Below are 144,179 nucleotides of genomic sequence, written 5' to 3' on the forward strand. Positions count from 1 at the left end.
GGTTTTATAATAAGCTTTTAAACGTTAGCATTTGCAGCATAGTACAAAATGACAGTTCTTTTTTTGGTGTCATGTGTTTTCTTAAAAATCCTTTTTCTGTTCCTGATGAATTAAATGCTTTCAGGATCACAATTTTGTTATGATTTAGCTAAAAACTTTGAAATGCATTTAGTCTTGGTACTAATACCTGATGTGTGGGTAGACAATGAGGAGACATTTGCCACCTTTTTGACAGATTGATGCATGTTTCATGTAACCTTTGGGTTGACAGCTTGGAAGTCTAATGAGACTGAATTATTCAGAAGCCGGTTAAGATTAGCTTGATGGTAGTGATATTATGTCCTCCCTTATTGATCTGCCCGTGTATTTTCTGCAGTTTTGATCTTCCAAAATAAGACAGATAAAATACTAAACAATTCCTACATGGGCTTTTTACAATGACAAAATGCATTGTGTGTATGTGTGTGAGCGATGTTGATTGCCTTCTTACTCAGGTATTTCTGAAATTTCTGTTTTCTTCACTGGAACTTCACCCATTTGCTACGGAGACCTAGTTCTTCGCAAGAAGAGTGGGTGGGTGGATGGCCTTTCAGTATTAGGGCTTAGTTTATGCTTTGCCAACCATTTCACCTCAGAGCATTTTTGCCAGGAGGGCACTTGCCCACTCAGCATACTGAACCACTCCACCCCTTTCTCCTGCTCCTTTCTGCAGTTAGCTGCTTTACAGCCTGTAGCATGAAGGGCAAATACCAACTTGAGTGATATTAGTAGCACTCTGTGAGCTTTGGCTGCTGGAAGGGAAGTAGAGAACCATCTGTATGTATCTTTTCCTCCCAAAGCATGGAGATGCCAGCAAGGCCTCATGAGTGACCCAACTCAGGGAACAAATTGCATAACAATTTTCAGATTTTTAAATGGAGAAAAGCCTAACACACCCTACCCCGTTACCTCTAGGGGTAAATAAAATGAATGAATCTGTTATTGCAGTGGCTAATGGTAGCGCATGTCTGACACCATCTTGTATCTTTACACAACAAGATCTGTTACGTTCGGGCACTTACCAGAGGCTTTCAGATCAGATAGACTGTTTATTGAGTTTCCCACTGTGCAATTACAGTTTTAAGGAACTGATTACTCGATACAAGAGGTATAGATGGTAACATGGAATTTATCTCAGTAGAACGTAGTGAGAGATGTGGCTGTATATTTTGGTTGTTCTAAAACACATAGTGACTGCACCACTGTAACTGCGATTAATGTCACTTCACTACCTGACAGAAAAATCCAAGACCGTTCTCCTACAAATTAGCGACAGTGAGAACTGCAAAATTAATGGATTTTTGAGTAAGGAAAGTATTTATTTTAAGAAGGCCCAGCCATTAGTTTATAATATGTTTTCAAACCTTTAATGAAGGACAATAGTAAAACTGAGTTGTTACAAAGGGAATTTTATAGGCACCAACTGAAACCTCTCAAAAGCTGGAGTCATTGCTGAAATGTGGTTAAAATCCTCTCACTCATCACATTAACAAAAGATTGTTAAATGTTAGAGACCTAAAGAGAGTCTCATTCATATGCAGACACTGTGCTCCCTGGATTAGCATTCCATTCTCAGCACTTCAACGGCACTAGGATTTCTTTATGGTGGTGTTGCTTTTAGAAGGTAAGTGTAGTTATTTTAAAGTGGTTAGCAGGCGTTCATGCTAATTATATATTCACAGATGCCTTCCCATTAGTTATATTTTATCCTTGTATTATTATCTAGTTCCGAAAATTACAAGAAGTAGTTCTAGCTGAAAAGTCGTTTTGTGTTCTTGTACATAATCCATATTATGCTTGTGCAACTTATAAGTTTATGCAAATGTTTTTCACACTGCCATTACTCCTAAGGCTGAACATTTAGTTAGGCTTTGGAAACGATGCTTTGCTATTTTGTGTTATACATATATGTGTGTGCTGGAATTGGCATTTTATTATATACCTGATATATTTGTGCACATAACTAAAAATGGACAAGATGGATAAAATGATGTTTGGGTCTAATAAACAGAGAAGTTCCAATATACAAGCTTTTGGGCCAAAAGCTTCTATATTCTAATTTAAGAAAAAGGTCTTGGCCCATATTTTTCACTGGAACCAATAGGATTACAAACACTGCCTGCATGGATAGAGAGAGTGAATGTTGCTATTCTTTACTATTTTTATATGTTGTGCCATCAAGAAATAGACGTGTACAATACCTGTTACGCCCTTCTACTGCAGGATGGGAGATACTGCTGATAACTCTGTAAAGGTGACTGTAATGACAATACCCAGTGTAGTGACACTTACGTCTATAAGAGTATTTATGCATTTTACAAGCAAGTATACATTTATTATCTGTGTAACTTGGATAAATAAAGTTGGCTTCTGTTAATTAAATTATGAAAGAGCAGAGTTTATATTGCACAGTGCAGAAAGGATGCTTGTATAGAATCATAGAATATCAGGGTTGGAAGAGACCTCAGGAAGTCATCTAGTCCAACCCCCTGCTCAAAGCAGGACCAATTCCCAACTAAATCATCCCAGCCAGGGCTTTGTCAAGCCTGACCTTAAAAACCTCTAAGGAAGGAGATTCCACCACCACCTCCCCAGGTAACCCATTTCAGAACGTCACCACCCTCCTAGTGAAAAAGTTTTTCCTAATATCCAACCTAAACCTCGCCCACTGCAACTTGAGACTATTACTCCTTGTTCTAGCTTTGGTGACGGTACAATGCACCATGCTCTTCAGTGATGTGTTTTTGTTTTACTTAGATTTGCACAAAATGTAAAATGTGCTGATCCACGGTCTTAAGGACCCTTGCTCTGTATTCAAAATGCAGCCAAATTAATATGACAAAAGTCAATGGAGCAACCTCTTCAAAACCAGTAGAGTGTCATCCCCCCTACCTCCCCTCCCTGAATACCACAAAATCGCCTCACTTCTGTTATACCTCCCAGCCTTCAGTGCATAAATCCTAATTCTCAACCCACCTCTCTTTTCCAGCCTGGGTAAAGCAGGAAGCCCTGAAGATTTAGGCTCCTTTGGACCAAGACAGGAGTTAATTCCATTATTCAGTACTCTAGTGGACAGTAACTGGCCAGCACCCTCCCTTTTAATGCAAGGCAGCTCCAACTTCAGTGCTTTTACTGCCCACAGCTACAGCAGTATAGCCTGGGTTGAATGCCAATCTTTCAAGTAGGCCCCATCCCAAGTCATATATGGCTTTATAGGTCCAACATCTTAAACTGTATCTGGAAGCCAATAATAAGCCAATAAAGATCATGGAGAACTGGTGTTCTGTGATCGTGGCAGTGCCCTCCACCTGATAAGCAGGCCACCACATTCTACGCCATCTTCAGTTTCTGAGTTGACTCAAGGTGTAGCCTCACACTTGCATGTTGCAGGAGTCTGATTTTTGAGGTGACAGAGGTTTGGATCATAGTATCTATTGGGTTTCCAGCAAGGCCTGAACCTTATAGAAACCATTGCATTCCTCTGGGCAGACATAGATGGAAAAAGTCCATGTTGATCGCTGTTGCTGTATGACTGTTTCATAGAATCTGGGAATATAACAGGTTGAGAACTCTAACAACATATGACAGACACATCTGAAGAGGAGATATAGTTCTTGCTATTTTCTCTGGCATCCTTACAGCATCACTTCTGTCTTACTCAGGTAGAACACTCACTTGAACAACAAGAGTGCCTCTGTACCCACGCTAGATGTGGGCCTAAAGCCCCACAATCCAAATGTGACTGTGAATTTCCCACAGATTTGGGGCTTATTCCGATTTGGGCTTGTTATTCAACACATTGTAGATATAAACCAGAATTTTAAAAATTTGCATTTGGATTCGGATTCTTCACCTCCCACCCACAACAATTTATGGAGTTCGGATATGAAGGTTTGGTTCTGGTCTGTCTCTATATCAAACTTGATCCAAGAAAATTCAAGTAAAGGAAATAAATATGGAAGCATGGGATCTGATGCTCATACATATGAAATGAGATTTCATCAGTTCCTTGAATATGCCAAAGTTTCATAGCACCTGTAAATCCATTTCCCTGACCATTCGATGTTTCCTTCTTTTGCAAAACTTTAGTTAAAATTAGGTAATGGAGGAGTACTCTAGCAAGCCCCTTGTTTTAAGGTTCTCATTTTCAGAAGTGCACACCACCTGCAACTTCAGCTGAAGTCAATGGGAGCCTAACCCTTGAGAAAATCAGTCTGATAATTTTCAGTACATATGCTAGAGCTTCACTGAGCTTGTTTTATTTTAACATCATTTTTTTTCTGTGAGGAAAATCCTCTAGACACAGACAACCCCACACCTGTCATTATTGTTGCAGTTGTTAGAACTAGTTAGCTTTCAGTTCCATTCTCGGCTTTCTCCCTCTATTTGGAAAACATTTCTTGAGCCCTCTTACTTCTGGATTTTGTATTGACACTAGATGCGACTGATTAGTTTTGGTTGCAATGCAGTTTTTTCCCCCAATTGTGAGCTACAATTGCATGGTCAATTCTCTCTCTCCAGCTGTAGTCCCTGCAGATGTGGTAAAGGGGACTACCAACTCCCTCTGATGTACTCTTTGAAACTAAATGGCTACTGCATACATTTCAGTAACAATGTTTCTCTCACCCTCACCCAAAAATCCAAATCCAGATTTTTTTTCTTTGTTTTACTAATAAGGGATGTGGAACAAGGATGGTAACTCTGGACTGTGCTAGGTCTGTTAGTTCTATCCTTCTCTTCCTTGTCTATACATCTGAGCAGGAGCATTCTAAGTGCACTGCACTGCAGTTGTTTCCACATGAGTAAAATTGAAATAAGTCATAACATTCTTTCCTTGAAATTAAACTTCAGAAATAATCTCAGTAACTGGACTGGTTCAATATGTCGCCTGTGTGAAATAGGTTTGTAACATTATATGCTTCCTTTTAATATAGAATTAATTCTCTGTAGTTCAGAGGGTTTTTTCTTCTTTCCTTTTTACTGAGCAGTAAGATAATTGCATGTTTAAATCCTGATCTAATCCTGCATAACTTCAGTAGCACTCAAACTCATGTGTCATCTTGTTAACTTCAAGGCCAGAACTTTTATAGTAACATCGATTGCAGTTCTTCTTTTTAAAATAAGAATTCAATTAAAAAAATTAAAATAAAAGCAACTGTTGTTGTTCCCACTAAACCAAGACATGTTCAAGTTAAAGATTTAAGTGTATCCTTTTGAGATTGGACTCACGTTTCCAGACAGTTTGGCAAATGATCCAATGCCTCCTGATTAACAGAGCATCTGCTGTAGACACTGAGGTGATTTCAGTGCAATAAAAAAAAAACCACAGTAGTGGAAAATCCAATTGTTAACTTTTCCTCCTCTGATTTAATAAAACGTGCTTTATGATGTTGGAGGAAGCCAGCACTTTGCTGAGAGAACAGACAAGTCTGGAGACACACAAGTCCAGCCTGCTAGGCAGGGGTGGCTCTGTGTTTGCCGCCCCAAGCATGGCAGTCAGGGAGCCTTCGGTGGTGATTCTGCGGGAGGTCCGCCGGTCACACTGATTCTGCGGCGTTTCTGCGGGTGATCTGCCGGTCCCGTGCCTTCGGTGTACCTGCCGCCAAAGCTGTGGGACCGGTGCCTGGAGCTGGTGCTAGGCAAGGCTGAGAACTTCTTAACGAGGCTTTGATCCCTAAGCCCTTTAGTATCCATCAACCCTTAACCAGGAGGCAGGGCTACTCAGGAAGACCAGGACTTTAAAAAGCCCGTTCCTAAATGACCAGATGAGCTATTGAACAGTAGTGGCTAAAGGGGGAGTGTGTGTGGGCGGGCAAGATACACATAACATTCTTTAAACTTAAAGCTGAAAATACCCTCTGGCAAAAACAGAACATCAACAAAGGAATGAACTGCAGGAGTAAAAAGAGGATGCAGGCAGAAGTCCAGCAACAGAGTGGGGGCTATCCAGTTTATTGCACACAGTGCAGCATGTATGATTACCTCCCCTATGGGCAGGTGACCTATGCATGCATTCGGTGCAAGTAGCTCCTGGTCCTCAGAGACAGTGTACAGGCCTTGGAGACCAGAGTGACTGAACCAGAGGACCTAAGGGAGACAGAGGTACATAGTTGAGACTTCCGTGACACAGTAGACCAGTCCCACCCCCATCTAACAGCCTCTGTGCTGTTGAGAAGGATGAAAGTCTCAGGGAAGTAGAACATCCAACTGGAGCACAGGGAAATGATTCCATAGCTGGAACCCTCCTTCCAGATGATGATGTGATGTCCTCTCGCAGTGAGGATGCCTCTGCAGGGGAGGGAACACCAGTTATTAGGAAGAGACAGGTAATAGTTATGGAGGATTTGATCATTAGAAACATAGATAGCTTTGTTTGAAATGACCATTGGAAGTGCATGGTGACTTGCCTACCTGGTGCAAAGGTTGCGGATCTCTCGAGACATCTAGATAGACTTATGTATTTTAGTGTTGGGGAGGAGCCGGTGGTCGTGGTACATGTAGGTACCATTGACATAGGGAAGGACAGGAGAGAGGTCCTGGAAGCCAAATTTAGGCTGCTAGGTAAGAGATTGAAGTCCAGGACCGCCATGGTAGCATTTTCTGAAATGCTTCCAGTTCCACATGCAGGGCCAGTTAGACAGGCAGAGCTCCAGGATCTCAATGCGTGGATGAGACAATGGTGTAGGGAGGAGAGGTTTAGATTTATTAAGAACCGGGGAAACTTTTGGGAAAGGAGGAGCCTATACAGGAAGGATGGGCTCTGCCTAAACCAAAATGGAACCAGATTGCTTGCACTTTAAAAATTGCTCTACGACCTTTTAATTTTAACTAAGGGCTGGGGGAAAGACAACAGGTGTGGAGAAGCACATGATTTGGACAGAGGCATCCCTTAGGGGAGGATCTATTAATGGAGATTCTCTATGCCCTAGTAAAAGAGAGAGGATGGAAGAGGATAAAATATGGGTAGGATCTGATGAGAAACAGTCAAATGAAAGAGTCCCATTCAATTGTTATGTAATGGCAGACAGCTAAAAAGTGACAAGTTTGTAAAGTGCTTATATACCAATGCTAGAAGTCTAAAGAATAAGATGGGTGAACTAGAGTCCCTTGTATTAAATGAGGCTATTGATGTAATAAGCATCACAGAAACTTGGTGGAATGAGGATAATCAATGGGACACAGTAATACCAGGCTACTAAATATATTGGAAGGACAGAACAGGTTGTGCTGGTGGGGGAGTTGAACTATAAGTGAAAGAAAGCATAGAATCAAATGAAGTAAAATCTTAAATGAACTAAACTGTACCATAGAATCTCTATGGATAGTAATTCCATGCTCTGTTAATAAGAATATAGCAGTAGGGATATATTACCAACCACCTGACCAGGACGGTGATAGTGACTGTGAAATGCTCAGGGAGAGGCAATTATTGATTTAGTCCTAAGTGGAGCACAGGATCTGGTCCAAGAGGTGAATATACCTGGACTGCTTGGTAATAGTGACCATAATATAATTAAATTTAACATTCCTGTGGCAGGGAAAACACCACAGCAGCCCAACACTGTAGCATTTAATTTCAGAAAGAAGGACTACACAAAAATGAGGAAGTTAAACAAATTAAAAGGTACAGTGCCAAAAGTGAAATCCCTGCAAGCTGCATGGAAACTTTTTAAAGACACCATAATAGAGGCTTAACTTAAATGTATTAAAAAAAATAGAGAACCAAAAAAGAGCCACTGTAGTTAAACAACCAAGTAAAAGAAGTAGTGAGAGACAAAAAGGCATCCTTTAAAAAGTGGAAGTTAAATCCTAGTGAGGAAATAGAAAAAAGCATAAACTCTGGCAAATGAAGTGTAAAAATATAATTACAGAGGCCAAAAAAGAATTGGAAGAACAGTTAGCCAAAGACTCAAAGTAATAGCAATTTTTTAAAAGTACATCAGAAGCAGGAAGCCTGCTAAACAACCTGTGGGGCCACTGGACGATTTGAGATGCTAAAGGAGCACTCAAGGATGATACGGCCATTGCGGAGAAACTAAATGAATTCTTTGCGTCGGTCTTCACGGCTGAGGATGTGAAGGAAATTTCCAAACCTGAGCCTTTTTTTTTTAGAGGAGTCAAATCTGAAGAAATGTCACAGATTGAGGTCGTTAGAGGAGGTTTTGGAACAAATTGATAAATTAAACAGTAATAAGTCACCAGGACCAGATGGCATTCACCCAAGAGTTCTGAAGGAACTCAAATGTGAAATTGCAGAACTACTAACTGTAGTTTGTAACCTATCATTTTCTGTACCAAATGACTGTAGGATAGCTAATGTGATGCCAATTTTTAAAAAGGCCTCTAGAGGTGATACTGGCAATTAAAGTCTAGTAAGTATGACTTCAGTACTGGGCAAACTTGTTGAAACTATAGTAGAGAGCAAAATTGTCAGACACATAGATTAACATAATTTGTTGGGGAAGAGTCAACATGTTTTTTGTAAAGGGAAATCACGCCTTACCAATGTACTATTATTCTTTGAGGGGGTCTGATGTGTTGGATCACAGAAACCCTCCTAGGAGCTGCCACCCCTGCTTTCCCTGCCAACTTAGGATTCCAGCACCCTGTTTTGCTGAGCCAGACACTCCTGTCTGCTCCAACACAGATCCAGGTCTGAATTACTTGCCCCAAAGCTGCAGGTTTACGTGAAAGCAGCTAACAGAAGTGTTCTTGTCTTTAACACTCAGATGCCCAACTCCCAATGGGGTCTAAACCCAAATAAATCTGTTTTACCCTGTATAAAGCTTATACAGGGTAAACTCATAAAGTGTTTGCCCTCTATAACACTGATAGAGAGAGATGCACAGTTGTTTGTTCCCCCAGGTATTAATACATATTCTGAGTTAATTAATACGTAAAAAGTGATTTTATTAAATACGGAAAGTAGGATTTAAGTGGTTCCAAGCATGTTTCAATTACATTATATTCCAGAACAAAGTAAGTCACCAAGCAAAATAAAATAGAATGCACAAATCTATAATCAAACTGAATACAGATAATCTCACCCTCATAAATGCTTCAGTAAGTTTTTTCCTCAGACTGGACACGTTCCAGGCCTGGGCACAATTTTTTCCCCTGGCACAGCTCTTGTTCCAGCTCAGGTGGTAGCTAGGGGATTCTTCATGATGGCTTCTTCACTTTGTTCTGTTCTGCCCCTTTATATATCTTTTGCATAAGGCGGGAATCCTTTGTCCCTCTCTGGGTTCACATGTACTCAGTTCAGGTGACATGATCACATGTCACTGCAAGACTTCATTGCCCACTTGCCAGCACACAAGTATACAGGAAGACTTACAGGTAAAACAGCCATCTGCAGACAATTGTACTGGTTAATGGGAGTAATCAAGATTCCAAACCATCATTAATGGCTCACACTTTGCATAATTACAATAGGCCCTCAGAGTTATATTTCATATTTCTAGATTCAGATATAAGAGTTGTACATTTATACAAATAGGATTATCACACTCAGTAGATTGTAAGCTTTGTAATGATACCTTACAAGAGACTTTTTGCATGAAGCATGTTTCAATTACATTATATTCACACATTACATATTTTTATAAAAAACATATAGTCTGTGATGTCATAGGGTCAACAAGCATGTGGACAAGGGGGATATAGTGTATTTAGATTTTCAGAAAGCCTTTGACAAGGTCCCTCACAAAGCTCTTAAGCAAAGTAAGCCATCATGGGATAAGAGGGGAGGTCCTCTCATGGATTCATAACTGGTTAAAGGATAGGAAACAAAGGATAGGAATAAACGGTGAGTTTTCAGAATGGAGAGAGGTAAATAGTGGTGTCCCCCAGGGGTCTCTACTGGGACCGGTCCTATGCAACATATTTATAAATATGATCTGGAAAAAGGGGTAAACACTGAGGTGGCAAAATTTGCAGATGATTCAAAACTACTCAAGATAGTTAAGTCCCAGGCAGACTGCAAAGAGCTACAAAAGAATCTCACAGAATTGGGTGACTGGCCAACAAAATGGCAGATGAAATTCAATGTTGATAAATACAACGTAATGGACATTGGAAAGCATAATCCCAACTATACATATAAAATGATGGGATCTACATTCGCTGTTACCACTCAAGAAAGAGATTTTGGAGTCCTTATGGATAGTTCTCTGAAAACATCCATTCAATGTCCAGCGACAGTCAAAAAAGCAAACAGAATGTTGGGAATCATTAAGAAAAGAATTGATAAGACAGAAAATCATATTGCCTCTATATAAATCCCTGGTATACACACATCTTGAATACTGCATGCAGATGTGGTCACCCCATCTCAGAAAAGATCTATTGAAATTGGAAAAGTTTCAGAAAAGGGCAACAAAAATTTAGGGGTTTGGAATGGCTTCCGTATGGGGAGTGATTAATAAGACTGGGACTTTTCAGCTTGGAAAAGAGACGACTAAGGGGGGAATATAACAGAGGTCTATAAAATCATGAGTGGTGTGGAGAATGTGAATAAGGAAGTGTTATTTACTCTTCATACACAAGAACTACGGGTCACCAAATTAAATTTAATAGGCAGCAGATTTAAAACAAAGAAAAGGAAGTATTTTTTCATTTCACTTGCCAGAGGATGTTGTGCAGGCCAAGACTATAACAGGGTTCAAAAAAGAACTAGATACATTAATGGAGGATAGGTCCATCAATGGCTATTAGCCAGGATGGGCAGGGATCGTGTCCCTAGCTTCTGTTTGCCAAAAGCTAGGAATGGGTGACAGGGGATGGATCATTGGATGATTACCTGTTCTGTTCATTGCCTCTGAGGCACCTGGCATTAGTCACTGATGGAAGACAGGATACTGAGCTAGATGAACCTTTGGTCTGACCCAGTATGGCTGTTCTTATGAGTTCCATCTGTAATGAGTTGTTTTCTGGCTGATTTGAAACCCTTGTCTCCCTCCTGTACCAGCAATGGAAGGGACATAACAAAATAAATCTGGCAACAGATATATCTAGGTCAATAGACCTTGAAGAAACAAAAATCTTAAGAATAGTTCCACATCTTCACTACAGTACAAGACTACTGATAATGTTTAGAAGACTTAGGGCTTGCCTACACTACCACTTATGTCGATGTAACTTACATTGTTCATGGGTGTGAAAAAGACCCCGCCCCGGGCGAGGTAAGTTACATTGACTTAAAGCAGTGTCCACACTGCTTTATGTCAGCGGGAGACATTGTACTCTGACATAGCTTCCGCCTCTTGTTGAGGTGGAGTAATTATGTTGATGGGAGAGCACTCTCCCGTCTTCACCAGACACACTACAACAGCACAGCTGCATTGGTAGTGTAGACTTGCCCTTAGTGGGTGAAATCCTGGCCCCTTTGAAGTCAGTGGCAAACTTCCATTGACTACAGTTGGGCCAGGGTTTCATGCAACATGCATGGGACATTGTTTTTAATTTATTTCCATAATAAATGAACAGTAACCTAAACAGCAATTTGCTTGAATTCATTGCTCCAGAGATCATGCACATTGTATTTAACACCTGCATAAGTTCAGAGGGCAGTAAGGCTTGATTTACTGTAGGAAAGTTGATTTACTGCCATTTTCTGTTAGATGTATTTGTAATCTTTCTCAATGGGATTCTGACTTGGACAAGAATGGCTTTGAGTACTTGTCAGTTTTGGACTACTTTGATGCATTGTTGAGGATGCAATTTAATGAAAGTGTTATGGTGATTACAGGCATTTCGGTTCTTTTACCATGTATTTTTTTGCAAAAGGTCTGGGGCTGATTATATTTGAGACCTATTTGAATTACTTGGTGTTTTTTAAACTTTCTGTTCCTGTTGAGTACAGAGACAGTCTATTGCCTCCATGGTAGCACCTTTTAGTGAAAGAAATGTGAAACTGCTGTATGATAGGAATACTCACTACCTATCTTTCTGTGGTTTACGTTCCAATTCAGTAAGTTTCTTAGGCTTTAAGCACATGAGTAATCCCATGGATTTCAGTGAAACTACTCAACTGTTTCAAATTAGGCATGTGCCTCTGTACCTTGCTGAATTGAGACCTTAGTTGTTGAACAGATTTTGTAAAAAGAAATAAATAGGTGAGCAGCGTACACAGTAGCACATTTTTTAAAGTTTGCTTTCTTCAAATAAAATATTATGCCGTAATAACTGTAATAAAATGCTGAGCTCTCATATCGTTCAAGCAGTGTGCGGGTAAAATACCTTATTTAAGCTAACCTTAGCCATACCTGGAAGTGCATTAAAGGATCTTAGGATGAGCACATCTGGTGTGTACTAGGCTAAAAAGGAAGCTCTGTAGTTCCATGTCGTCTATTGGAACATTCATTGAACCATATTGTCCGTTGCTGTAAATTGGTGTAGCTCTAATTTTAACCACTTGAGATGTCTCATTGAAGCCAGTGGGACTACTCAGCTTCTTAAAGTTAAGTATATGCGTAAGAACCTTGTTGAATAGGGGCTCAAGCCACTACAGAGGTACAAAAAGATTTAAATGGAGCTATGCTAATTTACACCAGCTGAGGATCTGGTTCTGTCTGTAGAGAATATTTTACCACTTAGTTTTCTATAGCCCCTGCTGTCTAAGATAAATCTCTCATGCTTTGCCATTGTTAGAGCTAAACATTGTTACTTTTTTTTTTAAATTGCAAGATGTGTGACCATACATAGATATGATAGATAACATCAGTTCCAAGTGACTGTGCACATAGGCTGAACTTTGACACAGATGTATAGCTTCACAAATTGTTGAGAACTTGGCTTACTAAGACTTCAGGTTTTTATTGAAGGAATCACAATCCAAAAAGGGAAGGATTTTTTAAATTAACTAGAAATACTCTTTTTCAGCTTCTATTTTTAAGAGCAGAATATAACTCTCTTCCAGCTTCTCAGGCTTTGACCTGATCCTGTGTGGTACTGACTACTCTCTATATCAGTTAGAGTTGGGGGTGGATACTGAGTACCTCAGAAGATCAAGTGTTTTATTTGGTTAATTGTGCACAGCATACGTATAAATAGAAAAAGTCTGTGTATGTGGAGTAACCCACTAGCTCTTATATTGAAAAGTATGGGCTTCATGCAAAGAGAAAAGATACAGCAACTTCTCACTAGGACCTTAAAGAATCTCTGAATAATCCATTCAGGGGAGGGGGGCTTTTGTGGAATGGAATCTGATCAGATTAACTGTGTCAAACTAAGGTTCAATTAGTATTCTTTGTGCATTGTGCATTGAACCTCAATCTTCAGAAATCTAATCAGCCATAGTTACTGCTGTATTCTTAGCTTTAGCACTTAGCACCTGACTCGGGTGCAGGTAAATCAGATATGGGTGGTTCTGTACTTCACATGTTAGCCATATTTGAGGTTAGTTATCATGTCATCTGTATTTGGATATATGTTCTTAATAATTATAATCATTTGAACATCGCTTAAAATTTTACTTTGGGAATTTCCTTCTTGCAAACCCCATTTTATAATTAGTTTATTTGCATTCTCTTTATCCCTTAATAATAAACCATATTTCAGCAGTTTCAGCCATCTCCTTTGATCACAGTGTCTTGGTAATTTACAAACAGAGTTTCATTCCCCACTGGCATTTAAAATGCAGTGATGCAGACAAGCATAGTTCACTACGGTTTGAAGAATTAGTAATTCTGCTTATTGTAATATAGCTATGTAGTGCTCTCTCTTGCTCACATGCAGATCTTCATCCCTGCACAGTGTTAGGTGAGGGCCTTCCTTCATAACTCTTTTGTGACCTGACCTCAAGATGGACCTTTGAGAATGGATATAACTGCTATAGCTTCTGTTACCCATTGATTTTAAACCAAAGAAAAGAGACATAACCAAGGAAGAGAAACAAACACTTCACTTATTTGCTTCTGGCAAACTAAATATTGACCAACTGTCCTCTAATGAGGAAAAGAAGGGTGAAGAGGAAAACAGATAATATATAACAAAACTTTTAAGAGCCCAAACACTCTTAGGAAGAAGCTTTTGATCACTGTTAAATACTTTGAACTACACTGAACACTTACTCTCCCTTGGTTGATCTCTTGTAGGTAGATTCAGCATGTGAATTAGAATCACAGAATATCAGGGTTGGAAGGGACCTCAGGAGGTTCTAGTCCAACCCCATGCTCAAGGCAGGACCAATCCCCAGGCAGATTTTTGCCCCAGATCCCTAAATGGCCCCCTCAAGAATTGAACTTGCAACCCTGGGTTTAGCAGGCCAATACTCAAACCACTGAGCTAATACAGCTGGCTAGGGCCTGTTGGCTTACCTTAATGCTAATGAGGTTGTGGGTGCTAATGAGGTACTTCTTATCGCCCCATTACCTAGGGCCAGATCCTTGGCTGGAGTCAATTGACTTTATTGGAACTATGACAGTTTACCGCAGCTGAAGAGCTGCCCCCAGATGACTATGCTCAAGGCTGCAGTCCTGTCCATTTCCTGACAGAGATGCCAATGGTCCTGGCTGAAGCATGCTGCTGCCTCAGCAGAACTAGCGAGCACCAATGAGTATTTTCAGTGAAGGGTCTCCAGCTAGATTGATTCCCTCCCCCCTCCCACCTTGGGATCAAGAAATAGCATCTCTATTTGAGATATTTATACCAACCCACTGTTGCTTATAGTAGATAAGGCTTGGAAGTACTTTAGAGGATCTTGCTCTTTTACTTACTAGAATATATTCCATACTTGGTAGGTAATAAGCATGCTTTTCTGGTTAAGACACACATGTTATCATGGCTCCATGGCACAAGGTGAAGGGTCAGGGATGCTGTGTCCTATTCCCAACTACGCCACTGACTTGCTGTATGCTCTTGGGAATATTGCTTAATCTCTCTCTCCCCTGGTAGTTTAAAAAAAATACTTATTGTGCCTAGCTCTCAAGTGTGTGCACAATAGCTCGTTTTTAATGATTCATGTAAAAGTTGTCTCCCACAATTACCCAAACCTTAATGTTATCCAATGGCCTGAAAAGCTCAGAATAAAAATGTTTCCCACATGCAAAGGCAGCATTTCAATGTTTTCAAATTCTCCTGTTAGGTTTTGTTCATATATAATGTGGCATATAACTGGAAGAAAGTGCTGTCAAGTGATTGAAGCAAAAGACTTAGGAGATGACACTCCAGGGATCTCTTCCTGGTTCTGCCACTGAGTGATCTTGGGGTGAGTCACACAACCTTTCCTGGTCTTCAGTTTGCCCACTTGTCAAATGGTTATCATAATACCTCCCATACAGGAATTGTGAGGCTTCACTAGCTGAAATGTTTACATATCTTGAGATCATTGGATGACAGATGTTGCATACGTGCAAGTGCAAATGACTTTCTCTTTTTCATAGGTGGGTAGGAAGAAAAGAAATACCACAGCTTAGTTTAATTAAGTTCAGTGGTTTTCAAACTTTGTTTTTTTCACGGACCACTTGAATATTGCTGAGGGTCTCAGCAGACCACTTAATGATCTTTCCAAATGTTGTTTCTACAGATTAGCTAACTATTGTAAAGTGCCTTGGATAAAAGTGCTCTTATCTATCTAAAAAACCCTAGTTAACTTTTTTGTTCTACAAATAAAAGCACACAACTCGTATTTTAATATCAGTAGTCTTACCTTTCTAATGCGATGGATGTGCCCTCTCTCCCCCACAGAGCTGAGGCTGGGAAGGAGGGTCGTCTCAACCCGGCAGCTGCAGCCCTGGAGCTGGGGAAAGTCGCCTCTTTTTCTGGCTGCCACAGCTCTGCATGTCCCAAATTCCCCCCACCCTCTCTTCTTCCCCCACTGCCCTCTCCCATCTACCCATCTAGTCCTCCCAAGGCCACCACCTCACTTTACATGTACGTCTTTTGGGTCCAGGCACCCAATTAGTGGAGCCACGCCTATGCGGCTCCACTAATTTGGTGAGTGTCCTTTCATTCTCTTGTGTGTGGTCACCCAAATGCACACCTTAGAGGGAACTATCCGTGGACCACCTGAGTGGAGCTCGCGGACCACTGGTAGTCCTCAGACCACAGTTTGAGAACCTCTGATCTAGTTGCTTTAGTTTTGCCTACATTTTAAATGGGTTTGAACAGCTTCATACTGTATGTCAAAGCCAAAATGAGCAATAGCAGAGCAACCCAAACCTTAAATTTAAGTCACTGGAATGATGAATGATCAATTCTTTCTTGCCCTTAAACACATTCCCTGTGGGAGGTGCAGCACTTCTGAAATAAACACATGTTCATAGAACTGTCATTGAATTCTTGCTGGCTATTTCCAGAAAATGTAGTAAGAAATATTCTGTCCCAGAAGTCAAGGAAGCTTGTTTAACTGTGTGCATTGAGAACGTTGCATGTAATTGGAATGTTCTTTTCAAACAGTGAAACAAATTTCTGTGGTATATCTTGATTTTGGGATATAAAATTAAGGAAGAATTCACCAATATACATCATCTCTGTGTGATGATTTTTATAGTAGTAGGTTCAGATGCACTTCAATGGGAATTCAATAGGACTACTGTTGGAGTAAGGTGGTACTCAATGTGATTAAGAATGACACAATCTGGCTTGCAGCAAGAAAGTGTCCTAATGTGTGTCACTTGATGAGACAATTGAAGCAGGTTTCAGTATCTCAGTGATGCCCTGTGGCCTAGTCATGCAGCTAGGGGAGCTCCCCTGCCTTTCTGTCCCTTTACTGGATTTATTTAATTTCTTTATTAAAACATTTAACACGGGAAAGGGGGACTGTTTTCCTTCCCCACCTTAATTCAAATCCTAGGTCTATATTTTCTTGGGAGAATAATCCCATTAGTGTCAATGGTCATTTATGTACATGTCTCAGAGAGAAGAATTGAGCCATTGTGTTGAGCCCGATTACCCCAATGGTAGTGTCCTAGCACAACTAATCCTGCATCAGATCTGAACTTAGATGGTACAGAGATCAAGAGGTGCCTATGGTGTTTATAGCTTGATCCTCAAAACAGGTATCACCTTTGAATACTAGAATGTTACTTGGATGTTATTAGGGGAAACATTAACTATTTGAATTATATGTTTATTTCCAAACGACACTGAAATACAGTTGCACCAGATCTAGACTTTCCTTAAATCAACGTTTCTTGCTTAATTTTCAAGTTGGTGCATAGAATTTGATCCATGCACCTTCCATTAAAGTCCATGAGAACTGCTAACTATTTATATATTTAGGAAGCTTTAACAGGTTTGCAGATCTTGGCCATGTAAATATCAGCGATAAAACAGTAATCATGACAACTGAGCTTTTGTTTAGAGAAACATTATACAGTAATACAATCATCAGCTCTTTATTGAACAGGCTGTTTTTCCATATTAGAGTGAGCATCTTTACTCTATCCATGATGTGCTGTTTCTGCTGATTACATTAAGCTGAGTGAAATCTCTCATTTCACACATTTAACAAGCCAGACATGTCTGTCTAATATTAATATTAAAAATTGGGCAGGTGTACTGTTTTTTTTTTCAGATGTGTACTTTGAGTATTGAATAAATGGTAACCAAATATCTAAGTATCTATTTGTCCTCTGTCTATTTTGCTGGGTAGGTAATTAGTTGGTTAATTTTTCCCATAACAGCAACCTCCCATATTTTTGGAGCCATTCCTCTAGAGCTGTGCTATGAGTAGCTGAGCAGCTATTAGCAAATGAGATTAATTCTTCATTTCCTTTTGGGTGACCATTTCCACTAGGAAGCCCCAAGAGGATTACCAAAGGATCATCTGGTAATTAATAGCCAACAATTTGTAATATTTGGTTACAAATTGCATCTCGATACACTCTAATGACTGGACATGTGCACTATATATACACAGAATCTCCTTTCTCACTCTGCAACTTGAAGTTTAAAGATGAATTTTCTACAGGATATTCAGTGATTGCCGGGACACGCTCCCAGTATTCCTGTTGAAACTGGTATGCATAACACTGTACTATTCAATATCAGATATTCCTGTAGTGAAGTAATGATAAGCTTCTTTACAACAGGGACCAGGAGAGAACCATTATTTTCGTTATGGCATATCATTGATTGATTACAGTCTTTCCTGGAGTACAATATGGTAGAGATTCTTAAAGGCACAATGGCATTTCAAAGGGAATTAAGTACCTAAATACCCTTTGTGTCTTTAAGAATCTCCTCCTAGAACAGAAGATAATAGAATGGAGTGGGGTTTTGAGGGGAGGAGGGGCTTCTTTCACTTCTGTAAGTGGAACTGTAAAGCAGACATGCTCCAATAATAACAAAAAATAACCTATTGATCATGTAATCTGGCTTGTAAGCTACCAAAGAGAGAAAAGAGGGAGCATGTAGTATATGCAGCATGTCCTTACACATGAGATGGTAGATGCTTAGAGCAGAACATTATAATTTGTTCTAATTCAGGAATAAGATGACAGGTCTGTAGCCACGTTAACAATCAGAAGGACTTAGAATGCAGAACATGCCAGAAGAAAAGATATATGTCCCTGGGATTTGTAGGGCTCACAGGAACTATTTCCTCAGTGGGTCATTTTATTTTGTTAGTTAGATGTTATTGATCTGAACTGCATGCCACCTGGTGTCTTGTACTATGGCCTGATTCCACAAAACCTTACTTGTTTGAGAAGTCTTATCTGAGTGAGCACTACTCATGTAAAAGTGTGCAGATTCAGCTCCCTGCTAAAAAAGGTACTGTATTTTAGTTCAAAAGTATGATTAGTCCTTTTAGTGTTCAGGCAATGGTTAGATGGAACATATTTTGTACCTACATACAATTAATTACATTTCATCTTACAATTTTGATTCAGCAACACTATGACTATTTAGTGTAATAATGGTATTGAAGGCAGGTCCAAATGAAAATCCTGCATGTAAACTCGACAGAAGTTTGAATCTAGATCAAAATTTTATGGCTCATTCTCTACCTAGCATTTTTATATGGTGTTTTTATCTTCAAAAATGCTTTCCAAGCATTAATTAATTAGTTCTCAACACTCCTGTGAGATGTATGGCTACAGACAGGCAGGGCCGAGAGGACAAAATGTTAGATGGCTTGTCTAAATCAACAGAGAATATCAGGTTTGGGATTAGAATTCAGGAGTTTCTGGCTGCCATCCTGTGCTAAAAGCACTATCTCACCTAATTCTGAAATAATTTAAAGAGGAGGTGTAAAACCAATAATTAGATGAGAGGCCACCAACAAAAGCCTTCTGAAAGTATTGTAGAAAGTAGTATAGATGGTGTATTTTCCTGTGAATTAGCACTGAAACAATGACACAGCTTGGAGCTAGATGTTGTGCTTCTGAAGGTGCCATATTTCAGATGAAGCAGAAAACTAATAAGTTCACTTGAGCTTTAGTGACTATAGATGACTATGGCCCCTATATGGTTCTTGTCACAAGAGAAGTCAATCTCAAATTCCAGACAGGAAGGACTGGTTAATTCTGGTATGGATTAACTCACAAAAAAGCATACTTTAGATCTCATGGGCTGGCTAGAAAGCAAGTAGAAATAGAGATAAATGAGAGAGATTTCAAGGCATTCTAGGTTTAATACATTACTCCTGAGGGCATTCTGTGCCAAAAAAATAAAAATTGTGCACACAGTATTTTAAAATTCTTCAAAATTCTGCAAATTTTATTTGTCAAATAAATGTGGAGGCTCCAGCATGGCATTGGAGAGCACAGACCAGTGACAGCACAGAGGTGGGAGATCACTGTGCAGTCTTCTTCTCTTCCCCCCCCACCCGTGACACAGACTCAGCGGTGAGGCTGCATCCAACTCTGACACAGTGCAAGGACCAGGCCTTCCCCAGAAATACCCCAGGGCCCTGCCCCTTCATGCCAGGGCACCAGGTGTGGGTAGGCAGGCAGGCTCAGCAAGGCAGGATCCAGGTGTGGAGGGGCTTAGTGTGGAGGGATCCAGATGTAGGGTAAGAAGATTCTGTGTGGGGCAGTCTGGGTGCGGGTGGCTCAGTGGGGGATCCGGGTGTCTGGGGTGGGGGATCTGGATGCACAGGGGCTTTTTGGGGAGTTCTGGGTGCAATGGTAATAGGACTCTGCAGGGAGGTCCAGGTGAAGGTGGTTGGGGCTCACCAGGGTGTCTGGGTGTGGTGGGGGATAGAGCTCGGCAGGGGGGTGGGTGGGGTGGGGGAGTGTCTAGGTGTGTGTGGGGTCCCGATGTTGGGGGAATGGAGCTCACTGGAGTGGGGATCCAGGTGCAGCTGGTTGGGGCTCGGTAGGGTAGTGATACAGTTGCAGGTGGCTCATTGTGGTAGTCCAGGTGCAGGGGGAAAGGGACTTGGGGGGGGCGGTTCTGGGTGGGGTTGAGGCTTGGCGGGAGGGTCTGCGTATGAGGGGGTCTGAATGCATGGGGGTTGGGCGGATTGGAGTAGCTCCCTATATCGTGATCCATCCCCCTGCAGCTGAGGAGCGATGGGTGCAGGAAGTGCCATGCAGGGGAAGAGGAAGTCCCCTCCTCCCCAGCCAGGACTAGCAGCTGAGCCCAGCACAGAATAAGAGCCACCAGCTGAGTCTTTCTCAGTCCTGCGCCCTGCCCGACAGTGATTTCCATCGCTGCCCTGGGCACCCAAAACATACTGCTGGAGAAGGTCGTATGATCACTCTTATGGTTTCCCTTTGCTTTCCCCTCAGAAAATCATTTTTCTGTGGGAAGCAAAGAAATCTGTGGGGGACATAAAGTATGTGCATGCGCAGTGGCGCAGAATTCCCCCAGGAGTAATATGTTGTCCGTCAAGGATGATACATTTAAAGAATCACATTTTTGTATTTATTTAGATTTAAATCTAAAAGAAACTTCATACCAAAGAGCGTTCATCTAAATCTCCAGGTGTCCTTGATTTATATGCAGAAACACAACAGCAAAGGGGTTACAGAATATAAATAGTCTAAAGCAGCAGCATTTTTCCTTCCTCACATCTCACCACATATGCCTAATCACCAGTCATGTGATCTGTGCTGTTTAAAACTCCATCAAACAGAAATTCCACTCTCAACTGCCACAGCTTCAAACATTTGTGCTTTAAAGGGTCCCCAGGAGGTCAACTCATTTGGGCTATTTCGGATCTTGTTGGGATTAAGTAAGGTAAGTATTCCAAAGGCAAGGGGCCCTTTGAGAGAATGCTTTGCCAGTATATCACTTTTTATAAAGAGAGGGATCAAACTTACATATGTGATGGTGAGTCTCTTTAAAGCTACAATACAGGTGTAATTTCAAAACCCTGATGCTGTTGGTAGGATCGGTAAGTAGCTCATAAACTAGTGCATGAAGCCAGTTATTACAGCTCTTCCAAAATAGTGTTGGATTTATTTCTGTTTTTCCATGTCTGGATTTACTTGCCACAAGGCTATACAATGTATGTAGGATAATAACAATAATACCTATTTTTATATAGCACTTTTCACTGTGAAGCACTTTGAGATCTACCAATCTTTAATGAATCTATCTTCACAACACCTTTGGAGGCAGGGAAGTATTATTCCCATTTTAGAGATCGAGAAGTGAGGCACAGAGAGGCTAAATGATTTTCTCAAGGTCATGGAGGAAGTGTGTGGCAAAGTAGGGAAATTAAAGTGAGTCTCCTAATTCCTGAGCTAGTGCCTTAACCATTGGATCACATTCATTTAAATTCCAATGGTAATTGTGTGGCTTAATACTTTATATCTGGAATGTATTTTGTGTGGCTGCTATTGGATTTTAAAAATAAATTAGGTGTTTCTGACACATGAAAAATTGCAATTATCACACTTGATTAAGTTCATTAAGGGGCAGATGCTGCTACCCTTACTCATGTTGAGTAATACTTACTCACATAAGTAGTCCCAAAATCAGTGGGACTACGCGTAAGTAAAAGCCACCCAACTGTGAGTAAGGATTGTGAGCTTTAAAGGAGCTTTAGCTATATAAGGATGCTGCTATTGTTGCTATAAATACTGCTGCTTTGTAACTGACCTGTTGAGGACTATGTGGGGAGACAACTAAGACATTCAGGACACAGACATTTATGGTGCACATTGACTCTGTCCCCATTGTTCTGATCAAGATGCAGTTTCTTAATTCCAAGCTTGTTTCCACTTGGATTGTTGTGATGAATCGGGCTGTCCTCATTTATCATGAATCTGGGGTAGGTCGGATTCTTCAGCCTTTTCTCTTAATTATTTAATTCTTTCCTTTTATCATCCCCTCTTTGGCTCCTTACCTCCCCTCTCTCCTTCAGTGAGGGAAACTCCTCCTCAGAACATCTTTGTCCTTTGGACTGACAGGGCTACCGGGTCCTGCAACCCCCCCAAATCCTGTATACCCATGGAAGGACTTGCAGGATAGAGTCTTGAGAAAGATCTTGTGAAATTATACCGGGGAAAGCAGGCTGTACACGGATTTGTCTTTTCTTTGAGAAGCAATCAATTTTAGGTAATGTAACTTCCCCTCCCCCCAACAAACAACTCACCCATTTTAATTAAGGTAGAATCTATGTGAAGTAATCCATTTAATTTTTGTACACACATCCAGCCTCTTATCTTTCTTTATTTCCCCCTAATGAGTCCCCGAAGATTATGGGACTGATTCAACACCCATTGACGTCAATGGGAAAAGAATTGTCTTATTGAATCAGACCCATTGTCCGTTTAGACCAGGATCCTATCCCCAAAACTGGCCAACACCAGTTACTTCAGAGGAAGGTGCAAAAAATTCCTCACTAGGCAGATTTGGGCTGATCTCCCTCCATGGAAGCCTGCCTCCTTGCCCCTAAATCCTAATAATTAGAGATTTGTTTAAACCCCTTAAGAATGAGGATTTTAATTCCATTTAAACCTTCTTGTTTTGGATCTGGCCCTATTTTCTTAATTTCAATTTATTCTCAGTGATGCTTTTGTGACTAACTTCAGCACCTGTACTGACTCCTGCTTTCTTTTTTTAACAAAGAATTTAGTCAGTTTAATCTCACATTGGGGATCATCAGTCTTCTAAAGTTCTGGTCAATTTGCCTAATACACATTGGATTAAATTATTACAGCACAGTGCAGGTTGGCTGGAAATCTTTCTTATGGTCTTAGCCTATTATTCTATATCTCTTTAATAACCACACTTTTATGGGAAACCACAAAATAATAAGTACAAGGAAAATGTCATTAATACTGGATTTTCTTTGTATTTAAGACCTACAGTCTGTTTATTACTTAATTTATTTTTTGTTAAATACAAAACCAGACAGCTATATCTAGAAATAGGCACTCTGCCAGTTATTTAAAATGACAATCCATTTGGAAGAATAACTGCTCAGTGACTTATCAAAACCTCCCACATCAAAGGAATCAGCCATCCAATAATTCAAAATTAAAAGTACAGCCAGCTGCCTAAAGACCCCTGTACCATCTGTACTGTGTATTGGCTTAGCAAATAGATGGGCTTTTCAGCGTACCCTGCAGGTTCGTTTTCAGACCAGGATAGAAGGCAAATTCTAGAGGCCTCCTGGAGAGTGCCCTGTGAGTAATTCCCTCTCTTTCAAACTGAGGTGAATCTAATTTGAGCACCTTCACTGATCACAACTGCAGTAGTACTGCACGTTGAGAGAAGTGCTGTAGCCTCACGTGGAGCACACTACCTTAGTTAAATCTTGTGATGACAAAGATGACTATCGCAGTAGCAAGGTGCTCATCCATCCAAGTGGATCTCTCATTCATGGTTTTATTTTCTTAGAGCCTTTCACTACGATCTTCTTGATAATGTCTTTAAAAAAAAAGTGTGAGAGAGAGAAATTATATGAATCTGGAGGGTAAAAGTAACCTAGCTTTGGTCCTGAGTCAGCGCAGCGGGCTGGACTAGATGTCTCCCGAGGTCCCTTCCAGTCCTACATTTCTGTGAATCAGAAAAGAGTCAGAGCAGAAGCACAAAAGAGCTCACTCAGATGACTCCTGCTTCTGCAGAGCTGATTAATCTCTTACCTGATCAGCTCCTAGATAGGTAGTGTTGGAATGCTCCTTCCACTGCTAGTCAACCTGCCCGCTCACCTCAAACCCTTATATATTGTGCTGAAACCACAGCAAGGCAAACATCATGGAATTTTCAGTTCTCTCTGGCCTGTGTTTGTCTATGGGAAGGAGTGATCTGGCCCAAGGTAATTTATTATTTTAATACATATAGAGTGCATTCTGCTTGGGCTACAAGGACAGACATGGAAGGATTTAATGTAGTGAAATAAATAAGAACCAGATTCCCAGGAATAAAATTGCCTTGCTTCTACTGTTCTAAAAGATCTTTCTTAAATACATAAAAGAACAACCTTCCTGGATCTATTATCATGCCCTAGAAGAAGGACTATTTATTAGTTTCCATGTAGTACATAGAATGGAAGAGGCCAAGTTTACAAAAGTCCAGTACTCAAAAGAATGCGGTAAAGAGGTGTTTACAAAGAAATTGGTGGTAATTTTATCATTCATGTGTTGCATCCTTGTTTGCTATTGGATGCTCTATATTAATGCCAGACTTCCTAAACAAATGACAATATGACAGTTCAGAAATGCTGAACATAAAGAAAGATCAAATCTGTTCTATACAGAGACATTGGTTTCTGTTGGCTGAGATAGATATTAAATGAGACATCATATTAAACCATATTACACATTTTAGAAAATGTTTATCAATGAAAAGCTTGATTTTAAAGATTCATAGGCAGAAACAGAGGGTTGCTACATAGGAAACTACCCGGGCTCCTTACACTTGTGTAGTTATAGAGCCACCGATGACAAGTCACCAGCTTTATTATGCTAAGCTAAATGCCCGTTTAAAATATAGTTCAACAAAAATTAATAAAAATAGGATTTGACTGTGAAATGCACTTCTAGAAATGAGGCTAATCTAGGGCAAGACCCTAGTTTCATTTATAATGGAAACACTTTAATAAAGGAGGACGTAAAAGATGGAGGTGAGAATAGACAGCATGAACCCTCTGACAGTTAAGAGAATTATTTTACTTATAGACTCTTGCCTCAACCTTGCTTCTCATATATTAATATCAGGAAATAAGAGCAAATAATTTAAAAAGGCAATATTCACAGTTGTACTTTCATAAAAATTTTATTTAATTTACATTGTTTTCTATGGCATGAAGTTTGGCTTGGACAACAACTTTGGAAGAAACTCTTGTTAGATGTGAAGAAATGCCTATATTAAGAGGGTCTGGACATTTTCCTGTGCAGAGAAGTGCATACCTAATAATTTACATCAGGGATTGGCAACTTTTGGCACGCGGCCCACCAGGGTAAGCACCCTGGTGGGCCGGCCCGGTTTGTTTACCGGCTGCGTCAGCAGGTTCGGCTGATTGCGGCTCCCACTGGCCATGGTTCACTGTCCCAGGCCAATGGGAGCTGTGGGAAGCCGCGGGGGATGAGGGATGTGCTGGCTGCGGCTTCCCGCCGCCCCTATTGGCCTGGAGCAGCAAACCATGGCCAGTGGGAGCTGCGATAGGCCGAACCTGCTAATGCGGCAGGTAAACAAACCGGCTCAACCCATCAGGAAGCTTACCCTGGCGAGCCGTGTGCCAAAGGTTGCCGATCCCTGATTTACATAATATCACAACCCCTCCATGTCCCTTGCATTCAAGGTTATTTAATTCATTTGGAGATAATGGGATTTGAAAACCCATATAACCTTTCCCCCCCCCCCCCCCCCACACATTTGTGTATATTGCCAGTTTGTTCCCTGTACAATTCCCATCCAGTTTTAGGTTTCCTGAGGTACTTTAGTACAAAATCAACATATTCTAGGAATTAGAGACAAGGTGGGTGAGGAAATATCTTTTATTGGACCAACTTCTGTGGGTGGGAGAGTCAGACTTTTGAGCTACACAGAACACTTCTTCAGGGCTGGGAAAGGTACTGAATGTCCCAGCGAAAAATGAGATTGAACAGAGAGTTTAGCATAAGTGGTTAGCACATATTGTAAGGGACCATTCAAGGTGAAGTGGCCCATTAACATCCGTGTGTGGCCATAGGACAAAAAGGGGGGGGGGTTAGTGACTTACAGATAGTAATAAGCCATAAATTCAGTGACTTTATTAAGACCGTGATTTTTTTAGTCTCACCCATTTTGTGTCTCTAATATCCTGGGACTGACGTGGTTACAACAATACTGCATATTCTGAGAGTAACAGTTATGGAATAACAGCCACTGTCTAATTTACAGAAGTCTGGTGACTGTTTGCCCTTCTGGTGGTACACACCAGCTGTTTAGCAATACACACAGTGCTGTACAACTCTTTTATGACAGGAAGTGAACAGGCATATCAATTGAAACTGAAATATGGATTAATGTAGGATATATGCAATTACCCAAATTACCTGGATTAGACAAGAGAGCAGAGTTAACAAAAAGTGGAAAAATCAGTGACCTCAACTGATTGAGACCAAATTCCATGCTTTGGTCACATTGAGTCTGGATTATTCCAACACACTCTTCCTCAGGCCTGGTCCACACTAGGACTTTAATTCGAATTTAGCAGCGTTAATTCGAATTAACCGTGCACCCGTCCACACCACGAAGCTATTTAATTCGACCTAGAGGGCTCTTTAGTTCGACTTCTGTACACCTCCCCGACGAGGGCAGTAGCGCTAAATTCGACATGGCCATGTCGAATTAGGCTAGGTGTGGACGGAAATCGACCTTAGTAGCTCCGGGAACTATCCCACAGTGCACCACTCTGTTGACGCGCTGGACAGCAGTCCGAGCTTGGATGCTCTGACCAGCCACACAGGAAATGCCCCAGGAGGGAGAACCTCTCTCAGTACCAGCGCTCACACAGCGAACGGGAGGACAGGTGGCGTCAAGAGGACCAGCAGGCGACTCAAACGCTGATTGGACTAATGAGGGAGCAAACGGACACGCTCCGGCGCCTTGTGGATGTTCTGCAGGACCGCAGGCAGGAGGACAGAGCCCCCCTGCAGTGTATCTGCAACCGCCCTCCCCCGCCACAAAGTCCCATACCCCCCTCACCCAAAATAACCAGGAGGAGGGGCGCCAGGGGCCGTGAAAACTGTCACTGCACCCCAGCAGAGTGCTCAAGTACCCAAAAGCTCTCATACCCTAAATTTTGAGAAGTCCTTCCCTTCCTGACTCACCCAAGCCCAAATCCCAGTTTCATCCCCTAACTGTCTAGTTAATTATTAAAAATACTTTGCTGTTAATTACTTTTCTGTCATGTTTTTTTACAGAAGACTGTGTTTGAAGGGGGGGGGTGGGGAAGGGGGTTGGTAATTGCATAGGACGGTCACCTTTACCAGGGTACAGACACGGGGGCAGGATCAGCAGCAGGTCACACACACAGTGCAGTCAGTAGGCACCCTGGTCAGTATGGGAGGTGATTTCCAGGTTCTGTGTGGGTGGGGGGGGACGTGACTTTGTAGCGGGGGAGGGTGGTTGCAGATCTTATGCAGCGGTCCTTGTCCTGGACCACAGAGCCACGCAGTAGAGGAATCTGTATCTGTCCTCCTCCGCCACAAGGTCACATAGCCCTCGCACACAGAGTCCCAAAAAGGAGGGATGGCAGGCTCCGTTGAAACAACCAGTCCGGCACTGCGGACCGCTCTAGGAGCAGGAGCCTGTCATTCCTCGAGTTTAGAGGCGGTCTTTACATCACTGCACACCCTACCCAGCACAGTCTGCGTCCTAGTTTCAACCCTTTAACGCAAAGTCATTAATAAAGAAACGTTTGTTAAGTAACAATGGAACATGTATTTTATTTTTACACGTGTGTTGGAAGTGGGGGAAACAGGGTGAACGGGGTATGTAACTGCAGAGGATGGTCAACAGTAACTGGGTAAAGAAACAGGGGCAGGTTCAGCTTCTCTGTAAAGAAACTGAACAGTCACAGGTCACGCTGCTCGCTGGTACTTGAAGAGTTCCTTGTCGCTGTCCAAGGCGCCTGTATAGGGCTTCATGAGCCAGGGCATTAGCGGGTAGGCTGGGTCCCCGAGGATCATTATAGGCATCTGTACATCCCCAACAGTTTTGTGGTCTGGGAAGAAACTACCTTCCTGCAGGTGTCTAAACAGACTACAGTTCCTGAAAACACGCGCGTCATGAATCTTGCCTGGCCACCCGACGTTGATGTTGGTAAAACGTCCCCTATGGTCCACCAGTGCTTGCAGCACCATTGAAAAGTAGCCCGATTTCTCAGCAGCTGACTGTGGAAGAGGTGGACGATAAGGTGCAAGGAGGTGAAAACGGCCATAACTGCAGCGGGCTCCATGCTCGCAGTGCTGTGGCGTCCGTGCTGTCACTGACCAGAAAAGTGCACGAACAGATTGCCCGCAGGCGCTTTTGGGGAGGGAGGGCGTGATTGACGGTTCAACGATGACAGTTACCCAAAACCACCCTCGACACATTTTTCCCCCAGCAGGCATTGGGGGCTCTACCCAGCATTCCAATGGGCAGCGGGGACTGCGGGAACTGTGGGATAGCTTCCCACAGTGCACCGCTTCCAAAGTCGACGCTGGCCCCGTTAGTGTGGACTCACACAGTCGAATTAGTGTCCTTAGTGTGGATACACAAATTCGACTTCGTAAGGTCGATTCCACAAATTCGAATTAAGTTGAATCGAACTACTCTTGTAGTGTAGACATACCCTCAGGCTGACCTTGAAGGCCATGTGGAAACTGGTTCAACATACAGTGGCTGTTCCACTAATTGGAGCACATTGTCAGGAGCACAACATCCTGATTCCACACAAGCTAGCTTCTTATCTGTATCAGCTCTATTTTTGATTAATCTCTTTACAGCCCTAAATAGTCAAGGACCTGAAAGACCACCTCTTCCTGCCATCCCACCAAAGCAGCTGTATTCAACAGGGATGCTAAATTCCAACTTGCTGAGAACAGATCTTTCTCAGTGAAGTGCCCTTGACTCTGGCTTGCACTACCACTGAAAATCAGGTTGAGCCTCTGTCTTGGGGTGGTAGGAGTGCTATGCAAGACTCATCTTTCACCGCAAATCTTTTCTTATGGAAGTGCCAGTTGGTAGTCATACCCAAGAGCATGAAATATGCTAGAGTTGACTCCTCTTAATCAGAGGTTTAAATCTGTATGGGTTAGGAATTCAGAGAGTTTTCTCATCTGAGGAATCTGTTATTGTTTCTAAATTTATGTAACGAGTACCAGATACTATAGCAAAGAGTGGCTTAAAATGGATGTATAATTATCAATTGCATATTTTACTAAAGATGAGACCTCCAGCAACACAGTGCTTTCTATCACTATTCTAGGATATTGGTTTGCTACTGGCTTAGTGGGAAGTATTCCATCTGCTTTATCGGAAACAATACCTTCAGGTCTTTCCAGGTCACAGCCAAATATTGACCTAACCTACTCCTAGATCTGATAAGAACTTCAGGTCATAGCCAGTAGCAAGCCTCAAACCATGTTATCAAGAACTACAACATTCATATTGTCTGCTTAATTTCTGATGGGGACTGAGGTAGGTCTCTCTTTCCCTCTCCCTTTGGTCTATCAACTCTGATATAATAAATAAATATAAGTGAACTATAACAGTACTGTTTCCTAACTAACCTAATAAAATAAAAATAATTGCTGATTTCCTTTACAGATGTGTAGTTCAGTCCATTTATTCTTCTTTGTTTATTTTCCAAAAATTAGAAATCAGCAAAAATAGGAATTCATGAACACCAATTGGTTACAAAAAAAAAAAAGCAGACATCTTGTTAAAATAGCAACCACAAAAGCAATAGGCTGTGTGAGAATCCTTCACCTTTCAAATTCCAAGCATTATGGCATTCAGAGCAGTAAATTATATTACAGTAATCTGCTTTACCAAAATATATATTTTAAATTTAGTTTACACTGACAAGCTATCCTCCTAAATGTATGCCTGATCCATATTTGATTGCTAGTCTTGATTCCCGTGATGTTTAGTACCAAGTTCTATCTTCCACTAATTTTTGTATTTGATTATTCATACCCTTTGCTACTTAGATTCACACTGCAGCTTCCCTGCATTGAAAATCTCAGTGTTTTTCTCATCTCACAACCCCAGCAAAATCTGGTTAGACTCAATGTAGTATTATTAGACCCTTTTTCTTTGTCTGAAAAAGCAAGTGGGGAGAGGGTTTGTCTCTTGTATTCATCTGGTAAATTATTAATGAAGCTGCTAAATGGAACCCACATGGTCAGACTGGGTGGGTGGAGTTAGCTTTAGAAGATGATGCACACAGGGGAAGTTGGGGAGCCTTAGGCAGTTGATGCAAAGAGTACAGATGGTAGAGATGCACAGCTAAGTGATCTCAGGATTTGCCCAGGTTGATTTTTTGCCTGAGGGCAGGATGAAAGGGTGCTTTCCACCAGCGAAACAAGAAATAGAATGGCTTGAACGTAGGAGAGGAGTGTGTGGCACTGATAGTCATTGAAAATTCAGGGTTATTCTTTTACCTTCTCTGATTCAGTTTCCAGAAAATTGATCAAGGTATTATTTGGAATGCCTGTTTACTGAGTTAGCAAATTGGAAAGGAGTAGGAAAATGCACAGCACACTTAATTATGTTTGTATACTGTTCAACTGGCTGTGTAATTTATTTTGTTGATATAAAACATCATGTGCAGGATTCATGAATACTGTGAGGTAATCCGGAGATGGATCTCTTTCCACCCAAAAGACATATACACAACGATTGGCAAAATTCTCAGCTTCCTCATTTGCTACAAAACCCTTGAGAAATCCTGTATATGCATCAAATGCAGATGCAACAAACTACCACTCACTCTCTAGATTTTTTGAGAGTATGGATGAATGTACTTACTGAATTATTCAGTGTTACAGATTTTACGAGATTTATATATTTTTTTCTTTTTGGTGAGCTGTAGCAACTCAAGTGCATAAACTGTCAGAATGTTAGAGGATTGTCAGTCCCAAAGCAACATGGTTCAATGTGCAATTCCCTGGGGCAACAATAATATAAATGGAGGAATTTCCTTTCTAACCATTCTTGTAAGAGATAACATAGAATCACTAGTCTCATGCTTATTTGGCTACAGTGTAAGAGAAGGAGCAAAATAGTCAGGGGTAAGTTGTGGCTGTGAGGTTTAAACCTCAGGTTTGAATTATTTATACTCCCTGAAACAGCAGCTTCAAATGCCAGGAGGGTTGACTTAGCCCTTCAGCCTTACAAGGTATATTTGAGTACCATAGATCCTTACAGCAGATTATTTGAAGGGGTTCTCGGTGAACAAACAGAACCTTATTTTTAACATCTCCATGGATACTAAAGATCTCCTGGCATGTTTTGCAAGAACAGGAGTATACGGTGGAAACATTAGAAATTTTTTTCCAGATCCATGTCTGTTGGGCTGAGAGCCTCTCTCTACCCCAGCAGTGGCTGCATTTCAGTGATGCCACATTTAGGGCTCTATTTTACCCATTTTGTAGTAAAACCCATAAGAAGGAGACTGGGAATTCTGTGAGCTGAATCTCGTGGAGTTTTATACAAATTCTTCCTTCTGGGGGAGGAGGTCAAAGTAGAGATGGGATTCACCCTACAAACCCCAGGGAAGTACTAATTCAAGGAAGGGGTTGTCTCCCTGTAGCATTGTCTGTCCTTCTGGGAAAATGGCTCCTGAAGGAGATCCTGAATGGAATCTCAAACCAAAAATCTTTGTAGAACAAACTGATTAACAAAACTCTATCATGTTCTCTATTGTATACTCACTGACAATTATGTCAATGATGGTTATTGTTGTCAGCATGTTTAGGGCTGTGTAAACACAGTGGGGTCAATGCTCACTAGCTTGGGGAGGGTACCATCCAGAACAGAGAGAAAAATATAGTTCAGCCAAACCTAATACATTGGATGAAGAGGCCCATATTGTTCAGGGACTGGAGTGTTTGCTTTTCTCAGCATGAATTGTAGAGGTCTGTGGATGCCTCCCTGGACAGGCATGTTTAACTCAACACATCTCACTCTTTTTCAGTTTTGATTCTCATCTCTCCTACTCTACGTACTTTCTTCATGTCTCTAACTGGAATATGTCTTTCCCAATAAAACATGCAATCAAAACTGCCATTTGTTGAAGGAGTGTTTTCATGGGATCTCATTTTTTAAAAAAATGACTGGTTCTGGGACCAAAAAAAATGACATTTTTGTATTAATGCCAAGCCTTGGTGGGCCTTCATTATGGTGATTTTTAGGGGATTGTGATGGTTTTGTTTTGGGTCAGTCTTTTTCCTCCTCCTAATCTTACTTCAAAGAAGGACTTGATGACCTTTGTATACGTTTTGTCTGCTTATCCAAGTGAAGAAACGTGTGCTAAATCAGGTGGGTAACAGCAGGTGTAACCCTGGTCTTCTGGTTAATCTCAGGCCATATGATAGGCTCATGACTACCGCCAATTTACCATGTACAACTAACTAATATGTATTATTAAATGGGTATTTGGCCATAGAAAGGAAGATACAATCATTAGCTTAGTTCCAAGGCAACAAAACTCTGGGTAGAGAAATTGATTATAACTTAGAAATGTCTAGGTTTGTATTCCAGTTATCTGTTTGGCAGGGGCATTTTCTATGTGAATCGCACAGAGAACAGTACTGTTAAAAGGAGGCTAGTTGTTCCTCTCACTCATTTGCTCATGAATGGCTTAGAAAAGCATAAACTGCCCTCTACTGGGCTTCGCAGGAAATGCCCACAGGTGTAAGGAAATTGCTAACGGGAAAGCTCAGATAATGACTTGCTAGTGAATTGCATACCCAACTTTAAACCAATGTTGCAAAGCTACCCTGAAAATCTACCAGCCTAGGCTCAAGTCTGCTCTTCTGTGCTTTACCATGATGATTACAGTTAAAAACTTCTATTTTACAGACTCCTCTAAAACAAGCAAACAAAACTATTCACTCTGGGCTGTGTTCAATCAGAATTTTGCAAAGTTGTTTGAAACCCATTCAAATGGCTTCAGATTGTTTCATTTTTGAGTATAGGATTTTAGGGTAAGACAAATTAAGGATCCAAAATAATTGATTTCTTTTTTCTGTTCTTTAATATTATCTTAAGTGTTTAAGCCCCACCTCACCATTATATTGCTTTGTTACAAAGGTTCTAATGCCGAATCTGCATCATCTTGTCCTGTCAGTAGCCTAATAATTCTTTCTTCTGCAATGCCTCCATGTTGTGTTTCATTGTCCATATTTCTTCTGTTACTGATTCTCTCCTCAAAAATATGGTTTAAATTGTCATTGTACATGAGTTGAAAATGTCAGTGAAAGCAGCATTGGGTGGTGAGTTTGTAAAGTGCTCTGGAATTCTTTAAAATGAAAGGTCGTAGATGATGATGATACATTGAAAATAGTGAAATCTACACAAATTTATACAGTCCAAAAACATTCAATAACATTATTTCTCCTTTTAGCCTCAAAGAATGGGTAGCCACTACTCAGACCTTTTGTTCTCAGAGAGTTGTTTGCTTGGGAAGTCATTTGTGTTCAATTCTGTATGCAGCTTGTGGATCTGGCTAGTGCCATTGCATCTAAATAGAGAAATTTAGGAAGTAGCTAAAAGAGGAAGCCTGGTCCAAGATTTGGGTAGAAAATATTCATTTTCAGAAAAAGAACCACATGTAGGTTACACCACTGTGCTTTTAGACTTCCCCTTTCTTATAGATATTGTAATCTATAACACCCATCTCAGTGGTAGTGTTTGTGGACTCCCTGCATGTGTGGTGGCAGTTGATGGTACCTCGGGGCTTTTGAAAATAGGTATATCTTTCATTTTCTGGCTGATCTGTGCCACTTATCAGAATTCATTATGAACCAGCGTCTAGAAGCCAGCTTTTAATGTCAGAACCAAGAAATAGCTCAATAGATGATTCATGCAGCTAAACACACAATCTCCATTGTGGAATCCTAAAACAATTAACGATCTTTGGATTCAGCAGCAGGACAGTCCTGTGATAGGGAAATTGACTACTATCCTTTAGGATAAGACAGACAAATATCACCAGAAATGATTATTTAAAATTAAATGATTTTAAAATCTAGGAAGGGGATGTCAAGTATCAGAAGGGTAGCCGTTTTAGTCTGGATCTGTAAAAAAGCGACAGAGTCCTGTGGCACCTTATAGACTAACAGAAGTATTGGAACATAAGCTTTCATGGGTGAATGCCCACTTCGTCAGAAGGACAAAGTGGGTATTCACCCACGAAAGCTTATGCTCCAATACTACTTTTAGTCTATAAGGTCCCAAACTAGATACTATCAATTTAGTCTTAAATAGAGACTGGGAATGGCTGAGCCATTACACACATTGAATCTATTTCCCCCATTTTAAGTATCCTCAGTTTCTTGTCAAACTGTCTTAAATGGGCTGTTTTTTTTCTCCTGCTGACAGCAGTTCATCTTAATTAATTAGTCTCTTAGAGTTGGTTGGGGAACTCCCACCTTTTCATGTTCTCTGTATGTATATATATCTCCTCACTATGTGTTCCATTCTGTGAGTCCAATGAAGTGAGCTGTAGCCCACGAAAGCTTATGCTCAAATAAATTTGTTAGTCTCTAAGGTGCCACAAGTACTCCTGTTCTTTTTACAGGACTCTGTCGCTTTTTAGAAAGGGGATGATCACTCCTAGTCTAAAGAGAGAAGCTGGGGCTGCTAGTGGGAGTGCTAATCAATATTGTGTCCAGAACCATTTGTACCAATGTGAAGTAGGACTATCTATGCCTGCTTTAACCTATGATCTTAAAATATGGCCTAGCAACAGAAGAATAAATAAGTTCAATGAAACCTGCCCCATTTATGATAGCATAACCCATATATTCTCAGTCAAGTACAATTGCTCATAAACAGAGGCTAAGTGTCTGCCATGTTAGCCTCTGTGGCAGCAGGGACAAACTTAGGAATCGTTTACTAATGCCTGCCCCATTTAACTTTACAACGAAATAATTAAAAACATCCACATCCATTTATAGTACTCCTCAACTTTTTGGTGTTAATTTAACATTGATAAACCATCTAAACCTGTAAAATAATATAAATCCCAGAAATTAACCCAGGGCTCAACCCTGCAAGCTGCTGACTACTCTGGCCCCAGTCCAGCAAAACATGGTACTACTCACATGTTGAAAGTTAAGCATGTGCTTAAATGCTTTGGTAAGTTGGGGCCGAAGTGCCTCAGTGTCTTGCAGAACGGAGCTCTAATTGTGAGCTGTATAGGAATCCCAGCAGGTTTTGAGTGATTGAAGGTTCATGAGCAGTAGCCACCTCTCATTGAAGTCAGTATATAACAGGTCTCCGTTTGTGATGTTATTGTTCAGTTGCATCTTACAGCCTACAGTATATCTCACAGAAATGAGTTGCAATAGATCTTTTGCTGTCTCATATTGCTCTTTTGGAACTAAAAACAAAAGTAAAAAATATTGCATCTGACTTGTATCCATGGCCAGCTGTCTGATTTGAGGTGAGGGGGAAATCCCAACTATTGTCGATAGTTCTCTGAAAACATCTGCCTAATGTGCAGCAGCCATCAAAAAAGCTAATATCGTTCTTCCAGTAGTGTCCCTAGGGATGCTCCACTTGAAGTGCACATGTGCTTCTTGAGCCCTCGATCAGACTTTTTTTTTTTCTGCTAGCAGTACCTGTTTGGCCCATGCACACATGCTGTGTTGTCTCGTGCCAGACCCAAGGCTATATAGGGATGTGCAGGTGAACAGCCCTCATTTCCTTCAGCCTGAGATGGCGCTCTAGCGTGCCTCCTTGTGTGCGCCTCGGCTATTTTGTGGTCTTCTAGTTGTTTAGGTTTTGTTAGTATAATTAGTTGTTAGTAGTTATAGTTAGTAAGTGTTAATGAGTGAATAGGGTTTTTTTATTCCTCTTTTTTGTTGGGTAGCCTTTTCTTCTAGGGCATGCTTAGCTCACTAGGCTTCAAACACTGCTTCTCCTGATGAGAGGCTCTATCTGTGAGCCAGCCACTCTGTGTCTGTTGTTTGGGGGAGTCCCACATCGGTCAGAAATGCAATTTCTGCCTCGCCCTCAAACTGAGGATAAGGAAGAACAGGGGGTATAAACTCGGACTGTTAATGATGGAGTGTTCATTTTGACCAACATTTGAGTGTGATCAGGAGACCCCTCCTATACATCTGTCTCTGGACAGATCCAGCACCCTTCCACCTTGACTCAGGCTTCCTGTAAGAAGAGGAGGTCTTTTGAGAGGGCTCTCAAAAAGTAGAGTATGGACTTTCATCTGAAGGCGACTGCTCCGAAAAAGCCCAAGTCCCTTAAAATCTCCAAAGCCTTGACCTCTCAGCATGGTACTTTTGAGTCAAAGGATTCCTCCTCTGGTACTGGCAGTTACAAACCTGTCTAAGGGAAATTAGGCTCTGGCTGTTGATGAGTCCAAAAGAAGCCCTTATAAACTGTATCTTCTTTATAGGGATTTCCTTACAATCTACTGGAGCTCAGGGCTGTCAGGAATGCCTGCTTCCATTGCCTGCATTTCATTGGGGCAAATCAATCAGTCATGGACAACATGTCTTGCATGTTGTGTGTCAAACAGGGAGGACAAGCTCTCCCTTGCTGTGTACCCTTATTTGCTTTATTTATACATCCATCTACCACTCAAGCTCCTGACTACTCCTTATCTCCTTTCATAAGATGCAAGTTGCGTGCTTCACCCAAGTCTAGGGGGTTTTCTACCTTTGGGTGTGATTCCTTAATGATTCTCAGTGTTAGACTCTTCCTGGTCTGAGGAAGTGCAACAGGTGTTAATGAGTAGTAGAAAGAGTCAACCCATACTAGTTACCTGCAGAAATGGAAGAAATTCTCCCATTGGTGCTGTCGTTGCCTGGTGCTGCCTGGATCTGTGCCTCTTTCAATCACTCTTGTTTATCTGATGGATCTGAAGAAATCGGGATTATAATTTAGCTCAATTAAGATCCATTTGGCCACAGTATCAGCCTTTCATCTGACAATAGAGGGTTTTTTCATATTTTCTCATCCTGTATTGTCTATTGGAGAATTCCTGTCCCCAGAGTAGAGATCCAGCTCTGATCTGGGACCTGAACCTAGTACTCAATTACCTTATGAAACATCCATTTAAACCTATGGCAACCTGTTCTCTACTCCATTTATCTATGAAGGCAGCCTTTTTAGTTGTCATCACATCAGCCCATAGAGTTGGGGAGATTGGTGCCTTGATGACAGATCCACCCTTTATGGTATTCTTCAAGGATAAGATTTCTTTATGCCCAAATCCTAAATTCTTATCTAAGGTTCTCTGAGTTCCACCTTAACCATTCCATTCATCTAACATTATTTTTCCTGAAGCCACATAACTCTCTGGAGGAGTCCTGTTTTCCTATTCTGGATGTTAGAAAGGCTCTGGCCTTCTACTTGGATAACACCAAGCAATTTCGAAGGTCACCCAGGCTATTCTTCTCCTTTATGGGTAAATCCAAGGGAGCCATAATTTCTGTTCAGGCTATGGAGAAAGATATCTGGGTGTATTGTCACTTGTGAGATTGCAGGCATTCATCCTCCTCAAAGGGTGATAGCACATCATACCAGGGCACAAGCAACATCTACAGCATTGCTTAAGAATGCACTGGTTTCAGAGATGTAGGACTGCTATGTGGGCTTCAGTACATACATTATTTGAAGCACTATGCTTTAATCTATGCTGTCAGATATGATGCAGCTCTGGGTACTGCAGTGTTATCTTCAGTTCTGAAGCTCCCTTCTCCCTCTGTGGAAACTGCTTGGAAGTCAACTGAAGTGGAGCACCCATAGAGATGCCACTTAAAGAAGAGGTTACTCACCTTGTGCACTAATTGCAGTTCTTCAAGATGTGTCCCCCTATTGGTGCTCCACTGCCCATCTTTCCTTTTCCCTTCGCTTCAGACTGTTCTCTGTAGAGGCATTTGGATAGAGAAGGAATGGAGAGCGGTTTGCCTGCACATCCCTATATAGCCTTAGTGTCTGGCATGAGGAGGCACAGGGCATATGCACGGGCCATACAGGCACTGTTAGCAGAAAAATCTCAGATCAAGGACTTGAGGCACATGCATACTTGAATTGGAGCACCTATAGAAGGATGGACATATCTCAAATAACTGCAGTTACTGCACAAGCTGAATAACCTCTTCTCAGGAACCATTAGGAAAAGGATAGATAATAAAACAGAAAATATTTTAATGCCACAATATAAATGGTACACCCACAGCTTGAATATACCATGCAGTTTTGGTCACCTCCTTTCACAAAAGATATATTAGGATTGGAAAAAGTAAAAAGAAGGTTAACAAAAATGGTTAAGGGTAAGTAACAGCTTCTGTATGAGGTGAGATTAAAAAGACTGAGACTGCTTAGCTTAGAAAAGAGACAGCTAAGGTGAGACTATGACAGAAATCTATTAAATCATGAATGGCATGGAGAAAGTGCATAAGGAAATGTTATTTACCTCTTCTCATAACACAAGACCTAAGGCTTACCCGATGAAAATAATAGGCAGTAGGTTGAAAACAAACATAGGTAGTACTATTTTGCACAATCAACCTGTTGAATTCATTGCCAGGGGATGTTATGAGGGCCAGAAGTATCACTTGATTAAAAAAAAAATTACATAAGTTCATGGAGGATAGATCCATTAGTGACTATTAACCAAATGGTCAGGGGCCACAACCCCGTGCCCTGGGTGTCACTAAACCTCCAACTACCAGATAGCCCTGTTCTGTTCAATCTCTCTGAAGCATCTTTCACTAGCCACTGTCAGAGACAGGATTCTGGGCTAGATGAACCTTTGTTCTGAACCAATCACTTTCTCTCATATCCTCTCTCAATAGTATTCTTTAATATTTAATGCTTCCGGTTTGAGCGTTCTTGAGAAGAAATCTTCTTGTAACTTTTTAAAACTAGTGATTCCTGCCACCCTCCACATTCCATTTAGGAAAAAGTGTACGCACACTTTATATGCAAATACAGATCCTGACTCTGCACTTGCATCTGAAAAGTTGAATTCCTTTTCGTATATATAGACACCCCCATTAAGTTGTAAGATTGGGACCTTATAGCTAGAAACTCCACAGAATAGATACAGTATTGGGCAGTGGCAATGCAAGCTTTTCCTGTGTGTACCTTTTAAAGAGAAAAAGATAATGCATTAGTGAGCCCAGGGGTTCCTTCCCCCAGTTCTGTGCTACTACTCTGAGGAAAAATTTGAACTGGGTGTGTATCGGGCTTTTACATGGAAAAGTCTTAGTGGAACATGTCAGAAGTGCAGCTGTCTGTCTGGAATCCTGTACAAGCCCAATCTACAGGGTTAAGACTGACAGGTGCTTTAGACCAGAAAAGGGGGTGTGGAGGGAAGAATTTTTTTACTGTCTTTATTATTTAAAAAAAAAAAAAAAGGGCAGTAGAACTCTTCACCGCCCCTCTCCCCCCAACACATTGTTATTCTTTGTCTTCTTTTCTGGTGGACGCAGTGGAAAATATCAGTGTTCAGGCCTCAACAGACAAAGATGTATGTCACTTTTCCTTCAATTTACTCTAATTATAGTTTGTTTCAGAGGTAGAGACAAGACTGAAGGACCCTGCCAAGCAAACACGCTATAGTTACATAGTAATTATTTTATATTTTTACTTTAGTAGAAGATACGTCTCCATATTCTAATGTACTTTCTTTTACTGTCCAATCAATAAAGGTAAGCCTTATGGAACCAGGAGGTGGCAGTGGAGAACACACTGCAAAGCTATGAGATTACCAAAAGGATATTTCCTGTGCTTTCTCTGCTCACTACAGAGGTGCATGCTACTATTGTGTAGTAAGTGCTACTTTCCTCACTAAGATTTATTTCCAGAATCTCAGCCTTCATACCAACGTTAATTGGATGCCAGCATTAGAATTCAGCTTCCAGGACAAAAGGAAGCCCTGCTTTCATTTAGTGTGACCTCTGTGATGAGTTGTAGCGGGGGGCTCCTTCTTGAATTATCAACCCTGCAATAATTCCAACCGTGATCAGGACCCCATCCAGTACACTCAACAAAAGGGTTACATCTGCTCTGCTCTTCTGAAGTTGTTTAATCAAGCACATTCTGTGTTAGTTCCTTGTTACATCTCTCTCGCATATCTGAATAGGATGACCAGATTTTATAGGGACAGTCTTGATGTTTGGGTCTTTTTCTTATATAGACTCCTATTACCCTCTACCCCCATCCCAATTTTTCACATTTGCTGTCTGGTCACCCTATATCTGAATGGAGGTTCAGCTGTCTGTTTTTTTCATCTGACTGTGGGAGAATGCAAAGTTTGAGCCTGTACTGTGGCAAAAAATTCAAAGAAGGGAGGGGAAAATCTCTTGACCCATGTATATTGCTAATCAGGTGCAGCTGTTTGTGCTACTGTTGTGGGATCTACCTGCATCTCCTGTTCAGGACATGAATCAGCCTCTCCTTGGGTGTGACACAAAGTAGCCACAGTTAGGCTCTTAGTTACTATCACCATCACAGCAACAATAACATGCTCCACTTTCCTATTCCTAGTTTGAGGTTTACCGGCAATGAACCAAGTCACAATAGATGTCTAGGGCAGTGGTTCTCAAAGTCAGTCCACTGCTTGTTCAGGGAAACATCCCTCGGCCCGTGCTGCTTCCCGCAGCCCCCATTGGCCTGGAGCGGCGAATTGCAGCCAGTGGGAGCTGCAATCGGCCGGACCTGCGGACGCAGCAGGCAGGGGTGAAAGTAGAAATAGGGGCTGGGTTGGGGCCAGCTCTGGCCCCCGGAAGGGGCGGTGCCTCAGGTGGAAGGGGCGGGGATGGAGGGGTCAGAGCCAGCCCTGGCCTGCCCTGTACTGGTAAGTGCCCTCCCCCGCTGGGGTAGCAGCGGCAGCCGGGGTCTCCAGCAGCTGTTTAAAGGGCCCAGGGATCGGCCACTGCTACCCCCCCTGGGCCCTTTAAACGGCTGCCGGAGCCCCACGGCCACTACTCCAGGGCTCCGGGGGCTATTTAAAGGGCCCAGGACTCCCCTGCTTCTACCGCCCCGGCCCTTTAAATAGACCCCGGAGCCCTGGGGTAGCGGCAGTGGGGCTCCAGCAGTGGTTTAAAGGGCCCAGGGCAGTAGAGGCAGTGGGAGCCCAGCCCTTTAAATAATCCCAGAGCCCTCCTCCCGCTACCCCAGGGCTCCCGCAGTGGGGCTCTGGTGGCAATTTAAAGGGCCTGGGGCTCCAGCTGCTGCTGGGAGCCCCAGACTGTTTAAATTGCCGCCTGGGGAAGCTGGGCAACCCCAGTACACCGTAAGTACCGGCTTACTTTCACCTCTGGCGGCAGGTAAACAAACCGGCCCGCCCGCCAGGGGCTTTCCCTGAACAAGCGGCGGGCTGGCTTTGAGAACCACTGGTCTAGGGAACAACAGGCTTAAAGGTCTCAGGCAAGGCCTTATATTTGGAGATGATTTCCTGTTGTATTAGGCCTGCATGGGTATACCATCAAGAAAAGAAAGAAAATACAGTCCTGCTTGGTCTCTTTTAATGAGGTCAAATATGGGACAGTGGGCAGGAGAGTACTAGTACACTGTGTAAAAGAGAGCATTTCAGATGAGGACTTAGCTGGGTTGGGGCTAGTTTTTTAAAGATAAATATTCTGTCTCTGCTAGTTAATTTTCGAGCACCGAAGTTTATAGTGTCACTTTAGAGGCTCATCACCAAGGGCCTTTTCAGCAGTTTCAAATGCCTCTTTATAATTTTCCAGTGTATATTATAATGTAGAGAACAATGAAATTGTAGGCAGAACCCTGAGTCCTTGGATTTACAATACATTTCCTTCAGACCCCATTTTGATAGGGTTTTTGGGTGTGCTTCCCAGGACAATGAAAGGCTGGCAAAGGAGCCTTTTTGTAGGTGGCAGGCTGGCAAAGTTCCTTTTGGAATGGTTTTATTAATGCTGCTGGCGGGGGCTGTACTGATTGTGTTAGGATGCCTAGAGCCTTGTATTCCTATAGATAGAACTGTCACCTTCACTATTTTCCCTTAAGCCTTAACTAGGTACTTTCCTAGTGCTGATTACTTGGAATTAGACTAGTTCTTTGTACTGCAAAGAATAATGAGATTTGAATTCATATCTTGCATTCTGCCAAGCATTGAGGAGGCCATTGCTCTGTGCTTCCCAGATTTGGCTGCTATGGGTAGTGATTTTATTTTGTATTGAGAATGTAGCTTTTGATCAAATTAGAGTGCAGATAACACAAGTTTTTTACTCAAGCGGCTATGTAAGAAACATTATTGTTTGTGATTGGAGACATACACACTCATAGACATGTGAAACGTTTACTTAAGATCTAAGCCAATCCAAATGCAAACAATAATGCACAGTAAATGATGCAAAGAATAAAGCAATCCCCAGAGTTGACATACAACATTATGAAGGTTGATGAAACAATGACAGAAGTAAACAGTCAGTGGAGACCATCAGAAATGGAAATGACATTTGAGCTGCCACCATCATTCCTATGATCCCACTCATGAATATTCATGCATCAGTTTCTATACCCCTTCTTTTCATATACCTATATCTCCATGTCTGTATTTTATTAGGTTTTAGCCCCCTGTCCATATGTGGCTTTCTGAGGAACCATAATTGGGGTTCAGATTGTTGAGATAGCTATTTGCATCGATATTTGTCAATATTTCCAACACCTCAGTGGAACACGTATCCAGTCCCCCACCCCCAAAATTCCATTAGGTTTGTTCTTTTGCATATAACTTGTCTAGTACAAAGAACTTATTGCAATAGGGCAAATATTTTATACTAACAATTTATAGCTACAAGACAGGCTTTATTAGGCTTGGCAATAAACGAAGGCCTATCTTAATGTTAATATACTTTTATGTATGTTCTCCTACTTGAATTTCAGTTGTATTGGCTTTACTCATAACTACTAAAAAAATTTGCACACAGTATATGAATTAAGCTAGCCTAACAACTGTTCCAGGATTAGGTCAGTGGTCACAGGTCAACAAGAACAATTACTGTGACTCACAAGTGCAAGATACACTCCCAGTCCTTTCCACCCAGCAGTAAGAAGCCTGGATGGACAGAGTTTTCTTGTCATTTTTCAGTTTATTTACACCTTGATCCAGACAGCTTGAGATGTTTTAGAACTGTGCACAAAGTGAGAGGCTTCCAAAGGGTACCTGCCAGCTTCTTGGATTTCAAGCTGCTGTTTCAAAAGCTTTTCACAGATTGGTCTTTCCAGGTGATCTCAGATGATCTGTGAATTGGGAGTTGCATCACCCTGTTAAAAGTTCCATCTGGAGAGCATGGTCTATCCTGTTTATTTTTCCTTCCTATAGTTAATTGAGCTTGTCACTTGAAATTTGACACTGTCCTGGCAATCTTTTCATCTGGATCCTGACATCTTGGATCAACGCCTCTGTTTTTAAGGCAAGATTTCAGATTTTGGGTTCCTTTAAAAACAGAGGAACATTTAAGCTGACAGTAGCTGTACGAGTCTGTTCCTGACTTAACAGGAATAAGAACCATAAGGTAGAGTAATTATTTCCAGGTATATTTGATTTTTGTTTTCTTGAACCTTATAAGGTTTGAGAAGAAGTAGGTGAATGCTCACATCTCCTGGAACTCTCAAGCCATTCTACCTGGTGCTTGCAATAGCAGTAGGGTTCTAGACAAGTACTAAGAGTAAAATAGTGGCTCCATTGAATTCAGTGGTAAAGCTGCATTGACTTCAGTGCAGCCAGGATTTCACCCCACTAGTTGAATCTTCTGAGGTAAAGGAGGGCATGGATGGGAAGGAGGATTAGTTCCATGACACAATTTATCCCTCACCCACATTCGCCATGATCCCACAGAAGACTTTTTACCCAGTCAGGGTTCCACTGCCATACAGGGGGTGTAGTGAAGCGAAGACTCACTGGCATGGCGTCTCCTGCTGGTTGTCTTGGAAATTAGCTCTTGTACAGCCCAGAGCGCCCTCTGCAGGCCGGTGTCTCGCCTGCGTTAGGGCCCCTGTGTCCCTCCTGGACCCCAGTGCCCCTTTACCTTGGGGTTCTGCCCCAGCAGTACCCCCACGCTCCGGGTCTCCCCTCCCTAGGGAACCCCCAACCCTCTAAACCCACCTTGCCTCAGTGGCTACTACCAGTCATCATCTAGCCCTCGCTCACTGGGGCAGACTGCAGTCTGTAATGGCCTTTCATCAATGGCAAGGGCTTAGGATCTGCTGCCTTTGCCTATTCCCAGGCTGTATCTGTGCAGCCCCAGTACCTCTATTGGCCTTCGACAAAGCCTGCAGCATGAGGTTTTACCAGTCTGGAGCTCCCCGGCTCCCTTGCCCTATTCCCCAGCACTGCTCCAGTTCAGGTACCTTCCCCTCAGCAGCTAGCCCTTTTCACTCCAGGGCTAGAGTGAGACTCCTTCAGGCAGCTAGGTCCTTCTCTCTCCAGCGTGTGTGTGTCTGGCTCTCTTCTTCCCAGGAGCCCTTCTTATACTGGCCCAGCTGGGCCTTGATTGGCTGCCTCAAGCCCGCCCATGATTGGCTCCCCGGGGCAGCCCTTTCCCAGGGCTGTTTTAACCCCTTCAGGGTTGGAGTGGAGTGACTGCCCTGCTACAGGGGGATAGCAGGGTATCTTTGCTGCTTTGGAAACCTGTGTGGATGTCAGCAGCATTTTCTTCTGTGGCCTCCTGGCCAAGTTATTGAAACAGTTTACTGCAATTGACACTCGTTGACCTGAAGGGTTGCTAGAGAACTGTCATCAGACACATTTCCTTTAGTGAGCATGCTGCCTTACCTCACTCCTGGCTTCTGATTGCCTGTATGGGAGAGCTCTTAGTCATCCTTTGATTACTTCCTTGTTTCCTTACACACACTTGTTTGTGTGATTGCTGCTCTAAACTAGTGAGAATATTTTTCTGACATACATTTTACTCCTTGCTGCATCTCCTGCCTTTTAAACTGCTTTTGAAAATGCTAACAAAATTATAAAAAATTTCCTATACCAAAATGCTGGTTTTCAGTAATGTTTTTGCTACTAATGTTTTTGACCAAAGATTTGATACATATTTTGATGAAAAATGTTGCAAAAATTTCTGAAAACTAAAAAATTTCAAAACAGTCAAGTTCTGTTGTGCAAATTTCAATTTAGAAGAGTGCCATTTTTTGTTGCAGAAAATCTTGGTTCAAAACATGTTAAGCTGCTCTAGTTCTTAGGCCTGGTCTACACTAGGACTTTAATTCGAATTTATCAGCGTTAATTCGAACTAACCGCTCAACCGTCCACACCAGGAAGCCATTTAATTCGAACTAGAGGGCTCTTTAGTTCGAATTTGGTACTCCACCCCGGCAGGTGGAGTAACGCTAAATTCGACATGGATAGCTCGAATTAGGCTTGGTGTGGATGCTAATCGAACTTAGTAGCTCCGGGAGCTATCCCACACTGCACCACTCTGTTGACGCTCTGAACAGCAGTCCGAGCTTGGATTCTCTGGCCAGCCACACAGGAAATGACCCGCGAAAATTTGAATTCATTTTCCTGTCTGGGCGGTTTGAATCTGACGTTCTGGTTGCACATCGGGGCGAGCTCCGCAGCACCTGCAACGATGCAGAGCTCTCCAGCAGAGGAGTCCGGGCAATCCCAGAATAGAAAGAGGTCCCCAGCATGGACTGACAGGGAAGTCATGGATCTGATCGCTGTGTGGGGCGAGGAGTCTGTGCTCTCGGAGCTGCGCTCCAGCAAGCGGAACGCGAAGACCTTCGAGAAGGTCTCGAAAGCCATGAAAGAGAAAGGATACAGCCGGGATGCGATGCAGTGCCGCGTGAAAGTGTAGGACCTAAGACAAGGGTATCAAAAAGTCAGAGCGGCAAACGGACGCTCCGGAGCCCAGCCCCAGACATGCCGCTTCTACGAGGCACTGCATGCCATTCTAGGTGGGTCTGCCACAACTGCCCCACCAGTGACGGTGGACTCCGAGGACGGAATAGTGTACCGGGACAGTTCCTCCTCGATGTTCGCCGATGGGGAAGATGAGGAAGGGTCTTTTGAGGACGGCGCAGGCGACAGCGAACCCACTCCCGCTTTCCCTGACAGCCAGGATCTCTTCATCACCTCACAGAGATCCCCTACCAACCGTCCCCGCCTGTTAACCCGGACTCGGAATCAGGGGAAGGATCAGGCGGTAAGTGCTACAAACAGGGAAACATTTATTTTTTAAGAAACAGGTATATAAAAAAATAGAAATACTATATAAAAATTTTTAAATATCAAACTATACAAAAAGTAGGTCAACACATATAGGAATCGAGCAATAATCCTCTGGGGACAGTTCAAAAAAGCTCTGAGAGCAGCTGGAAAAGCCTCAGCAGGAGGTTCCTGGGGAGAGGTGCCTTATTGGGTGCTCCATGGAAGCACACTCTTCCGCGCCAGGCCATCCTAATGTAAAGGGGAAGCATCGCCTCGACAAGCATGGCAGCATATGGTCCTGGTCTGTGCAGGGCTTCTCTTAGCATCCGCTCTCTCTGAGTCCGAGTGACACGCCTCAGGGTAATGTCGTTCTGGAAGTGCTGCATCTAATTAGGGGAATTAGTGTACTGTTACTATTGTGAATGGTAGACTTTTACTTTGCATAACAATGACCCTCGCCTAACAGCCACGTGCGAGAGGCCACAGAGAACAAGCATACAGTGATCTTTCCCATGCACTGGCAGGAGGGGCTGCAAAAGGCTCATCCTTTCTGCTTTGCGCATTGCCTTTAGCAGGAGAGCACAGCTAACCACTAACTGATAAGCAGTATGTACTGTAAGGCTTACCAGGACTTTTTGTGCAAGAGGAATGCAGCTGTCTTTCCTCGCTTGTGCGCTATCCAGTGCAATGGCGCCGCCAATGAAAGCGTATTCCGAAATCTCGGACTAGTTCCGAGATCTCCTGAGACTTGGTTCCCTCTTTGGTCTTGTTAACTGAAACTGACTAGACTGTGTTTACTGTTGGCAAACATGTATGTGTTCAAGGAAATCACCTACTTTTTCGCATCACACAGCTTCGGCTCCTTCCCGGACTGCCCCAGCATCCCCCTCGCAGAGGCTGGCTCAGATTAGACGCCGAAAGAAAAAGACTAGGGACGACATGTTCCAGGAACTGATGGCCTGCTCCAGAGCGGAGGCGGCAGAGCAGAGACAGTGGAGGGAGACCCTGTGTCAGCAGCATCGCACACACATGGAACGGGAGGATAGGTGGCGTCAGGAAGACCAGCAGGCGACTCAAACGCTGCTTGGTCTAATGAGGGAGCAAACGGACACGCTCCGGCACCTTGTAGATGTTCTGCAAGACCGCAGGCAGGAGGAGAGAGCCCCTCTGCAGTGCATCTGCAACCGCCCTCCAACGCCAAGAAGTCCTGTCCCCCCCCCACCCAAAGTTACAAGAAGGAGGGGCGGTAGGGGCCGTGAGAACTGTCACTGCACCGCAGCAGAGCGCTAATGTACAAGACACCTCTCGTGCTCTAAATTTGTACAAGCTCTTTCCTTACAGCATCAACCAGTCCCAACTCCAAGTTTAAACCCCCCACTGTGTACTACATTATTAAAAGCGGTTTGGTGTTACTCACTGTTTCCGTCACGTTTATCGTGTCAGAAGACTTTCTGTGTGTGTGGGGGGGGGGGCGGGGGGAATTGTAATTGCAGTGCATAGCCCACAGTGCCATGGTACAGACTTGGGTGCAGGGTCAACTGCAGGGCACACACAGACTGCAGTCACTAGGCACCAGGGACAGTCTGTGTGGTGTATGCTGCCCCGGGTCTTTCCTTGATGTGTATGCTTGTCCAGGGTCCTGGTGCCTGCCATCCCCGAATGTAAAGGCAGGCTTCCCTTCACATGCACTTCGACCGTAGCCACGATCCTCCCCGGTGCCCTGAGCCCCAAAAAGAGCCCTCATCCAGGGACAGACACTCACCCTTCCCCCACACCCCTCACCCCTTCCAACGCCCAAACCCTCAGCCGTCATGTTAACCCCTATCCAAAGACGGCACCCCTCGCCCCTTCCTGCAAACCCACCCATTCCTGCAACCCTCCCCCTACATGCACAACCACTGTAAACCGTCCCCCACCCCACAGACCTATGTAGGAGCAGGAGGCTGTCCGTCCTCTTTTGGACAAGCGGTCTGTACATCAGTGCACACCCTACCCAGCACAGAATGCTTCCATGTTTCAACCAAGAAACAGAAATGCAAAGTCAACGAAAGATTTATTATTAATTACTGAAACATGTCCTTAGCTTTAAAACGTCCTTCGGAAGTGGGGGAAACTTGGTTTGTGATCAGGCTCTCTTAAAATCAAGTGGACAGTCACAGGTTACCCTGCTCTGCGAGGAAACTCACTTTCAAAGCCTCCCTGATGCACATCGCTTCCCGCTGGGATATTCTCTCGGCACGGGTGTCTGGCTGATCGTAAACAGCAGCCAGGCGATTTGCCTCAACCTCCCAAGCGGCCAAAAAGGTCTCGCCCTTGCTCTCACAGAGATTGTGGAGCACACAGCAAGCAGCACTAACTACGGGGATATTCTTTTCGCTGATGTCCGAGCGAGTCAGTAAGCTCCGCCATCTCCCCTTGAGACGTCCGAAAGCACACTCCACCACCATTCTGCACTTGCTCAGCCGGTAGTTGAAGAGTTCCTTTTCAGTGTCCAAGGCGCCTGTATAGGGCTTCATGAGCCAGGGCATTAGCGGGTAGGCCGGGTCCCCGAGGATCACTGTAGGCATCTGCACATCCCCAACTGTTATTTTGTGGTCCGGGAAGAAAGTACCTGCCTGGAGGCGTCTAAACAGACCAGAGTTCCTGAACACACGCACGTCATGAACCTTGCCCGCCCACCCGACGAAGATGTTGGTAAAACGTCCCCTATGGTCCACCAGTGCTTGCAGCACCATTGAAAAGTAGCCCTTTCGGTTAATGTACTCGCTGGCCTGGTGGGCTGGTGCCAGGATAGGGATGTGAGTCCCATCTATAGCCCCACCGCAGTTTGGGAATCCCATCACGGCGAAGCCATCTATGATGACCTGGACATTTCCGAGAGTCACTACCTTTGAGAGCAGTTGCTCAACGATTGCGTGGGCTACTTGAATGACAGCAATCCCCACGGTAGATTTGCCCACGCCAAAGTGGTTCGCTACTGACCGGTAGCTGTCTGGCGTGGCAAGTTTCCAGAGGGCTATGGCCATTCGCTTCTGCACACTCAGGGCTGCTCGCATCCTTGTGTCCTGGCGCTTCAGGGCAGGGGACAGCAAGTCACACAGTTCAAGGAAAGTGCCTTACGCATCCTGAAGTTTCGCAGCCACTCTGTGTCATCCCAGACCTGCAGCACTATGCGGTCCCACCAGTCTGTGCTTGTTTCCCGGGCCCAGAATCGCCGTTCCACACCATGAACGTGACCCATTGCCACCATGATCTCCACTGCCTGGCGTACCCTGGTTTCTGAGAGGTCTGTGCCACTCTCCTCACCGCGCTGCCGGAGCCTCCTCGCCCAGTTTCTCAGCAGCTGACTGTGGAAGAGGTGGACGATAAGGTGCGAGGAGTTGACAATGGCCATAAGTGCAGCGATGATCGCAGCGGGCTCCATGCTCGCAGTGCTGTGGCGTCCGCGCTGTAACCGACCAGACAAGGGCGCGAACAGATTTCCCGCCGGCGCTTTCCAGGAAGAGAGGGAGGGCGTGATTGACGGTTCAATGACACTAACCCAAAACCACCCTCGACACATTTTTTCCCCCAGCAGGCATTGCGAGCTCTACCCAGCATTCCAATGGGCAGCGGGGACTGCGGGAACTGTGGGATAGCTTCCCACAGTGCACCGCTTCCAAAGTCGATGCTGGCCCCGTGAATGTGGACTCAGAAGTTCGAATTTGTGTATTTAGTATGGATACACAAATTCGACTTATTAAGGTCGAATCCACAAATTCGACTTAAGTAGATTCGAAATAGTCCTGTAGTGTAGACAAGGCCTTAGACTCTTAGCTAAACAGCCTACAGTTTCATTCAGTCACAGCTCAGCTGGAACAGTGTTTCCCAATTAAACATGAGGCCCTGTGCAAGAAGCCAGTCTAGATTGAAGCCAGAGCCTGCTGCTTAGATCCTCTTCCATGCTTTAAGGCCCTAATCCTGTAAACACTTATGCACCTGCTTAACTTTACTACTATGAGTCTCATTGAAATCAGTGAAACTACTCGTGGCAGTTAAGCATGTGCCTAAGCATTAAGAGGATTGAGACCTAAATGACCAGTTCCATGTAAGAGGAGGGAAACCAAAATGGCTGTTTGGAATAAACTCATGTACAAACCCCTTAGCTTTGAAACTACATTTCTTTTTGTTCTGGGGTAGCTGTAACAACATGTTTATGCAAGTCTCAAGAATATTAGTATTTGGGATGTTTCAGAGTAGCAGCCGTGTTAGTCTGTATCCGCAAAAAGAACAGGAGTACTTGTGGCACCTTAGAGACTAACGAATTTATTTCAGCATGAGCTTTCGTGAGCTACAGCTCACTTCTTCGGATGCATAGAATGGAACACACAGACAGGAGATATTTATACATACAGAGAACATGAAAAGGTGGAAGTATGCATACCAACAGGAAGAGTCTAATCAATTGAGATGAGCTATCATAGAGACTGTCTGGTTTGGCCAATGTACATTGCAGAGGGGCATTGCTGGCACATGATGGCATACATCACCTTGGTAGATGTGTAGGTGATGTCACCATCATAGGACCTAATCACATCAGCCACGCCATCAGGGGCTGTAGCTCACGAAAGCTCATGCTGAAATAAATTTGTTAGTCTCTAAGGTGCCACAAGTATTTGGGACGTGTGTGATATATAATCCATATGTATTCAACCAATCATAGGGCTAGTATATGTTATGACAAACATTTAAATAATCAAAAAACCTGCTTTTTCGTCTAAACTCCCTCTCCCTAGCAACTATGTATGAAGGCATATTGCCACCTAATGGGATTCAGTAATAACAGCAGCAAAACGTGCTGTCTCACTCTCTGGTCTTTGTGTGTTCTCATTTACATCCTGTATCCATATGTCTGAAAGAGATAATCCAAGCAGGGACTTTTGTGCATGTTTTACTGCCAGGGAGGCAATTCATAATGCAGACTTGGTGGCAATTTAAATGCTTTGCAAGTAAAGGTAAGGATTGCATGTAATCTGGGATATCCTCTAAATCCCCCTCCTTCATAACACCTCCCTCTCTCCCGTGATGCTCTGAAGAGGCTCCTTAAAACCAGTTTATAAGGGAATACTAAAGTATATTAAGGGTCTCAGCCACAGCTGGCTAACTTTTCATTTTATCTGGGAAGAGTCAACTGTACAAGAAAGCAAGGGAAAGAACTATTGGAGGCTTAAATTTTTTATATGAATCGGCACTGAAAAAATTACAGCATATTTTAAAAAAAAAGTATGGATGAAAAAAACTTACTTTTTTCTGATGCAAATAGTAGGCTAAAGTTATGACCAGAATTTCCACCCATCTTTTCTATATCCTGTTTTACTGGCAAATGAACTGAGGGATATCAGCCCTCTGGTGTTGGTTTACTGGGAGGAGAATTAATGGGACACAACATCAAACACTACTGAATTATATTCATACGTTATCAGTTTCCTCTCCTGAAGGAAATTTGGTGGGGGTTAGAAAAGCATTTTTTTATGTATGTATTTTTCATTTTGTACAGATGTTTTCTGCTAACACAATAGACATAAACAAGGTATGTGCTCAGTCAACTTCAGATTACAGCAGCAAAAAATCAGTACACACAAGAGAACTGAATACATCCAAATACTGGATCAGGCCCCCATTTTTAAAAAACCCATCAGTTTGGTGGAGGGGAAAGGATGAACAGAGGAAGAGAGCATTGAGAATTTCCCTGATGTGGTCATATTTTTCTTTTATCTTTCCTTGTTATCTGTAGTCTTGTCATCAGAAGGCAACTGTCATTATTTCTTGTCTTACAGATTCTAGCAAAGAAAAAACATTCTGAGCATACAGCTTGACACAGGCCACAGCTAATGCATGAATCTCTTCCCCTAATGGAAGGTCCGTGTATGTAAATATATACAACATCCTGCAAAAACTTAAGTATAAGTGTAAACGGGTCAACTCACCCCTGCGGCGCCTCCTGCTGGTAGCTCTCTGAATTTAGCTCAGTCCAGCCCTGGAGCACCCTCTGCAGGCTGGTGATCCACCTGTTCGTAGGCCCCCGTCTCCCTCCCTGGACCCGGTGCCCTTTTACATGGGGCACTGCCCCCTAGCAGCAACCCCTTTCTCTCTGGGTATCCCTTTCTCCCTCAGGGAACCCCCACCCTCTATCCCTACCTTGCCTCAGTATTGGCTACTGCCAGTCATTGTCTAGCCCCACCCTCTGGGGCAGACTGCAGTATCAGCCTACTCATCACAGGCAAAGTTGGGTTTGGACCTGCTGCCTTGGCCTACCCCTAGGTTGCCCCCTGAAACCCCCAGTACCTATTGGCCCACTGCTAGGCCGCAGCCTGGGGCTTTCTAGGCTGGAGCTCCCCGGCTCCTCAGCCTTCCCCAGCCCTGCTGCACTCAGGTATCTAGTCTCAAGCTCCTAAGCAGCCAGGCCCGTCTCTCTCTCTAGCCAGAGAGAGACTGTCTGGCTCCTGGCTTCCCTGGCCTTTTATAAGGCCTGTGGCTCAGTTTGGGGCGTGGCCCCAGCTGCAGCCACTTCCCCAATCAGCCTAGCCTGAAGGCTGTCTTCTCAAGCCCTGCCAGGCCACTTTTTAAACCCCTTCGGGCAGGAGCAGGGTCCACCCTGCTACAATAAGTTATCCTGTTGCATTTCATGGTACATCTCATGTCAGCATAGTTATGCACATGCTTAAGCATTTTCAGGACTGGAGCCATAGTGTACACAGAGAACACTGTTATACAATCACCTCTGGGATAAAAGAGTGGCAGCCAAGGGAAGAAATGAATCCATGGCCAGGGCAATAAGGCAACCCCCTACTCCTATGAATAATAATGTTTACATTTAACGTCCAAAGAGAGCAGGCAAGACTCCCTTTTCTAAGGGTCCCTTTTGAAAGATCCCACTTCCCCCGCCCCCACACACACATCATAAACTGCTTGTGGAGTTCAGTTTATCTGAGTTGGAAAGATGAAGAGCAAGTTGACCATGCTGAGATTTAAACCTGTAGATCCAGGAAGTATTTTATTCTAGATGACTACCACTAAGCCCTCCGTTCTGGCTGAACAATCTTATCCCGGGAAGGATGTGCTAGTGTAAATGTTTTATTATTGTACATTGTATATAAGAATCACTTATTTTCATCACTGAGCAAGCGAATATATTTGGTAAGCCATTGCATTCTCAAGAGGTTGGGGGACGGGTGCTTAGAGAGAATCCTGCCTTACACTTGAAGTATAACTATAGTTTAGACAGTATTTGTTTCTGAATTAATTTGTGATGCTACAGTGTACTTTCCCCAAAGATCCACAAAAGTCAGGTGACCATTTTGCTGTGTATTTCCCAAGCAATGGGAAAAAATGACACGGGTTTTTCAATGATTCTACATAATTTTTACCTTACTACTCTATATTATCCTTGGATGCATAGTCTCCCTTCCATATGTGTGCAAATCTCCCACCGTTGCAAATGCGGGTTGTGTGTATTGAGGAGATCAGAGACCCCGTTAGTGTTCATGAATTAAAGTACTACAGACGCTAGACGATGAATTTTTTTGTATACCCCCATGCATGTTTCATTATCCATAAAGCTTAGCCATTACTGCAGCTTCTGTATAATACTTTGGAAGGGATGATTTGGGTTCATTAGCCGTATTTGTGTTAATTCTTTAAACAGGCTTTACAGAAGGCTGAGATTTTTACTAAGCTCTTAGGAAAATCATACTTTGATATCATTGTTATCTCTGTGGTGGCTTCACGGCTCTAAACTGAGCATATCTGCAGCCCTGGTGGCTTGGATGGAAGTCAATTATGGGACACTCATGTCAAAGGATATATCTACGATACCTGCTGGGCGGGTAGTTATCGATCTATCGGGGATCAATGCATCGCCTCTCATCTAGACACGATGCTTCAATCTCCGAACGCGCTCCCCGTCAACTCCAGAACGCCACCAGGGCGAGAGGCGGAAGCGGAGTCGACAGGGGAGTGGTGGCCATCAATCCTGCACCCCAAGGACAAGAAGTAAGTCAATCCAAGATACATCGACTTCAGCTACGCTATTCTCGTAGCTGAAGTTGTGTATCTTAGATTGATTCTCCCCCCCCCTCCCCCCCCAGTGTAGACCAGGCCGAAGATAAGGTCAGAATTTAACTAATATGTGGACTGATCAGGACTTTGGGGAGAGGAGAGAGATGCAGCAATGTGGAGAGAAGGTAGAGCTCTTGGTTTCTTCAGGAAAGGGGATGCTTGTATCATTATGGAGAAGCTCCTTCAGTGCCTGCCATGGATTCTGACTTGCATTAGTAGCTTTGCATTCTTGAAGAAACTGTTTGCCCTTTTGACTGCAGAATAAATGAAGCCTTTATCATGAAGTGTGAGGACAGCTTTGAGCTTTTGGCTGCATCTGCAGAGCAGTTTGGTATTGCATACTAGTGTCCATGACATCACTGAGTTTTGTGTTACAGTCAAGTGCAGGCTATATGGAAGAGATCGATACTGGGAATAAATCCAAGAGCAGAATTTTGCCTATTATGGGTGAAATCCTCACTCCATTAAAGTTCATGGGAGTTTTGCCATTGACTTTAGTGGAGCTAGGATTTTACCCTACCTGTACATCAGTGGATGGCTAAACAAACTGGCATTAAATGATGGCCCATGAGGGAATGGAATTTCCCATCCTCATGGAAATTGGCTTACAGGTAAGAGGAGTATGAGAATGGGTAAGGAGAGCCCACATTTGTATGAGTGCCTATTGGCCATTCTTCCACAGAAACAGGAGCTAAAATAAACCATGCTGGTGATGTAGTGTCACTTAGTATTTGGAGAAGGCAACAGGAAGATAGGATTCCTGGGTTCTGACACACTTGGGAGAGGCATTTAGGGTAAATTTTCAAACTTGAGTGCCTAAAGTTAGAGACCAATGTCTATATTTTAGGCACCTTAATATGTGAACTGATTTTCAGAAAAGCTGAGCTCCAACTGCCTCCTTTAGCCTTTCTCTCCAGTTCACCAACAGCCTCTCCTTCCTGAAAAACCATTTAGATTTCTGTTTGGTATTTGCAATGCTATTGTTGTGAGTAGACGTGGTGACCTGTGAAATTGCTATTTGTGCCAGGCACAAATAGCAAAGAAATATACAGAGAAATGTTTGTTAATGTACAGCACTTTGAACCTAAAATAAAGCACTATGTAATTTGCTAAGCATGACTGTTTCTATCTATTTATAAACTTATTTTATTGGTCTATGGGATTTCCAGAAATTTGCCATTTTAGCCTAAGAACTTAGAATCCTTTTGGACGATTAAAATACAGCATTGTATATCAAGGAATCAGCCCATCTGTGTACTGTACATTATTTTCACTAACAAAGGTCAAGTTCCCTTTCTATTAAATTTGATCTCCATCAGATTTGAATTTGATGACTTTCCAAACTGTGACTCTCTAATTATCCATTGGTTTAAGCTGCTTTTGATTGCTGTGCCTAGCTAAAATGCTAATTCACTCTCATTCCTCATGCAGCCTTGGGCCTTGTTTCGATAGATATTGCCAATTAACTTGATTTGTGGGTTTTGCTTTTTATAAAAAAAAATGATTCCAGTGCACATAGGGCAAGCGGGGAACTTCATAAACTTAGTTAGGCCACAAGCCAAATGAATACTAAGATGTGTTAATCCATTATGTCACCAAACTAGATGTTCCATGGATCTTACCCTTGCAACCTTCTCCAAAAATACAGGAACTGACAGAGCAGTTATCAGGTCAAGTTTCATTGCTGTATAGAGTAAGGCTGCTTTCCTCACTGCACCATTTTGGAAACTAAAATGTAGTAATTTGTCATAGTCACTTTTTAAATGTGAACTTTTTTTAATTGTAGAGATTCACAATAATTGCCACTAATTATTTCAGAATGATAACACAGCCCAGCGTAGCCAACTGTCAGTTAAACAGATGTCGGGGTAGATGCCCTTAAACAGTTCTGTTCTCCAGTTAGAAATTGTAATGGAGATGTAAGGGCGGTTACGGAGCCACATCTGTTAAATTTAAACGTGTGTATAACAAACCAGAACTGTGACTATTCTCTGGCAGGGCTTATTTCAAACGGTAGACTGCTAGCAAATTTGAAGGATTCAAGCTGATAAATAGACCATTTGGATTCAGAAAGAAACAATAAATTATTTAAATTTAGGATTACAATGCAACCCGTAATGAAAAGGCTGAATTAGCTTCTGTTGAAGTTATTTGTGGGACAACAGTGAGGCCCTCCAGTTACATAATTGTTCGGTATCAATGTAAAATAACAATAGGCATGTTACTATTATAGAACAGTGGCTACTACTCTATAATTATATTGCAACCGAGTTTCCATGAGAACTCTGATGTTTGGCTCCCTTTAAGGAATATCAACTTTCCACATTGAAGATAGCTTGGGGCTTAGGTTGATTTATTTTTTTCTACTAAAATTCAAGTGAATTAGAACACACTAAAAATACTCATCTCCACCAGAGCCCCAAAAGTCTCCTAATTACACCTGGTTGAAAAATGTTAATAGCTTTGAATTTTTTTCAGAAGTTTCCACAAACTGTTTGTGTTAAATTAAAACAATTTCCCCCCTATTTTATCCTCCTTCCCCTCTCTTTTGAAACAAAAAAGATGAACTAAAAAGGAGAAATGGGGAGAGAAAGGGGGAGCAAAACATTTTTTAAAACAATTTTTTTGTTGGGGTGGTGAGGTGGCTATTTTAATTTTTTTTTTTTTTGGTCACACTCTGCCTCCTCAACTCCTCCCCTCTGTTTCCTGTCCTTTCAGACTCTCAACAGCCAGTGCTCCCAGTTCTAATAATTACAAGCAACATCTAAACACCACATCAGTTAAGGAGCTAAGCATGATTTTAAATAGGTTCTCCAGAAAGGCATGTCAGATCTGGCAAGCCAATTCACCTGCAGCTCTGGAACCAGTCTACAGAATAGAGGAAGGTGGCTTGGGGAAGTGGATTATTTTTTATTGCCTTGGACACTGGCAGCAAGTGGAAGCAGCTGAGGTGAGCAAGAGAAATAGTCTTCATGTGCTGGGTCTTGTGCAGAGACAGAGAAATGCCATACTGCTGTGCTAGCTTCCATCTCCCCACCCAGAACCTCCTATGGTATAAGAATGATGCTCCCCACATGGCAACCATTGGAGATATACAGAAGTGGGGTTTCCTTCTGAAGACTTCTCTACTTCCCAAAAAATCCCTGCTTCTCACTCTGTGACCACCACTAAGGCCCAGGCTAGGTGACTGCTATGCCGTGCCTCCCACCACCTTCAATGTGAGGCCTTTGTTGGCTTCACTGCTACTTCCTCCCACACCTGTGATGCAAAGGAACTGCTACAGAACTTTACTTATGGATGTGGTGTGGCTCCCTGTGTGGGCTCTTCTCACCTTTCCACTGTATGATGAGGGGAATAATTCTGTTTTTGCAGCTTTAAGAGTCTACAGATGAAATTCTTACTCCATTAAAGCCAATGGCAAAACTCCCATTGACTTCAATAAGGCCAGGATTTCATCTGTATCCTCCAAAGGAAGGGAAATATTTCCTCCAAGAGGTATGCTATCAGCTTCTCAGTCCTGATCTGTTCTCATCTCTTCATCAGAGGCTAGCTGTGCCAAATGTATTGGATGATTTTGTGTGATGGACAAAAACCTACCACAAACCAGGCTGAGATTGTTATGCTCATGTCACTTGCAACTGGACAAAATTGGCATTGAAACTCTGACTCTCTAGGTAGGAGGCTAATGGGATTTTAATACTTACATCATTGAGAACTTTTAAAAGCTGTTGTATCTGAATATATAAATATGGTGTCATATCCTTTCTATTTTCATGGAATCATAGATACTGAGTAGGGAAAACAAACTGTTTCGGCATGTCTCTCTCCCTGCAGGAACATTCTTTAACATGTAAATAAACCTCCTGAAACACCTCTGTGCGACCTCTTTGTTATAAATATATATATTGATATTTCAGTTACTCTGATCCTGCCGTTTGCCTGTTGCTGCAGGGTATAATTTGTAATTTGCTGACAACAGGGGGCAGAACAAGTTTATGTTTTAAAGGAGGAAGCTGACTGTCAGAGATGAGTCAATGATCTATTCAAATGAAAGCCTCCTCTCATTGAGAGAGATAATAGCAAATACTTTTCTGTATACATCTCCTATGTTTAGTATAACTTGTGGTGCTCTAATCATTGCAGGGCCTCAATTCCTATCTCAGATAGGCTTTTATAAGGCAGATAAAGCGGTTAGTCAATAAGTTTGTATTCATTCTAGTTGACTCAATCTTTTTATTAACTGTTTATTTAATTTTAGTCACCCAATATGGCTCTGGCAAGCTCTCAGCATACTTCTGGCTGCCTTGACTGTCTAAAGAGACTTTTGGCAGGGTCCTAGGTCTGGGATTTGCACGCTTTTTCCATCCTAACAAGTATGCTTGAGGCGCCGAACCATACTTAGAAAATAAAAAAAGGAACAAACTTTACTTAACCATGAAAGGAGTAGGAAGGGAATCTGTCGCTTCCATTGTTACCTCTACGAGCCTTGATCTAATCTGGATTCTGATATTAAAGAAGAAATGGTCCCCAGCCCCTACTGAACACAAAGAAAAGCATAAAAATATCACCGACAGTCTTCCAAGTATCACTGTTTTATATTTTTAAAATCTAAGCCATAATTGGGGTGGGGGGGACAAAGGAGGGAAAGCTGTAGTGATTTTAAGAATATCTTCACATTTATCTAAGTAGATACCACATCACTGTTGGGAAAGGCAAATCTTCATTTGCATTTTATTTTATTCTTTTCTAAAACAATCCATCAGCTCAGGGCTCATAAGGCACTACTGGCCTGATGCTTTTAGTGACCCCGAGGCCTCTTTACTCACATGAATAAAGACTATATCCCCAAATAAGCATTTTCAGGAGCAGGTTCCTTTTATGTTAAGTGTCAAAACTGTCATTAATAGCCTACAAATAATCCCAAATATATAAGCTTGAATTTTCTGATTGTTTTTTTTAATGGCTGTTTAGCAAACAAGTTATTTGCGTTATCCGGTTTCTGTACTGTGGTCATATTGTTTTGTGCTGAACTGAGCTGTGTCATTATAGTGACATTCTTAGTGGTTAAGGATAATCTTCATTTAGAATAAGACGTTCAAAATTATATAATATAAAATTTTCTTTATATGGAAATGTTTATACAACATAAACGTTTGCTTAGTAAAGCAGCTCTTTTTCATCTGGATAGTCTCTCTCTATACAGTACATCATACCAGACAATAGACAAAGTGTTTTAGTGGTGGCGGCAGTAGATAAATGGAACACAGCTTCATTTCCCTCCTGCTACAGGAGATATTATCGCACACTTAGCACCAACTGCAGTGTTTAACTCCTACTTATAAATGCACCGTATCTCATTCTTGCCAAATGGACAAACAATGGGTGGTAAATACAGTTTACAGGTTATGGTGGAACAATCCATTTATTCCTTGCCATTTATAATTAGGAGTTATTGGTCTTGTCAGCTGCAGCATAAGGTATCAGGAAATCACTGGTGATAGTATCTTAAGTCATTATTTAAATTAAAATAATAACACTAATAAAGGCATCCTGAAGGTGATGTTAATCCGTTGTATAAAATTCCATGGAGCCTTCATGTAGCGGCCACAATTTGTTTCCTAAAATTAGCTTAATAGTTTTTTCAAGGATTAAAAAAAAATTATTATAAATAGTACGGCTATCTGTGCTTACAGAGTTGTGATCACTCAATCTATTCAAACTTCAAGTGCTTTTGGTTTGAAGGGGAGGCTGAAGACAGCACAATGGAATGCTGTTTCTGTAATATTTATAATTGCTATATAAATATTTCTGTCTAGATTATATTTCAATATTTCCTTCTCAGCATATTCATACTTTAAAATAAAAATGAAAATATCACCCCCTCCAAACACAGTATCTGACTGTGGACTCCTCTCTATTCCTGTTGCATGTTGTTCCAAGTCAATGCTGTATATCCTCAGGAGGCTCTCACCTTCTTGAGCTGGAGGCTTAAGGGTATCTGGGATGGTTCATTCTCTGCTACCTTTTTATGTCAAATGCTTTCGGTCATTCTGCATTCGTGTGAAAATCAAAGGCCAGGTTGGGAATCACAAAGAACAATTATTTGTGTCCTGCTTCTGGCTTCCTCAAAACCTGCAGGATAAACTCGTCAAAGCTGTTCTCTGTTGCATTGTAGCACAGGGTTTAGGACTCGGGACATGGTATGTATGCTTAAGCATAGGTTCAGGGTGTGTGATCTGTGCAATTAAGCATGGACTTCCCTGATGGGCTTGTGAAGCCTTTCTTGTTGATGGCACAAACAACTATGAGATCTGTCTTGCAAAGTATTACATGCCCTTAGCTCCTGTTGTCTTGTTTATCATGAAAATTCAGTATTCTCCTTAATAATAATAATAATAAAAAAATCCGCCTACCAATATTGCATGCTATGGAACAGCCATCTATGGTATTTTTGAAAGACTTATGTCACCGTAGTGTCTATGGGTATGTCTTGACTGAAATAGAACTCCCTCAGCTGGGCCGTGGCAGCTGACTCTGGCTTCTGGGCTATAAAATTGCCATGTAGATGTTCTGGTTTGGGCTGAAACCTGGGCTTTGGGACCCTGTGAGGGGGTAAGATACCAGAGCCTGGGCGCCCACCCAAATCCAAATGTTTACATTGTAATTTATAGCCCCCAAGTCAGTTAATGCAGGCCAGCTAGGGGTGCTGCTTTGCAGTTTAGGCATAGTATGTGTGCCTTAAAGGCTTTATGCACCTTCCATTAAAATCAATAGGAAACTTACCCTTGACTTTAATGTCACCTTGACCAGCCCTGATGGCCCAGATTCAGGAAAGCACTTCAGCATGTGTTTGACTTCAATGACACAACTTAGACATGTGTGTAAGTGCTTTCCTGAATAGGGATACTTTCTTGAATCAGACCTAAGTGATCATCCACATGGCCAGTGAACCTATGTTACATAGCTTGAGTGATCATAGTGGTGCTGATCTTAGAGTTCCTTGGCGGATAAAATGCAGAGTCAGTAGATGATACATTTTTACACATTTAAATCTGCCCAGGAAATGTTTTGGAAAAACACAGAGGCTTAGCTCACTAAGTGAATTTGTACAAATGGGCATTTAAAGTTGAAGAAGACTGGAAAATGAAAATAACCCTACATTACACTGATGTACTCAGGTTGGCTTGTTAACTTTTTGACTTCTCAGGTTCTGTAGCTGGTATGTATGCAGATACAGAAATAAGCCCTGGTATGACACTTGATGTACATCATGCTTCCTTGGGGTACCTATGGTTGCGAGGCACCTTGCTACTACCTGTCGTTAGCATGAGGAAGCCTTGTCTATACCTGATGGGTCAACTCACCACTCTACTGGCTATTGGCAACATATGCACTGCCCTCCAGGCCTATGCAGGCTCTGTTCTCTCTACAGGTTAGTGATGCATACACTCAAACCATTGAGCCCTTTGAGCATGTCCCTGGAATGATCAGCTCTTGGTCCAGGAGACACAGAATTCAGATTCACTGCTTCCAAAGGAACAGTACGCACCTGTGGGGGCTTTTTCAGATCAGTGCTCTGCTTAACATGCAGTACTTAACTATATTTTAGTGAAGTTTATTTAACAAAGTATAGAGAATCAAGAATTAGCAAGCTAAAGAGCATGCTTAATCTTCTCAGAGAACGATCCTGGGGGTACTCCAGGACCACCAGATATACCCTCCAAATCCATTCTTTACTCGTAAATAAGATGGTCCCTTGCTGGCTATTTTTGTTTTGTTTTGTTTTTTTAACTGCAGATCTTTTCTCATGAATTCACAATTTATTTATTAGCATCAGGCTCAGGAATGCAAATAGGTGTTTTGTGTGTCTTGAAATATAAAATAACCAGCCAGAAATGTGTGTCTAGTACCCTCTTCCTGTTTATCACTTTCTGGCAACCTGTTTTAACTCCCATATTTTAAGAATGTAGTTTTCAGTATGGATTCATAACTCCTTAAATATTATCTGTACATAGATCTTGCAATGATTTGGATAACCAGTGTGTTACTGGCTGCCACTCTTCGGCATGCTCTTATGTAGACATCAGATCCAGGGGATCCCTTTAAACCACTATGTAGTTTACACCATCTGCCAGTTGGCACCAAGGGGGTCACAGTACATCTGTGTACCTGCATGCTGGAAAGATTTGCTATCCACTCCATTCCCAGTGGGGCCCCTCCCCACAGATAAAAAGCTTCAGTTGCAACATCCAGCCTAAATGGGTCCATTGCAAAGTCTACTCGGGGTGACTTTTTAGGTTTCGCCACACACAAAGGATAAAATTTACAATATTTCTCACCACTTCATTGATGGAGGCAGTGTCAGCTTGGAATGAAGTGAGGGGAAAAAATGTTGAATGTTCATGAATTCCAGGAAGCCCAGTTAAGGGATTAGATGCAAATCTCCAGAATGGTTCCTGACTGGCCAATTCAGTACAAGAAGTTTTAATGCTAAAAGCACAATTAACATGCTGTAGATGAAATTGTGACCATATAACAGAGAGAGGTTTTCTGAGTTACAGGGTGACAGGAGGGAAGCCAATGGGAAAAATGAGGGATTGACAGAAAGAAGGTGAAAATTGGGGCCATATTGTATTACTTTAATGAGCAACACTGGTCATGCTTCATGATAGCCTCTTAGATATCTTATCACTCCAGAAAAGAGTGGTGGTGATGAAGTTTCACAGGAAGAGGAAGTTTTCCCTTCCTGCCCCACCCATATGGAAGCAGTTTTGTACAGTTCTGATGCATTCATCGGCAAGTGTCTTGATACCAATGTCATTGGAACTTTGGGAATTATTAAACAATTATGAAACACAGACCTTAAAATTATTTGAATGCTAACTTAAGTGGGTACAACCAAGAAAACTCTAATTCAAGGTGGTGACTTCCTTTTCAATCCTTCCTCTCGACTGCTGCACCTTTAGTACAGAAGAACACCTAATTGTGTGAGATTCCTCCAGGAGCTAAAGATAAAGGGTTGAGTGATGGACAGAGTTGCATCCTTTAGTATGTATTTCCTTTCATTTTTCAGATTAGTCATCTTGTTTTAGTGTTATTTTTCTATGTAATTCTCTGTAAGTGATGGAGGTTAATTGCCTCTCTGTTCCTGCTTGCAGCAGTGCCAAAAAAGGACTCCTTTGCAGATCTTAGTATAAATGCACGTTGTTGTTTGTTGAAGATTAGATTTGACATTAATAAACTACTAACCATTTTTTAAGTCAGATGGAAAACAATAGGTGGTTGTTGCTTATCATGTTCAATCCAGAACAGTGGCAGAAAGATGCCAAACAACCCAGTAGGTGGAAAATGGAGAGTACGCAATATAAGTATTCCAGTTTGCACTACTTTTTTTTGTGCAACTCCCATTTCCAAGTTCAGCTGCAGCAACAAATTAGTTGTTGTCCTGTTTGAAAGACACTCTATTACATCTATAAATGCACAGTATTTGGCAAACAAAGAAGTGATCTCAACAGGACTAGCTTGTCTTCCAATATTCTTGAGTTTTAAATCATTACAACTAGGCAAGCATTAAAGCCACCATGGTGTTAAACAGTGCTAAATTGCAAGTACTCCACCAGCCACAGATCTTTCTCTCCTGCATCATTGGATGGGACTTGGCCTGTTCATGGAGGATGCTAAACATGCTCAACTCCTGTTGACCTAGAAAGATCAGGCCCTTGTCAGGAAGGATGATAGAAAATTCAGATTACATATGAGATTTTCAGATGGCAGATGATCTGTGCAGGTACTTAGGCCAACTACCTAAATCCTTGTTTAATCACCAAAATAAGTGGCTTGGTTTTCAAAGAGGTTGAACATCTGTTGCTCCTCTTGCTTTCTTTTAAGGAGGGATGATATAAATGTAGGTATCACACTATCTGGAGTGGTTCATGACCAAGAGTGCCAACCTCAAACTGGTGGTAGGTTCTATAATGAAATTGTAGCATTCTGGAAGTTCCCCTTTGTTACTGGGTTAGTAATGGAGTCACAGACAGTCCCCTTAGACATCTGGACGCTCAGGCAAGCTGTACTTATTGATAAATGGTCACTTACACCAAAGATCACAAAATATTCAGTTTGCTTCCATCCTCAAGAGACCAGTTCCTTATCCCAGATTAATTTTTACTTTAGATCTCACACCAGAAAGAATGCTGGTAGCCAATCCTGTAATAAACTAAAGGTTTATTTATTAGGAAAAATAAATAAGTTATTTATGGGTTAAAGCAGGCAGCAAGTACACACAAGTGAGTTCAGTCTCTGGTTTCAACAGGTGACAAATGTAATCTGTCAGCACTGAATGTCTTTTCAGGGCTAACCCATGCCAAGCAGTATGGGGATCTCTACGCTTACATTTAGGAATCCTTTCCCTTGGAATCCAGACAGGATAAAAGAGCCCCAGTTTCTCCATCAGGGATTTTTATCCCTTCCACCTCAGAGTCCAAAATTTATTGGATGAGCTCATGCATAAGTTTCTCATTCCTGGAGGGAGTTAGAAATGCAGTTAACAGGGCCTCTCTCCTTTGATGCTACACAATATCTCAGTTACCTCCAATGGGCCATTCTTGTATGCAGTGTGAGAACTTGACCTCATCAATGTTTTTTTCCTGTTTCTTGAGTTACACAATTACAGAGGTTTATAATGCAAATACTCAACATAACTTTATACCATGGGTTATAGAGGTTATAAGTGAGATTAATTCATGCAGCATCCTACTAGCATTTTATAAAGTTTAAACACATTCTTAACAACTTAACATCTAATATCTATTTTGATGATGCTAACACACAGGTAAGCAAGACTGGTTTCCAGCTGTGCATCTTTAAGTGTTCATTGTGGCCTTGGCATGAGCGGCACCTGGTCTGCCAGCATCACAATAGGGTTCCAACAAAAATAACCTACAGGCTCTTAATATTCTTGTCCTTAAACTGTTGACTTATTCAGTGCATGAGATTTAGTAAGGAAATAAAAGCTCATGAGTAGTGGGGAGAGACCCTGGTGTGTGAATGGGTTTGTTTACTGTGCATCTCAAAGAAAGCTGCATGTCTTGTTTATTTTGACCTTACTGGCACTGGAAGAGAAGCAAATAGGCAAACTACTTAAGGGCAGCTCATACTAATGGGCCCACTGCCAAGTGGAGACCAGCTTCCTTTGGAGCTGTACCAACCTTGAATGTATATGGCAATGCCTGTGTAGCACAGAAAGAAAAAATGCATTTTCTTTGCCAGATTTCCTGCTGTAACCAAATGAATATTTTCCCTCCTCTGTGTTGCTCCATGTTCTGTCTTTTTAACAGCTTCATTTCCTTTCTTTTTAACGTATCTACGAACAAAATGCTTTCCATCATTTCAGACTATTTTTATCCTGTTATCATAGTTATTTCCTTCAGTAAATAGTTTCCTGGCATTGCTGCTGGAGCATACCGCTGGGAGCTGGAATACACATTAGGGTACAATAGGTGCTGCGTGTGTGGGAGGTGTGAGCCAGAGCAATAACAGTGCGTTTCTTTTTGGCTGCTTTGTATAGAACAGCTCCCACATCTGCATGATGATGCTAATTTTAATTTTAAAATTACAACCTTTAAGAAAGCAAAAGATATTTATAAAGTCAAAGGTGACAAAGCCAATCATTCCAGGGTGCCAAAATAGCTTTGAAATCATCCTTTGTTTTATTTTTCAGGGGCTTCTTTCATGGAGAGTATCCCGCTCCTAATCACTTGGTAGTGGGGACTACACAACATGGAACCATTATTAAAATTTCAAGTCTGTAAATATGATGATTTAACAAATAAAACCAATATGGGGGGTCCAGTCACAAAAAAGTGGAGAAAGAAAATGGGGAATGAATATAGAAACTATAGTGGCTATAGATCTTGCACTCCTGTAGCAAGCGGGACTTTATATGCCAGTTTAACCATGCACTATTTGTTATATTAAACGTACAGTTTAACTTTAGTCTTTCCAGTGGAATCAGATCAGTGTTTCTCTACACCATCCCATGCATGAGAAAAATAGTAATTTTCACATGTCCCCTTGATGAGATTATTCCAGGGAGTTCAGCGAAGAAACAGTTCTGCTTTCTCACTTAGCCATAACGGATTTATGAGCACAACTCCCATTACCTTTAATGGGAGTGTGTGGGGCGGGAGTTACCTCAATAACTCTCTCACATCACTGGAATTATTGATCCCCCTAGTCTTGTTTAGCAAGACTGTTCTATAAAATGTGTGACCCTTGTCCTGGGCTATATACTAGCTCAATAAATTAATTTTTAACAGAGCAAATATTGATTTAATGAATATATAGTATATATAACACTCATTTGTGGGGGAGGAAGGTGTAGGAGCAGGTTCTAAATTGATCACTTCAAAGAAGCTTGCTTAGATTATTAGAATAAATATTCTTAAAATTTACCTTAATTGATGTGACTTTCTGACTCAGGATGTTTATATAATTTGTTAGTACTACAGTCTGTTCTGCCAGCCACTTAGTACTACAAATTTTATGCAGCTGATCTTAAAATATAAAATTAGTGTTGACTCTTTTAACAAATAAATAAATAAATAAAAATCAATGATTTCTGGCCCAGAGGGTGAGCAAGGATTTCATTTTAGATCCCAAATCGGTGCTAGTTAATGAGCTGGTAAGTCTTTTTTTTAAATTTAAGTTGAATTCAGTGCTGATGAATAATGCCAGATTTGTAGCACTAGGGACTGAAGATCTGTCCACACAAAGCGGTGGCTCTGTCAGCTTCCCCTCCAATGCTCTGCTAATGTGCCTCAGCCTTGTTATGGAGTAGTTTTATGCTTCCTCCCTATTCATGCCTTATTGCGTTGTCTCTCTCCTGGCATAAAAAGTTAAGGCTTAACATCTCATTTTTGTCTGATCAGATCAGATTCTGGGGCCCATACTATTGTTTCTTCATTTTTACCTCTGCTTGATTTTTAAACTTGTTTTTTGGTGTTGAAACTATGTGTTAAAATCCTCTGAGTGTAAATGCATGTGTTACTAATCCTGGTTTTAAAAAAAGAGGATGATGATACTTCAATGGAACCGTCTGGAATCCAGCTTTACTGCCATTTGCCTCATTATCTTTCTCTTTAGTTTTTAGAATTCTATTGCTTGCAATGCATTAATATGTTAAATATACAAGCCTTAATATTGTCCTGACATTTTCACTTACAACACAGTAGTGGCTTTGATGGATCATGTTTTGCAAAATACTGCTCTATTATAATTGGCAGTTTCTAACAGATAATTGTGAGTGCGGGTACTAAGGGGGGGGGCATTTTATCCCATCATGTGCTATTCAGAAAATCTTAGCAGGTGGGCTAGGGTCAAGTCCCTGTCCTTTTCTATTGATCTTTCTTTTATGTAAGCAAGTACTGCTTAAGTAAAACAAAGACTCAGCTGGCTTGTGTTAGTGAAGTTGCCCCTTCGGCTTTAGTTTCCCTCTCGTGGCTCCTGCTTTTGGAACTTAAAATATAGACTCTAGCTCCAATAGCAACTCAGTATAATTTATTAATCACATGTGCAGAGTATTATAGATCTATGAAGAAGTGCATGATGCCATTAGGATTTGACATGGGCCATAACTGATATTCAAACTCCTTTGAATTCTCATTAAATAAATGGACCCAAAAGCGCACAAAAAAATCCCCAAACAAAAATACAATTCATAAGATTAACACCATTTATAGATGTGCTGTTGATACCATTGATATTGAAAACAATTGGCCTGTTAATGGAAAAATGATTAGTCTTTTGCAAAATATCAATTTTTAGTACACACAAACGTCACCAGCACATAGGACTCTGTTTGGAATTTTGATTCCTGAGCTTTGTATGAAAGGAGAGAAGGGCTGAATTGGGGATGGGATGGAACGTTGGCTCTGAGGTCTAGAGAACTTAGCTGAAGTTTGCTCTCGGAGGGAGAGCTGAACACCAAAGCTTGGGCCTCTCTGTATAATGGCACTATCCCGAGCTCTCTGGAACTGAACCTCCTGGATCTTTGGCAAACTTCTGATTCAGATCCGATTCTGCGTCTGAACTTCATGACTTGGGCTCATCTTTCCAGATGAAACAGAGAGCTTGAACTTGCAGTTGTGATGGAGACAAAGCTTCCATTGATATCTGTATACAATGAGGCCAATGAGAGTTTGGCTCTGTGTGGTGTCTGCGGGGTGTGGGGCAGAATATGTTCTTTAAAAATAAAACAAAAAACCCCAGCAGCAGCTTTGGAAAACTCAGGCAACACAACATGTTGTACTTGTTTTCATGCAGTGCCCTAGTGAACACACCCTTTTTCAAAAACACTAGAGTTAGATGTAATGATAATTAAACTAATCTAACGGAATACATTGTTTTGCCACAGATATTGCAGATCCAGTGGTGTTTTTAAAACTATTTGCAAAAGCATTTTGGAAACTGTCCTTTTAAATATGCCTGCCCACCCCTAAGCAGCATCCCTTTCATTTGCAAATTTAAATTAGAGAATGTTGGCATATTTAGCTGCCCTCTAATGGGATTCTCTTCCAAAAGAGATCTGCCTGCCAGACTCAATAATCGTTTTAAAATCCAAATTGAGGACCTTTCCTCTCAATGTATGGTTGTAGCTTTTTGCTGTGTTTCAGTGAGCTTTTAATGTTGTGGAACAGTGATGCTCTGCGTTATTGAATTTTGTTATGTGAATTGTGGACCAAATTCTGCCACCATCTCTCACTGTCAGTAGTACCATATTTCTTCAATAGTTCAATTGATTTAAAAGTATAAGTATTGGTTATGGTGAGTAAGGGTGTCATAATCTAGCCTTAAATAAATGTTACAGCAAAGGGCAAATAAAAGATTTTAAAGAAAATCCATTATGGAATCAGAATAGGCTAATGTATCAAGCTGATAGCCCTTATAGTCCAGTATTTTGTCTCTAGCAGTAGCCAATACCAGATTTTCAGAGAAAGGGGTAAGGCATTAGACATGCAAAGTTATGCCTCCTGGGCAAGAGAAACTGAGAAGCTAGCCTCAACAGATTCATTTCCTTCCCCAAAGAAAAGAAGCAAAGGGTTCAGGGATCCTCTTTAGACTTCAAGCAGGTCGCATGAACGTCCGTGGGAGCATGTGAGAATCTTCAGTATAACAGGGAGTCTGAAGATCTTATTTCATGATGGGTCACTATAAAGAGAGACCAAAGCATCCTAGATACCATATCACATGAGTATATAACTGAATTCAGTGTCAAAGAGTCTGATCAATTTTTACATTCAGATGTCCTCCTCTAACCCATCCAAACAGCAGGGAAATCAATATACTTGTAACTACTTTTTGTAATTCAAATCCCTTATTCTCATGCTGGAGGACTAAAAGAAACAAAGAAATTTACTCAATCTATTTCACTGTCCCAAAAGAAAAATACTACCTGAATTTGATTACATTAGTGCTTGTAAAGTGCAGAGGATCAGAAGATTAATCTGTGGCCCAATTAGTAAGACTTGGTCTTTGTTACTTCCATTACACTGTTGCTAAAATATTTGGAAATTGCCAAATGTGCTGGTTTTGTACAATGACAATGTATAAGAATGGGTGTGAGGAACTGACTTGAGAGAAAAGTTCAGCTCTGAAAAAAGTGACATATTTAAGAGTGCCAAATAGACCGGTAAGCTTCAAGGTAAGAAGGGACCATTTTGATGATCTAGTCTACTCAAATACTTGGGATTAGCTGGATTGTCTTTCCCTTGTGGGTTTTCAGCAGAATAAACTGCCCAAAACTCAACCTGAAGGCCAAATGCAACCTATGGAGCTCTAAAATGTGGTGCACCATGACTTTTGCTTGAAGTCTCTTGAGGAAGAGAATGCTGCTAGCCTACAGATGTTTGTTGTTGATGGAATTACACAGCAATCTGTTTCATTTCATGTCTGAAAGTAACTACAAGTTCAAGCAATTGTGATGATTGTGGTGAATTTAGTTTTGATAAAAATTTCATAAATTGTGTGATCCTTGAACTTCTTGCTGCTTTCCAAAAGATCCCTTCGTAGTATGAAGCACGGGCTTGATTTAAGCCTGTAAATTCAGATTGAACGTTATAACTCTTGCTTACTTCCCAATTTGCTAATCTGCTTCTAGCTGATTCTAATTTAAAAACTAGAGCCATATAGATAATAATTATTAACTCACAGAACCATCTAGAAGGTCTCGTTTTTAATGAGCTTTTGTTAGCATTTAATTGTACTCTATTGCTATGATAATTACTGAGTCCAGAAACAATCAACCATGTTGTGAAAATGAATCTTTGGTAGCGGAAAGGCTGAAATCAAATAAAGCAGTGCCTGCTAGATAGTACTTGGCATTTCGCTGCAGTGACCTCCTGACCAAAAGATAAGGTGCTGCAATCGTAGAGATTGCTTTAGAGGGGGATAAAAGGACTTTTTAAAAAGTCTGGGTAAGTAGGTGAATCAGTCTGATAAGAGGTGGTGGTGCAGAAAGGTAGTAGATATTTCAGAGATAAAAATGGGGAAAGACTCTTGGGCCTGGTATACTGACTGATACCTTAGTGCCTCTTACACCTCCTCAGTAGTGCAAAGCAGCTTTAAACCCAGTTGAACTGGCCATGTAATGATTTTCCCTCCGTAGGGGCCTCCATGGATATCACAGAGCCTGTAATTCACGCTGTAGATCAGACTGGCACTTGAACATCCCCAAGATTGGGGGAACACACAGGTGGTTTTGAGCCACCTTTGTGTGGACCTTTAATCCTCCCCCACACCCAGACGCACTGAGTGCTCCTCAGCCACATCTGTGGAACTGCCCCATAATCTTTAATTTTTCCAATCTCAGATCTCAGTGGGATTTATTTCAGGTGACTGACAGCAGTATTCACAGTCTCTCTCTTCCAGAGAATCTGTTTATAATCTCAAATATCTAGGTATTTTGTGATATAGGCTGGTGCATATGCTGTACAACACACACAATTTTTGTATCTGAGATTGGGCGTTAAATGTTACTATACTGAGTTGTTACTTTTGTAAAACTTCAACCAGAAATGCATTCTGCTTCAAAGTATGGCCACTCATTTCCACATGATGAAAGACTTCAGGCTAAAGAGACGAAAGAGCCTAATTAGCTAGCAAAACTTCAGTGAATCTGCATATTTGTTTCTTTCATTTTAGTTTCATCATTAATCCCACTTTTAACTCTAATTGCTCAAATGGTTGTAGCTTGTGGGGCCTAACAATTACAGACTTTCTTATTGTTGTGCATTAACATAGTTCTCTTATCTGTGCTATAATATGAAAATGACACTTATTCAAAAGGAAGTTGATATTAGTTGTATCATAAAGAATTGTGATCACATTGTTTGAAATGTTTATTTTAAAATTATATTCATCAGTGAGATTGTACAGTAAAACCTTTGACATCTTTTCTAGCTGCAATATACCAGTTTTTTTTCATTTTGCCACAGTTTGGTGATCTTACATGTTCTGAGATAAACTTATTTGATTGGAAGTTACATATTGGGATGTAAGTTATTTTTAAAAGTGTCATAGTAATAGATTTTGAGGCCAGAAGTGACCACTGGATCATCTAGTCTGATCTCCTGTATAATACAGGCCACTTGATTTAACTCCATTACTCTTGTATTGAGCCTAATAACTTGTGTTTTACTAAAACATATCTTCCAGAATGGCGTCCAGTCTTCAAGATTTCAGGAGTTGGAGAATCCACCATTTCCCTTGGTAGTTTGTTCCAAAGGTTAATCACCCTCATTATTAAAAAATGTGCCTTATTTCTCATTTGAATTTGTCTGGCTTTAACTTCCAGCCATTTAAGTTCTTATTCACTGCTAGACGAAAGAGCCTTTTAGTACCCAGTATTTTCTCCCCGTGAAGGTACTTCTACAGTGCAATCAAGTTGCACCAATTTGGAGCTGATCTACTGTGCAAAAGGAGTCTATCTTCACTAAGGCCCACTCCAACTTCCAGTGAAGTCAAACCCTTGAGTGACATAAGTTTTATGCCGCCATAGGCCATAGTGTAGACTTAGCCTTAGTTATCCAGTGGCTGGAAAGTATGAGTCTTACTGGAATAGGCAGCATGGTCAGTCAGAGGGTGTTTCAGAGGCCAAAGTTCCACTGGCAATTAGCTGCTGACAGTGACTACATAAGTGTTGTTGCCAAAGCAGCTACACCGTTACTTTAATTCACACCCATAACACTGCAGACAGTGACATCCTCACTACTCCTGGCAGCACACTCTGACTAACAGGAGGCTTTCAGCAGGGCACTAAACTAGTCTCTTCATGTTACCTTTCCTTGTGTGGTGGCCTGAACAGCTGCAAACGTTGCTTTTCCTTGTCTCTTTGGGCTCAGCTGCCAGTCTGTCAGAATTGCCATCTGCTATATCAGCAAACTGTTTTCGTGTTTAGCTGTGCAAGCTGCGTTGTAAAGCATCCCTAGGTTGTAGTCAAATTCCAGTTCCACTTTCACAAACACCTTTTAGAACCTAATTTATGCAGGATCAAGACCTTATTTTGCCTCACTGAATCCTAATTTTGATGTTCACCCTTGACGGTGTCTAAATTTGAGCTGCACCCATTTGCACTTGCATTTCTGAGTTTGACCCATTACCTCTAGATGTTCTTGAAACACATTAGCACCAGCAATGTTCAGTGTGGTCATTCACTTCATTATTAGATTCTGAGTTTATTTAAATTGACACTTACTGGAACTAGGTTGCCCTGGTTAATGTAAGAGATTACTGGCAAAGAGTTAAGCTGGGTGTGTGTGTGGGAGGGTATTCTACCATTATGACATTTTGGGGTGCAATCCAGACCAGTGAAGGGCTGTCCTCCCTAGAGTGCCTCACAGTGCTTTGCTGCTATAGCTCCCAACCTGTGCTCCTCACAAACAGAGGGCAGGTCATACCCTGATAGCCACAGTGATGATTCAGCAGCTGACCCCAGCAGCCTGTCAGCACTTCAAGAAGCCTTGGTCACTAATGGCAGGGTGACCCCAACACCCTCCCACTTCTGGATTCCCCCCCCACAAAGGACAATTATCTCCTATATCTTACATTTGATGCTCCTGTTACACCCCAGAATGATATTAACATTTTTAGCAGCTCGTATTCAATTTGTGATCCACTGTAGCTGTCAGACCCTTTTCAGCAAAACTACCATCCAGCCAGTTATTCCCTATTTTGTAGTTGTGCATTTGATTTTTGCCTGCCTAAGTGTAGTACTTTACACTTGTCTTTACAGAATTTCATCTTGTTGATTTCAGACCAATTTTCCAATTTGTCAAGGTCACTTTGAATTCCAACCCCTCCCAGCTTGGTGTCATCACAGATTTTATAAGCATACTCTCAATTCCATTATCCAAGTCATTAGTGAAAATATTGAATCTAGGACTGATCTTTCAGGACCCCCTTAGCCACATCCTGACAGTTTGACAGGGAACTCTTTATAGCTACTGTTTGATTACTCTTTCAGTGAAGTGATAGGGTAAAAATGCAGAGGTGATCTAGCTCGTCTTTTCCAGTGCTACTATGTGCAATTCCTTTTTTCTCATCGTCAGACAATTTGCTGAGTATTATCCCAAAATGTGAAAGAACAGCAATTGATTAAAACATCAACTTTATATAATTTCATGTCTAAAAATTATTCTGAATGTTTGTGACTTCTCTGAATTCAGAACGTGTAAGAATTGCTCTGTCAACGAAGGACAGCTTTGTACAATATAGTCATTAGTTCTAGCACGTTGACTTGCAATCATTACTCACATGAAGGGTGCCAATGGGTTTTAATGGGATTACTGGCATGACTAATGGTGGCAGGACTGGTCTCTCAACTTCCACTTAAAGGCTGAGGTTTTAACAGAACTCTTCAGTTCATTTGTAAATAACATGAAATCCCATTACCAGTGGGGAAGTGGATGCTCTTGAAACATTTTTGTGGCTCAAGACCTCAGAGGAAGTGGTTTATGCCACTATCTAAGCTTATGTATGCTATTTAACATTAGTAATAGCCAAAGATATCTAAAAACCAAGGTCATTTTGTCTATTACAGGCTATCAACTTTCACACCCTGCTATCTTTAAATTCTATTGGTTGTAAATTTATTTCTGGAGTTCTTAAGCTGTGATACTTTCTTTGGGTATCTTTTGCCTCAGTGCGGTGTAATGAATCAGGGTGTAATGAAAAGCCAAACTCACAATAATTTTGATTCTGTTTTAAAAGTGAACTGTGAAACTCCTTAGGACCTAAGTGGTCTGGCAGAAGGTCAAACAAATTCAGGTTGCTCTGAATTTTAAAAAATCCTGACACTTTTTTTTAAGTCATACAAAATGCTAAATTAAGGGAGCATTAAGGTAATAACAAGGTTAATCTCTCAAATGTCAGGAAATGTCACCGATAAGATTTCACAATTGAACAGATTGGGCTTTCAGTTCTCAGCTCTGCTTCTTTCTTTGCTTCTGACTACCAGTGTAATGCTAGGCTGGAGGGAGACTCCTAGCTCCGCTTGGGATTCACCGCTACGTATCCTCTCCAGGAGTTGGGCAGCTAAGCCAGGACAGCCCTTTCTCACAAAGAACAAAAAAGAGGTTGTGATGCTGCCTCCCCTCTTTAACCCCAATAGCAAGTGATCTGAGGATGTGGGAAAGCCAGTTTCAAATTCCCATTCTGCCTGAATCCAGGTCTCCCATCTCCCAGGTTGGCCATAACCACCAGGCTACGGGGTGGGTGTGTCTTCTGCTGAAGTTGCTGCACTTTGTATAAAACATTTAAACATTCATTGGAACAGGGACTAGAACCTGAGTCACCCAGGTGAAGGTACTAATCACTAGCTTATAGAGTCACTCTCACTCTATCTGGCCCAATGAATATTTAAGTATTTCATATGAAGTGGAATAGCTTCAGCAGACAATATTGAGAGAGACACCCTAGAATACCTTATAGCCTGGTGGTTCTCAACCAGTGGCCCACGGGCCACTTGCGGCCCAATCAGCACACAGCTATGGCCCATGTGACATCCTCGGGGCCAGGCAGGTAGTATATATATTGTGTGGATGTGGCCCACATAACACATAGAGAATTGCATATGCAGCCCACAATGGTAAATAGGTTGAGAGCCACTGCTATAGCCCATTGGTCATGCCACTCACGTGGGAGCTGGGAGACCTGTGATCACTGCTCCAAATCAGGCAGTGTGTGTGTCCTGTCTGGGAGCATGCGAGCTGCTTGCACATACTAGCGTGATCAGGGACAGCTGCCGGTGACCCTGGTGCCTGCCCCAGTGGGCAGGGCTAGGGGCAGTACAGTCATGCTGGAAGAGCTGCCTGGACTGGATGCTAGCTCCTGCGAGCGGCTGTCAGACATTTTGCTGCTACTGTTCCTGGCCCAGTCGCTGGCCATGTCCCTGCTGGTCACACTTGTTGTCACTAGAGCCCTGCAAACCTGCAGATATCTGCTTTATATCGGTGGATATCTGCATCCCTGAATATAAATTGTGCATCCACACAGGGCTGTACTGCTCAATGCAGTCAGGACGTAGGTGGTTTTGCATATGCCCACTGGCAGAAATGTAGGCACCTACAGGGTTAGGCAGCAGCTGAACGGGGGTGGGGGAGGAAGCGGGTTGAGTATGTAAAGTTTGGACCTAGGCACGTAAAGTAGCAATTAGGTGCCTAAATCTCTATGGATCTTGCAGAGTCTCCTTACAATGGCCTGAGAAGACCTTGCTCTAGTTTTTAAAAGCTTTGGGTTCTATTCTTCCCATGATGAGTACAAGTTACTCTCTTTAAAGTTAATCAACACTTAATAAAATATGCTTTGACCATTAATGGAAGTAATGTGTGTGCATAGAGAGGAGGATGAAGCTGCATGTGTAGTGACAACATGCAGGATATGAGAATTGAAAGAGTAAAGTGGGATGCTTTGTGTGCTTGTCTGTACCTAGACATTTTTCACGGCCCTTTGGCATGGCTGAGCTTCGGGAAAGACTGACAGATTTAGAGCTGCTGGTGAGTGGAGTGTCACTGTCAGTACTGTGCTGTGCATGCCAGGAAATGGAAACAGAACAAGCTTTAAAAGAATCAGTGAAAATTACGTTGAGGAGGGAGGAGGGAAAGAATGTCTTATTTTAAAAGAAGTATAATACACACTTTTCCTTCCTTTCTTGACCTGCAGTGCAAGTTTGTTTTTAAAAAGGCCTCCATTTGTACAGAGCACATCCATGTAGTCACCAGCTGTACCATATACAGGCACATTTCCAGAATATTCCACCGGACGGTGTTCTGAGATATTTGATAATATATAACAATTTATATTGTTTGGGGGATAGAACCAGAAACCTTCACCTCCAAAGCATAAGACTTTCCACACCTTCAGATAAGGAGAGGGCTGCATTAGTGGGCGGTAGTAGTACTATGCTTTTTATTCTTAGTGTACCTTCACTAGGAGGACCTGAAACACTTAGCCACAGGACCCAATGAAATGCCCATAAATGATCCTCTGAGGTCAAGTGGAATTCGCTGTGATCACTAATCACTATAGAGGAAAAAACTAAGGAGGCTTTAACTCACTTGCTCTGTCTTTAGCTTAGAAATACATCTCCATTAACAAATTCAAGGAGCATGTGGTGAGCATCAAGCATGGTCATATGACCCTAGCACTCAGGCAGTGTTCAGCGCTGCAGTAGACACTGACATTTGCCACAGCCTCTTTGGCAGCTACATTGTGGCACGGAGGTTGTACAAGTTGTGAACCTCTGCTTTGCTTTGCTTTGTTCAGTAGCAGGTGTTTTGTTTCAACAAAAAGAAATAGTCATGAGTTAAATTTTATGTTTTGCCAAAAAAGAAAAGAAAAAGTGTAAGAGGAAAAATTAAAGGTACGGGGAAGTGTGTATACAGTCAGTACATGGCCTGACATTGCACAGTGTGCCAGGCAGAAAATAGCAGGCCTGAGACAGATGTGGCCAAGAGCATATAATGACATACATGGTCACATTCAGGAGTGATTTGCAAGAAGATATAAATGACATCAGTATATGAGAGTGAGGGCATGTAATGGAGGGTAAGAGAGTGTAAGTTGGTGTGATTTAAGTGTCAGCATGCTAGAGGAATGGCTTGATTCTTGTCACTCACAGCAGCTTTACCCTGGAGTAACTCCATTGACTTCAACAGAGCTAGCACACTATGTCGGTGACAGGAGATTCAAGTCAGTAAGAAGGAGTTGGCTGACTTTGCTTGTTCCTTTATGCACCTTGTTAGCTGTTATCCTGCCATACTCTTCTCTTTGCAGTCTGTCTGTGTGCATAATGCATCAGTTTAGCCTCCCTCAGATTCAGTTTGACTCAGTGGGCCAATTTCAGATTTTATATGTAAAAAGCAAAAAGTTACATATTAGCAAGTGGGTGTAAGTCTAAGGGTGTCTAATTTGATGTCCCTTACATGCTTTGGGTTTGAAGAAGGAGCAAGTTGCATTGTTACTGTAGATGCCCAGGGATTCACCTCTGAGTTTGGCCCATCATGGCACAGTTTCTTTAGTCAGGATTCATGAATAGAAATTTCTTAGAAAATATCAGTGTGTGTGTTTATGTACAAGAACATGTTATGTATTCAATTTTCCAGCAAAGTCAGTGGAGCTGTACCTTCTACACCAAAGCTGACTCAAACCCACAGTTAATTATGAGTTGATGAAGCTATAATTGTAAGCAGGCAAATGAAAAAGGAATCAATATTCAAACAGTGGTGGCTTTATTTTTGCAGTGGTTATGGCATCCAGGAAAATCTATATAGTTTTGTTTGTAGCTGCAAGTGTTTCACTTTGTGATGGAATTTTTTTATAATATAATAAACTTGGAGGTGAAGGACTTTTTTTCTGAGGCTGAGATTTTTGTTGCTGTTTTTAAATTTAAAACTAATCTATTCCCAGAAAATGAATTCCATGTGTACTAAATGTTGTTTTTCTGAATTTGAGCAACTTCTTTTCAATATACCATATTTTGCCTTTGGAAAGAAATGTAAAGGATTGGAGCACATCTTTTGATTTTGATCATTTTCTAGTAGATGACTTACAGCAAACTTATTTTTTGAAACTATTTGTTTTCCAGTAAAAATAATGAAGATGACATTGGGCATAATTTTATTAACTTATTATTTCTTTCCAAAGTGGAATTTTATGAATTAATTCAGTTGACCAGGTGAATTGCAGAGTCTTTCCTTAGTTGTGTAACTTAATAACTCTGCACTCAGGATAGAGAGGAATTTCCTGTGAAGATCATATTAACTCATGCTAAGTTGAAATAGCATCTGAATTTTGAGTCATTTTTTATAGTAAGGAAACACTAGTGCATTGTTCCACTTCTGTAGTTTTAGTTCTACACTGTCTTGAATTATGCACGAGTGACTTAAACGGAATCTCAAGCATGACAAATATCTGTTGAAGGACCTATAAAGAAGCCCAGTATAATCTCAGAAAGCAAAATCTTAAAATGGGATATACGAGCAGTCACTGATTGCAGGCTAAAGTTGACAGTGGTGCCAGCTATCCTTCAGTTACTCCCTGCAGTAGAGGTTTCTGATAACTCCCAATTTGTTTCTTTTTGGTTCAGAAAAAATTACAGATGCTGCTCTTTTGTAGAGCTGGTTACCAATTTTCTGATGGAAAATGCTGATTTGTCAAAAGTGAAAGATTTTGCAGAAAGGTGTCAATTTCAATGAAAATTCAATTTAGAAAAAAATTGAGATGACTTGTTTTAATCTGTTTTGAAATTTTTGGAACATAATGTTTTGATTTTTCATTTCAAAATAAATTTGAAAATGAAAAGTCACTTTATATTTTAAAAGTTTAAAATGTCAGTCGGAACAAAGCATTTCACTTTTATCAACATTAATTTTTTTTTCAATTCATTCTATGGGAAATTTTGAATATTCATTTTGGAATAGAAACGAATTTCAAACTCACAGAATTTTCCTCTAAATGGAAAATCTGCTTTCTGTCTAGCTTTACCTGTAAGGCTCTTGGGGTTCATTAAATAACAAAGCAGTGAACGAGAGAGGAATAAATCTTTAATAAAACAAACTGGAAAGCTACTGTGGTGAACTGGTGCACACAGCCATGCGGTGTCCCCCTTATTCCCCCTCCACCCCCCGCTCTAGGGCACATCAAATTCCGACACTCACAACTCTCTTATGAAGGAGCATCTCCAAATCACAATCTTTCATAAACATACTTCTCCATTACACTTTTGACTTTAAAGTGTTATTGAAATTGCCAGAGTATTTTGTGGGCTCTCCTGGGCATTTTATACACTAAACCATATTCTTAGGACCCTCATCTGGGAGACCCAGGGTCCAATCCCTGCTCCAGTGAATATTTATATATAGACCAAGTAACATAATTAAAACTGTTCATGTTACCTCAGATCCATTCATCAGTGATATTCCATACTGATGATTTACCTGCTTCTTCATGTGCAGGGAAGTAATGATTTCCATCAGGATAAATGTTTAACTTCTTTCTGGCTGAACCTTGGCTTATACCTTGCCTTCCAGATGGAATAAGAAAAGATATCCCTCTTTGCTTTCACTGACACCCACGGTATAGCATTGCATAATTGGCCAAATGTATTACAGGTGTCTCTTGCTGTTTTTTAAAAGCATACATTTAATCCATTGTTCAAGTACAGTTCATGTGTGCAGGGTATCCTCCAGTGTGCAAAAGCAGTGAGACCTGTATCATATACCAGTTTCATTCTGTGATTTAAGAAATCTTAGAGAACAGGATAAACCAGTCATTACAAGTTGTGGTCCATGGACCACAGGTGGCCCAGCGAACATTTAGTGGTGGTTATTGGAGATCTGACTGGTTATACTGGGTTTCATTCTGTAAGGTGTTGAACAGTCTGGCCTATCCAGCAAAGTATTTAAGCACATGAGTAGTCCCATTGATGGCCTATATTCCCTATATGGATTTGCCACAAGGATGTGTCACAATCACAAGTGGAAGAGTCACCATGAGACTATCTCTGTATTAAGATGCGGTTCATACTAGGAAAAAGGTTACTGTCATAGAGTGTAAGGCCAGAAGGGGCCACCAGATCATCTAATCTGACCTCCTGTATATCATGGGCCACCAACACCCCCCAGTTCCCACACTCTAACTCTAACAACAAAAATTAGACCATAATATTATAACCCACAAGCAGGAGCGATGCCAGGGTTTTTGCCGCCCTAGGCGGCAGCGCTACTCCTCTGAGCATTCGGCGGCGGGGGTCCTTCCACTCTGCGTCTTCGGGGCACTTCGGCAGTGGGTCCCGGAGTGAGTGAAGGACCCGCCGCTGAATTTCCGCCGAAGACCTGGAGTGGAAGGACCCCCCGCCACTGAATTTCCGCCGAAGACCCAGAGCAGAAGGACCCCCCGCCACCGAATTTCTGCCAAGGGCGGCAAAATGCCGCCCCCCAAATCCTGCTGCCCTAGGCGACCACCTAGGGTCGCCTAGTGGAAGCTCCGGTCCTGCCCACAAGCGACTAGGCTGTTGTGTCACAGGCAGAGAATAGGAGGGACTGAGGTGCACCAGTGCCTGAGACCCCTGCAATAGCAGGAAAATGACTAAGTGAGATACACCCAGCTAAGCCTGGCACCCACACTCTGCAGCAGAAGGCAGAAACCCCCAAGATTGCTTCCAATCTGATCTTGAGGAAAATTCCTTCCTGACCCATATATGGCAATCACATTCTAAGCCTGTGTGGAAGAATGAGCCAGGCAAGCTCCTGAGAGAGAGAATGCCTGGTGCCTCCTCAGAGCACTGGCCCACTGGTCAAGGGCCCTTGTTACAAATGTTAGTCACATCTTTGGATTAGTTCTTCCCTTTTTCCTCTAGTTTTGTTCAATTTTGGAAGTATGTTGATTCCTCAGCTTCCATAAACCTGGCAATGTTCCATGTGATGCCCTAGAATTTATAAGGGAAATATCCTTCCTTTTATGCCACAAACAGAGAAGAAGAGGAAAGAGAGAGAGAGACAGCATGAGAAGGAGAAGAATTGAGAGTTTGCATTGGTGTAGAAAACAATGGAAACTGCCATCAAAATTTCATTACCTCTTTTTCTCTGATTACTGCAAAAAAAAATACACTTTTTGAAATCTTGCCATCTAATTTGATAGATGTAGCACTGGTTGTGAAAACAGCTTGTGCTCAAATTTGTAGTATAGTTTCTCTTCTCCCTTCTTTTTTTTTTAATGCAATTTGTTGCATGAGAGCATAGGAACATTGCATATATTTTATGGATTACAGCTTCATGGAACAATAAAATAATACAGGAATCACTGCAAAAGAATAGTAATGTTTAAACCATCTGTGAAGGACATCTTAATTCCATTTAGTTATTTCCAAATACTATACTGTAACATTGGAGGAACAGAAATATTTAATTTTTGTGATCCCAAAGTACTTCAAGCTTCACTGCACCTGTTAAATACAGTTGTCATATTAAAGACAGTCCATTTCTGCTTTCTAATTAGAGAACTGAGCAGTTAATAGGAGAATGCATAAAATAATTGTGGGTTTGGAGACCTAATTCTGAGAAGTACTTAACAAATGGCTGATCTCAATGGAAGTTTTTTATTTTCAGTTTAATTATAAAATATCTGTATTGTGGCAGTGCCTACAAGCCTTAAAAAGGGATTGGAGCCCCAGCATATCAGGCATATACACGTTACATGTAGAGAAAATATTATCTCAGAATGTGAATTTTTGCAAGCCATAAACAATATTCAACTGATTCTTTTAAAAAAAAATCTAAAAAATAATGAAGGAACTGACCCTGGGGTATAACATTCAATTTAACAGTATGATTTTTCCAAAGTATAAACCATAGTTTGAATTTTCATGATGGCAACCTTCAATTATTAAAAACAAAAAGCACACACACACAAACCAGGGAAATGTTCTAACTTGGAGGTTTTATTGTTTTCAGTAACCTAATAGGTTGGATGCTGCTTCCAATTGTAGACCTCTTGTTAAATCATCATGCTGTCTCACCTAATGGGGAGGTTTGTTTTCCTGACCCACTAATGCAGCACCACACATAATGCATTCACATCCCTTTGATTCAATTTCTCTGTGGTCAAGGGGTGGCTGTGCTGATAAAGGTTTGAAATCTATTATAGAGGGTTTGTGCTGATGAGGGCTTATGAGCAAATTAAATTCTCCTGGAAATAATGAAATGGCCACTTAGCAATGGGAGCAACTTCTCTCTCTTTAAGTATTTTGGCCAGGTGCAGTTAAAAATAGCTGTGATATATTTATCTTTCCAAATACTACACTAGGAAATGTTGACTAGAGTAGCACTATCCAGATATTATGTGCTGCTCACAGAGCTTTTTGAGGAAGCTCTCATTCTTGCTTTCTTGTTTGTACTGGCCCAGAGAAGGATTCTTTTGCTATTAGTTTATTAGCCTTGTTAAGGATTTCCAGTCTCCTGAAGGAACGATCTCAGTCCTCAACTTATTACAGCAAGGAAACAAACACACAAAGCATCAACATCTTACAATTGCTGATTTATGTTTTGTTTTTTAACTAAGCACATTGCTAAAATATGATAAAGTATTGCATTAAACTATAACATATAGTGTACAAGAACCACCCAGCATATAATGAAAGGGAAGAAAAAAGAACAAACAAATGTACACTGCTTAATACTGTTCATACACCAGTTAGCTATCTCTAGTTTTTTATACTGTATTTGTCACCATAATATGTGAGCACCTCAAGTGAGGCCTGGTCTACACTAGGCGTTTAAACCGGTTTTAGGAGCGTAAAACCGATTTAACACCACACCCGTCCACACTGAGAGGCCCTTTATATCGGTATAAAGGGCTCTTTAAACCGGTTTCTGTACTCCTCCCTAACGAGAGGAGTAGCGCTAGTATCGGAATTACCATATCGGATTAGGGTTAGTGTGGCCGCAGATCGACGGTATTGGCCTCCGGGCGGTATCCCACAGTACACGACTGACCGCTCTGGACAGCAATCTGAACTCGGATGCAGTGGCCAGGTAGACAGGAAAAGCCCCGCGAACTTTTGAATATTTCCTGTTTGCCTAGCGTGGAGCTCAGATCAGCATGTGTGGCGATGCAGTTAAAAATCAAAATAAAGAAAGAGCTCCAGCATGGACCATGCGGATGTGATCGCTGTAAGGGCAGCAATCTGTTCTATCAGCGCTCCGTTACAGAAGACGAAATTCAAAATCATTTTAAAAAAATCTCCAGACAGACGCCATAGCAGGGGCTCAGCGCACTGCTGCGTGACAAACGTAACGGAAAGCCCAAGAATCAAATGGACGCTCATGGACTGGAGGACTCAAGCTATCCCACAGTTCCTGCAGTCTCCGAAAAGTATTTGCATTCTTGGCTGAGCTCCAAATGCTTCTAGGGTCAAACACAGTGTCCGCGGTGGGTCAGGGCATAGCTCGGCAATTTACGCACCCCCCCACCCCCAGAAGTGAAAGGGAAAACAATCCTCTCTTGACTCTTTAACATGTCACCCTATCTTTACTGAATGCTGCAGATAGACCCGATGCTGCAGCACTCAACAACAACATCCTTGCTCCCCCCCGCCATGGGTGGCTGATGGTGCAATATGACTGGTATCCGTCCTCGTCATCAGCCTATTGGCACATGGGGCAGTGCAAAAGGACTGGTAACCATGCAGACTAGCATCGGTGAGGTCTATCAAGGGTGCCTGGCCCTAATTTTTCCTGGTAGATGGTGCAGTATGGCTGATAACCATCATTGTCATAGCAACAGGGGGCTGAGCTCTGTCAGCCCCCACCCTTCATGCGTAAAAAAAAAAAAGATTCAATTGCCCCTGGACTAGCAGAGGGATGCTGGGCTCCTCTCCTCCACACTCCTTACTGTCCTGTCTGGACTATCATAGCAGCTGGAGGCTGCCTTCCACTCATTTCTCACTAACAAGTCAGTGTGTCTTATTCCTGCATTCTTTATTACTTCATCACACAAGTGGGGGGACAATGCTACAGTAGCCCAGGAAGGCTGTGGGAAGAACGGAATCAACAGGTGGGGTTGTTGCAGGAGCACCCCCTGTGAATAGCATACAGCTCATAATTTCTGCAGGATCTGACACAGAGCAGCTGTGCTCTCTGATACAGTGGTTCTCTAGTACACTTGCCCATATTCTAGGCAGGACTGATTCTATTTTTAGATACCAAAAAGGAGGGATTGACTCTGGGAGTCATTCCCAATTTTGGCTTTTGCGCCCCTGGCTAAGAGCAGCCAGGGGCACTTATGACAGCAGCAAATGGTGCAAAACGACTGGTAGCCATGATCATCTTTTTACCAATTTATGGATTGGTAGATGGTGCAGTATGGCTGGTAACCATCTCTGCTGTCATGCAAAAGCAAAAGCATGCTGCCGTGTAGCGCTGCTGAATCGCCTCTGTCAGCGGCATCTAGTACACATACAGTGACAGTCACAAAAGGCAAAACAGGCTCCATGATTGCCATGCTATGGCATCTGCCAGGGCAATCCAGGGAAAAAAGGCGCGAAATGCTTGTCTGCCATTGCTTTCCCAGAGGAAGGAGTGACTGACGACATTTACCCAGAACCACCCGCGACAATGATTTTTGCCCCATCAGGCACTGGGATCTCAACCCGGAAATTCCAAGGGGCGGGGGAGACTGCGGGAACTATGGGATAGCTACGGAATAGCTACCCACAGTGCAACGCTCCAGAAGTCGATGCTAGCCTCGGACCGTGGACGCACACCACCGATTTAATGCGTTTAGTGTGGCCGCGCGCACTCGATTTTATACAATCTGTTTTACAAAACCGGTTTATGCAAATTCGGAATAGTCCCGTAGTGTAGACGTACCCTGAGTGTCACCTCAAAAGAAAAGGATGTTCTTCCATGATAATCCTTTTCACACCTTGTTTAGACCTGTTCATCCTTTTCTGTCAGTATTTTTAGTCTGAAGCCTTAGTCTAGTGTCTATCAGATCAAGTTCAGGGAAGTTCAATAGGCGAGATAGAGGAGAGTCAGAGTAATTTCCATGTTTATGATTATCAGTTCCAGTAATAACAGCAACTGTTACAAGAAATGGAGATGCAGTTTTTACTCATGGGACTAAAATCTGGCAGGAGAGCAGGTTCAGACTGCTCTCTACCCTGAAGGAGGCTGGTTGTGCTTTTTCTGGCTTCTTCATTCTGTCACAGGCTTGGTGATTAAGACACTGAGTAAGTTAGTTTTTACAGTGTGACTAGCAAGTGTTTCTCAACACTAGTAACCACACAGGTTCTGAAAACAGTTTTAGGCTGTATGCCATCACCTCTGTCTGCCAGAATGACTAAGCATTCCAATCAGCAAGTTAAGACTCCCTGCATCTGCTCCTATATCTTCCACAGAGTCATAATGCCCACCAGTTGGCTGGGTGCCGCTGACAGATGAAAGGGAAAGGTTTATTATCAGAGGTAGTGGGGACCTAAAGTGAATCTTGTGAACATCTGAATGTGACTATGGCTATGTCTACACTATCACTTATGTCGATATAACTTATGTCGCTTAGGGGTGTGAATAAGCCACCATCCTGAGTGACCGTCTCCAAGGAAGCTGTCTTTTCCTTCACTTAAACCTGTTACTTATAAGCTGTCTACAAGCACAGCATAATAGCATTTTCATTCACACCACAATTGTTTAATTAAGTTTGTGTCAGCTGCTTGATGTGTAATGGAAATCTGGCAGAAAATAACTAGATTAGTTGAAACTGCTGTTAAAAGGGAGCCAATTAAAAAAAATGCTTTTATCAGTCTGTGTGTTTCGCATCCTTGTGCGGTGTTTGTATTTTACAGTTACCGCTTTCAGAACAGCACAATAGATGAGAGCAGTTAGTGGCATACTGTTTTTACAATTTATGTTTGCATTAACTGTATGTTGAATTGAATTTTGGAAACGTGTCTGTCTCCTTGATATGTCATGTCACAGTAATACATCAGCTTGTAAAAGCTTCATTTCAGGCTGTATTTTTTACAAATAAATTTGAAAAGTACTGAAGCATCAGAGTGCAACTCCCCCTCCATAACATCCTCCCCTTCGCCCCCATGATTTGACACACAAATTTACAATCCATTCTCTTACAAGCTTTAAGAATAGGAGTACTTGTGGCACCTTAGAGATGAACAAATTTATCTGAGCATAAGCTTTCGTGGGCTACAGCCCACTTCTTCGGATGTAAACTTTGTTACATTAGGGTTGTGATGGGTTTCCTGTGGGGTGCCACCTGGAACTGGGGTACTGCTGAGCCCCCGACCCACCAGCCTGGGCTCCCTCTTACACTGTACTGCTGTGACAATCCGCAAAGCCCTCCAGCCTGCACTCTCACCACCATTCATAGAGGTAGGAGGACACCCAGCTGCAGTTACACGCAGGCTTTCTGACCAGCCCCAGCATAGGAAGGCTACAGTTAAGGCAACTGCCAGCTTCCCAGGCACGCACGCCCTCTGGAGTACAAACCCAAAATGATACCGCCTTGCGCTGCACCGGGAACTGCACAACGTAAGCTCATAAAGTTTGTCCCCTCCCTCAATGTGGAGAGGAATATGCCCCTTGAGCTATGATGCCCATACACTTCACTCCAACTCACTAGTTTAGATAAAGCAAAACCAAGTTTATTAAATAAACAAAAAATGCAACTAAGCTTAATATACTAAATTGACTGGAAATGAATTAGCAGATTCTTAAGGGGCAAGCATTTATAGCTTGGAATCCCCAGGTGTTTCATTCACAGGCTCGAAATCCCTTTAGCCTGGGTCCAGCACTTCCCCCAGTTCAGACTTTGTTCCTCAGGTGTTTCCAGGAGTCTTCCTGGGAGTGGAGTGAAGAAGCCAGATGATGTCATGCCCTGCCTTATTTAGCTTTTGCTTATGGCGGGAACCCTTTGTTCCAAAGCTTGGTTCCCAGACCAGTCTGTGGAAAATACTGACATCCCAAATTGGAGTCCAGCATCATGTGGCCTGGTCACATGTCCTTGTAGAGTCATAGCAGGCATTATTTGCAGGCTATTTGAAGTGTTCTCAGGAAGACTCACCAGGTGGAAGATAAGCTTCTCCTAAGGCCTATTGTTCTTTCTAATGTCTCATTGCTCTGAATACACCCTTCCCAACCGCTATCTAGACTGAAAGCATCTTCTCTAGTGGGTGTTACCCAGGTGTAACTACATTTCAAGTACAGATACATAGTCAGTATTTATAACTGCACATGCAAAAATGATACATGCATACAAACAGGATAATCATATTTAGCAAATCAGACTTTTTCACACTGAAGAATATGGGGTGCAGTGTCACAAGGGTTACTCGCATAAATTATTGGATTTAATGATGGAGAAACTGAGGACTCTGCATGGCATGCTTGGGAATTCCATGAGGACTCTCACAATTTAGTAAGAAGCCTATCCATTGGCTCATCATCGTATTCAGCTCATGTAACCTTTCCTGTCAGAGGAATTGCTCTGAGGCATTACAGCAGGGGGAGGCAACCTATGGCACGAGTGCCGAAAGTGGCACATGAGCTGATTTTCAGTGGCACTCACAGTGCCCAGGTCCTAGCCACCAGTCCGAGAGCTCTGCATTTTAATTTAATTTTAAATGAAGCTTCTTAAACATTTTGAAACCTTATTTACTGTACATACAACAATAGTTTAGTTATATATTATAGATGTATAGAAAGAGACCTTCTAAAAAGTTTAAAATATATTACTGGCACGCAAAGCCTTAAATTAGAGTGAATAAATGAAGACTCGGCACACCACTTCTGAAAGGTTGCCAACCCTTGCATTACAGTAACCTAGGACATGTAGTAATGTTGACACTTAAAACAAACTGCAAAGACATTACTAGTGACTTGAACAATAGACACTGATAGTTTGTTTGTCCTCACGTTTTACTGTTGTAAAATCTTCATGGCTGAAACTCAGGATTGTGAGCAAGTTCTAGTTTCAAGAATTATAAACAGCACGCGTTTATCCCCAATTAAGTTATTATGACACAAAGACCATCTGTCGTGTGTGTGTGTGTGTGTGTGTGTGTGTACCTTGTCTGAGAATTTGGTCCTGTGTATGGATATTCTACATATACGCTACACACAGGGCCACATTCTCAGTCATTATATACATACAATATTAAATGTGCATATTTCTATTCTGATCCTGATGTTTGAATATAGCTGCTCCTTGCCAGCAAATGGAGACATTGCAAGGGACATAATTTCCCTGTATAATTTTATCTTCATAGTTCAGAGTCCCTAGTTTCTTCTGTCACCAATATTTGTTTCTTATTACTACACAACTGTCATCAACTCCTCAGCATATATGTATACAGGCACACGGGCAGAAAAGACAAAGTTGACACAATGTGTACACTGAAACACTCAGTCCCCAAAATCTGAGGCTCTCCCAAGCTCTTCCCCTTTAACACAGGGTTTGCACTATGTGCTGAAGGCCAACAAATTAAGACTCCTTTGTACTACATTGGAGAGTAAGTTCCAGAGTCAAAGAACTTTTTCATTGAGAATATCCTGTCCCTTCACACATTTATCTAGAAGTCTAGCCTTTCTCTAGGTAAGAGTTCTCAGATCTTCACTGCTAAACATCTATATGAAAATCACTAGGACATTTAGACACGTTTGACAAAAACTATGTGTTGGGCACGGGAGCTCTGTCTGATGCAGCCTTTGGTAGGAAAGTTGCACAATTTTTCCTCAGATAATTCTGTACTATTTTGGGACATGCCAAATGTCTGAACTATGTTATATATAGTGTGGTTATGCAGTCCCAGGATACTAAAGAGACAAGGTGGGTAAAGTGTTATCTTTTATTGGACCAACTCTGGGAAAGGAACTGCCAGTGTCATAGCAAAATGCAAGGTGGAACACAGAAGTAGTTAGCACATATTGTAAGGGACTGTTCAAGGAAGAGTGGCCCGGTAACAACTCTGGAGTCATAGGACAAAAGCGGGGGGGGGGGGGAGTGGGTAAAAGATTGTTGTAATAAGCCCCAAACCCAGTGTGTCTGTTCAGTCCGTGGTTTTTAGTGTCTAGTACAATAACGAACTTAAGTTCCCAGGCTTTGCCTTTTGAAAGAGTTATGCATGTTTCCTTTGAGGAGAGGACTGATAGGTCATGTATTGAGTGATTGCCTTGTGAAGTGTTCACCCACAGGAGATAGGATGCTTTTGTCTTCTATCATTTCCCTGTGTGAGCTCATTTGAGTGTGTAGCGATTGCCTGGTTTCACCCACACAGTTGTGATCGGGACAGTTAGTGCACTGGATGAGGTATGCCACATGTTGTGATATGGAATGTGTAGGATCCATGCATCTTGAAAGGTGCGTTGTGCGGGGTGTTGTAGCAGCAGAGATGTGTGTTCTGGCAGGTCTGGTGAGTTGCTGTGTCCCACTAACCCTCTCTTTTTGTCCTATGACTGCCACTCTACCTTGAATGGTTCCTTACAATATGTGCTAACTACCTATGCTTAACCAGCTGTTCCATCTTGCGGTTTGCTGTGATACTGGGAGATCCTTTCCCAGACCTTAAGAAGAGCTCTGTGTGGCTTGAAAGCTGGTCTCTCTCACCAACAGAAGTTGTTCCAGTAGAAGATATTACTTCACCCACCTTGTCTTGACTTTGTCTGGACTAATATACAAAAACGAGAGTGGTACAATTCTTTATCGGCTTTTGTTTTATACCAAATCAGACACCCACCTTTGTCCTCAGTCAAGAAATTACCACATAAGGGAGAGTTTGGTGTATAGTTTGTGGGTGTTTTGCAAGTCTCATTGTAGGATTCTGGCCTGATAAGCCTATTTTGTACAGGCAGCATTAGTGCTACATGAGCCTTTCTATGACTAGCCTCAGCTGGGGGCTGAAGTGAACATAATGTACCTCCCTGACACCACCTTCTATGCCAGGTCCACACCGTGGGGCGAGGTGGCACCCACTACTCACAGAGACAGAGCATCTTGCTTATAATCTTTTCTCCCTTCAGATGGACCCTCCCCACCATGCAGTGGCGTTGGGGTATGGACATGAGTGTTCAGACAAACAGACTATAATGTAAAATCCATGTGGGTAATAGATAGTCAGTTACCTAGCTGAGATATCAAAAGATACCTTGCCAAATGTAATTTTATTAGGTTACATTTATAGTTGAGTTATTGAATTTGACTTTAAAAACCAGCCTCCCATTTTCAACCCACAAATAACTATGGTCACAATCACAGGCTCAAATGTTGGTAAGTACATATCTACCTACCTACTATTTGAGCACACTTAGGAAGTTTGACGACTAATGGCCTTCCTTGGCACCTTAGGACCTAAACAGAACTTAATTTGTGAAGAGGCCTTGTGCTGGATCCTCGGTCCACTGCAGTGATATATTTCACCATTACTAAATAATATATGCCTTTCTGGGATATTTTCCAGTACATCCTTGATAACCAGTTGCTATAGTTTTCTCTCTGCTGTGATTTTTCCTCCCACTTATGCTTAACTAAAAATAGATTTTGATGTCAATACTTACCTCAAACTGAGCAGTTCTTTACAAGGTTTGGTCCTTTAAAGGATCGGTAAATACTTTGACCTGCACTCTATGGGGTAGATATTTGTAAGCTGCTTTTTCAAATATCACATTAAGGTGCAGAGTGGGCTGATATATTGTTGGTTTCTTTGCTCTCCTCACTTTTGTTGTGCTCTCCCACCCCTAGTTCCATTCTGGTAATCAGTAATTAATTTATGGAATGAGGGTGGTTGCTCCACTGTCAATACAATGCCTGGGGAACAAAAGAATGAAGTAGACTTTGAAAAGAAACCAGATAGTGAAAAATGATTACAGCTTTCGTAATCATAGGTTTTCACAGCAGCAGGTTTCGTTTTGCACCACTCCAAAATCTAAAAACAAGACAGTAAAAAGAAATCTGCAGTACATTTTATTTGTGTATTTATTTTTATATATAAAAGAGAAGAAAGAAGTAAATGAAAAAACCTGGGATTTTTTTTTCTCTATCTGGAAAAGCTTAGTCTTGAGCATAATTTAAATCACTACATCATTTTAGAAAAAGAAAACAAATATCCACTCAAACTACAACAAACATGATTCACCATTTCCACCCAGCTGTTTGATCAGGATTCTGGTATCTGATCCTGCTTCTAGTCATCATGTCTTTGACTTCAGTGGGAACAGTTCAGGCTCAGGGTGAGGAAGATTTTCTGGCACTGATTTGCTTTTACTTCCAAAAACCCCTGTTCCAGTTGAAACAGAACATTTCCCTCATTCAGGGCTAAGGGTTGGGTGGCAAAAATTTGCCCTGAGTCCCCTTTTCAAGAGGGCCCCCAAACCGAGTGGACTGTGTAAGAGAGAAGGTGGTATCCTTTTCTAGATATTACCTTAGGCTCAGGCAGAACCACTTGAGCTTCTGTCCTCTTCTCTTTGAGGTTTCTACACTGTTAGTAGTTGCTGTCCCTTCTCAGTTGCAGCTGCTCGGTAGCTCCCAGCTCCTAACTCCCCTCCGTAAAAATGGGGCTGATTCAAGGTGGAGCAGGGAACACATTTTCAATGAATCAAAATCAATTTTTCTTAACATAGTCACCCTTCAGAGGTGACAATGTAGAGGTCTGGAAGTGGTTCTCAGGCCACAGGTTGACTAACAATTACCTAAACCTTTTATACGGCTTTCTTGGCAGGGGAATTTATTTTTCTGGATAAGAAAACTTTCATCCAATGTAATGTTTCTAGTTAAATTTGTTCAGTCAGGGCAAATTGGGCTGATTTTTACTACTCTTCCTGATCCAGGTGTGAGACTCCTCATTCTCTTGTGGCGCTTCAGTCTCTTACCTGATTGTTCGCATTCCCTCCTTCAAAAATTGCAGTTTTACTAACAGGTTGACAGGCTTTTATTCACACTCTCCCTAATGGAGCTGATGATGTGATACAGGATGCCGCAAGGGTGCATATCCCAGATGTACATCTTACAGATCTTGGCAAGTATGTGCTTTTCATATAATGGCAAGTATGTGCTTTTCATATAATAGAAAAGGCACAAGTGAGTAATTTAAACATATCCTTATTCCAGTGACTACAGTCATAGAAATCACACAAATGTAGGGCTGGAAGGGACCTCAAGAGGTCCTCTAGTCCATCACCCTGTGGTGAGTTAGGATCAAATATACTTAGGCCATCTCTGACAGGTGTTTGTCCAACCTGTTAATAGAAACCTCCAATGGCAGGAATTTCACAGCCTCCCTTGGAAGCCTATTCCAGAGCTTAACTATCCTTACAGTTAGAAAGTTTTTCCTAATATGTAACCTAAATCTTCCTTGCTGCAGATTAAGCTCATTAGTTCTTGTCTTACGTACAGTGGACATGGAGAACAATTGATCACCGTTCTATTTAGAACAGCCCTTACTATAGCTGAAGACTGTTATCAGGTCCCTCCTCAGTTTTCTGTTTCTTGACTAAACACCTAGGTATTTTTTTAAACTTTCCTGACTCGTCAGGTTTTCTACACCATTATCATTTTTGTTGCTCTCCTTTGGACTCTCTTTAATTTGTCTACATCTTTCCTGAAATGTGGGACCCAAAACTGGACTCAGTACCCCAGTTGAGGCCTCACTAGCGCTGAGTAGAGCAGGACAATTATCTTCTGTATCTTCATACCACATTCCTGTTAATATATCCCAGAATGACGTTCACCTTTATAGCAATTGAATTATATTGTTGGCTCATATTCAATTTTGATCCACTGTAACTCCCAGATACTATTCTGCAGTATTATCTAGCCAGTTATTCCCCATTTGTAGATGTGCATTTGATTTTTTCCTAAGAACAGTACTGTACACTTTGCTGAATTTCATCTTGTTGATTTCGGACTAATTCTCCAATTTGTCATGGTTCTTTCGAATTCTAATCCTGTCCTCCAAAGTGATAGCAACCCCTCCCAGCTTGCTGGTATTCACAAATTTTAGAAGCATACTTTCCTCCCCAATATCCAAGTCATTATGCAAATATTGAATAATACCAAACCCAGGACACACCCCATCAGACTTGTTGCGATATGTTCTCCCATTTTGATGACAAACCATTGAAAACTACCAGTACGTAATTTGTGCCAGGGGTTGCCAGGGCTGAGCCCTGGTACCTGTAGGCTTGGCAGTTCATAGCCCTGACACCTCTGGGCTTGCCGCATCAAAGTAAAAAAAAATGCTGAGCCCTGGCACATAATTGCTTGAGCTCCAGCACCTCTTTGATTACAAATTAAGCATTGAAACCACTGAGTACATTTTTTTCCAACCATCTTTTAGAAATGGTAAATTTTTCAGTATTAGAATTCAGCAGCTGGAATGGGCCATTTTCACTGAGCCTGATCTCTTAGCACAGGCAGGGTGTTTAGGGGGAAAGCTGGGCTCCTTAAATTACTGGGACTCAGCCTAGTCATCATTGAAATGTTGGTTTAGCAGGATCCTGTGTTTGCCAATAGCTGAATGCTTGGGTTAGACTCATGACATTAAATCTTTTATTCAAAGAAATAGGATATCAGACTAACAGCCAAATCTGCTAAGTGTTGTCAAAAGCTGTATTTTTCACTGTGGCATTTTACACCGTGTAATGTGCTCTGATATGAATCATGAAGACAGGTGTCATTTTACATTAATTACACAGCCGCTCCTTCTAAAATACCATTGTAATGTTGACTGATTTCGTGGTACAGCATACCGAGTATATGTGAGGTGTGTGCTAAGTCCCCGGTTTGCAAAAAGTGATTGAAATTCGATGACTTGAGAGGAGCTGTGATTTTTTAAAATTAGACTGTTTAAAACACTTCTGTATATAGTAGCATTATAGCCATGTCAGTTCCAGGTCTCTCTCACCAACCGAAATTGGTCCAATAAAAGATATTACCTCACCTTCCCTTGTCTCTCTCAAACACTTTTGGGTCTTTGGCTGTTTTTGCTAACCATCATTTAACACAAACGGCTGCATCAGCAGTTGGGGGAAAAACTCTTTGCTAAACATTCAACCCTGTCCTGGCTTTTCAATGAGATACTGAGGAGGCTCACTCATAATCCACGTCTAAGTTCTCCAGCACGTGCCCTAGAAAAAACCATATTAGACTCGACACGCCTCATATTTATAAAGTAAAAAAGAAATGGGGGAGGAGGACCCACATCTTTTAAAAACCAGCCAACCAACTGACCAAAAACCATTTCAGGCCCTTTTCTTCATACATCACAAAGAAATAAAATAAACATAAAATAAAAATTGCACAGCCCTCCTCCCTTTATATTTAAAATTTGCAGATCACTTTTAACACAAAATCAAAAGGGACAAGCAGGTTAATTAGTTTTAAGAGTGAGTTGGACACATTTATGAGTGTGATTGTATGATGGGGTTGCTTGTGATGGTATGCAGCAGGGCTCAGCAGCCCTCGGGCTCACTTCTGGTTTGTCTTATGTTCCTAAAAGCTCATGCTTCAGGGCTTCAGCTGGACACTGGCAGGGGTTAGGAAGGGATTTCTTCCTCCCCTTCTCCATGTATTCTGGAAGGATTTTTTAAAAAAATTCCTTCCTCCGAAGCATTAGGCATGGGCATAGCTGGAGATTGGACATTGGATGGGTAGGGCCTGGACTCTGAGATGGTACCAAGCATTCTCTCTTGCAGGTGCCTGGCTAGCTGGTTCTTGCTAACATGCTTAGTATCTGATTGATTGCCATCTGTGGCGCTGGGAAAGAATTTTCCCTAAATCAGATTGACAGTGATCTTGGGTTTCTTTTTTGCCTTCCTTTGCAATGTGTGGGTGCACATCACTTATCAGAATTATCTGGGTACATCTCACTTAACATTTTTCTGCCATTGCAGGTGCCTCTGGCACTGGTGCACCTCAGTCCCTCCTGTTCTCTTCCTGTCACCTTTCATATGTAACCCTAGTCACCTATGGGCTGTAATACTATGGTCTACTTTAGTTTCTTGGGTTTAGTGTGTGGGTGCTGAGAGGTGCTGGTGGCCTGTGCTATATAGGAGATCAGACTAGATGATATGGTGGTCTCTTCTGGCCTTACACTCCATGACTCTGATATTCTTAGCTCCCAATTCTGCAGCCAGGTACCCGCTTCAGCCAGTGTAATAACTGTACATAAAATTTATGTAGCAAAGCCCTTTGCACCTTGCATCAAATATGCAAAGTTTCTATCGGTTCTAAAGGTGCAAATCACTATTGTACCTAGGCACTTATAGTACTACCAGCGTTCAAGTTTTATTTTGCAAATTGACCAGTATAATTGAAAGGGAGGGGCGAGTAATAAATACATATTTTTTTATTCAACCAACCATGTCAAATTTCTGAAATTTGTTTGGATAAATCAATATTTTAGCAAAACATAGCTTGGAGGACAAAGGTGCTTAAAAATGAAAGCAAGAACATGGAATCTGTAATTACCTTATGAAAGACTGAAAAAATACCATTTCCCCCATCCCAACCAAAACACAGCATACTGCAGTCACTGTCCGACCTTCCAAGTTGCAGGCACATCCACATACATTGCAAATTCCGGGCCTGATCCAAAACCCATTGAAGTCCAAAGAAAAACCCATTAGCTGTTCTGGGCTTTGGACCAGGCCAGCATGAAAACCTTGCACAGCACTGAGGTGAGAAGTCTGTGAGATAGGGTCTGAGGAGGCCATGGGTGGAGAGCAGGGAAGGACTAGGTTAGGGGAACAGTGGTGCTGGAAGATAGGAAAGATTGTTGGTTAGGATTTTAGCCTGGGACTTGCGAGACCTAGGTTTAATTCCGACGCTTTGCTTCAGTCTTCCTATGTAATCCTAGATAAGTCATTTATCTCTCTCTTTCTCAGTTTCCCATCTGTAAAATGAAGATAACTTCCCTACCTCACAGGGTTGTTGGGGATAAATGCTTTAAAGATTGTGTGGTGTTCAGGTAAGCAAGTATGGGTGGGGGGGATATAAATATCCTAGAGAGACCAATTTCCTACTTCTGCTTTTGCTCACCCTCTCAGGCTGGTTGCTGAACTCCTCATGAACCACTGTACAGATAGGTGTACGTAGGTTGTCACTTGCTGCTTTTTTCCCACCTCCCTATTATATAATGTACTAGCTTTTCTCCCCCAGCCTTCCAGGCCCTCATATTCACATTTGGGGCCTGCCTCTTCTCTAGCAACATACAGCCCCAAAGGGCTGTCCCTTCCAAAATCCCAGGAGAAACGTTATTCTGGAAGGGGGTAGGTTGGCAGGGGGAATTTTGAAGGCACACGGTAATAAATGTCAGTTTTCCACGCTGAACTTCAGCCTCTAAGAACTTAAAACCCTCATGCTGACAACATCAGTAAAAGCAGGAATTAGACGATATAAATTCTGCTCTCATTCATTTCATGGAAATTGGGAGGGATTTCACTTTCAGTGGTGTCACTTAGATAGTAACTGTGAATAGAACATGGCCTTGCCTCTCTGCCATTGGCATCTTCCTCTGAAAAGCCTATAAAATGTGATGCTTTGTTTCTTACTGCAGCACAAAGGCCAGTGTTTACGTTCAGTGCTACGGCATTCTGCAAGCATACCCTTCTCTGATGGCATCTAGTCAGATCGCAACAAGCTTAGGTCACTGTGCCTGCATTGCCAGAAGGGCTGGTTCTTATATACATCTCTGTGTGGGGGACGTAAGTGTCAGAAAGCTGAGTGAGGCTTTATTTGAACAGACACATTTTCTTAAAAAATGACTCTGTGTAGCTTTAAAGCAAAACATTGTGTTCCTTAAGAGAGCTGTAAGAGTTGTTTTCTCACGAGGGAGGTACCTCTATTTAGGGGTAGATACAGACTGCTTACAAGGGGAACCAAGCTATCCTCCCATGGCATGCCAACTCATAGTATTTGGCCTCACGCTTATTTTCCCACACTATAGTCCTTTGTGGCTTGGGAGCATGTTTGTCTGTTTGCATTACTTTTCACTTACAAGCACAAAAGTGGCAAGAATGAAGGTAAATGCAAAAATGCTCCTTGGATTGAGCATATGTTGGACTAAGAGCTCTCAAAATACCCATTGTTCACTTACCTACATTTCTGCAATAAGCCTAAGTATTATGTTGGCAGATTGAAACTACTGAGCCCTCCTCCCATGCTTAAAAATAGTCTGGTATGTATATAAGACCTTTCGCTGTAAAAGTTCTCAAAAGCACAGTGCAAATTATGGGCCTGATCTGGAGATCTGAATCTCATTTGGTCCTTACTCAGGCAAACTCCCTCTGAATAAGGACTGAGTGAGAATCTCAGGCTTTTGCTCTGAATGCATATGGGAATTTTCTCTGGTCTGAGCGTGAGTGAGGGTGCATCACACCCTATAACAGTGGGGAGATGAGGCAGACAAGACCATTTGGGGAAACGTGTGCAATTGTAAAAGGAGCTGTGGGATCTTTGCTGTTCATGCGGAGTGTGTAGGCCCTTGGTTTTTAAGGGCTCCTTTGAAAGACACCCTACTACAGAAATTGTATGGAACGTGATCGAATGATGTGGGTAGAGTGAACCCTATCAACTTTGAATGACTGAAGAGAAAGAATCTAGGCTTTTTAAACCTGGTGTTTAGATCCTCTGTCCAGAACAATAATACGCAAGAAAAGAAACACACCTTAAAGAACAAAACTCTCAATATTAAGTTCTCCTTGTAGTTACAATGTTACATCAGCTTAACTGAGAGGAGAATTTAGCCCTCTACAGGTTAAGGGAGCAGGTCTTGAATGAGCCACTGCCCCTCCCTTTATGTTTTGTAATAACAGCCTGAGCTGCTGCATTTGAAGGTCATTGAGAAGGTGGTGTTCTTAATGTATTTGAAGCATCAGTTCTCAATGACTTTACTCTAAATGCTGTAAATTCCCATGGTATCAAATAGCCCCGAAGCCCATTGCTGACCTTAGAATGAGCTGGTCTACTGGGTACACATTGGGCTGCAAACATTACGATGATTCACTGTCTTAAAGAAATTTGTTTTTACAACTGGTTGTGACGTGTCTCTGTATTTATTTGTGTGTAATTCTCTGTTTGCATTCAATGCAAGACAAAAGTGGGGTGAAATATGCTACCTCTAACAGTAAGAACACACACAAGCTATCTAAAGAGCCTGATGGAGCAAAGGTACAAGGTTAGCTCTGAAGCTGAGACTCCCTCAGTGCAATAAAAAGCATTAGTGGTAAGTCATAGATATACAGCACATGAATGGGTGTAAATAGGGAGAGATGTTTTGATAGGGCTGAGTACAAGGGGCCACATTGGTTCCTGGTATAACTCCACTGAGTTGAAGGGATTTGGCCCAGTATGGTTATCACAAGATGAACTTGTGTAACTGTGTTTATTGTCCATGAACAGGTTTATAAGTTGTAAAAGTATCAGTATCTAACAGAGCACAAAAATAGACTTTTAACAGAAGGGTTCTATGAGTCAGTGGGGGAGACAGGATGGACAAACTTGCTGTGCATTGTAATAGACAGGAGTACGTCGATAGTTTAGGGAACAGTGCCATTCCTGTACCTCCAAACCATTTGAAATAATCCTCCCTTACATTAGTAACTACTTGATCCAGAGGTATAACGGTAGGCATAATGGAGCTGTTTGCCAAAATTGTCATGAATAGCTGAACTGAGGGGGAAAAGATGTGTTTTGTCAGATTTGTGACCAGTGGAAAATGTGGCTTTATTTCCTCTGTGAGTGTCCCTCCCCTTTTTTCTGGAGAAACTGTGCAAAATGCACAGCCAGAATTATCTAAAGAGGAAACCATGCCACTCCCATGTCCTACATTGTGATTTTTGGAGGCCCCCAACTAATGAGAGTCTAATGAGATGTCCCCTAGCCTCCTTCCAGTTGTTAGCCTCTCCAGAATGAAGATAAATTACAATGAACTACCTCTCCCAACAGGCACATGCTGTACTGTCGGCATTCTCAATAAATTTTCAAAACACTTAAAAGGACAGGAATGAAAAAAAAATAGAGATTTGTGACAGCGTGATTAGCAGAGTTAGCTTTAGTCTACGATTTCAGAACCGTGGGGGCTTCAGTCCTTTTATGTTAATTATTTAAATGGACTTATAACTTTAAAAAATAGATCCTAATTGCATTGTGAGCATGTTCTTTGAGTGCAGGCTGGGGCATTTCACTGAAACACAAGCTGTGCTTTCAGCATTTGAATTAGTGTGGTGCTGCCAGTGTCTTTCATTGTTGGCTTTCCCTCAATGACAGTCATAAGGTGATTTCAGAGTTCCGGTGAATGCATTAAATGGTTTGGAGAGCTGCCTGCCTCTCTCTATCTTTTTTTCTTTTGAGTGTGACATTTAAGAATATAACTCCCCCCTCTTCCTCTCCTAATCTGAAAATGGCCTCCTTGCTCAAACCTTGCCTCTCACATTGTGTTCCCCTGCTAATGTTTGTTTTATTAACCCCCTTCTTTCTCTGGCAGCACACACAATGACGTAGCATCCAGGGCACCTTTCCAGGCTATGAAATTTTACAAGCAATACACAGTGGAAACATTTACAAATCAGTTCCAAGACACACATACGCTGTGGGTATATACTCAATTGTAGATGTTCAGAGCTGTTCGTTAGGATTTCTATTTGTTAACTTGTTAAGAGTTTCTTTTCATGTGCCCATTGGGGAACTTTTCTTTCTGCAGGTCAAGTGACAGCAGGTTCCTCTGGGAAATGAAATGACTAGTTCAAAACTTGGTGTCTCTCAAAGCGATACTAGAATCCTTAAGCACCAGATTGCTGTATGTTGACAAGGAGAGAATTTGCAATGTGACCTGGTCCTGCGTTGCTGGATTGTCCTTGCTATATAATAATCTGTTAAAGTGATTGGCTGCTCCAGGTTTAAGGTGCTGACTTGGGCACTCAGCCTATTCAATATCTTAATGAGATTGTTTTCTATTGCTTCGGTGAATCAGAACTTTTGCTGAAGAGACAAGACTTTCCTGAAGTTCGATATTTGCTACATTAAAAGCGCTTGCACTTTTAGACTCTTCGGAGCAGGAGAGACTGGAGGCCATGTGCCAGCATGGGGAATGGATGTAATTACTATAAAAAGTAACACTCTACCCTCCACAAGGGGAAAATGACACTGTTTGGGTTTTATGAGGTCAGAGTAATTTTAATAGTTTGAAATTTGATTTTATTGAGTGTGTTACGTGGAATTTTAAAAAACTTGCAATTAAGGTATTGGCTCAAATTAGACAGTATCCTTTTGGTTTTGTGGTAGATTATCAGATTCTCTTTAAAAAGATCATCAGAGATAGGTTTAAATCAAAACTGCATATCTGGAAAAGCAAAAATTTTGCAGAAGTTCCATTCCAGATTCGGATCTGACTTTTGCAGCTGGGCTTATTTTTGTAATGGACTGAACCCATCAACCTGTATCCAAAACTGCTTGAATTAGACGTCCAGATCCTGAGCTAAATGTTCTGGTTTGAGCCCCTCTCTGGGATTTAGTGTGAGAAACTGTTCTGTACCTGGAGTACCTTTTTAAGAACCCCTGGGATTTTACTCATCTAGTCAAGTGCCAATGAACAGTGTGTTCCTTTTTTGAGAACTATAACTGGCAGTTGTTCAAGATCCCATATGTCAAATAGCAATGAATACAGAAGTGGAGATGCTAAGCCAACTTTTTTGGCACAAGATTGCCCCCAAGCTCATTTGAATCCATCAGAGGTAAAGCAATAAATTTAGCAGCATGTAAATACATCCTTCTTTATTGTCATATTGCAGTAACCCAAGTCAGCTTGCTTCTCTGTAGCTTTACCAGAAAGGCTGTGATTTAATTCCAAAATAAATGCAAAATAAGGGAAGCTTCATAAGAATGGGAAATAATATTGGGAAAGCTTGGAATAGTTGCAATAATATATATCTTTAAATTCACAAGGATTGCTGTTATTTTGAAGGCTGAATTCCAGGCATGTTGTAAGATTTATGTTTTTATGCTGGCAACTAATAGGCTGTTGCCCACTTCTGCATACAGAAATCTTTTAGGGAATCTTGAAATAAGGAAGATTAACCAGCTAGAGTCGGACACAGAGAGCCCTTAATTATAAGCTCTTTGGAGCAGGGGCCATCTTTTTGTTTTATGTTTGTATGGTACCTAGCATAATGTGGTCCTGGTCCATGACTAAGGTTCCTAATAAGCCATTTGCAGGTCTTAACCACCCTGGAATATATTGTTATTTAGAATGATTTACACCAATGGTGGCATCTTACAGTAGTTGACAAGTACTCTGTGTTACATTTCTATTCAGACTATTCTGATCCAGTTTAAGACAATATTGCATGCTACTGCTGAAATATTGACCTAATGGTGTAATGGAAAAGCAAGGCATAGCCAAGCCCAGTCCTCTGATTTCCAGGTCAGCAGCATCTGCGAATGATATGAAGTCAGCATGCTTGGGTCTTGCTTCACCACAGCACTTAACATGGGCTTTAAGTCCCATTGATTTCAATCTGATTTATGAACCTGTTTAAAGATAAGCACATGCTTAAGTGGTTTGTTGAATCATGGCCCCAGGCTTGTCGTAGGAGGGGGAAATAGTGGTTTTCCTGTTAGGAATGCGGTCTGATCATCAAAGAATTTGTTTGACTAACTCCATCATGAGTAATATGCAGCTCTCTTGGCTGGGAGAGAGGGTGAATCTTGAAAGACTTTCTTATAAGGAAAAAAATAAGTATGTAGGTTCCAATTTTCAGTTGGCCTCCAAATTTTGCAGGCAGTCCAGATGGAATTCACAAAGTACAAGTAATTAGCCATTTTGGCACTCATGTACACAGTTAAACCTGAAGAAAAATAGTCCCCAATTGTCAAATATTTAGACTGGTAGCAAAACACATTTGAATAAGGCAGCCATTGCATTTTTTATTTTCTGGTTGTGCCTAGGTTTTAGAATACATGTTACAGTGGGCTCACCCAAACATAGAAGCCCATATGTGCTGCAAGACATCTAATGAACCAGAATCTTCTCAATACACAATGTTGAAAAATGTTTACATTATTTATGCTGTATCCATCTGCAAGTAAGCTGCACAGCAATCTTGCCTTTGGCTTATTGTTTTACTAAATTCAAATGTTGCCTATAATCTTCTACTACAGGTACAGGTAAGGGAAGACATTACCCACCCCCTCAAAAAAATCTAGGGCACCTCGCCTATACCCTACCAAAGACTCAAGGTGTGACCAAATCAATTTAGGCCCTCCCACCCTTTCCCTTGTGAGGGCCCAGGGTGTAAGGCACCTATCCTTACTCATGGGGCTTAGGAAGAAACCTGATCAATATAAGTACTCGCCCTTTCCCTCAGGGCTTTATGAGTCTGTGGAACCTTTTCCCAGTGAGTGAGCCTTACACAGCAGTGCGCTAAACATCTATTTATTAGCAACATGCACAGAATACATATACCAAGCAAATCTCTTATGCTCACCACTCCCAATATACAGCCAAAATTCACCCAATGGCCATTCAGGATCCTCTTCTCTGGGGGTTCCGGTGATGCCTCTGCACGTCACGGTTGTGCAGCGGGGTCAAAGTTCTAGCAGCTTGATGTTAAATTCCAGTCCAGAGATGGTTCCCAAAGAGCATGTTTTTTGGGTTTTTTTGGTTACATTATATAGGTAAAACTAGCTACCTCCTTTAACTTCTCTAAACCTATCACATTATTCAGTACCCCTAGGTAACGTCGGTAAAATTTAACCAATCACACACTGACACCTATGTTTTCTCCTTCCTGCTCAACTCTTTTTACATTTTATCTCTCATCCTAAACTGTAACTTATTTATGTCCTCCTTTGTGCAGATGGTCAGCATAAATTCACTGATCAGAGCTTCTCTGATCTATTTTACCAAATCTTGGGGTCTTTCTGTTTCCTCCTTAAACTTCCCAGCATCTGGGTGTCTCTACTTTACAACCCTTGGTGTTATAACTCCTGGTAGGGACATTCCTGAGGTGGGGGCACCTTAGCAGTAGTGGAGCATTTCTCCCCCCCCGCCCCCTTAATTTTAATGTTGAAATCCCTGAGTTTCACCCCAGGCTGGTTTAGTAGGAGGTGAGTTAAATCTCAGGCCTACACACAGGACACAATTAGAAGGAAATAATGAACAGGCTGCAAATTTATAGAAACAGATCTGGTTACAAAATAAACAAAAGCCAGTAGATCTTATGGCAATGGAGCGTCAGAGTTGCAGAAACCTGATGGTCCCAGGACCATCAGGCTCTTATCCTCCCTGAATCTGGCCATTTAAAATAGATAATTGTGTACTCTTGTGGAAGGTATTGGAGTAGCTACTAAGTTAACTGGAGATTTTTTCAAACCCTTGAGGTTTGAGATCCAGCACTAGGTTGGGAAGCACCTCTCCAATTTCAATAATTTAACTCTCTGCATGGCTACCTGCCTTTTTCCAAATAACACAAGTTGCAAAAAAGTTTCATACCAACAGGTAGAACCCACACAGTGAATCTGCATTCCTGATGTAAAAACAAAAAAATACTGTGGTTTACTACAACAAATAATAAATTAAATATAATGTGACACAGTAATATAGTGCAAACATGGTAAATAATACAAACATACTGTACATATAGATTAGGTGTTCCGTTGACTTCTCCAAAACATCCTACGTGACCACATTTATACTGGCATGTGTGGGGATTCCAACGCATCTCACTGAACTTGTAACAAGCCTCTGCTGTCAACAACAGATCACGGTACAAATAACAGGGGTGCCAGTGAGTGCTTTTTTCCACTGCGCAGGGTGTGAGACAAGGGTGCATTATGTCCCCAGTTCTTTTCAACATGAACACAATTTATTGTGAGACAAGCTCGGGAAGGTTTTAATGAAGTGGAAGGAGCTGGGATTTCCATTGGTGGGCACCTCCTAAAGGATCTGAGATATGTTGATATGATTCTTTTTGCTGCGACCATTGATGCCATGCAATGAATATTGGCATCTGTAAAAACAGTTAATGAGGGATATGGACTATACCTGAGTGTGATGAAAACAAAATGGATGTATGTTGACATGATCAATACTAACAGGTGTGATGGGGAGCCCTGTTTGTCGAGCCGGGCCGCCTCCGTTGGCCCAGCGTGAAGTTGGTATACTCTGTCATGCAGGTTTTGGGATTTCCTGTTAGATCAGGTAATTGCAGCAGGGTGGGGCTGAGCAAGCAAACAGTCTATGGCCCCTAAGCTTCTGGGCTGGGGCAGGCAGTAGCAATTGGGGTTCTGGCCCTGTAGGCAGGGCGAACAGTCTATGGCCCCTGAGCCTCCAGCTGGGGCCGAGAGCAAGCAGCAGCCAGACCTAGTGGCCTGTGGGGTGTGGTAGGGTAATCCAGTCCCACCCGCTCCACTGGGGTCTGATCCAGGGCCCTATGAAGTCAGGGACTTCCCCATTAAAGGTTAGGCATCTGCTTCTACTACATTCCCTGGATCACTTCCTTCCACAAGTTGCATCCCAGGCATTTGCTTGGCTGGTGGCAGCTTGGCATCCCCATCTGTCTCCACAGCTGGAGAGTCTGGGTTCACAGGCTCTACTGCCTGGAGTGTCTCCAGCACCTCTGCAGAAGCCTACAGTACATGTCCCCTCTACTCCTTCCTCCTCCTCAGGTAGCCCCAACTGAGCTGGGCTACTTATTTTTATCTGGCTCTTACATCTGGAGTATGCACAGCAGGGGAAAGGGGGCGTGGCCTCCTGGGCCCACAGTGATTGGTCTGTCCCTGTTGGCCCTGTGTGGGGTTGGTACACCCTGTCACAACAGGATACAATCCATCATCATGAATAATTGTCAAGGTGTAGAGGTAGTAGATGCATTTAATTATTGGGGAATCATGCAACCCAATCAAGGAGGCTGCTCCAGAGAAATCAGAGGATGACTAGGGATGGCTTGATCAGCCATGACCTACCTTAGGAAAATGTAGAAAAAACATAGCATCTTGAAATGTACAAAAGTTTGACTTGTGGAAAACTTAATTTTGTCCATTTCCAAAGCAACTTGTGAATATGAATCCTGGGAAACTAATCCTGCTAAAGAGGAAAACTGAAGACTGTCAGATGTGGTGCTGATAAAGATTCTCATGTACCTCCTGGGTGTTAAAGAAGATAAATTCTCCTATTAGAAATATTATTGGAGAGAAGCGGACTGCTTTTGGAAATCAACAAGTGCAAATTTATGTACTTTGGGCACATTGGCATAGAGGTGGAAATAACCTTGACAAAGTTATCATGTAAGGAGTAGGGGGCAGGTCATTGTAGTATGGTGTGATCAGCAAGGAAATGGATACATGGCGTATGACAGATCAGTTGGGAGGTCATCTGCTGAGTGCCTAAAGGTAAGGATGGATCAAGAATGCTTCAGAATATTCTGCTGTGATGTCACCAGTATTCAGACATAAACTTCCGTATTTCTAACTAACACTACTCCACTCTAGGTTAGGCAAGCTTGCTCAAAGGTGGGATAAAGGAAAATGGCTTGGTTTTTGGCAGCTCTACTCATGTACAGAATCTGTCTCTGAGTCAGCCAGCCGATCAATTGCTGTTGCCCTTCAGGATAAGTAATAGGGAAACCAAGTGGCTTGACTTTAAAATCAGTGACAGTGATTAGTTAGCTGGCCAGGAACCTATTGGATTACTTGTGCTGTCTTCTCCTTCCATGACAATTCCAGTAATACAGCCATGCCTTCCAGGATAGGCAGGACAACTTAGCACCTCATACATTTCCTTGTTTGTTTATAGTGAGATGCTATGTAGGCCAAATGGGGTGATGCTGCTCTTTCCAAAACTTTTAATTGACAATAATTTATTGAATTTTAAATATAGTCAGCAACACAAGAAATGAGATCTCATTTGAGGCCAAGACAGTATAACACATTCATCGTATCAGTCAGTGACAGATAACTGAAGATATGCCCATGTAATTGGAAACAAAAATATGCCTAATAAAATAAAAACAGAAATTGAACTCTCTCTGCTAATCCACATGGTCCTTAGGCCCATCTATTCAAAAGAAACCTGTTGCCCCTGTTAATAGTTTCTGGTTCAAATAGATTCTTCATTCGAACTGAGCATAGGTACAATGCTCTTTGCTGCCTAGGTGTAGGGATAGGTTTTGGAGACTTCTAACAGATCATGATAGCTTTTAAGCAGCAACTAATAAATAGAGTAGGAGCTTTTTTGGTGTTAAGAAGATGCAGTTTCCACAAACAAAGCCAGCAAAGCCAAAAGAGTTGGCATCCCATTTTTCGGACTCGAAACAGTCCCAGGTCTTTAAACTATATCCTTATTTTTGCAATGACGGGTGGCCTGAATAATTCGGGGGGCTAATTATCTGGGGTGATGGATTATGTTTTCCAAGTCAGAGAAAGGAGATGGTCTGTGTCCTGAACCCAGGATTTTTGTAACACAAGTATTATGGGGACTATTCACTACCAACCTTTGCAAAGTTTTCGCTTCACTTTAGGATTCAGAGAGGAATCCAAACTGATCTGCAGATGGGAAGGCCATCTTCTTCCCTTTCCCTGGAGCTGTGATTGATAAGGATGATGATAAAGCCAAAAATAAAAACATTGTTTAAAAAAAAAAAAAGGAAAACTCAGTTCAGTTGCTAAGTGATGACAATATAATTCTTTAGCACATCATTTACAAAACCAAAGCACTTAAAGGTCAGGAAAGCAGTAGATAAGGACAATATAAGTTCTACTTTGCCAACATGATAAATGAAATATTCTTATCTCCTATAAAGAAAGGCTAGTAAAGGCTCCTCTGGGGCCCTCTTCAGTTAATACACACCTTACAAAATATGGCAGGTAAGTGTTAGACTCAACTTACTTACTTCATTCTATAGCCAATATTGAAGCCATTAGGTTGCTGTACCTCACTTCCATGGCACTCATTTTTTTGTGCCTTAGTTAGCCCATCTAAAAATATGTAGCTGATACTTTTGCACTTGCCTGGTAGCTTTCTGGCTGGGCACTTTACCAAGATAGGTTAGCAGTATTATCCCCATATTACAGGTGTCCTAAGCACAGAGATTTGAGCCAGCTTGTATAAGGGGCATTGTAGATAAACAATGATAAGCAGGTTCTGTGCTCATCTCAGGCACAAGTTTAACCATTGGCAAACCATTTAAACTGTGTTCCTCAGTTACCCTGCTATGAAATGGACCTTTGCACATCGTCTCTAGCAGAGGTAGCATTTGACTGAAGAATGCGGGAGGAAGAGACATTTTACCAGATCCTGGAGCTTCCCCTTCCTTTTAGAAAGTAACTCCAGCCTACCCAGCGGACACACTGTAATATTTTGCATTTCTATAGCATTTTGTTTCTGAGCTGCCTGCAGTTCTATAACAGTGCAGCACTTCACATGTTAATGGATTAAGCCATTCAGTATTCCTATGAGATATGTAAATATTATTATCCCCATTATATAGAAGGGAAACTGAGACACAGAAAGGAAAAATGATTTTCTCAATGTACAGCAAGTGAACCGTCATGGAACCCAGGAGTCCTGGATCCCTATTCTAACCACTATGTGGCACTTTTTTCCTATAACTACCCAGATGGTTGGTCTGAAAATTCATCAGAACATTACAATGTGATTTGTCATTAAAACCACTTGGATATAGATAGTTTTTCAGCATAACATACTGAAGACAAAGGTTGTCATGGACTACAGTCTTCCTTACTTTAAAAACAGCAAGAATATGATTAGATTCTAAATGAACATCATTCGCTATTACATCAAGATATGAAGGCAACTGTAGTGTCTGAAAAGAAAGAATCAAATGCCTTTGATATCAACACTAGGGTGAAAGAGGGGAGTGTCATAGCCCCCGTGCTTTTTAACATCTACTTTTCATTCCTGCTTCTTCACACATTTATGGACAGCAGTGATAGCATTTATCCCCAAACCAGACTAGATGGAGGCTTATGTAATATTGCAAAGTTGCGAGTGAAAAGCAAGGTGAAGGCTAGTTGTGAGACATTTCCAGATTGCAGATGATGTGGTCTTGGTTGCCCACAGTGAATCTTTTCTGCACAATCTCTTGGGTAGTTTTTCTGCGTCATGCAGGAGCTTTGTGTTGACAATTGGTTTCCAGAAGACTGTGATCATGTTCTTGGGGGTGGAAGAACCAATGCCTGACATTCTGGAGGGTAAATTGCTTAGTGTCATTGACAGCTTTTGCTACTTGGGGTTTTATGATCAGCAGGAATCTTGACCTTCAGCTTGAACTGACTAACAGAATTTTGGGCTGTTACAGAAATGTGCATGGAATAACAGCACACTATTGACTAAGGCGAAGATGCAAATCTACAAGACTTGTGTGCTATCATCAGGGTTCCGAAATGTGGACTACGTATGCTAGGCATGTCAGAAGACTGAACAACTTCCATGTGAACTGCCTGCGCAAGATCCTGAAAATAAAGTGGAAAAACCAAATACAGAGGTGCTGGGGTATGCAGGACTGGCACATTTAAAAACCACTATTCAGAGAAGGAGGTTGCAATGGTTTGGTAATGTCAGAAGAATGGGAGGAGACCGTATTGCCAAGAATATTTTGTACAGTGAGATTCGTGATGGCTATAGAAAGTGGGGTCACTCTTTAGGTCGGTACCATGATGTGTGTAAAAATGATATGAAGTCGTTCAACATCAATGTAGAAAGCTGTGAGGAGTGTGCAGAATCCCGTCCAATCTGGAGGAAATATCTGGCACTGGGTGCAGCTCAACATGAAGTGGCTTTGATCCAGAGTATGGAAGCAAAGTGAGAAAGAAGAAACAGCGTGCTGTAATCTTGGATTCCAGCTCAAACAACACATGAATCTGTGAAACTTGTAACTAGCTGTGTCGCTCTCGAATTGGGCTTGTCAGACATAAGCTGATTCATTGGGCATGTGACTAGACCTCTTATATGTATGATCCAGCGGCTCGATGGTTGCCTACGATAACAAACATGCAGACTGTGACCTTAATTGAACGAGGGGAAATTATCTTCCATTCAAATGTACATAGAAAGGTCCCTGCTTCTCTCTGAGCATACTTGTCTCTTTAAGCTAAGGATGCTGGAGCTTAATGGCCCAGAAGATGAAAAGATCAAGCAGGCAGGGGGAAAAGGGGGGAAGAAAAGGGGAAAAAAGGGTTAACTTACTTTGACCTGCAATAATCTAGAAAATTTTAGACAGTTGTTTGAACCATAGGTACTAAGGTGATAGGTGCCATAAAAATACCTTGGATAGATAGGCAGATTTATGTAGCACAGTGTAAGGGCTGGAATGTTCAGAATGTTTTGATGTTATAGATGCAGCCATGGTATTTTGCCTTTAATGATTTTGGGACTCTGTGAAAAGATTGGCCAGCAGACTGGCCTTTGGCTTGGCTGCCAGATGTGACCTTTGGCAGTGTTTAAAACCTGTCTTGCAAATCATCCTTAGTAAAGGGTATTTACACCTCTACCTTGATATAATGCTGTCCTTGGGAGCCAAAAAATCTTACCGCGTTATAGATGAAACCGTGTTATATTGAACTTGCTTTGATCCACCGGAGTGCGCAGCCCCGCCCCCCTGGAGCACTGCTTTACTGCGTTTTATCCAAATTTTGTGTTATATCGGGTCGCGTTATATCGAGGTAGCAGTGTATTGTTAAGGTTAAACTAGAATCCACTTTAAAAAAAAATCCATTCATCTGAAATGGGCTTGGTTAGCTCTTTAATTGGCGTGGAAGAAAGTATTTGTTTTTGCTGTAGGGGAAATGAGTAGGTTTATGCATTTTAGATACATAGTTCATTAAATATGCTGTTGTGGGGCTATTTATCTCAGTCTTCAGATAACCTCAAGGTACTAAAAGCAAGGTAATAATACGGATGAAATATTCCTTGCCAAGCTTCAGTGTCTCATCAGCATTTCTGTCTCACTTGCTTTTTCCCCTTCCCTCATGGAGTAACTTACACAGAAAGACTAATTGGTGTAATTTTATGTGCCATCACATTGTGTTACTCTTCTGTCAGATCTCATGCAGATCAGGGTTGGGCCAGTTTAGGCTTTGAGTGGGAGGACTAGATGCTGCAGAAAATTGTGCTGGCAATTTACTAGATCGTGTCCCTCCCTCCAAGTCAGAAATATTCCATTGATGTTTGGGGTTGGTGCTCTGCTGGAGGGCGTGCTGCTCTGGTGGTAAGGCACAAAGGATGTAAAGTTTTCAAATGTCAGACTTGAGCTGACTCTAATCTGACTAGCATGGGTGCCAGTAACAGTGAAACTGCTGCAGCATGGGCTTCAGTGTAGGCTGTGCAAGCCTGCCTGGGACCCTGGGTACATACTCAGGCTGCTTGCTCATGTTGCCACAGCTTCACTGCTATGGTACCTGAACTAGATAGATTAAAAATAAATTAACTTTCTATTGCCATGTAGACGTACCCTAAGTGACTTAGAAGTCTGAGTCCAATTTTCAAAAGAGACTTAGGAACCTACATCTCAATGAAATCCAGTAGGTCTTAGGCACCTAAGTAGCTTTTGAAAATGGAACTTTAGGCTTGCAAATTACTTGGGTGATTTTGAAAATTTTACCCAATACCAATTTCTTGATCACTTGTAACTGTTAAAGATACCCAGGGCACTTTCTGCAAGACTGTGCACAACAGACCTGGTTGTCCTGGGCAAATTCCAGCTTTGGTTTAAAATGCTTATTTTAAACCCTACCTCGTCCCCCATTTAATTTTTGGCTTCTGAATGCACCTAACACACAATCCCTTGACAATACATTTCAAGTATTTACAAAATAATTGCACATGTACACTTGAGTCAAATTTCTGATAGTGACTAGTGCGGGGCATTCACCTTCTGAAAATCAAGCTCCTTTAAGATGTTTCAGGTTGGGCCTCCACAATATTGAGGCACCCAAAATCACTTGTCACTAAAATTGATACATCTTAAACTGCATGATACTACATATTCACCCCACAGGTTGTTGCATTTCATTGTGGAATGAAGTGATCCCTGCATGTAGATTGTATATCAGTTTGTAAAGTACTCTGGGATCCCTGAGAACAAATGACAGGCATAAGGTGATTGACTCAAAATGATTTCTCAAGGTTTGTTTAATTGAATCCACTCAAGGGTTCTGATTAAATGGAGCTGTCATGGCCAAGTCCTTTGTATATTTTAAACGTTGTGCAATAGAAACATAATTGCACCAACAAGGTCTATGTTACTTTAAAATGCTTAATCCAGTGCAATTTGACAAAAGAAAAAGCAGCTAGAATCACTTTGTCTTGGGCTTATTAATAAATGATCACTTTCTGCTTTTCCTTGTTACCTGCACTGTATGTTTATGTTCCCAGTTTCCAAATGCGAGTATTGTTCTTAACTGCATATCCGTGCAGTATTTCATTGTCTTTATTCAGCCCCTTATTTAAAAATAAAACAGTTATGTACATCCAAGTGTCGCAATGAATTGCAAAGTATTTACATGAGGTATTTAAGAGAAAAGACAGCTGCATGCAGATGGATTTGGAAATGCTGGTCCAAGAGATAGCACTGTAATCATTTTGAGCACTATCAGTGCACATAAACTAGTTATTAATGTTTGCTGCCTACTGTGAGATAACATCAGGGGAAAATGCAAAGGTAGTTTTGTTGGGTAACTGTATAACATTAAATAAAAAAAGAAAATCAAACCATCTGTGTTTAAATTTTAATTCCTTTGCTTCTTTTCATTAAGAAATCCTGAAGGAGGTGGGTGGGGGTGTGGTTAGCTCTATTATCTGTGGTCAAGAGACTCGAACTGAAAGTAACGTCATTTTGAACTGTAGTTCATTATTTTTGCATTGCTGTAAACTACTTGTGTGGGTGTTACGTCATCTTTAGCCTTCTCCGTGAGCTTCGGCATTAACATACTGAAAAATAAGTCTTTATTTTTGACCCTCTGATTCATGATTTGAAGCCTTGTGCTTCTCTAAGATGCATTTGTTCACTTGGAGGACTTTCAATATGTGAATATTCATTTATGCATCAAATCTCAAATTCCTTTGTAAGGAACGATGACTGAAGCTTTTCAGTGCTATAAAATGATGTACAAAATGAGTCATAAATCAATCTAAGAATTGTCTTATTTTTAATCCTTCCTTCTATCACAATTATTACAGAACATGTGTTCTACTTCCAACAGCCTTAGTGAGTGTTTTGTAAGGTAGCCAGCACTTACTATGATGAGAGCTTGATCTTGTGCCTGATGGAGGCTCAGAATTGGCTCCTACCTGAAAAATGTATTTGATGCTTAACGTAACTTGAGGATTCCCCATAGCACTGGCATTTCTGTGCATCATCTACTTCTATTAGAACACTAGAATTATCCAAAGGTCACAGTAAAGGTTCCTCATTTTGTGTGTTTGTTGTTATGATCTCTGAAAGTGATCTATGTGTGTTTGTTACTGTGATCACCTGCTAGTTACACATACCAGTAAATGCACACTGTGTCTTTAAATGCTACTTTATAAGAACGTGGTTTGATTTTCAATTATCTGTAGCTACAGAACTTCTGTGTTTTAGTGAGCTGTAGAGAAAGACGAGAGAAGTTGATCTCCTGGTGTGTGCTAAGTTCTAGCTTCATTTGTTTAAACAAATGTATGCTCAGATGTACATAAATCTTGTTTTGTCTTAAGCATGGAGAACAGTGGAGAAACTAAAGATAAACTGATTGGTTCAGGGTCTAACATGCCTCAAAGCAGTTTGCGACTATACAGCTTTTAAGTTTGAATGTGGCATAAGTAGAGCAAATGTTTCTATTAGGACATGTATGTGGTACCCATATATGTACATTCTAAACACTCAGGAGAAAAGCTGCAAAAGGCAGGTGCTGGGTGGAGCTGAATGGATCAGGGAATTGGTAATGGGATCTGGAGCTTTATACTTCTAGGTCACTGGTTCAAGCCGAGTCTGGGTCAGTAGTGATTAAAAGGGTGGGTTTTTTTTATAGTGTAATGGCTCTTCAGTGGCCTCTATAAAATGAGTTGGCAGTTTTTGTCTGGTTTCTAGTGGCAGAGTGTTGACACTGCACACACAGCAATGACATTAGCACTAAACAGTCTCTACAGAGGGTCAAAAATGGGCATGGAGACTCCCCTCTTATCATTAGGTACGACAACTATCAGGCCGGGTTTACACCTGTCTGTGCTGTGGATAGGGATTTCCCCCCTCCATTACCATCAGTCTGGGACCTGGTGCTATAATTTTTCAAGTTAGTTCCTTCCCACAGATAATGCGTTATTGTAAAATATCTAAGATCCCAATCCTCCAATAACCACTGGGCTCCCGTGCCCAGGCTGCAGATCATGCTCCGTTCTAAGAACCAGAGGATCAAAGACAAAGATTTTCTTTTTCAGTTTGTTAATGCCAAAGCACACGGAAAAGGCTAAAGATGACGGAATGCCCACACCAGTGGTTTACACCAATGCATTCTGAAGTCAATGGGGCTATTCATTGCAGGATCAGGGCCTTTGTCTTCTTTTGGTATCTGGTAAATACTTGTTAGTGTCTCAAAGGGCATTTCCTTGCCAGGAATATCCTGGAGAATCATAATGCCAAGTTGGGCCTCTCAGCTAAGAAAAGGGTTGTCCATTAAGGCCTCTGGGAATTGTGGTTTGTTGTTAATTTGTCAAGGAGGTGGTCTCCTTTGAACTGCTTTCAAACGCAGTATGATGAAGGCTGTGTGGATGGTATAATTCTTAGTAAGTACTACTCTGCTGTAATCTCTCATTTAATCAATTCTTGTCCTGTAGTAGACATAAAAAACAAACAAACAAACCCTAGTGTCTGATCCAGATGGCTAGTACTACAGTTATCTATGTGTTTCATCTAAGCAGGTATGGTAATTTATGGGCATCATTTAAACTTCTCCTGAAATTATTTTGCTTTGCAATAAATTGGTTACTTAAATATGATCACCACTCTGTACTTTAATCCGTGTTTATATGTACAAGAGGATGGGTCATTATTGGAAGGAGATGTCCTCTCTGCAATGAATCCTATAGAAGAGAGGTTTAATTTGTCAAGGGTATTGTGAAGATATATTTTAAGAGACTTGAGCTCTTATTCCTCTCTGCTGTAAGTGCCACAGCTGTACCCTTTGCATACCAATATGCTGCTGGATTAAGTCAGTCACACACTTACAGAATGCTACCCCAAAAAGTCTCAAAGCAGCCATTCAGTGTATGTGAATAAGCATGCATGTGCCTATGCATGCTGCATTAAGTAGTGGGTAAAAGAGGTGTAGAAGAAAAGAAGACTTTGATGTTCATCCTTGAAGGTGAAAAGCATCTCCAAGTGAACCAAGAAAGTAAGTTGTATGGAACATTTGGTCCAAAATATTTTCATTTTCAATTGCAGAAACTGTAAGACATGTCTAGTTTGGGATGATAGCTGGGAAGATGCAGGTTGGAGTTGTGAATCCAGCAAGTTCTCTCCTATTCAGATCTTCTCTACCAGGCAGATGAAGATATGCAAAGCAAGTGTATTGTGTTTTGCCGTAGGTTTGCCCCATCTTCCTAGCAATAACAACAGTAATCACAGCAGACTAGCGATTTCTAGCAAGTCCACATAGTTCATTGTAGATTTTCACTTGGCTCGTTTTTACAGTCATGCTGCTGATGTTGCATGAACAAATGACAACATAGATCTGCATGAGAGGTTGTGTAGTTTCATTGCTGTCATTTGCTTGTAGATGCTTTTCAAAAGCTATTGTTTTTCTCTTTGTGGCCTCAGAATTTCCTTGAGTTATTATGGAAAGTATCAATATTGATGACAAGCTTGTTGGAACAATGTATTCAGGGTCATGGTGGATTCTCCATTGCTAGCAATTTTTAAATTAAGATTGGATGTTATTCTAAAAGATATGCTTTAGGAATTATTTTTGGGAAGTTCTCTGGCCTGTGTTATACGAGTCAGACTAAATGATCACAATGGTCCCTTCTGGCATTGGAATCTGTGAGCAAATATTACCCTGTGAGAGTTAATTGAGGTGCAATTAAGTGTCCTGTAGCTACAGCGCCTTTTGCTATGATCATATCAAATCTCACATGCTAAGTAACATCAGTTTTTAAATGGGAGACCTCCAAGGAGTACCTTATTACTGTGGATGGTACGATAAGTGGTATTCCTTGAGTGGTGGTTAATGGGACACAGTACTGCTGCAGTTGCCATCTTTTGGATGAGAAGTAAAAATCTTGGTCTTGACCATTTGTTGTCAATACGTGTCTCATTGCACTTTTGAGAGTCTGAGCAAATTCCAGTTTGGGTTGAGGTTCCAGCTCCCCTGTCATATTCTGTCCTCAACTGTTGCATTGTGTTACTGTGTGTTGTTAAATAACCACTCAGAGCTTCACCTTAGAGGTGGCTATATTTGTGTGGTGGGTAGGGTGACTATATGTCCCATTTTGGCCAAGACAGCCCCCCTTTTTGGGAGGCAAAACTGGTCGTTAATCATCAGTTGGCAAGAGCAAATGGGACAAATGCCCAGTTTTGCGTGCGCAAAAAAAAGAAAATGTTGGGCGTGCCCCCTTAGGGGTGTGTGGAGGAACATTGTGCAGGGGGTGGCTTGGATGAGCAGTGGCGCCATGGTGGGGATCCCTTGGGCCAGCCCTGCTCGGGGGGGAGAATGGATGGGGTGACCCTCAGGCCAGACCCGCTCGGGGAAGGGTCAGGAGGGCTGGGAAGGGGAATTCCTTGGGCCAGCCCCGCATGGTGTCTCGTTTCCACTTTTGGAAATATAGTCACCCTAGTGGTGGGTGAAGTGAGCCCTACCCAATAGCACAAGGGTGTTGTAATGCTTAATTAACGTTTTGAGCTGATTGCCTGGGTAGTGCTGTAGAGCTGTGTACGTTGACTTTTGTTATATAGCACAGAAAATCAATGGCAGAGATATGTGTAGAACCTAGGAGTCTAGAATTCCAGTCTTTTCTGTAACAGTGAGAGAATGTTCTCTCCCTATCAATATAAACCCCATAGTGTAATTTTAAATGGATGCATTTCTGTGTCTCTTGTCAGGAGTGGTACATTTTGCACCCACAGTTTATCAAGTTTCACACCTTAAGACTGTGCCTGGTGCCACTCCTGACAGAGAGAGGGAAGCACATCCATTGAGAGCTTCTTTTCCATTGTGATAATGTTAGACACTCTGGTTTTGTTAACGTTTTAAGGTGGGTTCCAGGGCATTAGGAGAAGTACACCAAAAGTGACACTGAAGTATGTGTATCAAACTGCTTGAACCTACTCATTTACATCCTGGTCTGCAAAGCATCCCTATACAGGCAAGTACATACTTAACTTAGGTCACTTGAAGTCAATGGGCAGCAAGCATGTGCTGAAGTGCATTCCCAAATTAGGGTCTCATTCAGTGATACTTTAGTGCTTCTAAAGAGAAGTCTGTAGTTCAAGTTATTAGTAATAATACAATCCCCTCAATAAGCATTCCCAAAGGTTGATCATTTGTGTTAGTTATGAGAGTATTACATTTTTCTAGTTACATGCATTTGTTTCATTTGCTTTTAATTCATAATGTCTGTTTGAAAATAATTTTTCCCATGGACTATCTCCTTTCCCCTTGTGGGAAACACTTTCTTTTCTGTATGTTTTGAATGGAGCTTTAAGCTGTTTTTTTGCTATTATGCCTTATGACTAAACACCTTATGCATGCACTAGCATACCAGCTGATGTCTTTACTGTACTTTGTAAAGCACAGCCGTTCTAGTTGGCATGCTATAAGTCTTAGGTACCAAAATGTCTACCAAAATGTTCATAGCCTTACTGATTAACAAATGGCATCTGCTTTATATGTATATAGTCACCTTCACCCTGTGTTTTAAGTCATAGATTCCTTTAACAATTCTCATAGCATGAGGTTTGATGTGATATTTCACTGTACTTAGATTCTAATCACTTAACTCAACAAATTAAGAGGAACATTAAGCCTATACAACTGCTTCACTGGGAGTTGAATGCTGTTCCAAATTCTCCAGATTACTTTTAACTTTTATTTCTCTTTTTTGAGGTTTCACTATGAGCTGTTTTGTGCCCAAAACCTGTGAAGAGCTTCAAAAGATTTCTTGCTACTGGAAAATTAGAGTATTCTCCATCTCCAATACTTCTTTGTACTTCACAGCCTCTCCCCTGTTCAGTCCTGCTGAGTCTGCTTCCCTCTGATTCTGAGGGAAGTTTGCATAGGCTTAATTCAAATTCTCCATGCCCCTGTAGCTATTGAACTATAAGTCCTACATGGTAACTTTTATGAACATGGCAATCTTATGAGTCTAAAATCAAAATATTTCTTACTTCAGAGCTGTTGGGTGGACATGTTACATGCTTTATTTCTACCCAGTCCCTTGTATATTTATGGTGGTTCTTAGCTATGTTTAGTTTATATGATTGACTTCTTTTAATGTAAACAAAAAGTGTTTAGAAAGAAAATGTTCTGAAGTGGACCACATGCTTTCCTCTTGCATGGTATTTTTGTTTGTTTACCCAGCATACTGTGTCAGTGGAACTGTGGTATTTAAAGAAAATACACATTATAAACTCCAGAGAATATTGATTTACGCAGCAATGTTAATGCTTAACAAATGGCCTTCCTGATCACAAGTAAACAGGGACTGAGGAATTTTAGAAGTCTGTTTTAATTTTGTACTTTTCTTTAAAATTGAAAAATCTATATAATAGTATGTCTCTTTGTTCCATGTTGCCGTATAATTTTTTTGAGTAAGAGAGCTGAAGAGCAGTGACTCAATCTGGGGACTCAATTGTGAATTCTAGAATATCTTCAGTTTTGCCCACACAAATCACGGAGAGAATTTGAGTTGCCCAGCTTGTATAGCTGTTATCTACATTCACATGGCTAAATCACCATGCACCGCTTTGAAAATTCACCTTTATATCTTCCACATAGCTGAGAATAATTGACTAATCCTAGTTCATAAGTAGTGCTAAACGGCCTACAGTGGTTTTGGGTTACACAGATGCCTTAAACACTGAGGTCTGGTAAGGGTATAGCATGGGTTGCTAGCTATCATAACTATACTAAACCAGTGGTATCATTTTAGTATTGCTTAGGACTCTGCTGCGGCTTTTAAAGTAAGCAAAGTGTTGCCAGAGAGGTGCCGGACCTGATTGGCAGCTGCATTTGGCTTGTGGACTGCTCCAGGCAGACAATTCTAGGGACTCTGCTTAAGAGACTCTTACAGGTCCTGTCTGGAGATTCAGTATGCACTTCCCTAGAATGCCCACTGATGCACAGGAGGGAAAGGCCCTGGCTGTACTTCAAAGATGTGTAGCACTTTTTTATTTCTCCCACAGGTCTTGCACTCAAGGAGCAGGCACAGGGAGCTTGGTTCCCAATAAACAAATGCACCAAAGAGGAGGAAAGATACCTAGTACTTTCTAGCCCACCTCTTGAATAATCATGATAGCCAGGATATGACCTTTGGTGTTTTATGGTCTTCTAAGATACAGAGTTCTAGCTCCTTAATTAAAGTGGCTGTGCTTGTGTTAATCATGTGGAATGCACCTCTTGGATTGTTGAATCCAGTCCCCTGAATCTATCAGGAAGGACCCTACACTCCCTTACTCCCGCAGTTTATCTAACATTTCCTTCAACACTTCCAGAGATACAACTACTTCATAAATATTAGTTGGCAGAATGTCAGTGGTAGGTAAATCCTGTCTTAGACAAAACATAGCCTCTGATACACATCACATACGCAACCCAGTAAAGTTTTGCCGAGGTTCAGAGGTGAAATCTTGGCCCCATTGAAGTCACTGGAAAACCTTTTATTGACTTCATTGGGATCAGGTTTTTGCCCCAGATGTCTGATTTGCTAAATGTGTTGAGATTAGTCCATAACTTACGTGGAGCAGGGATTGCTAATGAGGGAGGTGCATTTAGAAGTTGTACCATTTTCACAGAGACCTTTGGAGGCCTGAACTACTCATGTTTTATCATGACCAGTGTGACGTGTGCCCCAGTTGAGGATCATCTTCTCATATCTTTTCCATAGCATCTTGTCTTTTGTTATAGTTACTTCTTCCACTTTACAGAACAGATTGGGGGTAGTGTGGGGGAAGTACTCCTGGAATATGAATCCTCACTACTCCCCTGTGAGGGAGGTAAGCATGCTTAGATTGGAAGCTCTTTGGAGCAGGGACTATATTTTCGTTCTGTGTTTGTGCCACACCTAGTAAAATTGGGTCCTGGTCTGTGATTGGGGCTCCCAGATGCTATGATAATACAAATAATAAATTATTATTCTTTTCAGTTTACAGATGGGGAAACCGAGGCAAAGAAATGTTAGTGACTTGTCCAAGGAAATATAGGAAATCTGTAGCAGATCTGAGTATTTGTTGTTTGACACATTCTGCTATAACTCTTAAATGACTCCATCCCCTACGGAATATAATATGCCTTATATCCAGCTTGAAAAGTTATAGATAATGACATTTTAGAGCTAATATTTGAAAACTTACATGTCTGTGTCTGTCTGACCCCATTTTAGCTGTCATCCAGGTTTGAACATGGAACCTGGAGAACTAAAAGCATGAGCTTCTACCACTTGAATGAAGGAATGAAAGATGGGATTTTCCAAAGCACCTAGTTGGCAGGTGTAGCAGAATTATTCGCATCTTACGTGGGCCAGCCACTAGAGGAGAATAAAGACACACTTACTTCTAGTATGAGTTACATGTGCATTTTCTGTGTAAGAACTGATGTCATCCCAAGCACATAAAGTAAAGTGTTTCCCCATATGCCCTATCTTGCCTTGCCAGTCACTCTGTAAAACTGCAGGCAGGTTGAGACTGTAATGCCATGAGTCAGTTTAATCGTGATGCAAATAATAATACGCTGTGCTTCTACAGCACCAAAAGAAAGTCTTCACAACATCCACTGTGAGGTAGGTAAAAGTGCTGAAATGCAGCCACCTCTGTGGTAGAATCTAGCAGCTGTCTTCAAGGCATAAAGCAATGCTACATGATGTGAGAGGATGTGAAGAACAAATTCAAACTGCCCCCAGTATTTTGGCATAAGTACATTGCCTGACTTGGAGTTTTCTCATGCTTTCACAGAAAATGGCAAATGAGAAGTGCCTAATGGTCAGGATATCACTTTTGCATCCTCTTCAAAGGTCAGCTATATGTGAAGACAGTGGATTAGTGCCAACTCAGTCACTAAGCCACCACCATCACTTCCTGCAGCACATAGGCATCCCACAGAGCTCTCCCAGCCAAGTAACATTTCAACTGGGCACTGCTTCTTTTAAGATCTGACAGAATCATAGCCTGACATGGTATTGTTTGCATGAGAAGTTGCTGTTTAATTAGTGAACCGTAGAGCTGGCCAAGACTTTGTGGTTAACAAAAAGATAAATTAACCAGGGTGCAATGCAGTGACACTCCATAAGGGTACCCTGGGTTTTGAGGCACCTCATCACCACCTGTCTGTAGCAATGTCTTCAATGGAGCTAAGATTTTGCTCCAGGTTTATAGCACCAACATTTTTGTAAATGTGTTAGAGATTCAAGATAGTTACACTCCGTTGTTTTAAAATGTGGAGGCATCCTTGAGAGCGGAGCATTTGGAGCAATATAAAGAAGTAGCAGAGGAATTTGACTCTTTGTAAGGGAGAATGATCAAGTGGGTAGCTCAGGTGGTAGAGCAGAAAGAGGAATGTGGGTGTATTTGATGTCTTGTCTTTGCAAAGCTTTATATACTGCATATTGGCCTTGCTGTATTGCAACTCTCCTGCACGTGCTGTGTGCCCAGAGTGAGTGTTTTGTGTTATGCTTTGAGAGGTAAGATGAGTGCTGAGAAGCACTAACTCCTTATGCCGCTTGTGAGATATGGTGCTAGAGCAAAGCGCTCAGAGCAGTGACTTTGAAACACAAAACTAATATTTTTTTTCAGGTAACTTTATTTTCTTTGTGTTTCTTAGGCTCCTATCCACAGAATCTGTCTTCTACCCTTGTGTTTTTGTAACATTGTAATGTTTGTTGCTGTTCAGTTCTTTAGATCTGGGTTGTTCATCTCTTCCCCATCTGCCTCCCCCCTCCCGTTTTAATTTCTGCTAGCACCTTAACAAATGATGTCTTTGTTTGGCTTTACATCTGCAAATGTTAACATATCCTTATCACATCTGAAATGTTGGTTTAGCATTTGTCCAGCTGCCCGTCTGTATATTTCAAGCCAGCAGTTTTGCTGTGTGAGTGGGTTTCTCTTTCAAAGTATGCTAAATAGACCCATGCTGATTTTTCACAGTAGGTCAGCCTGCAGCTTGCATGTATGAAAGCATTAGATCAGCAAATAAAGATGGTCAACCAGCAAGATGTAGGTTTGCAGATTCATACAGTATTTATGCTGTTAAGTGACATGGAAAACAAATCCACATAAGCCAAATTTGCCTTTAACAAAGATGAATTGTCAGTCTCTAAAACTAATTGCAGTTTGCCAACCACTAGGATGAAGAATTAAAATGCATCAACCCAGCTGTACTAAGAAGAGATCTAAAAATACAAATATCCACTAGAATTATTATAGTTACTTGCATCATCTACACAGTATAAAATTATATAAATAAATGGCTTTGTATAATTTATGGCGATGTCTACTTTAAGCTTTTATGTATTGATAAACACATTTCAGAGTCTGCTGTATGCAGAAATTTCTTAAACAGAATAGAATTTAAATAGTTTAATAAGAGAAGTTGGCATTGATTGGTCCAGTTACATTTATAGAACAACTACGTCCGTGTAGGTATTGATAGAATGTGATGAAGCTCTTAAAGGTAATAGGTATAATTTGATGATGACTTATTTTCGCACAATCTTGCAAATTCCAAATAAAATTGTCATAATGGTATTATTATAAGCTTCTTTCACAGAATATGTTAGTGGAAGGGAAATATAAGATAACCAATGAGGAAAGGTTAATAAAGATTCAGCCTTCAGGTTGAAAACAATTAAGTATCAAATCGCTAACATATATAGAGATGAAGAAATAATAGAAAGAGTACACTTTATATATAATCTCTACTGCAGTACAGGAAAATGGAATCTGTTTTCTTTACCTAGAACAGTACAACAAGCCAACATAGGCTACATTAAATATTATTGATGATGATGTTGTTAGGGCTAGATTCCAGGAGGCGACCTATGGACAAAGGACCTTGAGCTAGAGATTGCTGCTTTGTGTCACTTAATGTTAGAAAAATCATGCATTTTATATTTAAAAATAAATGTTCTCTGTGAAAGGGATAATTAACAATTATCATATGGTTACTTCTGAGTCCCACTGTGAGGCTGTATTTGAAGTGTGTGTTTCTGCCTCCTGTTTCTTCTGTTTAAGTGAATGGCAAGTATAACTTGTTTCCTAGCAGCTGGATTTATGTCATTGGCATCTCAGCAGGGTAGCTTATTCAAGGAGTCATTACATTGTTTGTATTAAACCTCTTAGATGTTTATGGATTTCTTTTGTCTGAATATTCTTCAGAATAACTGAGTGTTTCTACAGCAAGTAAGGAAACCAGAATGAATGGATGTTCTCTTTGTCTTGATACATACCATAGCTGCCATTAACAGCATATATGTGATCAGTTGAACTGTGACGGGTTGGATCACAGAAACCCACTTGGGGCTGCCAACTGATGTGCCAAGACTACCTCTGCCCCTGCCTTCCCTGCCAGCTTGGAACTGCAGAACCCTGCCTGGTTGTGCCAAAGACGTTTGCCGGCCACAAACACAGACCCAGGTCTGAACCACGTCCCACAAACTGCAAGCTTAACTGAAAGCCGCTTAAGAAGTGTTCCTGTCTTTAACACTCAGATGCCCAACTCCCAATGGAGTCCAAACCCCAAATAAATCCGTTTTACCCTGTATAAAGCTTACACAGGGTAAACTCATAAATTGTTCGCCCTTTATAACACTGATAGAGAGAGATGCACAGCTGTTTGCTCCCCCAAGTATTAATACATACTCTGAGTTAATAAGTAAAAAGTGATTTTATTAAATATAAAAAGTAGGATTTAAGTGGTTCCAAGTGATAACAGACAGAACAAAGTGAATTACTAAGCAAAATAAAATAAAATAAAACATGCAAGCCTATGCCTAATACAGTAAGAAGACTGAATACAGATAAAACCTTACCCTCAGCGAGGGTCCAGTAAGTTTCCTTTTACAGACTAGTCTCCTCCTAGTCTGGGTCCAGCAATCACTCACACCCCCTGTGAGTTCTTTGTTCCAGTTTCCTTCAGGTATCCTTTGGGGATGGAAAGGCTATCTCTTGAGCCAGCTGAAGACCAAAATAGAGGGGTCTCCCAGGGGTTTAAATAGACTTTCTCTTGTGGGTGGATGCCTCCCTCCCCCTGTATAGAATCCCAGCTACAAGATGGAGTTTTGGAGTCACATGGGCAAGTCACATGTCCATGCATGACTCAGAACTTACAGGTAGCAGCCATTGTTCACATGCTACCTTGAACGTCCTCAGGCGGACTTCTTATGTGGATTGGAGTCTTCCAAGATTCATTATCCATTGAGTGTTTCTTGATTGGGCACTTAACTTGCACATTCCTTTAGAAAGAAGCTGACCAAATGCCTTACTAAGATTACTTAAAATCAAACAAGTATACAGCCAATATTCATAACTTCGAATACAACAATGACACATGCCTACAAATAGGATGAATATATTCAGTAGATCATAACCTTTACATAGATTGTTACATGGCATATATAGCATAAAACATATTCCAGTTATGTCATATGTACATTCATAAGCATATTCCCATAAAGCATTATGGGGTGCAAGTCACACAGTACAGCCCACTGTCCTCCTACCTCACAATCTTCACCTATCGCTTTCGGCCAGAGGAGGGTAGGGCACAACTCATTGCAGACTGTGTCAGCTGGCAGTGGGGCATAAGGATGGGGGTAGGGTGGTGGGACTTGAACAAAATGAAGCGTTCCCACCAGGGGTGGAATAAGCTGCCTCCATAGTGTTGTTCCCACAGAACCAAGGAAATGAGATCTCGAATCCCTGGAATGGCGGTGTGTTTTACTGCCACTAGCCCACTTGTCCAGTCGGTGCTGTAATATCTTTAACAGATTTCAGGAATACTTTACTAAGGTTTCAGAGTGGTAGCCGTGTTAGTCTATATCAGCAAAAAGAATGAGGATGCATGCATGAATGTGATGAAGTAGGTTTTAGCCCATGAAAGCGTCTGCCCAAATAAATGTTAGTCTCTAAGGTGCCACAAGTACTCCTCATTCTTTTTACTAAGGTTGAGAGTCCCACTGTAACAAACAATACAAAGCAAACCTCAAAGCAAAGAGCACAATGCTACAGCTTTATTTTCAAACAGAGTGATGAGCCCTGTAGATAAATTTGTGCACTAGAACTAATATTGAATCTGAAAGCTTATGCAGCTGCGTACAGGAGGAGCCTAACTGACTGTCAGCTTCAGTTCATCATTCATAGTATATTTCTATATTCATCTAGTAAAGATCAGAGTGTCTGAAAGCCAGGGGGCTCACTTTAAATCAGTCTGGGTGTTCATGACTGTTTGAAAAATGTGCTTTGTATAGGAAAGCTTTTTCTCAGCACGCAATGTGGGTTGGTGCCAACCACTGAAATAGGGGAGTCTCTCTAAGTATGGTCTCACTAACAATAAAGTTAGAGAGTCTTGACACTGCAGTTGCAAGTGTGATTGAAGCTCAGGTAGGCGTACCTGCACTAACTTTAGCTTGCACAGCTAAAAATAGCAGGAAGATGTGTCGTTGCAGAGCCTGGTGTGGACAAGCAACACAACTAGGTACCAGGGTTCTGGGCAGACTTGTACAGCCAATGCTGAAACCTGTTCCATTGCATCTTTGTTGCTGTTTTCACCCACACTAGCTAGATTACAGCTAGCACAGGTATGCCTGCCCAAGCTGCAGTCATACCTCTGATTGCAGTGTAGATGGACCCTGAAGAAGAGTCTGTGAATATGTCTAAAAGTTACTGGCCAAATAAAACTACAAATTCCCGTTGATGGTATTTGAGGGGAGGTGGGAGTGGGGGTTAATTTGTTTTCTGCAAACATTGGTATGAGTGGCTTTTGTTCACAAGAATGTTTGCAGACGCTGAACTCTACAAATGGCTCTGCCAGAGACCTTGAGTGAATCTCTTAATCTGTCTATGCTTCAATTCCCCATTGGTGAAATGGAGAGGATACTTCCTTTTTCCTATCCTTTATCTGTCTGTTTAAACTGTAAGATCTTTGAGGCAGGGAATGTCTCTTACTCTATGTACAACATCTAGCACAATGGGGCTCCAGTCTCCATTGGGGCCTTTAGGTGCTAAAGTAATACTAATGAAAGGGCTGGTCAAAACTGTTTTTAGATGTAAAATTTGGTTTTCAAATAGATATTTTTCAGTGTCCTTTGCCACTTCTGTTACTGTTGCATTGGTCGGGCTCAAAACAGATTCAGCGTCAGAACATTATGTTTCAGTAATGCTGAAAACTTATATTTTGATTATATCATTCCATTTATTTTTCCCAAGTTTTATATTGTATTGAAATATCAATAATATAATGTTTCAATATTAGTGAAATGAAACATTTCGATGTTTATAAATCAGATATTTGAAATTTCCATTCTATGATAAATTTAAAAATTTCAACTTTTCCAATTCAGGACAAACAAATTTCAAAATGCTGGAATTCCTGCAGAATGGAAGTTGTTGTTTTCTGACCAGCTCTAACAGCAAGGTTCTTCAGAAGGGTGTTTTGAAATGAATGTGGACTGGAGGAAGATGAGAGGCTGAGGAGAGACATGATAGCAGAGACAGTGAAGGAGTTATGCAGAAACCTGATGATGAATGTTACAGCTACAGGGCTAGCAGCAACTCTGTCCCATTTCTGATTTCTCTGAGTGCACCTACATCACGTCTTTGGCCTCTTCTCATTAACTGTCTCAGGGTGGAATCTCAAGATTCTTAAATGACGACCTGGTAGCACTACCCTTTTTATACCAACCACTATCATCCTGAAGGCCCTATGTGGTCTCAGCATCCGTTTTTCTTCCCTTTGGGAACCTGTGACCACTGATACAATGACCAACAACCTCCTTCAAGCCCAAGTATGTTTGTTAGCAATTGGAACAAAGCATTCAAGAAAAAAGAATTTTAAGACAAGAAGCACGACACGTGTGCCCAACGTCCCATAATGGCGACCTAAGTAGGCTATCTTCTTCAGTCACTCCATGGGTTCATGTGTCTGAGTGTCTTTCATTCTGGTTCTCCCCTTACAGCTCCAAGAGAGTGTGCTTCTAAATGCTACAAGTTTTCTTTGTTTCTGAGAGAATACTTATTGCTGCATTGGTGGATTTTATGCCTTTCCTGGTAAAACCAGTTTGACAGGCTGGCAGGAGACTGAGCCAGAATTGTCAGAATATATATTTGTGGCATTGGCTCTTAATAGCTCTTAAGTGGAATATGATAGGTGAGCAGCTTGATCCATCTCCTCCTCTTTTCTGCCTACCCCATCAGACAGACCCTCATCTAGAAGCATTTAAACCAAAATGTTCATTCAGAAAACACCAGGCCAACACACAGTATTAACAAATTATTACAGAGCAGCTCCATGTTCATCACTGTGAGAATGAGACACTTGAATGTGATGCACAAGAAAAGAGGAAGCCATTTACGAGAGAGGGACAGTGCAGCTGGGTCCATACTATTTTCACGGGACAGGAGGGGAGGAGGAGGACTATAACAGAAGCAGGAGGAAAAGCAGGCCTCATCTGTTGGGCTCTTTCTGCCCCCTTTTTCCCCCTTTTCTCCTGTGAAAAATGTGTGAGCCCTGCCTGCTCCCTTCCTATCGAAAATCGATTATTGTCTCCTTCTCACAGGCCTCTCTCTGTGCCTTGGAAGGAAAGGGAGCAAAGGGCGCAGAGCTGTTGGAGGAAGGTCTCCTCCTTCCCTCACCTCCTGGCTACTTTCTGTCCTGTGAAATGTCGCCTGACTATGCAGTGAAAGGCAATAGGGAGCCAGAATCCTCTGTGATACAGGATATGCTGCCTAATGTGATACAGTGGAAAGTTCTGTTTATAGAGCAGTTACTGTAAATTCCTATTGGACAGGATGCACCCCTTCTGTAACAATTAGGGATGACCGTGCTCTATTGATTGTATTTCCAGTAATAGTGAGTAAACTGAAATGCCAAATATTAAACACATCTGGTTTGTACATCATGCACTTCAAAATTAGCCATGATTGTTGCTAAAGGTTGGTGCTTAAGCCACAGTTCTTGACCTCCACTTGGGCAGATTTTTAAAGATATTTAGATGCCTAAAGATGCAGATAGGCATCAAGTAGGATTTTCAAAAAATATTTCAGTGAAATCAGTTGGAGTTGGTCACTTTTTGAAAATCCCAGTAGGCACGTGTCTGCATTTTAGGTGCCTAAATATCTTGAAAAATCTAGGCCCAACTATCTAGAGACTAACTGTTGCTGATGTCTGTTTTCTAGAGTTTCTGTAATACAGCTAAATACTTTAATGCTGAAAACAATATATTGCTGGGTTTCTGTGATAACTTGAAGGCAAAATTCTATTCTTTGCCTTATGTGCTTTTCCTACTCAATAGTACAGTCATGTTGTAGACATGCATTAACTATATTGGAAAATGCAATATTGCATAGAACATATTGATTATACAGCATAAATTATTAGCTTACAATTGTTTTCGCTGAAACAAAAATCTGCTGGTTACAGAAGCTAATATAGGATAATAAAATATTAATATAAATAACAAGGTAAAATAATGTATTCTTATGTAACATTAGAGTTTTTAATTTAATTGAATTAACAAAATCAGTCTTTGTTTCTTGACCTTGTTAAACAAATCAAGTTTCTAATTTCTCGGGCAGCCAGTGATGATGTAGTTGATTATTTGTTTCGGAGAAGGTTTTGGCAGGTCACATTTAAAATGTATCCTTCATGGCTCAGTGATCAAGGTATACAGTAATTGAACTTTAAATAATATAGTCAAGCATGTCAATCCTAACAAATTCCTTGAAAAGAAAAATCTGTTAACCTCTTCTTAAGGCTGGGGCTTCCCATACTGTAATCTCTCTGCAGGATTGTAAAGCAGACGATTGACCATATCTGTCAGGGTGCTGCAGCTAACTTGTATACCAGTTGTCCATATACAAACACCATCTGTTTAAAACCTTCTGCTACCAATGTAGATTCACCTTTGAAATGGTAGCAGGTCAGCACATTGCTGTATCTCTGTGTGGTACAGTGGCTCGGAAGCAAAAGGCATAAGGGAGGATGCTATGCTTTTACCACTGAATGTATAATGTACCCCTGAATTGCCACTGGACTTTCAGAAAATGGAATGTTGTTTGCAGTGTACAGACTGAAAAACGGAGACAATAAGAGGACACCGGACCTCAGACTTTTCTTTCTTTACATGCTAAAAATCTCTCTTTATAGTACAGAATGTTTGGAGATTCCTTTTTTAAATTAGGGAATGATTCCTGAATGTTAAAGATATTCAAGCTACTGTATATCAGGTAAAAGCAGCAAAGAATCCTGTGGCACCTTATAGACTAACAGACGTTTTGCAGCATGAGCTTTCGTGGGTGAATACCCACTTCATCGGATGCCCGGATGTATATCAGTTGTCAGTCAGTTTTTGCCTACACCAGTGAGACTGATTCCATAGTGAAATGAATGAATCTACTTTACTTTTCCTCTTTGCTGAAGTAGTTTCAGAAAATCTTCTTTCTTATCATTATTAAGAAAAATGCTCCAACATCATGAGCATCACAAATGTAACTCTTATTGTAAGGTCCCAGCAGGGAATAAACTCCCACCAAGTGGAGAATAATGCCACTGGTAAAATGAGCAAATGTCCTTGCATCTGGAATCCTCAACTCTTTTGAAGGGTTTACTTTTACTCATTTGCTAAACTTGTCATCCACTTTAAGTGGAAGTTGGAGTGAGAAATGTACATATATTTCTTAACATGCTTTTCAAAGCATTCCTACTCCACTGTGTGTGGATTAGAGATCTAAATCTGCTGCAATTTCACTGAATCTTTCTGCATCTCATTTAACCATTCTTAAATTAATATGCTGGTCAAAGCGGCTACCTCTACATATAGTAATAAGAGGTGTGTGAGCCAAGTAAAAAGAAATGTCCTGATTGGCCTGAATATTAACCTTCTTCAGGAATTCAACTGTTTCTTAAGAGTAGTCAGAAAATATTTGACACCTGTATATTGAGGAACTTAGGTGCCAGATTGGGTATGAAATAGATAGATATGTGGGTTAGGTGTTCACAAGGTTATTAGTTAGTGAGATTTCCAAGTTTCACAAGCACATTCCAGTCAGTTGGTGCTTGAATTATGTGACCTGTGTGACAGGCCTAGTAAAAAATAAATTGAGGGAGGCCCTCTGTTCCCTTTTCTCCTCTGCTCCCCACAGTTTTCTTGCCCATCTGAGTTACCTCTCTTAACTTTAAAATGGCTGATTGGCATTATTTGGATACAGATATCCTATTAGCTCCGAAATACCAGGACCAATCTCTCATAGTCATTGGAGTGTGCTAGGTGACATTTTGGAGACTGAACTAAGGGACAAAAACCTGTAGTCAGAGCAATCTGTTATTAACAAGGCTGATACTTTAAACAAGACACACATTCTCTCTCTCTCTCTCTCGTACCTATAATATTTAATTGTTTTTATGTGTATGCATGCATACTCAGCTACTTAGGTGATCTACCTTACTCCTTGAAGTAGTTAAGTGTGAGAGACTATAAATACACTAGCAAATTATTTTTTCATTGCACAGTACTAGTGGGCTGATAGAAAAGAGAAACTTTTGTACAAGATCTCTCCACTGTGTAATCATGCTTTATCGCTGGGGGAGAGCTCTCCCAATGATAACACCCCCCCACCCTGCACAGCTCCCGGCGATACAGCTCTATCTATACTGGTGCTTTTCAGCGCTAAAACTTTTGTCGCTCGAGGTGTTTTTTCACACCCCTGAACAACTAAAGTTTTAGCGCTGAAAGTGGCAGTGTAGCCACAGCCTAAGGTTCACTCTGCTGTCAGACCATCATGCAGAGCAAGGATAATGAGTGAAGCTTGATTGCAGTTCTTATCCTCTTACTTTTACTCCTGGGATAATGAATATACCTTCTAGTAGAACACATACAACAACAAAAAATCTCCGATTCAGTCCTCATCATGTATTCATCCATTCTACTTTAGTATGTGTGAATAAAAATTCAGTAAAGCCTGTGATTTCCACTATTGTATATCTTTCCAGGATATCTCAGCTGAACGTTAGGATGATCATTATGTAGAGTCAGCTATCACCATACAAATCCACTACTTTATAAAACAAAAAGCACATGGTTCTCGACCTAAGTCAGTGAGGAGTTCATGGAATAACACAGCACACTCAGAACAGTGTATCCATTTTAAAGTTGAAATGTGCCACTGTGAATAAACAGAGAAGAAGGTTTCAATTTTTAATAGCCCAACTTCAAATGATGCCCGAAGCCATGCCACTCTGGGCTTTGATCTTGTCAGATTTAGCAAGCTGCACAGACTCAGAACTGCTTTGTATATGGATGGAGACCACCAAGGAATATCCAGCTGCTACAGCTAGTGATGTAGGTGATTTTAACAAATACCCCTTTTCCCTTGAATGGTTGTGGAACAAGTACCCCAACTTAGTAGTAAAGGTCCCTGTTGCTAGAGGTGCCACCTGTTAAATAAAATGGAGCTGATGATGGTTCATGATCATTAAAGATTATGGCAGTTTTCATATAAGAACAGGGAACTAATGCTATCCTGGCTAGATTTCAGTGTGGATTATTACGTTTTGCTTATCTAAAAATCTTCTGCAGTTTCCACTGGTTATGGCATTTCTCTTCCCTTAGTGTTCAGTACTGCAGAATATTGTTGCTGAAAACTGTTATACAGCTACTGAATTCACTTCAGAAATGGCTGTGTTTTACATATGTAGTTTGCAAAAGGAGTTAACAGTGAACTAGTCCCCTTGAGGGGTGAAACCAGTCAGCTTTAAAATTTTACAGTAATTGAATAACATCAATAACTAAACTGATTGTGTGAGTCCACACTGCAGTGCATGCACTTGTTTAAGATACCTTATCTGAAGCACTGTGTCTGCACAGCACTGTTTTGGTATAGGTGCATTATATTCTGGGTGGGATATCCCAGGGTGCCAAGTACTGTGACAAGTGTCTGTGCATTCTGGGTGATTTTCAGGAACATGTTAGCTTTCATAATTTGTACTTATAATGAGCTCTGGTCACAAATAGGTGCTTGTGGGTGTGTGCCAGCAAAATTTAAAGAGAGCGGGGACACTTGGTCCAGATGACTTCAGAATTTCATAGCAGTAGGGTGCACACAGGAAACCTGAGAGAAGACCACTTCAGGTGTGAACTGATGCAGTGTGGGGTAGTAGTGGGAGGACTACATGACTCGTGGGGTAGTATTATCAGAAAGGTGAAGCATCCATGTGGACCTTGCACCAGTATAACTCCCACTGGAAAAAAATGAAGTTGATTCCAAAGCAATTTAGTGGTGAGACAAACTGGTATAAGATGATTTGTGCCTAGACTCGAGGCAATTTCTGCTGCCCTCCACTGAGAACAAGAAACTCAGCACATCATCATCTGATCTCTAGCTATACCCAGCAGAGCCTGGCTTCAAACCCGTGACAGAAACATGGAAGTAGGGCCGGCTCCAGCTTTTTTGCCGCCCCAAGAGGCGAAGGGGGGGAAAAATAAACAAAAAAAAAAAAACAGAAAAAGCCAATTGAGCTGCCGCCGAACAGGAAGAGACGGGGAAGGACCTGCCGCCGAATTTCCGACGACGACTAAAACGGAGCGCTTGAGCTGCCGCTGAAGTGCCGCCGAAGACCCGGACGTGCTGCTCCTTTCTATTGGACGCCCCAGGCACCTGCTTCCTTCGCTGGTGCCTGAAGCCGGCCATGCATGGAAGGGGTCAATTAGTGCTTGAAGTTAGCATGCCAGCTTCTTTGAAACTAAGCGACAGTTTATGGAAGTACAGACTCAGATAATTTTAGGTGTGTGTCTGAGGACAGACAAGTGTTTCCATAGGGCAAGTACTAAACACATAAATAAAACTAAAATAAAAATCTTCCTTGCATATACTTGCAAGGTTGTGGATCAAGTTCTTTGTTTGACATTATATTCCTGAAAATGAGTGATGAGTGGAGGAATAACTTACATATTGACTTATGATTGGTGAAAGGAGGTGGTTTCATCCCCTGACAATGGTGCTTTTTAAGTGATGTATTGGGGTCAGACATAGGCAAACACCATTGTAAAAATATAGCAAAGATTGAGAGTTCATGGCAATAATCTTAACATGTTCTATTTTATTGATTTTTTTTCATGTCATCGGTTCTCCAGAGAGAGCTTCATCCATCCTTTTATGCATACAGAGCTAATCAGGCAAATGCAGTATAGGGCCATTTTTAAATGGGCTACTTTTAGCAAGGAATAGATTTGCCTCCAGAATCATGTGTATGGTTTTGCTGTTTTAAACACCTATCTATGCCATTCATTTTACATAAAAAGATGCCTACAGAGTCCTTTTGTGGGGAAGGAATGCCTAAGCATTTCTTTCCTTCCCTTTCAGTTAGTGTTCATTGCAATCCATCATCAGATGCACAGTTCACATGCCATTCTTTCCTTATTACTGATAGTGATTAGAGCAGCTGTGTGCCAATTAATATAGTCAATAGTTGGACTTTATATGAACCCAGCACAGAGATGTTTGTAAAGTAGGGACCAGTGGAGTCTGGTTTTAAATTTAAGTGGTAATGATACTTTTTGCTTTATTCTCTTTGTTGCCCTGGAGTTGTGTTGAAATTACTAGTGCTCATCTCTAGTTAATTTAGAGCTGTTTGATAAACCCAAATTATTAGACAATGTTTGTGCCTACAGTGGGAGTTATCCATCCCATGAAAAGAACATACTAGTTGTTTTCCTGCTTCGAGTGTGAGCTATTGACTCCAAAGCATCATTTTTGCTGGTCATGCTGACCAGTATTGGCCCACTGCCTGTCTGTTTCTACCTATGGTCTCTTGTCTTGTGCTTAGATTGTAATCTCTGTGGGGCCAGGATGGTATTTTTTGTTCTGTTAGTAAACTGCCTAGCATAGTGGGGCCCTGATCCAGAATAGGGGTCCCTAAGTGCAATCCCAGTACAAATAGTAAATACTGCTAGTGGTAAGGTGGTAGGGATTGGTTTGGGCTAACCAATGGGAATGGAAAACAGCTTGAAACTATGATGGTGAAAATTCTAACACAGATCCTTCCAGTGTGGTCGTGTGATTAGAACAAAGGACCGGCAATCTGAATTTGTGTGACTGTTCCTAGCTCTGTGTCTCCCCACCCCCATCCCTTTTTCAGAATGAAAATGAAGATGATATACAGGAATCAAAGGGTCTAGGGAAGGGATGTCTGCACTGGCTACCCAAATCCTGACAGCTCCCCAGACAAAAGCTGGGAAATTGTATTTTCTCCACTTGGAAACAGTTAAGCTACTGCACTACTATGTTCTAGATCAGACTGGTGTCATTTGGGTTGCAGGGTCTCCAGTAAAACTCCTGATTTTTTTCATCCGTTCTCAGATGTTTGAAAGAAGAGCCTGCCCCTGTCTGCCTGCAAAGTTGCTGCTCATCACATTGATTTCCAGTATGGCTGGTAGCAGCAGACAGCCTAGTGCTACCAAAATGTGCTGAATCACTGTCCAACCTTAGTTCTCAGAGAACTATAGCAACTCATTTAAAATGGGAGATTAGTTATAGTAAAAATGCACACGTCCAGAGCACTGATTCACCACTAATTGTTGGGCATTGTCCAATACTTTTTTGCATTTTCAATAATAATGCATGTCTCTTAGGCCCTTGTTGGTCCATTTTTTTAGAATGTTACCTCTGTCCCCTCTCACTCTGAAACCATCTCTAGTTACAACGCAGTTTCACAGAAAAGGCTTTGACTTATAAAAAAAGAAATGTGTAGAAATCACTACAACATAGAGAGATTAGTGGCTACTGGCCAAATCCTCTCTACTATTCTGCGTTGGTCCTGAGTAGCTGGATTTGTCACAGAGGAATCCCACATGGGAGTGAAGAAGCTTGTAGCTCTTTAGCCCTTGTTCAACGGGGCAAAGGCTGGTGGATTCACATATGAGTGAATATACCTTTGCCCAGCCTACCTCTGCCCCACCGCCACAACCTGACTGAGCACACACACACAGAGCCCCTAGGGAGGTGGACTCCTAATTAGGGGCGTGGTCTCTGTGTAGGCTTCTTGAATCCTGACTGCCCCAACACAGTGGAACTGCACTGATTCTGCTGCAGGTGGAGGTCCTGTGGGAATGCAAAGGAGGGACCGGGATTTGCCACATGCCTTCTTGTGGCCTAATCTTATCATCAGCCTGCCTATGGCACTTAATAGATGGTAACCATTACCATAGTGTCTGAGCATTCACAGTCTTTAATGTGTTGACCTTCAGGAGTAGAATCAGGTCCTAAATGAAAAGAAGCTGAAAGCAAACTGCTTAAGTTGAGACAGATCCCTAAAAGGGGAAAGGTGCTGCTCAGAGCTGAGACTTTGTGAGATCCCAGAAGCCCACTGAGTATTACAGAGCCTGACATGATGTCTTTTTTTATTACTTACTTGTCAGAAGACTCGGTGCTGGCTGTTAGTCATTTAAACACTAATGCCTTTGATGGTCAAATGCCAGATGCTTTTCCATAGTGCAGCATTACAAGTTCTTTGCATTTTATAAAAATTAAAGGGCGCTGTGCCCAGTGGTGTGGTTACTCCTCAGATGAGTCAGAGGATTTACAGTTTAACTGACTAATAGAGTGCCTGTTTTCTCAGATGTTTTCAGTACATTATAGTCTGAGCAGCCTTCCTGAATAACTGTTTTTATTTGAATTCTAGATTGTCAGGAGTATACTGCAGTATCCAAAAAAGTAATTGAAGGTGGTAGACTTGTTGGATGCATATGGAGTATAATTACATTTTGCAGTCAGATCTGTGAAGTTTTCTTATTTATTCTTCTTATTTATTATTTAATTACCAAATTTAATGCTTGTGAAAATTACCAGACTTGAAAGCCCTGGGAACTGGAGTCTTGTATATAGCCTGGATAGCAACAGTACCTTGCTAATCGACCTCATCCCTAACTCAGAGGGGACCCAGAGGGTAGTTCAGGCTCCGGAGCCATTCAACTGTTGACCATTCTGCCAACAAATAGTGCCATTCAAGGTGGTAGCTTTGTGAGATGGGACACTTGTCCACTAGGAACTGGGCTCTATGATCCACTAAGTCATTTCATAGGGGCCACTCAGTAACCGTTATTAGGTGATGACTTTCTTTCACTACCAGTCTAGACTGGGATTGAAATGGTGACCTGATTGTGAAAGTTTCCCATTACCAGTCCCAAGCCATCTGACTTCTCAGACATGGGATATTGCACTGTATATACTAACAATATAACCAAGAAAACCTGTAAATATATAGGTGGACTGGAGGCTAGTGATATTGCCACCAGACTTGAGTCCAGTGCTCGCCCTCAGCAAGGAGAAAGTGCCTCATATTGCTCACCAGCCAATTCCTATAGAGTATAATGGTCTTCACCGTGATTCCATGGAGAGCTTCTTGACCAGAAACTGTGTCCATGATATGCGGTCAAGGTTGACCTTAAACACAGCCAAAGCAAGCAGACATGTGAAATGCTGCTCCTTTGTGGGCTGTATATCTCATGCAAGCTCTAAAATTTGCAGGGTGGCCTTGTCTCCCTCTCAGGCATTATAACTAGTGGGAGAGCTGACTTCCCCTTCAAACATCTTAGGGCCTTGCTCTCTTGATTGAGGGTGGCCCATAAATTTTGTAAATTCCTATTTTCCACCCTTCTGGCTTTACAGGTACAAAACAGTATAAGAAAAACAATGGAATCATTCTAATATGCAGTAATATTACACGCACAATATGGAATGAAAATAGGCCCTACGTAAAAAACACATATTCTATTGAATTATTGGGGTGGTTTTTTTGCCTGGTCCTTTTCTGTCCGAGTCCTGATAAATTCCTACCTGTAGTAGGCAGGGCCGGCTCCAGTCCCCAGCATGCCAAGCGCGTGCTTGGGGCGGCATGCCGCGGGGGGCGCTCTGCCGGTTGCCGGGAGGGCGGCAGGCGGCTCCGGCGGACCTCCCACAGGCGTGCCTGCGGAGGGTCCGCTGGTCCCGTGGCTTCGGTGGAGCATCCGCAGGCGTGCCTGCGGGAGGTCCACCAGAGCCACGGGACCACCGGACCCTCTGCAGACACGTCTGCGGGAGGACCACCGGAGCCACAGGACCGGCAACCGGCAGAGCGCCCCCCCGCGGCGTGCCGCCGTGCTTGGGGCGGTGAAATTGCTAGAGCCGCCCCTGGTAGTAGGACTTTTACCACCTCAACCATCTCCTCAGGACCTCCGTATGTACTACTTATTCTAAATCATTTCTTCTGCAGCATTCAGGTTTCATTGTAAGTTTCCCATCAAAGTACTGATTTCGCCCTATGCTTCTTACTTTGTGAGAGCTGATAATGTTGCAGCTAGAAGTTGTGTGACTGCAGGCTATCAATTGTGCCCAATTGTACGTGGATTAAGAACAAATAAATATTTGTCTTAGCTTTAATTATCTATATACATACATGGAAATATCATAAAATGGGGATAACGATGATGAAGAAAAGTCTTATTTGCACCAAGTCACATGAGAAAGCATTTGTTTAAATATTTCATTTTGAACTCCCCTTGTATTTTGATCTGTCCTCTTCATAGCCAGGTTGACAACTGGTTGAGAACCACTGAACTTGCCTTTCTCTGACATTCTTCATCATCTGGAACTCTGTAAACAAAGGTTTTATTCTAAAAGGCCTTTCCTGGAATTCCTTCAAACACAGCAGACATTATTATCTCTCTTTTTATGAGGGATATAGTGGAAAGACAGCCCTGTGTAATTTCCCTGATGATATAAATCTGATAAAGTGTCCCATAGAAGACTGAGTTACTGGAAAGAGAAGTCTTGATTTAGTTGTGGATGATCAAATAACTCAGCCCTAATGTTCACTGAATGACCAAGGGAGTAATTCCTTTGGGCCAAATCCTGAAGCTGAATAAGGATTCATATTTTTGTATTTAGCAGTTGGCTCCGGTAAGGAGAGGTGGAGCTGCTCTGTCCCAGGGGAGTGCAGGAAGAGATTGTGCCTCACCTACTGAAAGACCTGACATGAACAGGAGACTGTACATTATTTAACACAGTGAAGCCTAATCTCCCTGCGTGCCTGGCAGCTACTCAGAAGTGGAAATCCTCTGAAGTCAATGGTAGTTTTGCTTCAGTGAGGACATCAGGATTTTGGCCCTTAGCAGCTTATTTGTGTATACTAACCTTGATTCTTACACGTTATGGATGCGATTTTCAAAAGCACTTAGTAACGGTCTAACTCTGCTCTCATTCAAATCAAGGGAAAAGCTCCCTTTAGTTTCATTGGGAGCAGAGTTAGACCAATGTTATGCATTTTCAAAAGTCCTACCCACCTCAGAAAATATGTACGCTATTGGAGAGTCAGTGTACTCTACTGAATACACTGGAGTGGGACTCAAAGACTTGGTTTCTATTCCTGGCTCTGCCACTGACGTTGGAGAACTCACTTCACTTTTCTGGGCGTCTGTTTTTTCTCCCTCCCTTTGTTTCAAAAACACCACCACCATGCTATTGGCTTAATATAACAGCTTAGAATAAAACCCTAGTTTAGTAACTGTGGATATTGTGGACAATGAATAAGGAGAACAATCTGCATCATGTGACCATATAAGCAAGTTAGGTTGGTGCTTCTAAGTAACAGTGTTGAGAAAAAGCTTCCATCCTCTGAGAGTCTTTAGAAACCAGAGATTAAACCATACTAGGGGATTCAGGATCTCACAAGGTCACAGGCAAACTTTAGTAAAGCTTTTGATACTGTCTCACATGACCGTCTCATAAACAAACTAGGGAAATGCAACATAGATGGAGCTATTATAAGGTGGTTGCAAAACTGGTTGGAAAACCATTCCCAGAGAGTAGTTATCAGTGGTTCACAGTCATCCTGGAAGTACATAACAAGTGGGGTCCCACAGGGATCAGTTCAGGGTTCGGTTCTGTTCAATATCTTCATCAATGATTTAGATAATGGCATAGAGAGTACACTTATAACGCTTGCAGATGATACCAAGCTGGGAGGGGTTGCAAGCGCTTTGGAGGATAGAATTAAAATTCAAAATGATCTCCAGTTTTTCCAGAAGTGGTCTGAAGTAAATAGGAGGAAATTAAATAAGGACAAATGCAAAGTACTCAGTTACACACATGGGAAATGACTGCCTACGAAGGAGTACTGCAGAAAGGGATCTGAGAGTCATAGTGGACCACGAGCTAAATATGAGTCAACAGTGTAATTTTGTTGCAAAAACAATGAACATCCTTCTGGGATGTATTAGCAGGAATGTTGTAAGCAAGACACAAGAAGTAATTCTTCCGCTCTACTCCATGCTGATTAGGCCTCAACTGGAGTATTGTGTCCAGTTCTGGGCGCCACATTTCAGGAAGGGATGTGGATAAATTGGAGAAAGTCCGGAGAAGAGTAACAAAAATGATTAAAGGTCTAGAAAACATGACCTATGAGGGAAGATTGAAAAAATTGGGTTTGTTTAGCCTGGAAAAGAGAAGAATGAGAGGGGACATAAGTTTTCAAGTACGTAAAACATTGTTACAAGGAGGAGGAAGAAAAATTGTTCCTCTTAACCTGTGAGGATAGGAAAAGAAGCAATGGGCTTAAATTGCAGTAAGGGAGGTTTAGGTTGGACATGAGGAAAAACTTCCTAACTGTCAGGGTGGTTAAGCACTGGACTAAATTGCCTGGGGAGGTTGTAGAATCTCCATCATTGGAGATTAAGAGCAGGTTGGACAAACACCTGTCAGCGATGGTCTAGAGTGGGGTGGCCAACCTGACCTTGAGAAGGAGCCAGAATTTACCAATGTACATTGCTAAAGAGCCACAGTAATAGGTCAGCAGCCCCTCCCATCAACTCCCCCCCGCTCCCAGCGCCTCCTGCCCACCAGCAGCCCTGCCGATCAGCGCCTCCCACTTCGTCCCTGCACCTCCCGATCAGCTGTTTCATGGTGTGCTGGAGGCTCTGGAGGGGAGGAGAAGCGAGGGCATGGCATAGGCTCAGGGGAGGGGGTGGAAAGGGGTGGAGTAGGGGAAGAGCTAGGGGTTTTGCAGTGAGCGCTCCCCGGCACATTGGAAAGTTGGTGCCTGTAGCTCCATCCCCTGAATCAGTGCCTGTACAGGGAGCCACATATTAACTTCTGAAGAGCTGCATGTGGCTCTGGAGCCACAGATTGGCCATCCCTGGTCTAGATAATACTTAGTCCTACCATGAGTGCAGGGGATTGGACTAGATGACCTCTCAAGGTCCCTTCTAGTCCTATGATTCTATGCCATTCCCATAACCATGAAAGGGGATAAATGGGGATATTTACATTAATTTATTTTATTGAGGACTCTTAGGGATGGCTGGAGATTTTATGCTTTTCCACTGCTCCACCTCTGCACCTTTTTTTTTTATGTGGTTGCACTTATGGTAATGGGCTCCTAAATCCCCACAGTTGAGCTGGGCTGGTTCTGGGAAGAACATTGATATCAAAGGATTGAGGAAGCTGGTGGAAAGCACTGAATCAGAATCAATATCAGAGGCAGACTTTCTGGCCACTGGCAAAAGTTTCTCTTTAGGAAGATATCCAGTAGATTTTTCCTTTAGATGTTGTGCAATATTTCGAGCCTGTTAGAGTTTGTGGGAGGAAAAATTATTGGTTCGAATTTAACAATGCAGGCTGGAGCTCTAGTGTTCAAAAAATCTGCATTAAGAATATTTACAGGGCTGCCAATTAAACAGAGATCCTGAAGGTCATTACTAAATAAACTTTTGGAATAGCAGATCTAGTCTCTAGGGGTAGCTTGAAATTCAGGTAGACTTGGCACGGGCTCTTTCTCTTAGATCACTGTTGTTCAGGGGCTTTCTTTTATCCCCTGTATGCTTCCTTTTTACCATTTTTGATGTCCTGTGGAAAATCCTGACCCCCATGTTACAATATAGCAACTTATCAGGCCAAACTAGGCCTGGTCCACACTGGGGGGCAGTGTCGAGGCAAGATACGCAACTTCAGCTACGGGAATACCGTAGCTGAAGTCGAAGTATCTTATCCCGACTTACCTCCCGTCCTCACCGCTCGGGATCGACGTCCGCGGCTCCCTCGTCGACTCCGCTACCGCCACTCACTCCGGTGGAGTTCCGGAGTCAACGGGAGCGCGTTCGGGGATCAATATATCGCGTCTAGATGAGACGCGATATATCGATCCCCGCAAAATCGATCGCTACCCGCCGATTCAGCGGGTAGTCTGGATGTACCCCTAGACTTACCGCAGTACAAGGGTGATGGGCTTACTAAAACAGGAGCACCCTGACTTTGTGACAACAAGTGCCTTGTTGCTCACCCAAGGGACATCTGTTCAAGCCAAGCTTTTATAAAGTAGTGGCTTTCAGGCACTGATCCCATGCAGTAAGATGAGACAATAACACCACAGTAAGGAGTAGATTGTACAAGATACGGCCTCTCCATTCCTTTGTGACTCTCACCTCCACAAGCATTAAGTACAGTCAGAGTCCTTGTGCTCAGGGACGCACATAGATTGGCCCTTCCTAGTGCCCTCAAGGGTGCAAGCCGCCTCAAAGGGAGTGGAGGAGGTGGCAGCGTCAAGGCTAGAGGATGGGTGTGTTTGTTCCAGGGGTTCTGAGTGGCAGAATCCCTCCTGGACTTCTCTCTGAGGCAGTGCTGTTCTGTACCACACCAGTGCAGGGTGTTCCCTAAATAATGTTTGACCCTGTATGTGCTTATCATAGCCATTCAATTACCAGCATAGCACATCATCAGAATTGAGTATAAGGTATAATGTACTGCAAGTCACTGATCTCAGCCAATATGCAAGGATCTTTGTTTTCAGGTTTGGTTTTGTTTAAAATTTCCCAGGAATTTATCCATGCTTAGTACAAAAAAATTAAAAATGGATAAAAATTGGTACAAAAAATTAACTGAACAGTTTTCAGGATAAATATGGGGGGATGGTGTGGCAGCTTGGTAACCTGGCCCTCTCTCCTTCCAGAGTGGTGAGATCGGTCTGGGGAGTTCTGGAACTCTTTTTTTTTAAATTTTTTTATAATGGAGATATACCCATTTCCTAGAACTGGAAGGGACCCTGAAGGGTCATTGAGTCGAGTCCAGCCCCCTGTCTTCACTTGCAGGACCAAGTACTGATTTTGCCCCAGATCCCTATGTGCCCCCCTCAAGGATTGAACTCACAACCCTGGGTTTAGCAGGCCAATGCTCAAACCACTGAGCTATCCCTCCCCCCCTTCCAAAATTTGGGTGAAAATTGGTTTAAAAAACACACACACACCAAAAAACGAATGTGTTTGTAAAACCTGAGAATTTTTTAGTAAAAATTGGTAAAACTGAAAGCATGGGGGCCTTACCAATTCATTACAGAGGACCGCTGTTCCATGTCCCAGACAACGTAGTTCAAAGCAGAAAGAGCAAAAGGACTTGAGAGGGGCCTCTAAGAAAGATATAAACAGTAAGAGAAGGTTAAGGGGCACAAGGGCATGTTGGCATAAGCTTATGGAGTGCCACCTTGCGCGTTGCTTTACCGTAGTGATATATGGATTATACATAGAAGGAAAGGATGAGAGAAACTTTCAGCTGGAGCTTGCCATTAGGGTTTGCATTCTAATTTTTCAAATAAATCTGTACATACTTTTAAAAAAATGTCCTTTCACAAACACAATCTTTTTGTGTACTTCTGTCTTCCTTGGTAGGTTAATAGAAATTGCTTGTTGTTTGAGTTCACCAGTAGCAAACACCAAGGCGTTGATAGAACCATTCAAAAGGAATAGTAAGCCGAGTGGGAGGTTTTCAGAGGCACACAGGGCAGTTAGGCACCCAACTCTCATTGACGTTGACCCCTCTGAATTTGAATTTCCAGCCTCATTTTAAAAGATTTTATACACAGCTTCCAGCTGGATGCTCTAATGTGAAAAGTAATGGTACTTTTAGTGTATCCTGTAGCTGTGCATATTCAGGGAGCTGTATTAAAAAATAAAAGGCAGAAAGTTTTCTTCTTAGGTTAGCAGTTTACAGATTTCTTCTTTGCTGCCTAATCGTCTCATTTATATGCCATTCTTATATTATCTGTGTTGTGATTTCGATTTTTTTTTTGCAATTCTAAAGAGAAGCTGGAACAGAAGGTTCATTTTCATATTGCCCTTTTATCTTAAGGGTACAGAATTCTACATTTCAGTGGGATCTGAAAAATGTGTGCAGATTTGCAATAATCTGGTAAGGCTAGAACAGTGACTACAGAGTTAAAGGTTAATTTTTGTCATGACTTTCTGGACCATGTTTTAAAGGACCTCACATCTGTGGTTGCACCATTGGTTTAAGCAGTTACAGCTCTTGTGCAATCAAATTAGGAAATGGCATCCAATTGACTTTTTGCACATGTGATTGTGATAATTGTATGTGCACATGGATGCCAGTGCAAAATCTTCACATTCTCAAAAGGGAAGTTCTTTCAAAATGGAGTCCTTTGCATAGCGCTTATCATCACTTTATATTGTTGCATATTAGCAGACACGCTCTGGGATCTTCTGGCTAATCAAGAATGTTTCCTTGTAGGTTTTTAGAGGTGTTTTCTAAATCATTCCAGACTCTCTTCATAACAACATTCTTTTAGGCAACATGTGTTTTTTGGTGTTTGGCAAAGATGAAAGATTCACGTGCATAGCAGGGACACTTAGGGAGAGTTGGATTATCCCAATGGAAGGACCATAATTGCATCCCTACGGTATTTTTTCTCCCTTTTTGAATTAAAAAAAACAATTTTCACTGCTATCTGATACCAATATTTGTATTTAGAATTTATATGGCATTTTCAGTGCTCAGAGCACTTTACAAACATCGGAGCAGCCTAATGAGTCTGAGGTATGAGATCATGGTATCATGTACATTAGCTGATTGCTACATAAATGGATCAAATGAGAAAAATACTAGGGCAGTGAGTTGAAGACAAACCCATCAGTTTGCAGCATAAAAATTCTGTGATCATTCAGTAATGTAATGTTCTCTCCTTTTCCCTCCCGGCATCCTTTGTCTGCCATGTGCATTTAGATTGTAATTTTTCAGGGCAGTGGACTGTTAGTCTGGTATGCTGATATAACTTTTCAGTGTGGCCCAAGCTCTAATATATCATGTCCCTCATATATTAACAACAATTTTTCTATGGAGGCAGCCCCATTTGCCTGCACAGTGTGCAGCCTAACCACTGCTTAGCTTGTTGCTTTGGAAAATGTTTGAAATAACCATAATGTGAAAGGTATGTTTAAAACAAATTCTGTTCTCTCTCTGTCTCTTCTTTTCCCTCCCCCTCCCCCCGCAAAAAAAAATTCCTTTAGTCATTGGAGCCATGATCTTTGCCTGAAGCACATGGTCTTAGCCAGAAG

General features: G+C 41.7%; 1 long non-coding RNA gene across 2 annotated transcripts; it reads left to right on the forward strand.

Annotated features, from left to right (window-relative positions):
- The first annotated feature begins 21,088 nt into the window (after window positions 1-21,088).
- On the forward strand, window positions 21,089-120,228 carry LOC120403636. Of its 2 annotated transcripts, none has more exons than XR_005597630.1 (4): window positions 21,089-21,171; window positions 39,768-39,887; window positions 52,066-52,147; window positions 119,988-120,228. It is a non-coding gene; the product is annotated as an uncharacterized LOC120403636 (long non-coding RNA). The 2 variants fall into 2 exon arrangements; XR_005597631.1 differs by lacking the exon at window positions 119,988-120,228 and adding an exon at window positions 66,066-66,714.
- Window positions 120,229-144,179: the final 23,951 nt, after the last annotated feature.

This window comes from Mauremys reevesii, linkage group 4 (genome assembly GCF_016161935.1).
Source record: "Mauremys reevesii isolate NIE-2019 linkage group 4, ASM1616193v1, whole genome shotgun sequence".
Taxonomy (NCBI): Eukaryota; Metazoa; Chordata; order Testudines; family Geoemydidae; genus Mauremys; species Mauremys reevesii.